The 144,179-nt window shown below is 37.9% G+C and overlaps 2 protein-coding genes and 2 long non-coding RNA genes across 6 annotated transcripts; 2 read left to right on the forward strand and 2 right to left on the reverse strand.

Annotated features, from left to right (window-relative positions):
- Positions 1 to 20,092: 20,092 nt before the first annotated feature.
- On the reverse strand, positions 20,093 to 44,119 carry KBTBD3 (kelch repeat and BTB domain containing 3). 2 transcript variants are annotated; one of them, XM_050759511.1, is made up of 4 exons: positions 43,686 to 44,119; positions 42,883 to 43,083; positions 27,909 to 28,153; positions 20,093 to 23,481 (listed from the first exon to the last, which is right to left on the reverse strand). In XM_050759511.1, exons 3-4 carry the CDS (start codon positions 28,139 to 28,141, stop codon positions 21,876 to 21,878), a joined length of 1,839 nt encoding a protein of 612 aa, XP_050615468.1. In that variant the 5' UTR covers positions 28,142 to 28,153; positions 42,883 to 43,083; positions 43,686 to 44,119; the 3' UTR covers positions 20,093 to 21,875. The 2 variants fall into 2 exon arrangements, with proteins under 2 accessions (XP_050615468.1, XP_050615469.1); XM_050759512.1 differs by lacking the exon at positions 42,883 to 43,083 and having other exon boundaries at positions 43,686 to 43,829.
- On the forward strand, positions 43,863 to 65,614 carry AASDHPPT (aminoadipate-semialdehyde dehydrogenase-phosphopantetheinyl transferase). Of its 2 annotated transcripts, none has more exons than XM_050759513.1 (6): positions 43,863 to 44,274; positions 45,849 to 46,074; positions 57,490 to 57,611; positions 58,233 to 58,394; positions 61,503 to 61,574; positions 63,680 to 65,614. In XM_050759513.1, exons 1-6 carry the CDS (start codon positions 44,092 to 44,094, stop codon positions 63,842 to 63,844), a joined length of 930 nt encoding a protein of 309 aa, XP_050615470.1. In that variant the 5' UTR covers positions 43,863 to 44,091; the 3' UTR covers positions 63,845 to 65,614. The 2 variants fall into 2 exon arrangements, 1 of the variants encoding a protein (XP_050615470.1); XR_007719464.1 differs by lacking the exon at positions 63,680 to 65,614 and adding an exon at positions 59,702 to 59,789 and having other exon boundaries at positions 43,945 to 44,274.
- On the reverse strand, positions 63,754 to 68,913 carry LOC126936631 (uncharacterized). Its single transcript, XR_007719465.1, has 3 exons — positions 68,822 to 68,913; positions 66,570 to 66,642; positions 63,754 to 63,851 (listed from the first exon to the last, which is right to left on the reverse strand). It is a non-coding gene; the product is annotated as an uncharacterized LOC126936631 (long non-coding RNA).
- Positions 68,914 to 72,353: 3,440 nt separating this feature from the next.
- LOC126936632 (uncharacterized) lies at positions 72,354 to 116,037 on the forward strand. Its single transcript, XR_007719466.1, has 4 exons — positions 72,354 to 72,700; positions 78,373 to 78,449; positions 94,727 to 94,871; positions 115,496 to 116,037. It is a non-coding gene; the product is annotated as an uncharacterized LOC126936632 (long non-coding RNA).
- The last annotated feature ends 28,142 nt before the right edge of the window (positions 116,038 to 144,179 follow it).

Raw genomic sequence — 144,179 nt, forward strand, 5'->3', positions numbered from 1 at the left:
ATCTGATTGTCTTCCTTTTCCTTTCAGAAGCCTCCTTCCCTTGCTGACAAAACATTCTCATTATAGTAACTCATCAAGACTGTTAGTGCTATACAACTTCCTAGTGACCTTGTTTCATACCTGTCTCTTCCTCTTCCCATAATTATTTTCACTAGACTAAACCCAGGGAGGACATGGGTGATGCTCATTTTCACCATTGAAAATGTAGTTTTTAGCACAATGCCCACCACATTATTATGTAGGACATAATAAATATTAGTTGAATGAATAAACTTCCATTAAAGGATATCCTTTGTTTCAGTCTCTCTAAGGCTCTACCAGATGACCAAAACACTAAACTCAAGGTGTTGTGTAAATAAGCGGCAATGGCCTAATGAGTCACTTTTTTCAAAGTACAAACTACTTTAGAAATGACTGGTGTTTTCTGATTCATCTGGGAGGTGGTTGTTGAGAAGTCAAGATGCACTTATTCTGTGGATGTAATTTGCTAAATGGTAGTTAAGTTTCTGGATTGACCAGCCAAACTATATGTAATGCAAACTGTGCCTGGGCTATAAATACAATAGTACCACTTTAATAATTTCTAATTCCTTTCATAAAATTATTTCAGTTCTTCAAAATCAACTGCCATCTCCAATTCAGGATTTCAGGAGCTTATCTCTACCAGCCAAGAATGGTATTTCTGGCAACAGGAAACATTCCCAGGTGCCACTAATTTGTGGCTAATTATACTTCTGTGGTAGGAAGGATAACACCCCCTGAAAGGTGTCTAAGTCTTAATTCCCAAAACACGTAAATATGTTACCTTACATGGCATAATGGACTTTTCACATGTGATTAAGGATCACATGATGGACAAATTATCCTAGATTATGTTGTTGGGCCAATTTAATTGCAAGGTTCTTGTAGGTAAAAGAGGGAGGAGGAAAGTGAGTGTCAGAGCAATGGCTGTGTGAGAAGACTCCACCAACCAGTGCTGGTACGGAAAAGGCAGTAAGGCGCCCATGAGCCAAGAATAGGGGGAAGCCTTTCGAAGCTGAAAAAGTAAGGAAGTTGATTTTAACCCAGTGGCTCCAAGTTTGGACTTCTGACCTCCAGAACTGTAAGATGATACATTTGTGTTGTTTTAAGCCACTATGTTTGTGTTGTTTGTTACAGCAGCAATAAGAAACTAATACAACTTACAGATCTATTTAAGGGAAATGAGTTTTCAAAGAGCAAAATTCTGAGATGCTTTGGATTTAGCCTACTTAACACTGAGTTACAAACCCCTAGCTCACCCACTACAGCTATCTTTATTTTCTAGTGGGCAAAAGAACTCCAATCATATCGAGGAGGAAAAAACTAAAAATAATAATGAGAAACAGCAATAATAAAAAGACAAAAAAAAAAGTAAAAATTTCACAAATGCATTAATTAATAAGAATCAAAAACCCCAACTAGGTTAAATCAACACAGATGATTCAGTAATAATTATTTTTTCTCTGGAAAATTTTGGGGATTCTAATGATCTGCATATCCATGAACACAGAGGGACTTTGACGTGTTGTCAAGCATTTTATGCAGTCTGATTCTAAGTGAACTTATGATGTGTTAGTTTTAGTTTATGAGCATCAAATTTTATTATTCCTTAAAGGACTCCCTTGGAAGGTAACTCAGAATTAGCCCTCATCCATACAAAAAATTAAAGTCTTTGAAATGAACTTGCAAGAACTAAAAAAATAGCCCTTGGTTTGGAACACCTCCAGTGCAAACAGTAGGAAACCAAACTTTGAGAAACAGTGCGTAATCATTCTTCCTGCAAGTCTTGTATAATGAGTTGGAGACAAAATCCCATTGTGGCATAAGATAAAGAGTGGTTGAAGGGAGGTAGAAAAAAAAGTGTTTAACATGTTTATTCTCAAGAGATGATCACACTCATTAGGTAGATCACTGTAAAATGATTCTTTTCCTTGGGACACTTGAGTTTGAGCTTTTATTTTTTATTTCATCTGTAATGTTTCCAAGTGTATATAAGATAAGGAATACTATACCATTATTGCACCTTACACAAATGACAATTGTTACAATTGAATCTAGGTATTAGTTACCTTACCAGATAAATATGTGGCTGTGATGTGCTTACATGCCATTTTTTCCAAAAGCTTTATAGATAACTGACAACAGATATTCCAAAGATTAAGATGGGAATCACTGGACACACAGGAGTAGCAGTGTCTTCATAGGTGATCTAGTTCAAATAGCTGAATATTCAAATCCCATTACCCCAGCAGCACTAAACTTTTCTAGCAAAATTTATTTGGATCCTTTAATTAATTCTCATAAGATTTCAAGCCTGTTTACACTTTGGTCCTTTAGAATACTTCTAGTGTTCTACATCTTTTCAAATGTAATACACAGTATTCTAGACATAAAAGCTGTATTCTAAATGGAAACTCCTGTGGCAGAGTAATCAAGTGATCATTTTTCTTATTCTGGATATTAGACTTCTATTAATGAAATCTAAGATTACATCAGTCTCTTGATTATCTATTTTGATTGTCACATTTATTTATTCAACAAAATTTATTGGAGGCCTACTATGTAAACAAACAAAAATCCCTGTTCTTACAGAGTTTACTCTCTATGACCTATATCATTGACTTATAAATGTATAAATTCTAAATTTGCTTTGAACTTATTTTGAAATGTACTTCTAAGGTTCTGCCAGCTTCACTCCTGCTATAAGTCACTGCTTTTCCAAATGGTGTCTACTTCTGCTCTGTTCTGAAAACAGTTTTGAAGATTTTATAGCTTACCATGTGTAAGAGTCACCATTTTTTCATGATCAACAGATCTCTAAATAGAAATATTTATACACTTTTTATACTTGCCATTTAACTAAAAATTATTTATGAAAACCATAACAATTGAAAATGAGCAGGACTACAGTGAAAAACCTAGAAAACAAGGCAACAATAACAAGAAACTAAATGATACAACTTCAGCACTTTTAGAAGAATATGCACAAATACAGGAAGCCAAGCATTGCCTTGTAGTTAATTGCTAAAATGAGAGCAGTGCACTACTGAGGACAATTATTAAGAAGCACATCACTTGGCATTTTCTGTGTTGGCCATTTGATTATACTTGTTTCCATTCGTGCATGTGGACTTTGGACATTTTTAAAAATTATGCTGCAAAGAAAGCCAAGCATGTTTTTCTGTTTTATGTGGTGAACAAAATTGTTTTGCAGCATCACTGACTAAAGTAATAACTGTTATTTCAAGACACTTGTCAAGACACTTGCCAAGTGACACTTGGCACTACTTTTGCTGGCAAGCAAAGGTACCTAAGGTCATTTGACAAACTGATCCATAGGGAATTTCTCACTGCCAACAAAAGAAAGGGTCTGTTCAACATTCTAATACGACTGGTTGTGTTCTCCCTCACCCCTAACTCTAAGCAGTTTTTAAAACTTTCCTTCAGTGCTTTTAAAAACTGCTCTATCCTATCTCCCCTGTGCTCGGGTGCTCAACATCTTTTGCCTGTATAAAGGAATGATCCCCCAAATGAATCTCCACTCCAATCTATCCCCATTTGCTCTTCTCCAGATTCTCATATTAAAGCATAGATCCCATCTTGTTTCCCTCTTCCTCAAGAATCTCTTATCCTGCTTCCTGATGTTCTTTTCCATACTAACACCTCAACTTCTGAGTCTTTACAAGGTAATTTCCATTTTTATTTCTTGCCACCAACAGGCAGGGATTCTCTATTCTCTACCTGTACCTTTTATTTGGGATTTTGTTCACATAGAGATTTTTGTCTGGTTTTATTGTGTGCTTAGAGGGAAGTTGGGGAGCAGAATGGTGGGGTTTATATGCTAGGCTGCAATATATGCCTATAAGTGGGTGAGTTTCTGTGTCTTTGGCAGGAAAGGGGGTTATTGTATCTTGGATAAGCATTGAAAGTTGGCAAAAAGAATAGACAGGACAGTGGAGACTGGCTGACAAACAAACAAACAAACAAAGCTTCAAAGACAGCACAGGAGGAGGGGTTTATGTGGGCACTGGTGAAGGAAGAGGCAGACAGTTGAAGATCTGGTTGGGTAGCAAGCTGGGCCTAGTTATACAAACAGGTGTCAGGTTCACAGCAACACAAGGACTTATAGTAGCAGCTATATAAAAGGTGAGTTTTGACCATTTCTCTATGCATAATTAAGTGAGCTTTGTTAGTAAGAGCAGTATAAGATATTGCCTATTCATGGCTGAATTAGAAGTTTAATCAGATAGAAATATTTTAGCCATTAATATACATGTTTTAAATCGCATGCATTGATTGATGAGTCGTTGTTGTTCTTCCTATCAAGCAGTTTTGTGTAGTGGAGGCATCACTGGATGTTGATTCAAAGAGGTTTGAGTTCATGGAAGATGATATATTGCAAAAATGGCTGCAATATCTCCTATGCTCCTCAGTGTTCTCCTGCAAAGTGGCTTTGCCACTCCCCGATCAAGAGAAGGAGTCTAGTTCTCTTTCTTGAAACTGCACGGGTCCTGTGACTATCTTGACCAAAACAAAAAGGAAAACAAACAAACCCAACAGCAAAAAACCAGCAGAAGTAATGCTACGCCAGTTCAGACATAGCCCTTAGCTGGCTTGGCAGTTTCCACTTTGCCCTCTTACGAAGTAGCCACCATATCAGAAGTTTGGCCACACTGATACTACCAAGCTGTGAGAATCTCAGGCATTGTGGATAAGTCCTAGGGGAAAAGATGTCACATGGTAAAGAAAAGATGCCAAGAAGCACTGAGACAGCAGACAGATAAGTGAAGAAACCACCTTGGAAGTTGAATCCTCACCATCCGCCCCTGATGCTTCATAGAACATAAACTACGAAGCCAAATCTTTTTGGAATTCCTGATCCACAAAATGGGGAGGGAGGGAGATACAACGGTGGTTCTAAACCACTAAATTTTGGGGTGTTTTGTTAAACAGCAATGGATAAGCAAATAGGATTCTTGTTTCATTTCTGTCATTTAGTAATCCAGTAACTGAAGTTTTTCATCCACATCTATAAAATGTAGACATTGATCCTGGTCTGTCTACCTCATGTACTTGCTGTGATTTTCAAAGAAGATAAATAGATGAAAGTATAGTGAAGGCAACATATTATTATTGCAGTTTGAAAAATCTCTATGTCTATAACACTGATTTGTATGTGTCCATCATATATGTTTTCATTATCTCATGATGGTTCTTTCCAATTATAAGCATGGATATTTGAGATTAGGTCACTGTATTTCATTTGCAGACTTTGAAATAGGTTTCAATTTAGGCGGAATGTCTTTTTATTATATATAGAATTTACCCTATTATGTTGTTCTGATAATATTTTAAGCAATTGCTAGCATTTTCCCTTCAAATATATTTTACATTACAGTTGAATATGATTAGAAAGCATCCCTACATTTTTTAAATGATCAAAATGATTTTCCAATCATTTGAACAAATCACAAAGCCTTGCAGGAATTCTATGGCTCATTGTTTCTTGACTAAAGTAATTTGAAACAGGAAATAAAAATCGATTCTGCTTCTCTAAATAATAGAAAAGCTAAGGAGAAATTTTTTAAAAAGCAGTAAAATAATATTGGCTGTTTGTTTTTATTTCTATAGAGCCAGCATATTTTAATTTACAGTCAGCAGAGAGACTCTTAATCTGCAAAATTGGTCGATAATGTAGTTCAGTCACTCTCAAACTTGGAGGCATTCTGGTTAATGAAGGAAGGGCTCACTTTTCAATTATAATTCCCGGCGATAATAACCTTATAATGTTGAACAAAGGCTAAATGTGTCTCTCTTCTAGTAATAAAATAGAAAATATTGACCAAATAAAGCTTCAAAACTGTGCTACTTCCAGGCATCATATCTTGGAATTGAGTGTTCTAGTCAATTTAATAATCTAGTTAATAAAAATTTTAATAGAGAGACAATGGAGTTTCGAGAAAATAGTTTAGGTTCTATTCTAAGCCCATCTTCTTACTAGTTGTGTGGGCAAGACATACAACCACCTAAGCCTCAGTTTACATTATCTGCTGCCACATAAAATGGAGATTATCTATATGATTAGGGTTATGATGGTTAAGTAAGAAATAAATGTAAAGTACTTATCATTATGCTTTATGTTACAGAGCTTTAATTGGAATTTGTTGCTGTGATATGTATCCTGTGGGCAGGACTGGCCCCATTGCTGGATGTGTTGCTAATAGCCTTGACACTTCTATAACCACTGTTATCAGCCCTACTCCTATTACTTCTTACTGCACCTGCTGGGTCAGACGCAGAACCTCTCTTCACCAGAGGCTCCTGAAAAGATATTTTAGGTTTTCTTATAATCCGTTTTTCTAGATAAGCTTTCCTTGTGCTTGGTTAGTGGAAACTTGAATCCTGCCTCCAGTCCATTTCTCCACCTGCCCACTGTCAAAGAGCCATGAGATGTCCTAGTCCTGGGCCAGCTACTGCTGCTTCCTCTGCGCCACCTGATATGGTTTGGATATTTGTCCCCACCCAAATCTCTTGTTGAATTATAATCCCCAGTGTTGGAGGGGGCCCTGGTGGGAGATGTTTGGATTATGGGATTGGATCCCTCATGAATGGCTTGGGTCATCCCCTTGATGATAAGTGAGTTCTTGCTCTGAGGTCATATGACATATGGTAGTCTAAAAGTGTGTGGCACCCCCCACCCCACACACACACTTGCCCCTGTTCTTCCTATATGATATGCCTGTTCCCCCTTTGCTTTCCACAATGATTGGAAGCCTCATAAGGCCTCCCCAGAAGCAGATGCTGCTGTGCTTCCTATGAAACCTGAAGAACCATGAGCCAATTAACCTTTTTTAAATAAATTGCCCAGTCTCTGGTATTTATTTGCATCAGTGCAAGAACAGCCTAACACACTACCCAATAGACACACATAACACTTCTTCGAGACTCATAATTCTAATGTCTCTTGTTTAACACCCCTGAAATCTGTAGATGCATGTGACCAGGACTTCTAGTGACCTACTCCTCCTCATGCTAGACTTTCCAGCAGGTGCAGTCTCTTTACTAAAGCCTTTTGGGATATTGCACCTAAAGGTTTGGATTGCCTGTAGAAGATTTTCTATGTGAAATCGTTCTTTTTGTACCTGCTGGTCTTGCTGAAGTCACCTACTGCATCAAGTCAGAGGTCAGATCTGTGGCTGGGCTTGCCTTGAGAATATCATATGGCTAATGCGAACTCAGCCTAGGTATATAATGCTGCTTCTTTGATTTACATCTCTAACATGGTAAAAGAAACCAGGACAAAATGAGAAAAGAAAGAAGAGTGCCTTGAATTTTATTCCATTTAAGAAAAAACATTTCAGCAAGTAGGCCACATATATTTGCATCTTTAAAAAATTAAATCAATACAGTAATCAAACAAAAATCCATTAAGCTATGAAACAGCAGAGCTACAAATCTACATTCTTTTTAATGAATGCATTTAATCGTTAAGGGATAAAATGTTCAGAGGAAAAACTCAATGTGTCCTTGGCTTTAAATAGATTTAACCTTGCAAATACTATTTGTATATTCAGCCTCTACCGCTAAAAGGAAATTATTGTCAAAAATGCAATTTACTTTACCAAAAAAGAACAACAAAACATTAAATACTGTTTGTGAAAATGCTGAAATACTAAACATTCACTGGACATCCAGAGGATGAACTGTACTCTATTAGGTACTTTTGGACCACTGTAATTTTAGTTAGAGCAGTTCTTGTCCTCAGAAGGCTTAGAATGAAATAAGGAAAGAGGTGGGTAAACATTAGATATAGTAAAAATATGTTGATTTAGTTAATATTAAGTATAAAATTTGTTAGATCATAAATTGACTACTATTTAAAAATTCTTACTCTATACTGTTCTCTATACCTTTAAGTATGCATCCTAAGTTAAAAAGCCATATAATTTTATTTGAAAATAAATATAAAGTATCAAAATTAGAAAGAGAAGCAGTCTTCAGAACTAATCCTTATATGATGCTATTCTGGGCCTGATACTATCTAAAGGGTTCTATACATATTAACACACTGAATTCTCATGATGATACTATAATGAAAACACCACTACTATTCCTATTTCTCAGAGGAAGAAACTGATCAGTAAGATGATAAACAACCCGCTGGGTCCTTGTACCAAATTCAAGTAAAAGAGGAATGACTTGTTCAAATCAAAATAATTTCACGTTGCAAAATCGATTTTTAAAACTTTCAAATATTCACAAATACAGGACAAACAAAAGTGTAGGACAAAACAAAACAAAACAAAAGCCAGTAGTTTAGAGAAGAGTTTTGAACTGAATTTTGAAAATGAAATTTTTGTTATAGGCATTTTCCTGATTAAGTACCTACTTTAAGCCATTAGAGATTAATATATTAGCAGGAATTAGTTTATATCAGAAAAATAAGATAAGGAGAGAAGGCCAGCTGGGCATGGTGGTGCACGCCTGTAGTCCCAGCTACTTGGGAGGTGAGGCAGGAGAATTGCTTGAACCTGGGGGGCACAGGTTGCCGTAAGCCAAGATTGTACCACTGCAATGCCAGGGTGACAGAGTGAGACTCCATCTCAAAATAATAATAATAATAATAACAACAACAATAATAATAATAAAATAAAAAGATTTCATGACAAAGACACCAAAAGCAATTTCAACAAAAGCAAAAATTGACAAGTGGGATCTAATTAAAGAGCTTCTGCACAAATGAATAAACTATCATCAGAGTGAACAGACAACCTACAGAATGGGAGAAAATTTTTGCAAACTATGCATCTGACAAAGGTCTAATATTCAGCATCTATTAGGAACTTAAATTTACAAGAAGAAAAAGTATTAAAAAGTGGTCAAAGGACATGAACAGACACTTCTCAAAATAAGATATACATGCAGGCTGGGCGCAGTGGCTCACGCCTGTAATCCCACAACTTCGGGAGGCTGAGATGGGTGGATCACGAAGTCAAGAGATCGAGACCATCCTGGCTAACAGGGTGAAACCCTGTCTCTACTAAAAATACAAAAAATTAGCAGGGCGTGGTGGCGGGCGCTTGTAGTCCCAGCTACTGGGGAGGCTGAGACGGGAGAATGGCGTGAACCCGGGAGGCGGAGCTTGCACTGAGCCGAGATCCTGCCACTGCACTCCAGCCTGGGCGACAAAGCAAGACTCCATCTCAAAAAAAAAAAAAAAGAAGAAGAAGAAGATACACATGCAGCCACCAATCATATGATAAAAAGCTCAACCTCACTGATCATTAGAGAAATGCAAATCAAAACCACAGTGAGACACTATCTCACACCAGTCAGGATGGCTATTATTAAAAAGTCGAAAAAGAACAGATGCTGGTCAAGTTGTGGAGAAAAAGGAACACTAATACACTGTTGGTGGGAGTGTAAATTAGTTCAGCCATTGTGGAAGACAGTGTGGTTATTCCGCAAAGACCTAACAACAGAAATACCGTTCGACCCAGCAATTCCATTACTTGGGTATATACCCAAAGGAATATAAGTTGTTCTATTATAAAGGCACATGCATGTGTATGTTTATCGCAGCGCTATTCACAATAGTAAAGACCTGGAATCAACCTAAATGTTCATCAATGATAGACTGGATAAAGAAAATGTCATACATATACACCATGGAATACTATAAAACCATAAAAAAGAACGAGATCATGTCCTTTGCAGGGACATGGATAGAGCTGGAGGCTGTTATCCTTAGCAAATTGAATCAGGACCAGAAAATGAAATACAGCATGTTCTCACTTATAAGTGGGAGCTAAATGATGAGAACACATGGACATATACAGGGGAACAACACACACTGGGGCCTATTGGAGGGTATAGGAGGAGGGAGAGGATCAGGAAAAATAACGAATGGGTACTTGGCTTAATACCTGGGTGATAAAATAATCTGTGCAACAAACCCTCATGACACACATTTACCTATTAACAAGTCAGCATATCTGGCACATATACCCCTGAACTTAAAAGTTTAAAAAAAGAAATATGCAAAGAGAAAAAACAATGTTATATGAGTCTAACAGTTCCATAAGAAATGTATAAAACCAATGAAGTTTAAAAATGGCAGCCAGTGAATTATGTCTCTCTTGTTTCTTCCCCTTTTACAATATGTCTTTACTGTTTGCTATGTAGTCTGTTGAAATCTGTGCTGTTTTGTGAATTGCTTGGACCAATAGAACGCAATAGTAGTAGTATCTGGTACTTCCAGGGCCAGGCCTTGAGTCCCTGTAGCTCTGTTTTCAGTTAGAGGGAAGCCAACCACCATGGAAAGAAGTCCAGGCCATCCTGCTGAGGAGAGGGGCCCTAGAACAGTGCTTTCCAATAGATTCCTGTTATAATGAAAGTACTCTACATTGTCCAATGTGGTAGCTGCTAGCCACATGTAGCTATTGAGCACTCCAAACATAACTTGTAACTGAGAAACTGAATTTTAAACTTTATTTAATTTTGATTAATGTAATTTTCTATATAAAAGACATATGTGGCTAGTGCTTACCAAATGGGTAAATGCACCCCAAAGGAAAGAGGTCACATGAGGAAAGAGGCCACAAGAAGAACTAATGTGTCCAAAATGACTGCCAGCAACAAGGCACCAGATGTGAGAGGCCTCCAACCCTAGTTAAATCTCCTAGCTGACACCAAATGGAACAAAGACAAGCTGTCCCTGCTGAGCCCTGCCCAAATCCCTGACCTACAGAATCATGAGCAATAAGATTGTTTTCAGCCGTTGAATTTGAGGTGTTTTGTAATTCAGCAATAGGTGACTGATATAGACATGGTGACTGCAACAAGGTCTTGCCATCCTAATGAGGACCTGTCTGGTGGAGCCAACTGCCCTTTTCCAGGTGAGATCTGATGCTGTTATTCCACAGAAATGTTGACTGCACATAGGCCCCAGCTCAAGAAATTAAGGTGCTTGAAATAAAAGGTGCAAGAAATCAAACCCATTTTCTCTTATTAAGCATCAGGACCTTCATATGCAGATTTCAAAGACAGGTCATTATCATGGGAATGGAAATTTATAACAACAAAGTCTGGGCTCCAGCCACTGGATTTCAGTGTTTCTTCTTTGTTCTCAACAGAACCTGAAAGTCTGGATCCCTCCTGCTCTCCATAAGATAGCCTTTGACCTTTTTCTTCTCAAAGACACAGATTGTCATAACTCTGGGCATATGTAAGTGTAGCATATGTAAGGCCAGAGATGTTAGCTGAGCAGATCAGGGCTGAGGAGTGACAGTTTACAGCAACTATTGATATGACTCCTCTTGTAGAATCACTAATTTCTTTCCTTCAGCCGTCACCTTTTTTACTGAATTCCTGACTCTGCGTTGTATAAACGTCCTCAATATTCCTGGTCACATGGCATTTTTACTACTTGACTCCTTGCCTCTGCTTTCTTTTACGCTCCTGGTGCTACATCAATTACATTTTCAGGATCAAGGAGAAATATTAAATTATTAATGAGAGGGATCTTTGTATACAACTAGACTTTTTAATGATTGACTATCCTTGTTTTATAAACATTAATGAGCTGATCTCTGCACGCTTTCAAGTCTGATATTATTTTGGTGAGGATATATGATGGTGAAACAAATGAGAAACGGTATTCTCATTTAGCTTATTAGGTGAAAAAATATTAAAGTAATACCCTGTATGATATATGACTGCTTGCCAACATAACACTTTATATATGGCTGGATGCATGTACCACGGTAGGAGATTATTGAGAAAAAAACTTTTGGATTTTGCTCATTCAAAAATGTATACATCTTCTGCATTGCACTTTGTGAAAATAAGTTATTTAATATATTAAAAATTCCTTGTAGGCTGCTAAGATCTCTCACCCATTTAATGACCACTCTAGGCTCTGTAAACTGATTTTCTGACTCCTCTACTCATGGGTGAGCTGGAGAGCTAGCTTCATGCTTTGGCTGTCGTCAGTCACAGGAGCCCCTGTTGATCTTGAAAGCTGTAAGTCAAGGAGCAAAGGGGAATGTTCATCTGGGCAGAACGGATGTGGAGGCTAAGGAACTTTTGAAGGCTTATGGTTCTGGGAAAGCATGGAAAACAAAAATGGGGCCAAATTGAAAGTGTTAGCAATAGAAGCCAGTCAAAATCAAGAGATTCACAGAAACAGCAGGATGCTCAGTGAGTCAAAAATAGGAAACACACTGGTTTTCTTGCCACAAAAATTCCAAGCCTAGTATAGTGACAAACACAGTAAAAGCACAGGAAATGGTTGTTGAATGAATTAATTAATATAATTATTAATATAAGTGAGAAACTCATGGTTGAGTCTAAGAGGGAATGTTTAGAACCAAGTCAAAACTAAACTGTGCATTAGGCAATGTTTTACTTTGTCACACCAATTTCTTTACCAAGGCAGACTTGAGTGCTTTTCAGATTTAAAATTTCATCCCTAATTGAAGAGTGAAAGACTGTGGTAGCATTTGGGACAGTTAGGGGAAGATGGCTTCTGTTGACATCAGGGAAAAAGAGACAAGGAAGACAAAACATTTGTTGAACAATTTCTATTTGCTAAGCGTGTCACATGCATTATTTTATTTAATTCTCACAACATCCTTTTGTGAGTGCTTCATTTCTCTTACCCAGTTTTATTGATAAAGAAACTAGGGCACAGGATGTTTAAGTAACTTACTCCAACTTACGCAGCTTGTAAAACAACCTCTATGGTGGAACTGAGATTCAAATCCAGGCTTGTCTGATTCAGAGCTAGTTTCTCAACCTTTAGCCCAGTGTGTTGTTCAACTTGCCCACCAAAAAGAATTATTTGCAGCGCTTATTAAAAATTTGTATTCCCAGGACCCAAGTCTAGAACTTACTAAATCAAAATCTCCAAGACTGAGGTCCTGCATTTGGTACTTTTAGCAGGCACACCCCAAATGATTGACTGATTGATTGATTGACTTAAAATGTTTGTAGAGAAGGGGGTCTCACTGTGATGCCCAGGCTGATCTCAAATTCTTGGGCTCAAACTATCCTCCCACCTCAGCCACCCAAAGTGCTGAGATTACAGGTGAAAGCCACCCACTGCACTGGGCCATTATTTTAATTTTAATTGTGAGACTTGGTCTCACTGTGTCACCCTGGCTGGAGTGCAGTGGCACAATCATAGCTCTCTATAACCTTGAACTCCTGGGCTCAAGTGATCCTCCTGCCTCAGCCTCCTGAGTAGGTAGTACTACAGGTGTGAACCACAATGCCCAGCTAATTTTTTTTTAACATTTTGTTTCTATAGAAATGGGATCTTGTTATGTTGCCGAGGCTAGTCTCAAATGCCTGGCCTCAAGCAATCATCCCACGTTGGCCTCCCAAAGGATTGGGATTACAGGAGTGAGCCACCGTGCCTGTCCTAGATGATTTATTTTTGAAGCAAGTCTGAGGAGCACTGCCTAACACAGTGCATGCATGGTAGACATTCACAGAAGTATTGGTTGGAGCTTCAATATTTCATTTATCAATGAAAGAAATGTAGATGCTTTATTTTAAACTATTGAATAATTTTCTTTATAAAAATTCTTAGAAACAAGGGTGCATATTAATTTGTTCTTGTAAAAAAAATTAAATGGAAGAATACTGTGGTAATATTTTACTCCTTCAGGAATACTGAATTCAAAGGTGAATACTGTCTGTAAAAGAAACACAAAATTTACTGATTTGTTAAAAGGTTGTTTTAAAAGGAGCTATAAATAGTTTGAATTCCAATTAATGTTTCATAACATAAAAGGGTGGTTAATCTCTAAAAGGAAAAACATTAAGGCTAATTGGATTTTTAAATCTGAAAAGCCCACAGGGAAAGGCTTTTCTTGATTAAAAAATTTAAACTCATTTTACAGCACACATTTTGGTCAGGGTTAGGAAAGGGTAATTAACTTCCCATGGAAGATTCACTAATTACCATCAGAGCAAAATCAAGTTAAGCAAGCCCTAAACTTAGAAGAAATGCAAAAATATTTATTATCAGGTGCAGCAAAATCTAACACTGTAAATACTAGGATAGTATTTAATATTTATGCCTAAATTATATTTTAAGATAGCTCCCACAAATTTCTTGTGTTTCATGAATATTATTAAGTTGGCTATCTTAGGTTTAGGCTCATTAAGCTTTATAAAAGTCTTTAAAATTGTAAAATTTAATAAGCACAGTCACTATAGCATGGGTTTTATAAAAAGCAGTAATAAAATCTTCAGTTTTAAATAATTAATGTTCATTATGCAGACTGGTCTAGTGCCACATTGCCTCAAAATTCAATATGCTGAATTAGTTTCAAAAACCTCAAAACACTTTATAAACATTTTGAAGCTTTTTACACCCATAATGGAAAGAATATTACATTTTTAGAGTTATTTTCACTGGAAAATATATGTAGAAATCAGTTAAAATCTGTATATTAGCTAAATAATTACAAATAGTTTTCAACAAAACTTATTTTGTTACTTACATTCTAAATAGATAAGAGCCTGTAGCCCAATATTACCTAACTCTTGTTGACTGGAAAGGGGACAAACTGCTATTTTAAATGCTTTTCACAATTTTTTGTAAGAATGGAGACTGAGATTTGTCATTGAGGGGCTTCTGTCCTTTTCTCTACTGAGTGGGAGGAAAAGGACTAATTCAGATGGGTTCAGAATTTTGGGAAAGCACTTCAAATGCCAATGCGTCGGACTGCAATGATTAACCATTCTGTTTAATGACTTAAAAGGAAAGCTTCAATCAGGGCCTGTGAGTATTAACATGTTAACTCAGAGAGGAGACCTTGATTTGAGGAGAACATCTCCAACAACGTGGCAGGCCAATTCCCTATTATATTCTTAGGTTTTAAAATAAACTCTGTTAATGGCTTCTGTCTGGGGGATTGAAAAGAAGGAATGGGTCTATGTTTGAAAGCAAAGTGACCTGCAGAAAGTTGGAGGCACATTGAAGATTGGAGGTATTAAGAAGTCTGGAGTGATACGATTGGAACAAGGACTAACAAGTAAGCATCAGAGCTCTTCGGAAATTTGGAGAAGGCAAGTGGCCTTATGCAGTCATGTGAGATGGGGACAGAGTTCACTTTTCAAGGGTTGGGTTCCCAAGGGGGAAATCTGTTGCAACCTGTGCCATAGTCTGTAGGAAGGACTTGGGAGTCAATATCACTTAGAAATCACAGCTCATTGCAGAGGAAAACCAGACACATGATAGAAAATGGCCCTGTCCAGAAATGAGAAAAAATTACAGGAACTGGAATTAAAAGAGCATCTGTCCAATGCAAACACATTAAAAGCCCTTTTGTGGTACTACTTAGTCTCTCAAACTTTGGCTCCTTCACTAGCTCCTCCCGTGAGTATCTGGGCATATGAAGTAGATAGGTTCATGGTATGCCTAGTGTCCAGTGAGGCAGGGTTGGGAAGTTCCTGGCCCTGCAGATTTGACTAACTTCTGCTACTGTCATCTGCAGCCCATGGACATTTGGCCCATTCTTCTTAGCTGTCAGGACCTGGAGATCTCTCTCCATCTATGACTCACCTGAAGACTGGTTGTCACTATATTCATTTCAGACCTAGTTTTCCACTTTGAAATCTATGTTGCTGGACATACCCCAGCTACAGAAGCCCCTTTTGATAATCCTCCACCTTCACCACCACACTTTTAGTACTCCTGAGACCATTAAAGCCACCCAGAAACCCAGAACACCTGGGAAAGGAGCAGCAAGAAAATGAGAATCCTGGCATTCACCTTTCTCCACTTCTTTTATTTGTAATAATAAATACAGACTATATATATTTTTCTGAGATACATTTTAATAAATTATTTTATAGAATTGAAATGTTTTACTACATGTTAATATGGTTAACATGGACCTCAAAAATGCTAATTTTAGTTCTCATAGCATATGCAAAAGCCCACATTCCACTAACAGAGAAATGAAGTAAGTTGTGTGTGCAATGTAAATAGCTTTGGGCACTACTCCCCTGCCTGAGTGGGAAAAAGGCCGTTGACACTATTATGCTCTGTAGGAGAAATGGGAAATTTGCAATCATTGTTTTATCCATTATTGCCTTTGAAAAGAAACAGAGAATTAAATATTATAATGAAAATTCACTGAAAACGAATACTCCCCAAGCATTAAGAAATTAAGTGGATAAATGACTTTGAATCTATAATTTCACTTTCAAGACCCAACAATACATACATAACTATACAGTCAATTATAATATATACATGCTCTCCAAAGATTGGCAATGCACTTGTATAATGCAATTTCACTCTAAAAAAATGCTTTTGATTAACTTTTCCATTTATTGTACTACAACAACTAAAGTTGCATAAACTACCTAAACCAATTTTCTCAGAGACTTTGAACATAAGCAAGATTAATATTACAAAAAAATTAACATGTACATTAAGAAAGTACAATGTGGTAGCATTCTAAAATGTGAAATTCTAACATAAATCAAAATAATTTCCTTTTCATATGAAAATAAGTAAAAAAAAAATACAGATATACCAAACTGATTCAGAAACAACTAAAATATATCTTGCTTCACATATTGGGTCAATATACTATCAGCTTATTGGATGCTTTATTATATGACAGGCACTCTGCCAACTGCTGGGCCCAGAAATGCTGAAGATATGTCCTTATCCCTAAGAGTTTCTAGTTAAATGAGGAAGACAGACATATAAAGAAATATTTATACTACAATATGATACTCATTAATGGAGGACTGTACTCTGAGTTATTTCAGCAATCTTGTTACCCTTGAGACCATCAGCACAATTTGTTGAGCTAGTTAGACTTTTATGGTTGGGAATGTCAAAGTTAGTGAGATGAACAAAACTATCTGACTCATAGACTTATTTAATTATAGTCTTGTTTTATGAAAATATCATGCTCTATCCAAATGGACTAGCTGCACAAATCTCCAAATTTAGATTGTTATTGTCATAAGGCTGGTCAGTATTGATTTGTGAGCCTATTGTCCTCTCATTCACCACCAAGGGTGTGACTGCTTTGGTTTCTATTTTTTGTATAGTTTCTGGAGTTTTCTTTAGTGTTTTTAAAAGTCTTCAAACCATATCTAATGACAAATTGTTTGACTTAATAACATTTGGCTTCATAATTCCTCTCCCAGAAAATATGGTTGTGATTATGTTGATGGGCATGAGTAGGAGAAGGGAGACACAGCAGGACTCCAGTCCAAATGGGATATATAAGATTTAAAGAGCTAAATGAGGGAATGACATGTCTGAATTATCAAGCACACTGAGAACAGACAGGGAGGCAAGGTCCATACAAGAAACAGATTCTGCAACACTGGTCAGGCGCAATCCACCATAAAATCAATAGAGCTAGGTAGGATAGATTGCCTGAGGTAATTGTACAAGAAGATACATAACATCAGCTATTGTGGGAGATGTTAAAGTGCCAAGCATTTGAACAAGAATAAAAATGAGGTCTTGATTTTGGAGGAATGGAAGACATGGTATTGGTTCAAACACTTAAATGACTGGCATGTGAAGACAGCGACCTAGGACCAAGGCCTGGAAGTTATTACAGGGAGGCAGACTTGTTTTCAGTGTTAGGAAGAATTTTCTATTAGAACTGTTCAAACGTGGAGATAGTGATTCTTAACCACTGAAAACACCAATTTAGAAATTGAAAAAACAAAAACTGCATGTCAGGGTGTTTTACAATTTAAAGGAAATTTCTATAGCAGGCTTGGAAGCTGCATTAGCTTCCAAGGTTATTTTCAAATTTGAATGAGTCTATGATTTAGAAGAGTTAGCTTTTGGTAAATGTATAATAGTATTTCCCTGTGATTGAATTCCCCATTTTGACATTAAATTTGATCAAGCATCAGTCATTGAATATATTTTATAAACACATCTAGATGTTTAAGACATATTCTTTCACATTATATAATATTTAAGTAAAATTACTACCCTTGCCAGTATAAATACTATGCAGAAAAATAATAATTTAGGAGAAAATTGTAGGTACTGATCTTTCAGTTTCTACTCATTATAAAATGAACATACCTCTATGGCAAATCAAAGGAAAAATCCCAACTAGCAGCTCACTGTAAATATCAGCACCATTTACAAATTTTCCTAATTAAAAAATTTATCTTGAATAAATATATAGTTCCAAAAATGGTGTAGTTTTAAGACTCAGTTTCTATTGAAAAATCGTGAGTATCAAGAACCACTGAATCAAGTTATTCACAATGCCTAAAATGCTAAATAAGTTGGAGGAGAAAACATATATCAGAAATGATGGAGATTGAGATGTGTAATAGAATGTAGAAATCTTTGGTCATGCTCTTTCATATAGGAAATTATTGAGCTAATGATCTTCCATATGCCACAGTTTTGGGTAACTGGTTTCATTCTAAAGTATGACTATAAAGTTGTTTCTTACACTGGACAGAAATACGCTCCCTATAATTTTCAGCCTTTGTGTTTAGGTTGCCATTCAGAGCTGCCCCCCTCAGAGAACATTTTTGAGATTTATACTTTCAATTCTAAATAAGAGTTTCCACAACACTAGATCCAATTAAACTGAGCATGATGATCTTAAAGTTACATTATATATTCAACTAATCATGACATTATAATATTTATTACATTCAAATCTCAAAATGTAAACAGATGTATCCCTCTGCGCTTAATTCTGATTTTCAAATGGTATACCTTGAGCTAATAAGCACACTGAACATATATTCAATTGCTCTTCTTGGTATCTGAGAAATATGGAATCATATTGCAGCATGTGGTCGCTCTTGAATACTAATCCAGCTTTCAAGGGTAGCATGTAATGAATATTGCTGTGATAACGACCTCCTTCACTCCCCAGACCAGGGCTGATTATGGGAAAATAGGTAGCTTTGATTATGTAAATATTCCTCATACTACTTAGTTTCAAAGGGTGTAGATGAACAAAAGGTTCTCCACATTTTAGGAATGTCCATTAACTTTGAATGGATCTCATGTGTTAAATATACTCTATTTTGTATTTAATAATGCCATATACCTACTTTTCAATTTTAGAAGACATTACAATATTAAAATATTTTTGGCATGCATAATGCAAATGTAGTGGAGCAAGACAAATGGTAATGGATTTAGAAATGTTAAATAGAATTTTTCCACAGGAATGATAGCAATCCGGATAATGAGCATAATTATTTTGTCTCTTACACTGTAGCACTGGCTGAAGGATATAATGAAAGGAAAACAGACTTTAAAAAAGACTAAGAGCCCATAAAAGGATGTTATTTTCTCTTACCTAACCTCACAGACAGAAAAAACAGCTCCTTCTGGAGGTACTGAGAATAGACTGGATGGATCACTGAGATTTGCAGGTCAGAAATCCAGAAAGGAAGGTGAAGTCAGAATAATATATATGGTTCTTAGACAGTGAAGCCACAGTCATTAACAAGACCAGAGGATATAACCAGAGTGTAGTCATTGCTCCTGTGTGGTCGAGTTCCTTGAGGACTTTGAAGACACAAAACCGTTCTCCAATAAGGCAGACAGATCAAATGAAAGTGCTTTATAAGGAGAGGCAAAATATGAAAGGAGAGGAGTTAGTGGAGTGGAGTCTAGCACAGATTGCTATGGTGAGCAGGAAAAAAAACAGTATGCAAAGAGTTGGAGGTTTTTTGATTAGACAGAGTATTTTCCTTGCAGTGATAATTGGTGGAGAGAACAAAGGTACAGATGTAAAGGGATGGCAATCAGTGAAAATGATTAAAAAGTAACCCACAGTAATTATTAAAAAAAAAAAAAACTAGGGCAGAAAACCTTCTGCATCAGAAAATGTATTAAATCAAATGCAGAGGGAGCCACCTAGGCTTTGATAACAAGAATGTTTCTGGAAACATTAGCATAAAGCAAAGGCCAATCAGAACAGCAGTGGAAATCAAGAAGATGATAGAACAATGAAGCAATATCAAAAAGGGATTTGATTTTGGGTTTCTCCTTTCTGAAATAGATGAACAATTCCTAAAGTCAGTGATGAAAACAATATTTATTTTAAACATACTCTATTAATATATATGCTTAAATTAACAGTTCAGTAAATCCACATATAGGTTATTCACTGTGTTATGGTCTTTCTCAAATAATTTGTTTTCAAAGCCACACACACACAAACAAAAGCCTCCACTGAATTTTCCATTTTTTTTAAACACGCAAAGTACAGAGCCAACTACTCATGTGCTTAGATAGGAAGGCCACCAATTTTACAGAACACTCCTTATAAATATGTCATCTAATCAGGAACATTCCTTGATTTTTAAACTTCATGAAAATGTACTCTAGTATTCCATTCCATTTTGAAAAATACATTTGGAACTTATGGTTGCATAAATTTATATGATAAAATAAGAGAATCTTCATTTAAGTATATTTCTACTTAGGAACACACTTTTAAAGAATGTGCACATTTGAGAAAGATTAACATTTACAACTGAGTGTAGAAAACTACATTTGGTTCCAGAGAAATACAATCTACACATTACCTGAGATGTAAAGCAGGGGTCTTAAAACCCAAAATGCCTTTTATCTTTTAAACTGATTAAAGAAACATATATTCTTGGAAGGCAGAATCACCTACCTGAGAACAATGACAACAGTACTCTTACACTGTTTGGGTTAAAGATCAAACATCTTAACAGATGCAGGTCGTGAATACTATTATCAGTACCAATAGCCAAGTCATTTTTTTTTAATTTAGAAAGTAATTCACTGAGAATAATTTACTGAAGTAGTAAACCAACAAGGTGCTTTATAGTTGGTGTACATCATCACAGAAAATTGATATGGTACTAATTTAAATCCTGAAATGTTTTATGTAGCTCAAATTTAGACAAAGCTTAAGAAATGCAATAATAATGATCCACTTAATTAGAGGTCAATTTTCTATGTCCTCAATTAGGCTGGAATCTAGCAGTGATACATAAAAAGTATTTTAGTACTAACATCCCAGAATCCAAAAATTTCCCATTGAGGGTTACATGCTAACATAAACTCAGGCCAGGTGTAACTTAGAACTACTAATTAAATCCAGAATGTTAATTTACTAAGATTGAACCAGAAAATATGAGAGAGAGAGAGAGAGAGAGAGAGAGAGCACGAGCTAGAAATTGAAACCAACTGACACTGAAAACTAATAGAATCAGCAATTTTTAAAGCATTTAAGTAACTGCTAATGGCATTATAACATGGTACATTATGCTCTTAATGAAAAAATGAGTCATTAAAAAAAATTAAACTATTTTTAGTGTACTGTTTACAAAGCTGGGAAAATTATTTCTGAACTAAAAAAGGGTAAAAAGGGTACCTAAAAGAAGTTAACCAATCATCACAAATGATAGGAATTCAACAACTCATACCCACAGTAACAAGATTCTCACCGCTAATGTATTTTTTACTTCATATAAGATGCAGTGTAATTCATTTTTACTCTCTCAAGAGATTTCTCCCATCTAAATAGTACAAATCTTTTATGGACGGAGTACTTTAAAAATTAAAGTGTCGGAGTCTGTGATTTGTAGTTTCATGTGAAAATACTAAGTACTCTGGATTCCCCAAGGTTAAATTATATTCAATATAATTTTTGGTAAAATATATTTTGTATTTTAAGTTTTGGGAAACTGTTTATTTATATATGGTGTACATACATAATAACTAAAAGCAGGAACGTTTTATTCCATTAAGATGTATAGACCTTTTTACCTATCATTTTGGTTAACAAGTTTACGTTACTAGAACTGGACTCGTTTTAGAATGTTCAAGCACATAGATTAGAAAACCATGGGTCTCTGTATTTATTAAACTGAATCACCTGGCAGTAAAATTCTGTTAAGGCTCTAGGCATTGGTGAAACTTCTTCCCACTCAGACCTGTTGCTGTGGTAGACCTGCACTTCATCCGTGATTTCATCTGGTGCATAATCACCACCTAATATATAAATTTTATCTTCAATTCCAATTGCACCTGCATTAAAGCCTGCACACTCAAAAGATCCTTCGCCTTTCCAAACACAAGTGTCTGGACAAAAACTATAAACCTTATAGGTGGAAAGGTCACATATATACAGTGTACAGTTTACTGGTACAGCTTTAATTAATGTTGCATGAAAAAATTGTCCAAACTCTGCTACTAGTTCAGACCACTGATCAGTTGTAGCATTATATTTAAAAAAGCAATCAAGTGATGGGTTAAAAGCATCTGTAATCTCTACCTCTGATCCAAGAACATAAATTACATTTTGGCATGCACTTGCTTCTGGATAGTATATGCCTCTGGGTAATGGGCTAACAGATAGCCATTCTTTGGAAAGCGGATTGTAAGATTCAACATCTAAAAGACTTTTAATGTCCCGGGATCCTCTAGTTTTTCCACCTATGACAAATAATCTATCGAGAGCCATAACTGATGTATGCATGGTTCTTGGTGTTTTCATAGTTGATACCAAGAAGAAATCGTTTTTGACTGGACAGTAGCACCAGGTTTGATCAGTGGCATCATGATATGACTCAGCAATATGCAGTCGAACCGTTCTACAACATTTCCCTTTGCAACCACCTGTCAAGAATATTTTCTCTCCGTAACTCGAAAGACTAGATCCTGGCAAATCAATCAGGTGTGATTGCGGCAGTATTTTCCATGAATCAGTTTTAATATTATAGCAAAATGTATATTGATTTTCTCCATTTTCCTCAGTTTTGTGAATGAATATATATTTCTCAGTTGTGGATGGTCGAGCATCAGGGAAGAGTCCACCAGAACCTTGCACACACTTAATTGCATCCATGATTATGTCAAAACAGTCTGTGCTTTTGAGTAAACTCTCTTCGTTGAACAGACAATCCTGAAGTGTCTCCTCAGATAACTGATGCAATCTTACTTTTTCAATCAAATGAGGCAGATACTTTTGCCTTGATTCTAAGTTATGTTTAGTCCAACTAAGGACAACTTTCAGTACCATTTCTTCTTCAGGAACATTTAATTCGTCTGATTCCAGACATTTTTGTAGTACTCCAAAATTCATCTCTAAGAAATCACTGGATTTAAATAATAAAGAAAAGTGATGTTGTACAAAGTGTAATGCATGATCAAACAAACTGGTGGAGCCATAGCTATCTGATATAGATAATAACTGTAAACAATTGACAAGATTAATACTTTTTATTAAAAAGTCACTGCAAGCTTTGGATAGGAAGGAAACTTGAAGAAATGATGACAACTGGAAGAACATTTCCACATTATCATCTGTTATTTTTGTTTTTCCAGTATAGGCGTAATCGAGAAATGCTTTTACTGCTTTGGAGGACAAATTAGTGATGGTAACACTTCCATCATCTCTTTCCTTCATGTTCACTTCAAACATAGCCCTGCAAAAATAAAGAACACACAAAAAAACAGGAATATTTTACTCCATGATTATTTGCAATATTACCTTAAGGAGGCTTCCTTACTCTTGACTTCAAATATATTTATAAAATCATGTTTTAATTGCATCCTAATATCTAGAATTATATACCATATTTATCTGCCAATAAACATATTACAAAATGCCTATATTACAAAATATGTACATTACAGCTGAGCTATAACAACTAATAAAAAAAGACTATAAAAAGATTCAAATTTTGTATACTGATTTGATTCTTCCTTATTATTAATACTATTGGGGCGAAATCTTGCTGATGGCCAAATTTCTTTATTTATGGATTAATTAGTAACAACTGTGCTGGTGATAAGTAAAATTACTTAAAATATAATTATTTAGCGCTTAGAATTTAAAAGTCTCTTTCAAATTCATCTTTGATTTCACATTAATGAAATAGAAAAGAGTACAGTGAGATACCTGATGTCTCCAATGACTCTATTGTGCGGGCGAAATTCACCAAATAAGATACATGTCTAAAAAGATATTTTATAAAGTTCTTTAGGAGAAGGGGAATGTGATCTCCTAAAACTAAACAGCAACAGTGAACCACATCAAGCAAAAAGGTGGAAAAAAAAAAAAAAAAGAATTTAATAGGCACTGAGAGATGGAGATAGGTCCCCAAATTTGAGTAATTAGACTAGCTTGAAAGTTTTTCATAATAAGTTTTGTTTTATTGCTACATGGTAAAGTTGACAGAATCTAAGGAACTGGGAATTTCTTTGGCTCAGTTTAGGTAAAAACATAAATTATTTGGAAATGTATTGTTATGGAGCAAAACGTATTTTACTATTGGTTCTGGTTTAATAATGATTTTTATTTGTGCCAGTATTGTCCAGGACGTCTTTCTGAGCAGTGTTCCTAGTTGCCCAAAGTATTCTAGGGGAAAGCCAATTTACTTATCAGAGTCTACTCCAGAAGGTAATGAAATCTATTTAAAAAGTACAACATCCAACTGAAAAATACAAGGGAACTTGCAAAATGTTACACATTATGCAGGGTTTTTTAATAATGAATATCAATAGAAATATTAGCCTGTGATAATAATTATATAGATTATTAAGACATCTACAGCAGTTTAGGATAACATTAAGAGTCCATATAGCCCAGCTGGCTATATGGTCCATCGGGCCCACCTGCCAGTGTATGTAGCCTCTGCCACTTATTAGCTGAGTGGCCTTGGGGAGGTGACTTTATTGTGCTTCGAATTCTTCATCTGAAAATGGAGGTACTGGTAGTATCTATGTCATTGGGTGCTCAGAGGAATAAATGGGTTAATTGATGCAAAGTATTAGCTTTTATTGCTATCATTATTTTAAGAAATGTTTTCTATCAGATTTGATGTATTTATAATTTACTATCAGCTTCCACATTTTCTTTGAAAAGACACATGTAAGATTATATTTCTATACTTCATCCTATTCATCTTAAAGTATCCAGTTAATATCTATCTCCAATTTACCATCTTATCATAAAGTATGTATAAAATGTGTGCGATTCCTTTTCAATTTCTTGTCTCCAATGAGACCTTCCGTCTCAATAATAATTTTCATTTTCCAAAAACACTGTAAGAGGGATATTTTCATGCATTGTGCACTTTTCTGACATTTTTATTTTACACTTTCAGTACTCCATTAAGTGAGTTTGATCATATTATGAATTAGCGGCATTATAGGGGAGTGTAAACTGTCAAATGTCTATTACATATGTACATATTTTAATGTGAACTATGTACTCATTTAATAAAGTACTATAAGTAATAAAGGATCTGATACTTTTGTTATTTATACCAGGTAGAAAACTTTAAAAATACATTGTTCTGATAGTAATTTTAAAAAGTAAAAGCAGACCTATAAAAAACTAGCAGTAAGCTGAACAAAGAACTATGTGCAAAAATTATGTATAAATTGAATAAAAAACAACATCAAGAAGAGTGCAGGTCTGGACATTGAAATGCCTACACAGAGTATTTTATTAGCATGAAAACATTACAGGGAAATCAAGCTGTGTGTTCACACCAGATTATTTATATTTTTGCTAGGTTTAGAAATAATAATCATAGCAGCTAATATTAACTGAATGTAGTAGGTACGGTGCTAATTATTACTTATACATTATTTCATTTAAGCAATGTGATAATTCTATGAGTTAAGTCCTATTTTTATAATCCTACTTTTTTTACAAATGAGGAAACTGAGGCCTGAAGGGGTTAAGTAACTTGACTAATAAAACATGTCTAGTAAATGGCAGAGCTTGGATTTAGATTTAGGGCATATGTATTAAGAGGCCAACTACTTAACCACTGTACTACATAGTGATGAAGAGGGGACCTGAAGGATAAGGGGAAAGAAAAGAGTTACATGGAAGAAAAGAGAGGAGGGAAGACACTGGTGGAAATAAGAGTGACAGAGTATAAGACAGTAAGGGCCCCAGTGAAGTTCAAAGAACAACTTTGATTACCTGAGAGAAGAAATACAAAGAATAGATGAAGGCATATAGTCAAATTAGGCAAACAGCTAGTTCAAGACTGTTGTAGGCTCCTGGCCCCAGTAAACTGTGCTGCAGTACTAAGCCATTGCTCCCAATTTCAAAGCAAGAGCCCCTACAGGAACAGGTGTTTAGCAGGAAGTATATTTCAGTAAATTTATGTTTAAAAAAGTATATATCCGTAAATGTTTGTTGAATGAAATCTAGCTTGTAAGATTTACTCTAAAGGCAATAAGGGTGAGATCTAGTAAGATGGTGGTAAAAAAATAAGGGTTAAAATGAAGATTCAAAATAGTATAAATTAACTTGCATATAAAATATGCATCTTAGTATTTCTATATCTTAAACTTTATTTTTTTAATCGAGTTTATTGGAGATTTAAACCCTGCTTAATTCAAATTAAAATTGCTTTCATGAATGAACATAATGCAAAATATTGCTATTAGGATTTAAGTTTATTGTAATATAACCAGGAAGGCTGAAGATCAGGGTTTCATCAAAAGGGGCTTGTCTATTGACCAAGAAGCCTCACAGGATAGTACTACCTTGATACAATTAACACAGTAATTGCAAGGTCATGTGTCTGGCCCTTAACCTTGCAGAATCGGAAACCTGCTGTCATCATAGTGATTAGTGCAGTGTTAGGAATAGGACATTCTCTTTAGGGTGATCTACATGGGAAACCAAATTATATTTAGAAGGTTGCTTAGAATTAGAACAAGCTGAGTGCTTTTAAGAAATGCCTTATAGCTAAGAAGTACTTTTCCCTAATAAAAAGATATCTTTGCTAAGGAGAGGATAAATTTTAAATCGGTTAGAGCCTCCTCTCCCCATAATACAAGAATACAACATAGGACTGAAATTTGCTTTTCTTTCAGAGTTATTTTCTTCAAATTTTGCTTCCATTTTTGTTCAACCTGTCATCTTCTTTTTCTAAAATAATACAATACAGGGATTCCCCAAACAAAGCTGACACCATAATAAATTTTTTTTTTTTTTGTCCCAGAGTATTTCAAGGGATTAATGTTCCAGAGAACTTTGGTAAATGCTGACCTGGGAAGACCTGTACTTTAAAAAAAGGTAGTCTTAAAGTCTCTCCTACTAAAAAATCATGGCTGGGCGCGGTGGCTCATGCCTGTAATCCTAACACTTCCGGAAGCTGAGGCGGGTGGATCACGAGGTCAGGAGATCAAGACCATCCTGGTAAACACAGTGAAACTCTGTCTCTACTAAAAACACAAAAAATTAGCTGGGCGAGGTGGCGGGCGCCTGTAGTCCCAGCTACTCGGGAGGCTGAGGCAGGAGAAGGGCGCGAACCTGGGAAGCGGAGCTTGCAGTGAGTTGAGATCGCGCCACTGCACTCTAGCCTGGGCGACAGAGCGAGACTCCGTCTAAAAAAAAAAAATCATTAGGTAATCTTGGTTCTAATTAGGTTTTTTGTTTTTTATTTTGTTTCTTTGAGATGGAGTCTCGCTCTGTCGCCCAGGCTGGAGTGCAGTGGTGCGATCTCAGCTCACCCCAACCGCAGCCTCCTGGGTTCAAGCAATTCTTGTGCCTCAGGCTCCTGTGTAGCTGGGATTACAGGCACAGCCATTGCACCCAGCTAATTTTTGCATTTTTAATAGAGACAGAGTTTCACCATGTTGGTCAGGCCGGTCTTGAAGTCCTGACTTCAGGTGATCTGCCTGCCTTGGCCTCTCAGAGTGCTGGGATTACAGGCGTGAGCCACCGTGCCCAGCCTAATTAGTTGTTTTGTGTTTTTTTTTTTTTTTAAGAATTAAAAATTACTGTTGCATGTTCCTGTGGGGGAAAACTTGAGTCCAGTATAAAATAGAACCTAATTATCCAAATCATAAAATGTGAGGCATAGACAAGGTAAAGTACCTGAAAAAGTCACTGCATGCTGCTAACACACAACGATGACATGGGATTATTTCATCTTTCATAATTATTTTGAAATCATAAAAGACATTTTGTTCTCTAAAATTCTGTAGTACACTTAAGATTTTTTGTCCATGATCTTCTGACACAAGAAAGTTGTTTTTCTTCTCAGACGGAATTCCATTACAGGTGCTTCGTTGATTGAAAGCATATGAATTATCCATAGCCAATTCCATATGTCCTTAGAACTAGAACAAAAAAAAAATCACTGATGTAGTAGAGACCTAATGTAAGTTTCAGACTCCAAAATTTGCCCTCTTGATGTGAAATACATAAAAATAGCCACTAAGAAACATAATAAGACAGTAAAATTTGTTTTAAACATTTGTTTTCCTGACATTTAATATTAAATTCCTTTTGAATTTTCATAAATGTTGAGCTCATTGGAATAAAAGTATATTTTTCATAAGGGCTAACATTCAAGCCTATGTAACTGTGTTAAATAGCCAAATGTACAAGTTGTATAAATAGCTTATATAGGATTTCACTACATAATTAATATTATTATTATACATAAGAAGTGTTATTTCTAACATAATTATTGAGTATATGCCCAACACAATCCCCCTCTTTTCCAATCCATTCTCTTCTGGTAGCAAAGTAGCTGTTAAAATGCTGATCTTGGAGCATAAACTATATGCCTCCTGAGGTTAGACTTTTACAAGATAATTGGTTGAAAAAGATCAGTGTTAGATTGCATTAATTATTTATGGCTTTAGTAAAGAAGAAAAAGGCAAGCACTTTTCTAAGTTGGGCTATTTAAAAGTAGAAAGGAAAACCGCATATATCTTAATTAAGAAAGATTTTTTAAACATGAGGTCAGAAATCCAAGACAGGTAAAGATCAGATAATTGTGAGTATCTTGGAACTGCAAATTCAGCTCTAAACATAAAAGTTGCATTATCCAAAGCAAGGAAGTGGGAAACAGAAAGGAAAAGAGGATTGGGAACTTGGGGAGTCGGACAAATAGAAAACCTTGATTCTACATTTCTGTTCCAGTTATCACCCTAAAACGTAGTGGCTTAAGACAACAATTTATAATCTCTCATGCTCCTGTGAGTTGAGGTGATGCTTCTTGCTTGGGAGTTTTCATATAACTACAGGCAAATGGCAGCTGTGACTGAAGCCATCTGAAGGTCTGACTAGGTTACATGTCCAGTATGGTTTCCTCATTCACATTTCTTATGATTCAGCTGGGATGGCTAGAAGAGATGGGGATCTTTCTTCTTTTTTTTGTTTTTTTCTGAGAACACTTCAATATTTATTGATTCATTTAAAAATAAGAAAAAAATTTATATAACTATATTCAATATATCTAATATACATATTCATATATATCCATTTTATATACATGCCTTTGTATACAACTATATATAACTACAAAAATATATAAATGGATAACTAAAATAACTATTTTCCAAAACAAAAAAAAAAGTTTCTTGAGAAGGGTTACATTCTTTTATATTTTTGCAAATCTCTTTAACATCTGGCTTAATGGAAGACAACTAGATTCTCATTCCTGCTTCTTTATTCAATCTTTTGTGAAATCATATACCATGTGGGCACACATCTACAACCATCTTATCTTCGACAAACCTGACAAAAACAAGCAATGGGGAAAGGATTCCCTATTTAATAAATGGTGTTGGGAAAACTGGCTAGCCATATGCAGAAAACTGAAACTGGACCCCTTCCTTACACCTTATACAAAAATTAACTCAAGATGGATTAGAGACTTAAATATAAAACCCAAAACCATAAAAACCCTAGAAGAAAACCTAGGCAATACCATTCAGGACATAGGCATGGGCAAAAATTTCATGACTAAAACACCAAAAGCAATTGCAACAAAAGCTAAAATTGACAAATGGGATCTAATTAAACTAAAGAGCTTCTGCATAGCAAAAGAAACTAGCATCAGAGTGAACAGGCAACCTACAGAATAGGAGAAAATTTTTGTAATCTACCCGTCTGAAAAAGGTCTAATATCCAGAATCTACAAGGAACTTAAACAGATTTGCCAGAAAAAAACAAAAAACCCCATCAAAAAGTGGGCAAAGGATACGAACAGACAACTCTCAAAAGAAGACAGTTATGTGGCCAACAAACATATGGAAAAAAGCTCATCCTCACTGATCATTAGGGTTTTCTCTTTCTTAACGCACCCTCTCCAAGTGGCTAGCTGGCACTTCTTCACAGCATGACAGTCTCAGAGTGACTGGGCTTTTTGCATGAAGCTTGGTTCTCCCAGAGCAGGTGTTCCAAGAGGCCTAGGTGGAAGCTAGATACTGGAGAAGTAGTCTAAATTGTCCTACAGCATCAATTAAAGCTCCATTCCAGGACCAAGACAATTGACCGTTGCGCTATGCAATACAGTAACCATGAGCCATGTGTAGCTATTTAAATTACTTGTAAGTAAATACAACTAAAAATTCAGATCCATCATTGCTCTAGCCACATTTAAGTAGTCAGTCATATGTGGTGTGATGAGTGACAACTTGTTTGGGAGAGTGCCCACATTTTTGGTTAAACATTACTTCTGGGTATGTCTGTGAGGGTGTTCCAGACGAGATTAAACACTTGAATTGGTAGACTGACTAAAGCAGATTGTCCTCCCCACTGTAGCTGTGCCTCATCCTGTCTGTTGAAGGTCTGAATAGAACAAAAGGCTGAATAAGAAATAACTCTTTCTTTCTGCCTGACTTCAAGCTGGAACTCAAACAGGAATTATACCACTAGCTCTCCTAAGTCTCCCGCTTGCTGACTGCAAATCTTGGGTCTTCTCAGCTTCCATAATCACATGAGCTAATTCCTTACAGTTTTTCTGTCTCTCTCCATATATATATATATATATATATATAAAACAAACACATATACATATATATAGTAAAAATACCTATACATATGTATAGTACAAATACATATACATATGTGTGTGTGTGTGTATCTATATATATCCCTTTGGTTCTGTTTTTCTGAATAAGTCAGATTAATACATCTGCCTAGTGACTACTATATTAAACAAAGCAAATATAAAACATTCTCATCATCACAGAAAAGTTCCACTGGATAGCCATTATACTGTGTGGAAAAATAGTGTGCCTGTGTGAATGTGTGTGTGACTGTGGAGGTGTGTATGTGCCTGTGTGTACAGGAGAAACTAATAGGTTGTAATTGGCAGTACTGCTGGAAATCTAAGTGACTTGTAGAAATAATTTTGTGTGTAGCGTTCTGAGTAACTGTGAATAGGGAGACATATTAAAAATGAGAGTGGGTATCATGGAGGAAGAGAGATAATGAAAGGCTTGGAGGTTAATTCTGAGGAAAAGGAACTAGAGAAAACAAAACCAATACCGATGGGTGAAGATGAGGGCAGAGAAAGAGAGCAAGAGAGACAGACAGTGCCAGATTGATTTATTATAAGCTCACATGATAATAGAGGCTAAGAAGTCCCAAGATCTATAACTAGTTAGCTGGATACCCAGGAGAGCTGACAGTACAGTTTCAGTACAAGTCCAAAGGCCTAAGAACCACAACAGCCAATGGTTTAAGTTTCAGTCCAAAAGTTGACAAGCTTAAGACCCAAGAGGAGTCAATTTTTCAACTTGAGTCCAATGGCAGGAAAAGACTGATGTATGTCCCAACTCAAATAGGCAGGATAAATTTCCTATTACTCAGTCTTTTATTCTATTCAATTCTTCATTTGATTGGATAAGGCCTACCACACAGGAAAATCTGATTTACTTGGTCTCCTGATTCACATGTTAATCTCATCCAGAAATATCCTTACAGACACGTTCAGAATATCTGACCAAATGTCTGGTCACCAGATGGCCCAGTCAAGCTTATAAATGAAATCAACTATCACGACAGTTCAAGTCTTGACTTAACAATGTTGATAACATATGACCTAGGATGGAAAAAGAGTATTTCAAATTAGAGTGAGGCATAAAGACAATTATACATGGCTAATGTCCCAGGACTAATTCTTTACCTCACAAGGCATCTTCATAAGTCACTTATAAGACTGTTTTTAAAACTACGCAGGTTTTATCTCCTTTTCTAATATTTATAAAATACACAGATGTGACATATTAGCTTGTATAAAAATCATATATCTTCCCAAGAGTATGATATAATGTTGTTAAATAAGATGGCTATTAGCCTGAGATTACCTCCATAACAAGGCCTCTTATGTAAGAGAACTGAAGCTTAACTTGGAAACATTTATTGTAACTGACTTAAAAACCAAAAACAAGCCTTAGCCAATCACAGTCAACCAACCTACTGGTTACAAATAGAGAATTTCCATCAGACAATAGCCAAATAAGGCAAATGCCTAGCTGTAGTCAATCAGGTAATTTCTCTACTTTGTTTCCATGTTCAACCTATAAAAGCTTGCTGGTCACACTGCTGGAGTAGAGCTCTCTGAACCTCTTTCAGTTTTGAATGCTACCTGATTCATGAATTGCTCTTTGCTCAAACTCTGTTAAATTGTATTTGTCTAAAGCTTTTCTTTTAACAAAGTGAAATGAAAGAAAAAGGAGGGCATTAGAATCAGGCTTGAGTTCTAACGCTGGTTCAGCATTTAGTTGTGATACATTTGAGGCAAATAACTTCTAATTTTTTATTATTATTTTCATCATCTGTAAAATGCAGATAAACTGTATCTATCTGGTTGTGTTGTTGAGAATATTTTTAAAAAAACACATAATTGGCTGGGCGCAGTGGCTCACACCTGTAATCCCAGCACTTTGGGAGGCCAAGGTGGGTGGACCACGTGGTCAAGAGATTGAGACCATCCTGGCCAACACGGGGAAACCCCATCTCTGATAAAAATGCAAAAGTTAGCTGGGCATGGCGGCACACACCTGTAGTCCCAGCTACCCGAGAGGCTAAGGCAGGAGAATCGCTTGAACCCGGAACATAAAGGTAAAGGTTGCAGTGGGCCGAGATCGCACCACTGCACTCCAGCCTGGTGACAGAGATTCTGTCTCAAAAACAAAAACAAAAACAAAACAAAACAACAACAACAAAAGTAATTTAGCATATAATGTGTGTAAAATAAGTGGAAGTTAAGGCTTATTTTCTAAGAAATTTAACAGAAAAGAAAAGAAAATCATTTAATTGACAATAAGTTTACACTTATAAAATGGTGGAGGAAGGGACAAGAGAAGCAGCTGGGTGTGGTGGTGGGCACCTGGGGTGCTGGGCTCCCAGCTACTTGGGAGGCTGAGGCAGGAGAATCACTTGAACCCAGGAGGCAGAGGTTGCAGTGAGCTGAGATCGCACCACTTTACTACAGCCTGGGCGCCAAGAGCAAAACTCCGTCTAAAACAAAAAAGCTGTTCAAAGAGATAACATTTATAAATTATTATAGCTAAATCAAAATTAAATTCTAAAAAAAGTTCAAGTAAGCCACAGGAGATAGAAAAAAAAAAAAAAAAAGAAATAAAAACAGAATAAACAGAAAACAGAAAATAAATTACAGACTTCAATACTGACATAATAATAATTGCACAAAATGTAAGTGGTCTACATACACTAATTAAAAGACAGATTACCAGAGCAGATTAAAAAGTGACCCAACTTTATGCTTCCTACAAGTAAACTGACTTCAAATATAATAAGTAGGTTAAAAGTAAAAGGATAGGAAAAGATATACTATGCAAGCATTAATTAAAATAAAGCAGGCATGGCAATACAATTACAAGATAAAGCAGACTTGAGCAGGGAAAGGAATGTTATGTAATGTCCATCCACCACCAAGAATACTAGCAATCAAAAATCTATATGCACCAAATGATACAGCTGTAAAATATGTGAAGTAAAAACTGATAAAACTGAAAAAAAAAAAAGACAAATCCACTATTATAGCTGGAGACTTCAACACTCTTCTCTCTAAAAGTAATAGAACTAGACAAGAAGTCAGTAAGCATATAGAGCTCAACAACACCATCAATCAACAGAATCTAATCAACATTTATAGAAAACTCCACCTAACAACAGCAGAATACATATTCTTTCCCAGTGCTCATGGAACATATATCTAGATTGACCATATCCTGTCCCATAAAACAAACTTCAAATTATTTAAAAGAATTGGAATCACATAGATTATATTCTTTCACCACAATGAAATCAAACCAGAAATCAGTAACAAAAAGATAACATAAACATCTCCACGCACTTGGAAACATAATAACACACTTCTAAATAATCCATGCATCAAAGAGAAAGTTTCAAGTGTAATTTAAAGATACATTGAACTGAATAAAAACTAAAATACAATATATCAAAATGTGTATGATACGGCTAAAATAGTGCTCAGAGGAAAATTTTTAGCGTTAAGTGCTTACTTTACTACAACTCACCCAATATGAAACATATAATTTGAACAGCCCTGTAACCATTAAGGAAATTAAATTTACCAAAAGTTTAAAGAAGAATACCAGTTCTACACAACTTCTTCAAGAAAACAGAAGCAGAGGGAAGATTCCCAACTAATTTTATGAAGTGAGTATTATTGTGGTACTCCAGACAAAGACAGTACCCAAAACAAACAAACAAAAACCAAAACCCCATACTATGGACCAATATACTTCACAAATATAGATGCAAAAATCATTTAAAAATATTAGCAAAAAAATTCAGCAATATATAAAAGGCATTATACACTATGGCTAAGTAAGTTTATTCAAGGATGTAAGGCTGAAAAGTATTTGAATACCAATTAGTGTAATTTATCCTATTAGGCAGCTAAAGAAGAAAAACCACAAGACCATATCAATTGATGCATAAAAACTGTTTGAAAAAATACAACACCCAGTTATGGGAAAAACTCTTAGCAAAAGAGAAAGAGAGGGGAAAAGTTCCCCCTTCTCAACTTAGTAGAGAAAATCTACAAAAAACCTATAGATAACACTATGCTAAATTATGGAATGCCTTCCCCCTAATATGAGGAAAACAGCAAGGATGTCCACCCTTACCACTGCTATTCATCAAAGTTCACACTTATTTCGAAATGTATTATTCAGTTTCCAAGGGAATGTAAGCTCTACCAAGCACACTAAAACAAGAAAATTCAATAAAAGGCATATACATTGGAAAGGAAGAAACAAAACTGCCTCTATTTGCAAATTCCGAGATAGCCTATATGGAAAATCCAAAGGAATCTACGAGAAAAAAACCTCATAGAACTAATCAGCAAGTTCAGCAATGCCACAGGACACAAGAGCATCACAAAAAAATCAATCATATTTCTATATACCAGCAAAAAACACATAGAAACAAAAATTAAAACAAAAACAAAAATTAAAAGTATAACAGTTCAAAAAAAATAAGTGAAAGAAATACTTACGTATAAATCTAACAAAACATGCACAGGACTTGTATGCTGAAAAATATAAAATGCTAAAAAAATCAAAGAAGACTAAAATGGAAAGACATGCCATGTCTGCAAATTGGAAAAGTCAACTTAATAAAGATGTCCCCTTAATTCCCCCTAAACTGATATAAAGGTTTAACACATTTTTTTATCAAAATCCTGGCACAATTTTTTGTATATACAGATGAGATTACTGTAAAATTTACATGGAATGATAAAGAAAATAGAATATCTAACACAACTAAAAAGAATAAGAATGAGGGAAGTATCAGTCTACCTGATTTCAAGACTTACTATAGTTATGATAATCAATACTGTGTAATATTAGTGAAAGGAGAGACACATAGATCAGTGGAATGCAATACACAATAGAGAAATAGCCCCACACAGTATAGCCAAGTGACTTTTGACAAAGGTGTGAATGCAATTCAATGGAAGAAAAAGAATCTTTTTTAACAAAAAATGCTGAAGAAAATGGATATCCACAGACAACTTTACTTTATGTAAAAATTAAAACAGTTGATAGATTTAAACGTAAAATATAAACTTTTTAGAGGCAAATACAGAAGAAAATCTTTGTAACCAGGGTCTCATTTAATGAGCTCTTAGACATCAAAAGCACAACACATAAATGAAAAAAATTACTAGATTGGACTTTATATCAAAATTATATTTTTCCTCTGTGAAAGTCCCTTTATTTAAGAGGATGAAAAGACAAGCTATGAGCCAGGAAAAAAAAATTGCAAACTGAATCTGATAAAGAAATAATATATAAAGAAATCTGAAAACTTACCAGTAAAAACACCAAATAATTCAATTTAAAAAATACGCAAAAGGCACAAAGAGATATTTCACCAAAGAGAATATACAGATGGCAAATATGCACATGAAAAGATGTTCAACATCATTAGTCATTATGAAAATGGAAATTAAGACTGCAATGAAATATCCCTACCCATCTATCAAAATAGCTAAAATAAAATATAATGACAACACCAAATATTTGAGGGCTTGCAGAGACACTGAATCACCCATACACTGCTGGCAGAAATAGTCTGGCAGTTTCTTAAAAAAACTAAACATACACATACCATATTACCCAACAATCATGCTGCTGACCATTAGAAAGAAAAGCTTATGTGTACACAATAGCCTCTACATGTTTCATAATGCTTCATTTGTATAGCCAAAAGCTGAGGGCAACCAAAATGTTGCACAATAGATGAAAGAGTAAACAAATCATGGTACATCCATACCATGGAATACTACTCACCATTAAAAAGGACAAAGTTTGATATACACAATTTAGATAGGTTACAGCAATCTGCACATGTGAGAAAATTACAAGAAACTACACACAAACATTGTACCAATGTCAAATTCCTGGTTTTGATCTTTTACTATTATTATATATGTACCCATTTGGGGAAACTGGGTGAAGGGTACATGGAAATTTTATCTTTACAACTTGTTGTGTAATTATTTTAAGATATTAAAAGATAACAAAAGATCAATCAATTCAGAAACTATTTTGATGTTCCAGCTTTCTTCTTGCTCAAAACATAGAAAATGCAAATAAAACATAATTTTTTAATTGGTATAAAATCATTCCTCTGTATTTTAAAATAAGTAGGAAATAAAATAGGAAAAAGGTAACTAAATGGGATACTTCCAAAAGAATAAAAACTATATTTCTGCATAGTGGCGTAGGTCCTGAGAATATCAATTTTTAAGACTCTAACCACAAACACTTTTTAATTAACTTTATTGTCATGAAAATCACGTATGTAGGCCGGGCGCGGTGGCTCACGCCTGTAATCCCAGCACTTTGGGAGGCCGAGGCGGGCGGATCACAAGGTCAGGAGATCGAGACCACGGTGAAACCCCGTCTCTACTAAAAATACAAAAAATTAGCCGGGCGCGGTGGCGGGCGCCTGTAGTCCCAGCTACTCAGGAGGCTGAGGCAGGAGAATGGTGTAAACCCAGGAGGCGGAGCTTGCAGTGAGCCGAGATCGCGCCACTGCACTCCAGCCTGGGCGACAGAGCGAGACTCCGTCTCAAAAAACAAAAAAAAAAAAAAAAAAAAAAAGAAAATCACGTATGTAATTTAGATCCTATGTTGGATTAAGTCTATTGAGCCTCATGGTTCATGAATAAGTGGACCACATGATGTAAACACAAAGTTATTTTTATTCCTATAAATAGTAACAAAAACAAGTTTTACTAGAAAATTTCAAGTATCCTAAAATAATATATAAGAATCACACAAACCTATTCACTTTCGTAACACCGTTTTAAAAAGTCTGCCGGCCAGGCGTGGTGGCTTACGCCTGTAATCCCAGCACTTTGGGAGGCCGAGGCAGGTGGATCACAAGGTCAAGAGATCGAGACCATCCTGGCTAACATGGTGAAACCCCATCTCTACTAAAAAAATACAAAAAATTAGCTGGGCATGGTGGTGGGCGCCTGTAGTCCCAGCTACCTGGGAGGCTGAGGCAGGAGAATGGCATGAACCTGGGAGGTGGAGCTTGCAGTGAGCCAAGATCGCGCCACTGCCCTCCAGCCTGGGCGACAGAGCGAGACTCCATCTCAAAAAGAAGAGGAAAAAAAAAAAAAGTCTGCCATGTACATTCTACACAGAATGATAAATCCAAGGAGCTGAATATTTCCATTTCTTAAATTTCATTTGAGTAAATCCTACTTGTATAAGTGTATTTTGCAAATAACAAAGAATATGGCATTTGGAACTAGAGAAATAGTCCTAAATGGTTCATTACTTACTAGTGGTTCCTACTTAGTAGTGATTCCTACTTAGGCTCTCTGAGGCTTTGACTTCCTCATCTGCAAAGTGGACACATCTATGACACTGGACTGTTGTGAGACTTAAATGATACAATGAATATTAAGTTAATACTGTCAAATTATATGTAAATAATAATTAAAATCAATAACATTATTAACTGTTAAACAACTCTCAATTCTTGGCAAAAGATTTATAAGGCAATTATTTTTCTTCAAATATTCTTCAAAATTAATTACGTTATTTCGTTGCTTTTAAGACACAAAGTTTTTCACACTTATCTGAAACTGACAGGCATCTTATAATCACTCTGGTTGGGTAGTAGTCATGACATATTTGTCATTACATGCGTACTAAATTTGAAGAATGGATATCAGTATGTTGGAAGAAAACCTTGGATATAATAATGGACATTGGTTTAAGAAATGATATATCACTAATGCTCTAAACAGAGAATGATATTGTAAAAATAAAACATGGACACAGAGACTCTGAGTTGAAAATCAATGAAAAGACACTTTGAATGTTAAGAAGTTTTAGGAGTGCCTCAGCCAATTAATTTTGCTTATATTGTTCTTTGTATGTAGGTGCAAGGGTATTATACGATTTTTTAAAAAGAGGGCTCTTTGCATAAGTAGAAAAAATTCTTAGTGATAAAGAGTTGTGTCATAGCTGGCATTTTTCTTAGTAGTATATAAAATAATAGTGTACTTTATAAGATTGCACCCCAGCTTCAATGAAACACCTTCCTGCCCAAAACGCTGACTCAATTTTTAAAATGATTCTGTTATCCTTTTTTTAAAAGGCTTCCATTAAAATTTGATTTAAATAATTGAATAAAGGTACAAGAGTCAAGCCTAAGAATGAAGCCTTTGATAAAAAGTAATGACAAAAATCATGTGCCACTTAATAAAAGTAGAACATTAAACTAAAGCTGTGCTCTGCCTGATCTGAGCTTTGACTGGGTCCTGCAGTGATCTTAGTTTGGTCACTGATATTTCAATATACGGCATGATTTCTGGCCTAGTCTAGTAAATATTTATTATAGATGCTAACTATATGACAAGCACCGAATTAGGCACTAGAGTTAAAGAGAGAATAAAAGACAGACATGGTCCCTGCTGTTTTGCTGTCCAGTATCTGGTGAAGACGACATAATAAATAAGGTACACAAATAAATAATTATAAATTTTTATAAGTATCGTGAAGCCACAAGTAGGAAGTGGAAATGAACAATGGGGGCATTCAATTTCAGACAGTAACAAAAGGGGTAACAGGGAACATTTATATAGTGCTTATTATGTGCCATGCTTTGTACTATGTTTTTTGTTTGTTTGTTTTTTGAGACAGGGCCTTGCTGTGTTACCTAGGATGGAGGGCAGTGGCAGCATCACAGCTCACTGAAGCTTCAGCCTCCTGGGCTCAAGCAGTCCTCCCACTTCATCCTCCTGAGTAGCTGGGATTACAGTTGTGCATTAGCACACCCAGTTTTTTTTTTTATTTGTTTGTTTGTTTTTTGGTTTTTGGTTTTTTTTAGAGATGGGATCTCACTATATTACCCAGGTTGGTTTCAAACTCCTGGCCTTAAGTGATCCTCATGCTTCAGCCTCCCAAAATGCTGTTGACTACAGGCATGAGCCACCATGCCTGGCCCCATGCTATATGTTTTACACATATTCTTTTAATCTTCGAAAAAACTGGATAAAGTAGATACTTATCTTCACTTTACAAACAGAGAAAATGGACTTTGATAATTTAAGTAATTTGGCTAAGATCATATAGCAAGTAAGCAGGGAGGTGGTATGTGAACTCAGTTTGGCTCGAGAGCACTTGCTTTCAGCCACTACAATACTAGGGAAAGCCTTTCTGAAGTGTCATTTGAGAACTGAATGACAAGAAGGTAAGGGATTAGTGGCGGAAATCACATATAAAGCCCTACAGAGGGAAAGGAGTCCTTCAGTTTTAGGAAATTAAAGGTGGCCATTGTGGCTGGAGTAGCTAATGAAAGCAAGAGGGTCAGGAGATAGGGCTGCAGAAGGCAGTTGCTACCTCAGTCAGGATCCAATGGGTCACAGGAGCTGGGCTTTATTCTAAGTGAAATAGGAATGACTGATCACTTTAAATTGGACAGTGACATGACATCATTTTTTTAAAAAATATTTTTCTAGCTAATATGTCAAGAATGAATTGAAAGGAAGAGAAGTAGGGTCTAAGTCATTCATTTATTCAACAAATATTGGATAGCTTATGGAGTAACAAATATTGTGGCAGGCACTATTCTAGATACTAGAAATACAGCTAAAAACAACACAGACAAGGGCCTCTACAATAGAGTGTACTTTAGAATGGTGAACACCTGCTCCCCCGCACACACACAACCCCCGCTTCCTTCTTATACATTAAGAGTTTCTCCCACCCTACTGGACATTTTCCATTAGCATGCAAATTCTAGTATCTTCCATCTTTAAACAAACATCAAACAAAAATCTATCCTTTGACCTTTTATTCCTCCAGCTACCATTCCATTTTTCTACTTCCTAAATCCAGAAAAACTTTAAAGGGCACTCTGTGGTAGCGTCACCTCCAGTTATCATCTCAACTCACTACGATAAAATTCCTTTTACTCCATTAAAACTGCCCTTGTCAATGTCACCACACTACCATCTTGAAGCTGAATTCTCACTTCTCTCTCCTCATCTTTTCACCTCTTAGGAATATTCACACCGTTAACTAGTCCTTGAAACACTCGTCTTTTAGTTTCTATGCCACAACATTCTTCAGGTTTCCTACCTTGCTGGCTTCTCCTTCTCAGTCTAATTAGAGGGCAATATAACATGAGAATTAAGGGCATGGATTTCTAGATTTAGCTCTGAAAGCAGGTTGTGCTTATGGCATGGAAGACATTGGAAGAGAGTGCTCCCCTTTCTCAGGCAGGCTAGAAAACTGATTAGTATTTCAGATGAAAAATGATGGTGGGTTATACCAGATTGTTAACAGTGGGAATAAAGAGAAACAAATGGATTTAGCTGTATTAGAAGTAAAACCAAAAACACTTGGAGATGGATTGGATATAGGGAATCAAAGAAAAGCAGCATCATGGTTTCTTCCTTGAGAAACTGGTAGAATTATAGAGCTATTCAAATAAGTCTTGGGTGAAAAAAAAAAGTGTTTCAGGTAGAATAAAGTTTGTGACCCAATAAAAAGTTAGTGAATACATCTAAAAAACACCTAGACTTAGAGATGATTTATATAATGCCTTTCTATTGATATTAATACCTGGAAGAGGTTATGTCACACATAGGATCCTGTGTGACCAAAGTCACACAGACAATTGGTGGTAGAGCTGGAAATAGAATACGAATCCCTCAGAATCCTGCTAAGAAGCCACAGATCGGCACCAAGCAAGATGATCATTCTAGACTGAGTGAGCCCCTATTACTTTAGTCCTCTTCTTCCCCTGACCAATGCAATAAAAAATATTTTAATAAAATTGTTGGGTTCGTTTAATACAGTTAAGCAAGTTATAAACTGCATATTTACATTTCCTTAATAAAAGTGAGGGAAGTAAAGGCAGATAGAATATAAAAAGCAGTAATAAATCTATTGTGGAGTCATTAATAATATTTACTCATGTACACTATTTGTAAAAGGTATACATGACATTCCCTCTCAAGTACTGTACATTCTATTTTGCAAGATAACACACATGCAAATAATTCAGGACAATAGGAGAGATGTCATAAGGCAATACTAGAATAACTGCCAAATGAATTATATAAACAATACTGTTTTGGAAAAAGGTACTCTGAAGTAGGCCCTAAGAGAAGGTTTAAGCTAAGTTCTGGAGAATTTTTAAAAGCACACAGGGAAGGGGATTCAACAAACCTACAAAATATGTTCACGAGGGTAATAGGTTTGGGGCTGAGGTTTGGAAGTGGGAAGAGTGAGCTATTTTACACTGGGTGAACGAAGACATTCTGTTTGGTATGACATTTGGGCCTAAATGATACAGAGGAAACAAGGAATGTGATAATGGGAGAAGGGGAGAATATTCTACATTCTAGACCAAGTACAAATAATCCCTAAATTACTGTCTGTGTATTAGGCTCCATAGATGTAATACACAGAGCTCTTGTTCGATGGTAAAATAATGGGATATGAATTCCTAAATTTAAACAGATTCTCTTTCTGAGCTCATTGTCTCCATCAGTAATAACTAGTACACAGAACATGCGCAATAACGTACACAGAAGTGTTTGGAAACAGAAACTTAATGTACCAAACTTACAAAAATCAGTTTAAAATGACAGGAAGGAAAAGTTATATGATTCTTAGTTAAAAATGGAGAAGTGAGTTATGATCATTGCTGATATGGGTATTAGTATTATTTACATATCTTTACACTGTCTCTTATTGTACTTTTTATGCATATGATTTATTTGCTTTACCAGACTGTAAGCTCCCTGCAGCTGGTAACCAGATTTTCAGTATGGCAGCTGACACAGGCTTTTGGTTAGCTAAGATGATATATTAAGCCAATAATTCATTTTACTGTCCTTTGGGGATCTGAATTTGTGTGTGTGTGTGCTCAGAATCCCATCTACTTTCGAGGGATTTGGGGGGCTTACGATATCACGAAAAGTTAATGAAGACAAGTATGGATAAAAACATAATAGAACCCATCTTAAATAGGACAGAAATCATAGGCAGGTAATTGTGTTAATTAGTACCGCTGGCCTTTGGCTGATATTTCCGGGCAGTCAGAGGAAGAAGGAAATCGGCTGAATCCCGCAGTACTGCACTTTAATCGACCTCCAGGTAGTCATTTACAGTCATCTGCAGAGACCAACTTTTCCCTGGACCAAAACCTGCAGGGCACTTGGATCGCGTGGGCTTTCATACGAGAGTCAACAACAGCCTATACGGAACAACTAAGGAAACAGACATACATCAATATGACCCTTCGCAAAGTCTGAGAAAATAACTGAGTAAAGTTATTTACTTGTTTCTGCGGCTAGAGCAAGGACCTCTTGTCATGATGGAAACACTGATGCCTCAACAATGGAATCCTGTTTTCTCGCTAGGGCTGTAGCCCAGGCTTGGCAATAGCAAAACAGCACCTGGGTCGCTTCATCGCCCCAAATAAAAAGCCAGCATTAGCCCAGCTGCTCGCTGGCAGCCTCTGATTCAGGCGGGGTCGGAGTCCCGCACTGGGGGTAGTGCCTCGGCTCGGCCTTCGGAGGGAGGGTTTCAGGTTGCCTGCTGCTAAGGGTCGGGAACATACTGTGTGAGGGTGGGTGTTAGGCCGATGGGGATGGGGGTAGGGAAAGAAGCAACTCAGGGCTGCCGCGTTGCACAACTCCAGGGGGCATCACTGCAGACCCCCTCCTAGAGGTGGAAATCTCTCGTGCCCCGTACACGAAGCAGCTGAAGCCAAGGACATTCTCTTCTCTGTGGGCCACAGGGGCCAACCCAGACCCCGAGAATAAGGGCTACGATCCCACTCCTCCCTCAGACCCCGGAGCTCACCCACCTGCAACTGCAGTCTCCGAAGTCTCCACCCCAGTCTCCCTGCCTCCAGAGGACTGGTTGCGATTGGCCTGCACCGCTGTCCCGTCAACTCTTCCGCAAGTGTGAGTGGCGTAACTGCCGGGCTCTTGGCCTTGGTCCCGCCCTTTGCGCGCCTCCGAAGCCACGCCCACGTGACGTCATACAATGCCGCAAAGCGCAGAGCTGATCTCCGTCTCCGCCCCCAGCTGCTTTCTCCGAGAGGAGGTGGCTGAGCTGGGGGCGGGCTGGGAGGGCTGTCGGTGGGCCACGTGCCCATCTGCGTAGCGACGTCCCGCCCCCTGCGCACGGACGCCGGGAAGAAGGGGGTGGGGCCACGTTTGCGACCGCGCCATCAGGCCCGAGGTAACGGCGAGGTCTGCTTGCAGTGTATGGTTTTCCCTGCCAAACGGTTCTGCTTGGTGCCATCCATGGAGGGCGTGCGCTGGGCCTTTTCCTGCGGCACTTGGCTGCCTAGTCGAGCCGAATGGCTGCTGGCAGTGCGATCGATTCAGCCCGAGGAGAAGGAGCGCATTGGCCAGTTCGTCTTTGCCCGGGACGCTAAGGCAGCCATGGTACTACAGGTCTTTTTTGGTATTTACAGCCTAGGAAGCAGATGTTGGGGGAGGCGGGCCGGGCTGTGGAGACCCCACACTCTCGCGCTGGCGGCGACCTTCTCGCTGTGGAGCCCGTGGCCGGTCCGGGCGACAGCAGCCGGCGCTGCGGAGTTGCGGGCGACGCACGGCCTGGTTTCCACGGCCTTTGTAACCGCCTCGGAGGCCGCGATGGCTGTAAAAATTCTTTCTTTTCCCCTGTTATTTCAAATGGAGACCCTCCTAAACTGTGAAATAAGTGTAAGGAAGGCCGACAAAATTGTGTTTTTCTGTAATGAATGTTTTTATGTCTTTATCTTTAAATGTTATTTTTTTTCTTTGCGTGGGTTCATAACCCATGCTTATTCTGCCTGTTAAATATCCCACCATTCTCCGAGGACTCCCTGCACGTGGTAGGCCCTAGAAATTATTGACAGTATGATATAGTTCGTAGCCCTGCGCTTCACGGGATTGAAGCCAATGAACCTGAAGCCGGAGAGGATACCTTCCTCACTAGATGCCATGGGAAACAGTATTTTACGTAGATTTATTTTAGCTATTATTTTGAAGCAACAAATGGAAAACGGGATTTCCAAACAAATAATCTCTACAATATGGTGCAATTTGAAACAACCGTGAATTACCATCATTTAAAAGACAGTCCTTTCTTAAAAATGTCCCATATTGAAACACCTTTCTGTTTGAAATGTTGACTAGTTGATAATTATAAGGCACATTGGTGAAAATTTTTTACACTTATAATTTGTAAGGAATTGTGAAATGAACTACTTTTAAAAGCCTGCAGTTTTTAAAAGTCAGTGTTAGAATTGAAGAAGAAAAAAACCTGAAAGATATTTTTAAAAATACATACTTTGTCATCTTATATTCTTGCTTTTTGTGTGTGTGTGTGTTTAGTAATTATTTAAAAAATAATATTTGGAGGTGGGAGAGAGCAGAACAAGATAGGTCATGCCTTGCTAATCGTTGAAGCTGGGTGATCAATATATGGGATCTGGAAATACATAGGCGCAGATGTAGATACAGGACGGCTGTCACTGCAGAGTTGTTTATGACAGCAAGTCTAGAGCGAGCCTAAAATGTCCAATAAAGGGGAAATAATATTATGAAATATGCTACAGTTAAAACTGCATGGACCAGACGGATGTGTACAGACATAAAATAATTCCCAATACTTATAAATTTAAAAGCTTATATGTGGCAGAATACTACATAAGTATAATCTCATGTTTGTGTTTATATGTAGAGTTAGCAAAAACATGTAAATGCACATATATTTAAATCCAGAAGAGACTGACAGGATGCCAGCTGTTAACTTTGGTCGCTAGCAAAGGAGAGGGAATTGTTAAGGCGGGCTTTAACTTGTTATCTACTTAAGCATTGGTTAAGTTTAAATTAACGTGTGTTTAATCCTTAAGTATTTTGAAAAGTTTTAAAAATGAAAATTTTAGAAACCAAAAAAAAAATACTTTTACACGTAGTGTGGTTGTATCTTTGGCAGACATCAGTACATACCAAATGTTTTATGTACTTAACAGGCTGGTCGTCTGATGATAAGGAAATTGGTTGCAGAGAAATTGAATATCCCTTGGAATCACATTCGTTTGCAAAGAACTGCAAAAGGAAAGCCAGTTCTTGCAAAGGACTCATCGAATCCTTACCCGAATTTCAACTTTAACATCTCTCATCAAGGGGACTATGCGGTGCTTGCTGCTGAGCCTGAGCTGCAAGTTGGGATTGATATAATGAAGACTAGTTTTCCAGGTAACATTTCATTTTTGTAGTATAGCAGTTAAATGTCTTGATGCCTCAGTTCTTACCTATTGAGTAATCTCAGGCCAGGAAATGTATTAGAGATATTTAAGTTTAGAGAAAATGTGCTTAGTACACAAAGGTAATGGAGAGCATAAATCTGAAAAGGGTATATTTCCATGACTATTTACAGACTTACAAATAAATAATAGATTATCCGTTACTGGTGATCCATATAATACTTTGCCTAGAGGTAAAGTGAAATTCTTTTTGAATTGTACTTCAACTTATTTCACTTAAACATTAACCACAATTTTTCAGTCAAATTGTTAGTTTGTTTTTTAAAAAAGAATGTCAATCGTAAAGTGCATTGTAGTCCTTATGTAGAGATAACATATGCAGTTGACCCGTGAACAACACAAGTTTGAACTGCATGGGTCTACTCCTGGGAATATTTTTCAGTAGTTGGCCCTCTGTACCCGCAGATTCTGCATCCACAAACAAATGCATGTCAAGATTCAGTATTTGCGGAATATGAAACCTGAGGATATAGAGGGCTGACTTCATATATGCGGATTCCACAGGGCCGCATGCGCAGATTTTGGTATCTGAGGAGGGTCCTGGAACCCATCCCCAGTGGATACCAACGGGCGACTCTTTGTTCTGTATCTAAATACAGCTCTTTTTAGCCCATTTATGCAAGTAAAAATGAGGAGCAAACATTATTAAAATAGTTAAGTTGCTTATATATTGCCTTAGAAATTTGTTACTGGTGGCTTTAAGGACCACTAACATTTGTGGTGAGGTTGAATGTACACCCAGGCAATTTAATACATACTAAATACAGGTTCTTTTAATTATTGTATACTTGTCGTCATCACATTTAATGAACACTTAACCATGTGCCGTGGCATTTTACATAGAGCTTTAGATATATTCTGTGATTTAATTCTCTCAACTGCCCTATGATGCATATACTGCTATTTTTACAGAAGATAAGTAACAGGCTAAGAAGAAACCTTTTAATAAAAGAAGCCACATCTTCCTAATTTCATAGTAAAACTGTCTAATCTCCATACTGCCTGCACCATATGTGGTTTGAATATGTGGCTCTCTCAGTCTGTAAGGCTTGTATTAATCTTCTCTCACTCCCATTTCTGCATAGATAACTCCTATTTGCTTGTTAGATTTCACCTTAACTTTACTTTAGGGAAGCTTTGTGAGCCTGAAATCTAAGCTAGGTTCTTTTGTTGTAGGCTCTCATAAAATGTATTTTCCTTATTCCAGTAATGTGTCTCAGTTGGTTATTCATCAGGATGGTTGATTATCTTTTCCTGGTACTTAAAAGCTGTGTGAGAGCAAGAACCATGTTAGCTACATCAGAGTTTAATCACTATCACATCTCTTAGTGCCTTGCCTAGTATATAATAGTAAAATATTTGTCAAATGAATGAAAAAACACTGTGCTGTTGTAGGCTTCAGTGTAGCTATGAATCTCTTCTCCCTTTTGCTTTTATTGTCCTTACCTTGCATTTTCCTACTAGCTACTCTTTCTCTTACGTACTCATAAACCTTTCCAGTATAACTCTATTCTCAGGTTTGCTCAGAACAAGGCCCTACTAGTGATTTTGGAAACCTTGTGACAGATTGTTGATCTGATTCCCTGGATAAGGTTCAAGGAATTTTGTTTAACCTCCTGAAATTGTTGGCTACATTTTGTATGATGTGTACATGTGCATTTTTCTTAGGAAAGGATCTGGTATTCAACAGGGGTATAGGTGGCTTACTCTAAAAAAATTGCTGCCGTAGAAGACTCTTAGCATGGGAATTAGCCCATATATTCTTATAGCTTTCTACTGTCATTATAGGAACTTTTTCTGAAATCAGAAATGGAAAGACCATTGTTTTTTACAATGCAGTCAGCACAACTACACGGTAAATAAATTGGCCCAGTGGGTTGGTATCTGCTTGGAAATGATACCTCTGAGAAACAGATTTTATTACCAGTTAACTTGATGGGCAGTGTTGGCTATGGTCAGTGCTGGATAAACAAGTAATTAATAACAGAAGCTTTTAATAAATGATGGAAAGACAGTTGAGCAAAAATTTCAGATTTAGTTTTCCTGTTAATTATGTTTTATTAGACCTCCCTCTCAGTTGATCTTATTTGACTAATCACAATATCTAGGCCTTTTCTTTTTCTTTATTTTGTTGTGAAAAAGCTATTGCTATCTCCAGTAATACAGAAAAGAAGAGAGATTTTCCAGTTGTCACTAGTATTTTACCATGCCACTGATTTCTGAAGCATGAATGGACACAGCATGATTTCTTAATGAGGATGGGAAGTAGACACTGATTTGCTTCATTGAAGATTCTTTGAATTGCTATACTTATTGTAGTAAGTGAGGAGATTGAGCAAGGGATTTTTCCTAAGAGTCTTGCTAAATGATGGTAGTCAAAACTTAGGATAGCAGCAAGGAAAGTACTGTGTTTCGTACTAAGCATCATTACTAGATTGTCAACTCTAAAGACAGAGTTGGCTTTGGAGGTTATCATTAGTGCATTGAAAGAGTCAATTCCATTACTCCGTCTTGTTCTGTAGGTAAGAATCCTGTAGGAACTTAGAGAATCTTTTTCTTTCATGGTGCATTAACCATTTCTACTGAGTGCAGCTCATTTCCCTCCCTCTACCTGTTCTCCCACTGTTGGCTGCGGCCACGCAGAAGAGAACATATCTAGTATATAGCCTACTGTAAATGCCAGGGCGGTACATTCTTGCTCTTAGGAAGAATAGTGTTTTCCTGGTCTTCATCTTAATTTAAATGAAGGTTTTCCCTTCGTTTTCTAATTTTTTCTACCATTAAAGGTGTTTGAAGTGCTGAGCATAAAGGGTAACTTTTGAATTGTTTAGTTTTGTGACCATGTTTACAAAGTAAGGCAAAATAAGAGAGACCAAATACATAAAAATTATGACTGAAATTTGGGAAAGGGCCAGAATTTTCCCCCTGTGGTTTTACATGTTCATCTTTACATTTTTAAAATAAACTTTGCTCAATTTTTTTTTTAAATGCACTTGGGATTTAAAACCTTTAAGTGGTTTTAGAAAGTCACACGTCACTTTGTACTCTGAATTCCTTACTGGAAAACCAAGTCTCCACCCTCAAGGAGTTTTCCCCCTTCCCAGTTACAGGTGGGTCTTTTTCCATTGTCAGTACGACTTGATTGTGTAACTAGTATTTATTGAGCAATTCCTACAAGTGTGTGACACTATGTTAGATGCCTAATAGGTATTATTTCATCTTCATAAGACTAGTGTGTAAGTACTACTGTTATTTTGTATAAAAGGTTAAGACATTTGTCCAAACTGCTCTCTACAGTATATGACCTCAGTATGAGATTTTATTGATTCCTATTAAAATAATTTGCAGATACCAAAATTTGAAAAATTTTGTGAAACTGGGTTACATACATTTAAAGTTGTTATGGAAGAACTGATGACTAGGAATATGAAAAATATGGTAAGGATCCTGCCTTACCAGTTTCAGAAACTTGTGTTAGGCATTGTAAACTAAAAAGAGTATAGTACTAGTGAAAGAATAGACAACTAGAAGAGTTAATCTTAGAGCCCAGGATATATACATATTTCAATTCAGTGAATAAAAGATTATTTATTAAATGGTGCTGGTAGAATTGGTTAGTCATGTGGATGTAAAACATACTATATACACCAATTTGGAGGAATTAGAAGTTTAAAAGTAAAAAAAAAATTATAATTTTAGGACAAATTAGGTCAAGTTGCAATAAATCTTTTTCTGAATTCTTTTCAAACAAGACAGAGTTCAGAATTTATCAAAGAAAGAATCGATATTTAAATTTTAAAAAATTATATTCCAAAAATATAACCAAATACAAAAGATAAATAATAGAATAAGGAAAATTCTTATAACAAATTGGTAAAGTGTCAATATCCATAATATATAAAGAGCTTCTATGAAGTGATTAGAAAATATTAATAGGCACCTTACAGAAGAACAAATTCAAGTAGTCAGTAAGCTATTACCTTAATGATGAGTAATGCAAATTAAAGTAACAACAGGATGCCCATCAGATTTGCAGAAAATTGGAAAAAAACACTTGGAGCTTGTGAAAATGTCGGAAAAGAACAATCATATAGATGGAAGCACTAGAAATTGCTACAGGCTTTTTGGAAAATAATGTTAAAATTGAAAATACACATAGTCTTTGATTTAGCGATCTTGTTTATGGTACTGTATCCAAAATATTTATGAATAACAACAAAACCTGAAGCTACTAATAGAAATTGGTTAAATAAATTAATGGTGGATGCATTCTACAGATAATTATTAGCTGTAATAAAAGAATTAGTTAGGTCTATATGAACCTGAAGGGACTTAGAATGTATATGGATATATATATTTAATATCATAATAGAGACAGGGTTTCTCCATGTTGCCTAGGCTGGTCTTGAACTCCTGGGCTCAAGTGATCTGCCTGCCTCAGCCTCCTAAGTGTTAAGATTACAGGCGTGAGCCATTGTGCCCGGCCAATATCACATCACAGAAAAATATATGTAGCAGAATCTTTCTTTTTTTTGAGACGGAGTCTGGCTCTGTCGCCCAGGCTGGAGTTCAGTGGCGCTCGGCTCACTGCAAGCTCTGCCTTTCGGGTTCATGCCACTCTCCTGCCTCAGCCTCCCAAGCAGCTGGGAGTACAGGTGCCCGCCACCACGCCCAGCTAATTTTTTGTATTTTCAGTAGAGACGGGGTTTCACCGTGTTAGCCAGGATGGTCTCGATCTCCTGACCTCGTGGTCCGCCTGCCTCGGCCTCCCAAAGTGCTGGGATTACAGGCGTGAGCCACCACGCCCTGCCAGAATCTTATTTTTTTAAAACAAATATCTCTCAATCCCTTTAAAAACAAACCAGCTATGTAAAATGATTTTTTAAAACTTATAAAGTTATGAGAAAATTTCAAAAGCTAAAAGACTTAGAAGAAATGTTTTTCTCTGAGATAAAAATTCTCCATGAACCTTTTTAATTTTAATTTTAAGAGAAAATTGTCCTTATTTCTAAATTCAAGTTAAAAACATACAACTCTGTCCCCTGCAAAACCCTTAATCCTCCTTTCTCGCAAACGTCAGTACTGAAAGAATCTGTATAGGAACCTGTAAATAGACTAGCTTTTACAGAAAATTGAATTGATGATTATAGGATAAATCTGAGAAACACTTCCAGAATGAAAGGGAATGAATAAGGAGATAAAGAGGACTGAACATAGAGATTTGGTTTATAAAAATATATATTATTGAAGAAGATGACAGATTAAATGGATAAGAAACAAACAAGATTTGGGATTAGACAGATTTAATTCCAGTTTAAAAAAGAATAAAAAATTCTGGAGACAGGTAGTAGTGATGATTGTACGACAGTATGAATGTACTGTATACTACTGGACTGTATACTTAAAAATGGGTGAAATTATATATATTGTACTACAGTAGAGAAGAAATCATACATAGAATATCAGAATTAAATTTTCTGGAAAATGCTACAGTCCTGCTAGTATCCAAATAATAAAAAAATTTATCTTGAAACTAGAGTCCGTTTAGTCTTAGACTTCTTTTCTATCATAGTAATAGGACCATAGCATGTTATTTTAAAATTTTGATCAGGATATCAAAATCAGCTAGGGTAGTCATTAAAAATACAGATTCCTTGAAATCACTGCAGACCTGTGGGAGCCAGAATTTCTGAGAGTACAATAGGGTTTCTATTTTTTTTTTTTGAGACGGAGTTTCACTCTTTGTTATCCGGGCTGGAGTGCAGTGGTGCAATCTCGGCTCACCACAACCTCCACCTCCTGGGTTCGAGTGATTCTCTTGCCTCAGCTTCCCGAGTAGCTGGGATTATAGGCACCTGCCACCATGCCTGGCTAATTTTTGTATTTTTAGTAGAGACAAGGTTTCAGCACGTTGTCCAGGCTAGTCTTGAACTCCTGACCTCAGGTGATCTGCCCACTTCAGCCTCCCAAAGTGCTGGGATTACAGGCGTGAGCCATCGTGGCCGGCCGGGTTTCTATATTTAAACAATATTCCCAGTTGATTGTTAGGCATATTAATGTTTGGGAAACTCTGTATTGGATGTAATTTACAGAACTAACAAAAAGAAAAATTATAGCCCATTTACCATTTTTTATGAGTGATATCAGAAAGTCTTTGCCACAACTCTAACAAAATTAAAGTTTTATTAACACTTACTAGAACACAGTGTAATTGTATATTTGAGCAAACTTCTGAAAAGATGGCTTTTGAAGCTTAAAATGATAAAAGGAAACCACAAAGTCAACAGATATGATTTCATATTAAATCATCTTTCACAAACCAGAGAATATATTTGTGACAAATTTGACAGACAAAGGTTAATGTTGTTAAGATGTGAAATGCCCCTCTAAACATCAACGGGAAAACCACTTAAGTCCTACTTGATGAATATAGGAAGGACTTCATAAAAACAGTTGACTAAAGAAGATACACATTTAACAATGACTTTCACAGCAGCCTCAGAGCTAATATTTATTAGGTATTTGATAGTTCCAGGCGTTTTACATGTTTATTCTTACTCTGCCCAATTCTTTGTCCCTATTTTACAATTTGAGAAACAGCCATAGAGATGTTAAGTAAATGTTAAATAAATAACCTACAGGTTGAGTATATCCATAGTGGGAAATCCACAGTGCTCCCCTGAGTTTTTCCTTTGAGTATAATTTTGATGCTCAAAAAGCTTTGAGTTTTATAGCATTTTGGATTTCAGATTTTCAGATTAGGGATACTCAATCTGTAGCTAAGAAGTGATGAACCAGCATGTGAAAATTTTACTCCAGGGACATAAAATTAAAGCTCCTAAGGGTACGTGAATGTGTGTGCTTATGTATAATTTAAATTGTATCTATGTGTATATTAGTTTCTTCAGGCTGCCTAACAAAGTACCTCAAACATGGTGTCTTCAAGTGACAGAAGGCTCTTTAAGTTCTGGAAGGCCGGAAGTTAAGGTGTCAGCAGGGTCGTGGTCTCTCTAAAGGTTCCAAGAAAGAATCTTTCCTTGCTTCTTCCTAGTTTCTGCTCATTCCTAGCAGTCCGTGGCTTGCAGTTACATCACTCCAATTTTTGCCTTCACCTTCAAATGACTTATTCTGTCTCCTCTCTGTGTCTGTCTCTTTTTGTGAGGACACCAGGCATTGGATTCAGGGCTCACTTTAATTAGGTATGACCTGATCTTAACTTGATTACATCTATAAAGACTCTATTTCCAAATAAGGTCACATTCTAAGGTTCTGGGTGGACATGAATTTCAGGAGACACCCTTCAACCCAGTAGAATCCATTCTCTGGCCCCCTGCAAAATTTATATCCATCTAACATACAAAGTAAATTCACCCCATCCCAGCATCAGCAATTCTCAGCCCATTCCAGCATTAGCTCTAAATTTCATGTAAGTGTTAATATCATCAACCCAAAAAGTGGCAAAGTCTCATTATCTCAGTCATCTAAATCAGCTATGTGTGAAACTGGAGTATGATCCTTCTTGGGGCAAAATTCCTCTCCATGGGTGGACTTGTGAAAGCGGAAAACAAGTCTTCTAAAATACAATGGTAGGAGAGGCATAGGATAGACATTCCCATTCCAAAAAGAAGTTTGAAGTAAAAAGGATCATGGTTCTCAAACATGTTCCAAACCCAGCAGAGTAAATTCATTAGGTTTCAAAGCCCAAAAATAAAAGGCTTCTTGCTCTGTCCTGTTGGTCGTCGTCTTCATCCTCTGGAGTTCTTCCTAAAAGGATAACATTCACAGCCCAGTAGTTCTAGCTCTATCAGCCTGTTTCTTGCCTCTGTGTGTTAATACCTATATGTGTTGGTAAACAGTGTAAGAGCAACTGAAGTTTAGGACTGCCTAAATGGTGAGTCTCAAACCTGGATTGTCGTATTTCAGTCTAGTGCTTTTTCTGCTGTACTTTACGAATTGAGGGCTTAAATATAAGTATATCCTTTGATAGTAACATGCAAGAGGCTTTGTGCATGTAGTTTGTGAAACCTATATTGGCAGCTCAGATATTTTTGTGTTATTCTAGGTTTGTGTCTGGATAAGTTCCTGGACAAATGAGCTGATAAGTCAAGCATTACAGCGTATACATACTAACTCATATCTTAGAAGACTGTCACTTCTCATAGAAACAAAATTATATATAATTCTATTATATACAGTTCAGTACTTAGAAAGTGAAACTATTGGAATTTATAATATGATTTGTTATCTGAGGCTAAATTTTGGTACTTTGAAGCAAGCACATAGTTGGGCATTGCTTAACTCCCTTCCACGTGCCTCAAAAATGGCCAGCCCATTTAACTAAAGGCTGAAGTACTGTTATATATACATATTTATGTATACATATTGGCAACCTTGTTTTGGAGAGGGATTAATGTGGGTAGGCCCTGAGGTTCTGGTACTACTAGAATTTTTTTTCATAGGCCAGCGATAGTTGCTCAAGGCATTAGATCTAAATGATTTTGTTGTATGTTACTACTGTGTTTAAAATAAAACATTAGTTTCTGTGTGGTCTTAATTAGTTAATCGTTGCACAATACAATATCTAACACTGCTCTCCTTAATGGTCAAACTATAAGATGGAGGATCAGGTTTTTCTCAGCTTGACTGATGATTCTCTGTGTATGTAATGGTAGTATTAGAACTTGCCAACATGTATGTCCAGTAATTGTGCTGTCTTCAAATAGCTTAAGGGACAAATTCACTGTTCTTCCTACCAATTTTTCTTTATTCCAGTTTCTGAGGTAAACTGTATTTAACACTTAACAGAGTATATGCCCACTGTATATCCACCATAATGCCACAGTGTGGCGCTGCTGTGCTTTGGCCGAATATTTACAAAATCACCTTTTCCTATTGCTGTCAAATTTTTATTTTGTGGTCTAAATAAGATGCTCTAAAGTATATGAAAATGCACTCATATCGGTATTTCTTGACTGAACATAATGAGTTATGTGATTGCTTTCTAGTGATTGTGCCAGATTGATTGCCTTTTATGTTAATCAGTTTTTTAATAGCATGCTTATTTAAATTTTTTTCCTTGATTGCCCCATCTTATTTAGTTAAAAATCAGAAGGCTTCTTGGAGGTTATAAAAATAAAATTTGAAGAAAGCAGCAAGCAAAATGACACTATAGATGACAAAATGCGTATCTTTTTAAATGCAGATTTTTTGGACATTAATCTGTTACAACTACAGTTTCACTCAAAATACATAATGCAGTCTTCCAAACCAAAGATAGTTTGTTCCTCCCATTATTGTTACATATGCAGTTTGTGCCAAAATCCATTCAACAGGAAATAGTTTATGATTTTTGTAGATATAGTGTCCCCAATGTTTAAAATTTCCAGATTTATGTTAGTTACTTCAGAAGCTTTCTGTCTTTACTTTCTTTAAGGTGTTCTTTAAGATGTTATTTATCAAGCCAGTATGTACTATTGATGCGTTGAACAAAACAGTTTTTATTGAGGGGCTTCTATTAATGTTAGTCTCAGGAAGGTGTTGAGGAGTAAACACCAAACAATCAAAGGGATCCATGGCCGCAAAAGGGGTAAGAATTTCTTGCCATTGAACTCTTAAGATCACAATTTAATATCTCAGTGCCTGAAAATGAATGAGGATCCTTATTTTGATCCATAGTACCACATATCAGCAACAAGATCAGCAGAAATACTTCCTGATGAACTAAGAGGCGACTATTTTGACTCTTGAAGCGGAGGTACTGGGAGAATCATAAATATTTCGTGAGAGAACCAATTTTTAATATATTCTACCCTTGAGATGAATGCGGGAAAGGTATTTGGTTACTGCAGGAGAAACTAAACTCTCTATGAAGATAAGGACCATGTCTGTTTTGCTCATCATGTGGTTCGTGGTACCTAGCACTTGTATGCTTTTAGTGGAATTCTAATTGTTGAATTATCATAGAGAGAATTAGTGATTAAATGCCAGTGAAGTATTAAGAAGGGGACATTCAACATCTTCAACATCTTTTTTCTCCACATATTTATTTACATAAGAAATGCCCATAGAGAGTGTTGTATCAGCTATCTCTTTAAGAATTGTGTTAATCATTTCAGAATGTCAAATTTTGGAGTTGGTTATTTTAGAAGTGAGAATTTGAGTAAGCCCATATTAACAGAATCCTCAAAGGGATTACCTTCAAAAGGTTTTCTGGAAAATAATGTAATAATGAACTAAGGATACAGGGCAGTTGAATATTTAGGAAGTAATTTACCATATAATAGTTAACATTCATGTATACACTTAGTAAATGTTTGTGGTTCACCTACCTCTGATAGGCCCATTAGGCTGTAAGTATAAAAGGCAAGAACAGTGATCAATTTGTTTTTAATATTAGTTGAATACATATTTGTGTAAATATTTATACATATTATGCGTATTTATATAAAATGAATGATGGTAGAAAGTTTGTGCTTGGTGGTAAAGACACACAAACACATAATTTTAATGTTTGGGAAAATTCAATACTAGAGACCTACCATGAATTTTAACATGTATTTTACCCCTTAGTTCTGGGAATGAGATCCTTTGGGTTGTATCTTTTGTCATTTATTTTTCGAATGCTATGTAATATTTTGTTATCTATGAAATAGTGGCACTAAAGATATGTTTCAAGTTTTTTTAAATGAGCTTATTTTGCAACTGCAACCATGAAAGAATAATGAAAATCTTTTATTTGAAGAAGTCATATTAGAAAACAAGTTGGAAAACATTTAAAGAAGGTAAGTATTAATTTTTTAGCCGTGGCAATAATGTAGAATAAAAGAACAGTTTTCAGCTTTCTGCTAATTTTCCAAAACTTGTGGTAAAATAATTATTCCCTTTTTTTCTCTGTTACGTAACAAAATAAAACTTTAGAATAATATGGTTCTACTTTAGGAGTATTTTAATTGGGCTTCTGATAAATACCCTTTTATATAAGAAATTTCCTGTTATTTAAGATTTATAACAGCTTTGGCTGCCAAATTGTATCAAAACTTTTTGGGGCATATATTGATGCAACCATATGGTTTTCCTGCTTAAGTAATAATTTATAGAATATCACCAATTCCTGTTAAACTACTCATATTTCTGGGCTAACTACTGCTTGTCATAGTGTGTTTACTGTTTTAATTTTCAAGTTGTTTTGACTTGCTGAGATTTTGTTTAGGATTATTTTAAATGTATTCAAAAGAATGGTTGCCCTTTAGATCTTTGGGGGGTGCTGTCTTTAACAGTTTTAGTAATAGAGCAACTTTTTATTTTTTAATAGAACTGCTATTTAATTTCTTATTTCCTTAACTGACAGGTCGTGGTTCAATTCCAGAATTCTTTCATATTATGAAACGAAAGTTTACCAACAAAGAATGGGAAACAATCAGAAGCTTTAAGGATGAATGGACTCAGCTGGATATGTTTTATAGGAATTGGGTATAATTCTTTCTAATTTTTAAAGCAAAAGTCTATAATGATTCCATTATCTTCATTTAAAATCAGAGTCCTTGGTTACCCAGTAGTGTCGAAACAGTAGATTGCTTGAGAATGTTATGGTTTTTATGCATATATTACATTATAATGACATTTCATTTTAAGAAAATTTAACCTATGTGTAATGCTCAGTTAGAAAGTACCTAAAGCTAAAACAAAACATTATGATTTATAAATAATGTTTTCTGTCATAAAGGAACTAATACACATGAAGTCTTATGTAACAAACACTGATATATATACTACTACATGCCAGAAGACATTACTTCAAGCTCTTTATAAGTTAGTTAGTTTAATATACATAACATCCCTATGAGGAAGGTATTGTTATCATGATCGCAGGTTACGTACAAGGGGATACAGGCACAGAGAGCTTAAATGATTTGCCCTAAGATCATGTGGATGGTTTGTTTTCATGCTGTAAGGGTTTTTTTTAAAAAAAGCTTAGAGCCATATAGCTGTAATGTAGCATAGCATTGAAACTCCCTATTTGTTGGGCCTGTAGATTCTATGAAAAATTTTTGTACACTGAATTCTAAGAGAAAATGTCTTTCTGTATCTTAGGCACTTAAAGAAAGCTTCATAAAAGCCATTGGTGTTGGACTAGGATTTGAATTGCAGCGGCTTGAATTTGATCTATCTCCATTAAACTTGGATATAGGCCAAGTTTATAAAGAAACACGTTTGTTCCTGGATGGAGAGGAAGAAAAAGAATGGGCATTTGAGGTAAGAAATTTATTAGAATTGTTATAACTAAGAATTTCTATTTTTTATGCGTGTATGTATGATTGATTTGGGTAGGCTAGTCACTGAATGTGGACGCAACTGAATCCAGTCCTGCTGCTCTGAAAGTGAAATCAGGGCTACTATGAGAGCATGTAACATTTATGCTAATACTTGAAAGATGTTGAAAGATGAGTCGTTGTGAGTTCAGAATGGAAAAAGAAAAGAGGCTCTGAAAAGGAGCTTTGCATGTATGAACAGCCAAAAGCAGCCACTTTGGCTGGGCCATAATAAGGGTATTTAAGAGAGATTCCAGATCAGGCTGGTAGATCCTGCAAGGTATTGATCAAGTTAAGTATTTTGGTCTCTTACTGTATTTTGTTTCTGTCACTAGCAGTTCCTGGTTGCTAGTGAGAGAAGCCAACACACACTAATTTAAGCCAAAAAACCCCCCAAAACAGTATTATAGGTTACTAGAGTTATTCAGCAGCTGTCCCCAGTATTAGCTAGAATTAGGGGACGAAATATTCAGAGCTCTTTTTGTCTCCTACTTTTGCCTTTCTCTACATTTTGGCTTCAGTTTTCTCCCACCCATGTTTCTCATTCTATACACCAGCTTTCTCAGCCTCTCTGGTCTACATGACAGAAAACATGACTCTTGCATGTAACATACTGTTGTTGCATGTAACAATTTACGGTTTACAACAATTTACAGTTTAAAACCCCAAACAAACTGGTAAACTCACTTTCTGTTCCAAGTCCAAAAATCCTAGAGAAGGGACTCCCTGACCTAGCTTGGGCTAGTTGTTTATTTCCAGACCGGTCATTATACTGTGATTGGTCCTGCTTGTGTCCAGCAAATGGGCTGTAGAGCAGTTCTCTGACTTAGAAGATAATCTGTTGTGATGCAGAATACTAGAAAATAAATGAGATGTTAAGTTTGAGATACCAAACATCTAAGTGAAGATGTCAGATAGGTGAATGGAATGAAGGGCTGGGCTAGAGGAAAAATATTATAATGGTTATAAGTATAACCATTATGTCAATGGTAGTTGAAACCATGGATTTGAAGTTGGAACTATGAGATTACCTAAGGAGCAACTATATATTGAATCTGTGAAGAGAGAAGTGCAAATTGAAGCCACAAGAAGTTAGAAGTATGGCCGAGAATAGAGCCCTGAGAATATAGATGGTCCCCAATTTATGATGGTTCAACTTTTTTTGACTTTATGACAGTATGAAAGTGATAATGCATTCAGTAGAATTCATATTTGCAGAACCCACACAACCGTTCCTTTTCTCATTTTCAGTACAGTATTCAATAAATTACATGAGATATTCAACATTTTATTATAAATGAGGCTTTGTGTTAGATGATTTCGCCCACTGTAGGCTGATGTAAGTATTCTGAGCACATTTAAGGTAGGCTATGCTATGCTATGATGTTTGGTGGGCTAGGTGTATTAAATGCATTTTCCATGTAACCATATTTTCTTACAGTGGGTTTATTGGGATATAACATCATTGTGAGTTGAGGAGCATCTATGCTAATATTCAAAGGCTGTTTTGTGGAGGAGACTGATAAAGAATGACCAAAATGGTGTAACAGAGTAGTGTTGGTATCCAAGGACAGAAAGCATTTTGAAAAAGAGAGCTGGGTCAAAAACTGCTAGGGACTAGATGTGGTGGCTCATGCTTGTCATCCCAACACTTTGGGAGGCTGAGACACTGTCTCTACAAAAAATTTAAAAAATGAAATGTTCAAAACAGTACATCCATTAGTTAACATTCTTTAGTGTCCAACTATCAATTGTTAGTGTACATACACCTCTAATTATACATTAAGCATGATTCTTATTTACTGAAATATTCTATACATGTAAGAACTATATCTTACATGCTAGATTTCTGAAAAATTATTTTGGATATTTTTAAATTTGTACATTCCGGTTACTTTTTTCTTGTTTGTTTAAAGAGAAAACAGAAAAGGGCTACATAGCAGACTTACTTTGTGATAATTTTGACATAGTAAATCTTCTGACACTTAGTCTTATATTTTTCCTCTTTAAACATATCTTAAATTTATCCTTACTGAATTTCACTTTTTGCTGATTTGGGTACCTGAAGGTATGAAGATAGGAAGAAGAAGATAAAAAATGAAAGCTCCCTAAGTACTATTTCTAATTCTAGTTTCTTCTGACGTTTTATGGAAGAATGCTTTAGTAAAGTGGTTTTTCAGTGAAAAGTTTGTTCAGCTTTTAAGTGTTCATAATTTTTTCTGGTGACTGTCTCAATATATATTACATTTTAAAGCCTCCTTCCCCTTTGTCTCATATGTAGGGGAAAATAGAAAATTGCATATTGGTTATGTTTGATCTATAAATTTCCACCATGATTTTTCATACATGATAGTATGTAGTTAACTAAATGCTTACATACCAATGTTGCAACCTGATTTTTTTTTTTTTTTAACCTTGTACTTTATTATACATAGTAACATCACCAGGGAAGGACAGATAGCTATCAAGTACCTCTAGATAGGGCACATCACCTATGTAGTATTCTGGTTGAGAATGCATAACCTAAATCCACTCATTAAGAAACATCAAACAAGCCCCAAATGAGCAAAATTTTATTAAGAAAAAGCAGATATGGGGGAATTTGTACTTTAAAATGTTAATGTCATAAAAAACGAAAGGCTGACAAGACGTGACAACTGAATGCGATACTTGTCCCTACTTGCCCATTACTGGGCTCCTGTTCTGAAGGAGGGATATGCCACAAAGGACATTTTTGGATTAATTCACAGAATTTGGAATATAGCTAATAAAGTATAGTTTCAATGTTAAACTTACTGAAGTTATTAACTGATGTGGTTATGTAAGAGAATGTGCCTACTAGGAAATACATGTTGAAGTATTTAAGAGTAAAGGCCCGCATGTATGTAACTTCTAAAGTGGTTTAGCGGAGATGGGGAAATATATATATGCATGTGTGTGAGCGTACATATATATATAGAGAGAGAGAGAATGAGATTTAGAAAATGTAAATAAAACTACATCTAGGTTTGCATATTTTATAATCTATATTTATTTACCTTTTATCTTTCAGGAAAGCAAAATAGATGAGCACCATTTTGTTGCAGTAGCTCTTAGGAAACCCGATGGATCTAGACATCAGGATGTAAGATTTTCGGATTTCTCTTTTTCTTAAATAGCATGAATCAATGTTAAGTTTGCTCTTTATTGATGGAAATCGTCATTTGCCTTATATCAGTTTAGAGAGTTTTGAGATTATAGATATAGTAATACTTTTTATTAGCAAATATTAAGATCACTAGGGATTTTGTAGAAACATTTTTAAAAAGCATTTGGGCGCAGTGGCTCACACCTGTAATCCCAGCACCTTGAGAGGCTGAGGCAGGTGGATCACCTGAGGTCAGGCGTTCCAGACCAGCCTGACCAACATGGAGAAACCCCATCTCTACTAAAAATACAAAATTAGCCAGGCATGGTGGCGGGTACCTGTAATCCCAGCTACTCAGGAGGCTGAGGCGGGAGAATCGCTTGAACCTGGGAGACAGAGGTTGCGGTGCACTGAGATTGCACCATTGCACTTCAGCCTGGGAAACAAGCGAAACTCTGTCTCATAAAAAAAATAAAAATGTTACCCACTTCTTCACATTCATATATGCTGAAGCATTACAACAACAAACGTAATAAAAAATGTGGTAATACTGTCATACTACTCATATTTCCAATAGACATTCAAGATTATCTTAGTCATCTTAATGGTGGTTTATTTCTTGGTGAATTGGGGTTGTGTTGAATGTAAGAGTACCATGTTGAAGGTTGATGCATAATGGAATTACCTTGGGAATTGAATCCACTCCTCCTTTTAAAGTAATATCCTAAGTTATTCCCAAAGTTACAGTGTCAAACATATAAGAGCCCTTGTGTCATATTGTGGCATAATATCAGTTTCAGTTCTTCAGCCACAATGTTTTTATACTTTATCATCCGATTACCTGGTAAGCAAGCGGGGGAAAAACTTAGGGTCAAAGACGCTTAGTTTGCATATAATTGTGATTCTGCGGAAGTATTTATTTAAGGAAAACAGGTATGTTTTAATGAAAACTACATGCATACCATTATTTTTAGTAAATCAACATGAAAGAATGTAGCATGATCAATGTGTATGCATCGTTACTTCCACAAAAGTAGCTCAGGCAACACACCGTACCTTTGATAGATTAATCAAAGGATTAAGAATTCTCCATAGATTATCTTCCTTATAAAGGGATGGCACGTTAAAATTGACACCTGTTATCGGAAGATGTTCTAACCCAGGTTACTGGTCCTTCTGTTTTTAAATCTCAGCTTCATACTCCCTGCAAAAATACCTTTTGTTTTCGTAGAGCTTTATAATTGTCGAAACGTGCACATTCAGTACTTACTTTTTATTTCCCTGAATAGAGCCTATTTAGGCAACAGTGGCATATTGGGAAGACTAGAGTACAGTTCACAAACTTGGGTTCCAGGCCCACATCTACCATTTAACCTGTGTTTTGAGCTTGGACAAATTGTTTGAATTGTTTGCTCTTCCTGAGCCTCAGATTCCCCATCCATAAAACTGAGATAACCATATCACAACATAGCTATGAGACCAGTCATATAAAGTAAGTACTGGACCTTGTTAAAAGCGCTGTACAAAACCCAAGTACTGTTCATACTAGAATGTGCGGAATATTAAAGAGGGTCTACACTGGGTTCAGTTGTGAACAAGGACTCTATCTCAGAGAGTAAGATACAGTTTAAATTTAGTATTGAATAAATAATTTCCTAAAGAAGTATATATCTCTGTATAGTTATGGCAGTTTTATCCGACCCACCTTTTAGAGTAGTATTTCACAAAAGTTCACTTTCTCACTCACCTCTATGAAAACATCCTGACTGCTTGTTAAAATTACAGATTTTGGGATCCCTTCTAACTTATATGTACGGAATCACACTTTTTGAATGTGGGACCCAGTAAATCTACATGTTAAATGCTACAGGTTTTTGTTATATAAAAAAGTTCAAGAATCAGATTTTCTGTTTCATATTTTTTTGATTTGTTGTATTGGCAACACTAATATAAGGAATAAATACAGTGTTCTAGGAATCCTACTATGTTGTCATTTAATACTACTAAATTGTAAGTTGGTCTTACTTATTTTCGTTATTATGAAATTGATCATAAGATTAACATGCAATATAACAATAAGGTAATCTGCTTTTCTCTTTTAGGTTCCATCTCAGGATGATTCCAAACCAACCCAGAGGCAATTTACTATTCTCAACTTTAATGATTTAATATCATCTGCTGTTCCCATGACACCCGAAGATCCTTCATTTTGGGACTGTTTTTGCTTCACAGAAGAAATTCCAATACGAAATGGTACAAAGTCATGATGATTCCCTGAGGAACAAAGGGAAATGAAAACTGTTTGTAATCTTCCGTATTTGCTGAAAAATGAATGCTTGTTTAGTATCAAATTTTACTTCACAAAAGTTTTTTTTAAAGAACAGAAACTTTTCCAATTAAAAAAAAAAAGTAGACTTCCAGTTCAAGATAGCTCACTGAAATACATGTTTACCTCTTTATCTCCTAAATTGCATTGAATTGATAGGAAGGATGGTGGAATCTTAAAGTGATACATGCTAACTGTAGAAAGATAGAAAACGCACATAAGCAAAAGGAAACATTGAAATGCTATCATTCAAAGATAACTACTCTTAAAACCTTGAGTATCTTTTCAGACCTTTTTCTTGGCAAATGAATCCATATTAACATATTTGATTTTTAAAAACATGGGAACATACTGTTTTGTAAATTTTTTTTAACTGCGCATCTACTGTTCATAAATATACATCTAACATAACTTTTTGTGGTTCTAACATACTCTGTTGTATAGCTAATACAAGTTAGGATGCTTTTGGCCAGAGGTAACAGTGTCCAAATGTAATTGGCCTAAGTAACCTAGGACATTGTTTAACATAACACAGGGTTCAGTGGTGTCATTAAAGACACACTTTTTTTTGCCTTGACCTCAGTTGGTTTGTTTTGCCTTAGGCTAATCCACCTCTCAATCACAAGAGCTGCTGCTATTACTTCACTTTTACATCTTCGTAAAATTGTATCTCAAAGGCAGAAAAGGCCATTCTCTCATTTGTTTTATCCATGAAGAAGACTTTTAACAAAAACCTCCGGAAGATTTCCCCTCAGTTTCCATTGACTTAGATCAGATTACAGAGAAAGGCAATGTCTGACATTTTTAGTCTGTTAGAAGTGGACTCTGTTGAAAAGAAAAGCTAAGCTAGGTGTGGAGAATGGAATTGGAAGCCCACTGCCTTCCCATAAGAAAAGTTTGCCATAATTTACTCATTTTTTTCTGTTAGACATTTTGATTATCTGCAGCTTATTACTACAAGCAGTGGCAGAGTGAATGTCCTTGTACATTTTGAGGTACATGCTTAATTATGTTCTTGAGACAGTTTCTAAAAGTGGAATGATTGATTTGACTGGTTCACAGGGCTTTAATTGTACAATTTCTCTCTCTAATTAGTACTATATGTGTGTGACCTCCCTCCCCTGCCAGAATACTCCTTGGTCAATTGTAGGTATTCTTTTTTATTTAATTGTTGCCAATATAAAAAGTGGTATGTCACTTTTAAAATTTGTATTTCTTTCATTACAAATAAGGTTGATATGTCAGTGTTGTTATTGGCTTTTCGTATTCCTCTTAACGTGAACCGTCTGTTCATTGTCTTTACCTGTTTTTGTTTTTAGCAAGTAGTACTTAATTTAAAGTGTGAACATAATATATAAGATGCCAAGACCATCATATTGATGACAAAAATATATTATGTGGTTGTAGTGCATGTCTTGGAGTTAAACTCTTAAGTATCAAGAAATAAAATAATTTCATTGTTTCTGTTACTAACATTAAAAGTGTGCAAATTGTATAAAATTAGGTACTTTGATTAGTAAAAAAAAAAGAAATTGAATGTTTTATATATTTTTTTTTATTTTATTAAGCATGCCCAGTTATGCCAAGCATAGTAAAAATAAAGGTCAAGTAGCATTTATAATAGAAGTACTGTTACCCCTAGCATGAGTGTAATGTGAAAAACTTTGTCTTGTCATTAAAATAATAAAAAAGATGAACGTTTATTATGGAATTTCTATGAGCCTGATGCTGTATTGGATTTGTATTTTTTAATTTTTAGGTTTTCTATTACTTTTAATCAAAGTTTCATGTGTATACAGCTTTAAAAAATCGAATAGATCTGTAAGATTTTTTTTTCCTAAGGAAAAAGGCCACTACTTTGACTTCTTCCATTTTCTGTCTCCAGGGCAAGCCCTTTCAACTCTTTTAGCTATTTGTTTTTTGTTGTTGTTGTTATTTATTACCATATCTCCAAATGACAGGCTTATATTGCTTTTACTTGATTTTTAAATTTTAGGCATTGTTTCTTTGATTCTCAAAGCGTCCCTCTTCTGCTTCCCAGCATTGCATATTCCCTTCTTATCCCCTTTTCTCCTCCCAGCATAATTATATCATAATTCAGTATTTACATTGTTGACTGTGATTACACTAAGAATATGTGTACATTATTGAGATTATGTAACTGCTGTGTACAGCTGATTGATGTATTATCCTTACCATATACTAATTTTTATTTCCTTTAGTTAATTGACTTTGCATAGATTTCTACCACATGTTTGAATGTCTTCTCTAACGTTCAGACATAACGATTATTCCATCAGTTTCATTCATCTTTTAAAAAATCACTCCTAGAGCAATCTGCTTTGTCCAGTTGGACTTTCTGCCTTCTATGGCTGGTGTACAGCTATAATCCTGAGATCTCCTTTGCTATGATCCTGGGGATTGTTTGTCTCCCCTGTGTTGGATTCCCTGTTTCCCCATTTGCTATCTCTCACTTCTTAGATTTACTCCATTCATGTGGAATAGCTTTTTGAGAACAAAGTGGGCATAGGAGTTATATTTTTTGAGACTTATAAGAGGAAGGGACAATCCTCCTATGCAGAGTGGTATGGGGATCTAGTTTCTTAAACCTATTATCCTATCCCCCTCCACATGAAGCCATTTGTTAGCTCTGTATTCATACTTACTTTTTCCAAGTATTTGATGCTGCATTTTGCTGAGTTTTGTGCTGGGCTGGCACATGCTGCTTCATATTCATGTCTGCTGGGTCGAATTATAACATACTGACCAATGTATGGCTTTATTGGTCTCTGTTAGTACGTTTCCTGCACAGGAACTCTCATAAACTGATTTTTAAAATGAATCTGTATATTTGTGTCTCTTCCATTTCAGACTCAGAAATTTAAAAGACTTGGATAAATTTTCAATTAAGTTTTTCACTATCAAAATTAGAATTGTTACCTATTCAGTATCTGAAACTCAAAATCCAGTTAGGATTGAGTAACTCAACAGCTCCTCACTAGTGGAACTATTACCATCTGAACTTGAGGACCAGATAGATTTATAAATACACATATGCAAATATATCTTTGGTCAAAAATATTCCTGAAAACTCCAAGTATCAGTACTTTTAAAGAGGATGTGAAGAGAGCTCATGATGATGGATTTTATTTTTATGGGGTAAATAAATACACCTTCATAGTGTTGTGAATTTGGGATTGGCAAAGGTCTTTGGATGTATTTCCAGTTTATCAGTTAATGTCGGGTAACTGCTGCATATGTCTTACGGTATTTATATTAGAAGCTATTTTGCATCTTAAGCACTCGTATATCAGGCTATTTAATTCTCATAACTCTTTGGAGTTTTATTTATAGGGAAAGTAAGTTACTAAGTTCTTGAACAACTTACTAAAGGGTATATATTCATTGAATAGTGAAGCTCGTTATTTGGTCAGAGTTAGGTTCAGATCTTTAGATCCAGAACCTAAGTCAACCACTATACTTAGTGGTGTGCTGCTGGTAAATATTTAACAATCAGCAATCCTGGGGCAGGGAAGGAGAGGCCTTTATATGTAACTTTTGCTTATTCCATGAAATATGTCGTGTAACCAACACCTAGGTTTAACACATGTTGGCATTTTGCCATATTTGCTTCAGATCTTTTCTCCTCTCAGGAATGAAGCAAATGCAGCTGAAGACTTCCTACCTCCCAGTTACCACCCCTTCATCTTTCCCTTTCCAGGGATAATCTCCAATATTTGTAATTTTATGCTCTTATGCACTTACTATTTGTGTATGTATAGTGTTTTGTGATTAAATCTTACATTTCCCTATGAGGATTGAAACATTAGGATGGAATCTCTTTGTGTGCTACTTAGAAGTAGCAACAGTGTCAGAATAATTGGGCTCACTTAAGCCACACTTCTCAAGGAGTATACATACTTAGGAGTAGGCACTGGTGTGTTGGTAGTAACTCATCAAAAGATAGCAGTTGGTCATTTAGAGGCATTCATTTTACCTGAAGTTTTAGAAAGAATCTTTTCATAATAAAAGTGTTACAGACATTGTAAGTAGCATGCAAATTTGCCCATATTTTAAGTAAAAAGGTGTGGGGCTTCAGAGGAATTTTCCTGCCCATGAGTACATAGTCGCTGTTCTTTACTTTTAGGGTCATTTTTGAATGAAAGAAAATTGGAAAGGAGCCAACATTAGAGAGGAAAAAAAGTAACATTTGTTGAGTACTTAAGCAGTAGAGCCGAAATCTTGGTGTGATATACACCTTTGCAGGTCACCTTTAGGGGACTGACCATGTTGCAGGTATAGGACCACTTTTTTACTATCCTAGAAGCCTTCAGCAATAGGCAAGTGAAATCCCATAAATTTGGTGGTCCTGATAGTTCCATGGGTATTTTCTGTTGTTACTTAGCAGCCTTGAAAACTCTTTTTATGCTTTTCCCAGTGTTGTGTGAGCAAGAAGCCTGCTAAACTAGTTGTTCTTTTCCCCTCTAAATCCACTGTCTTTCACCCTTCAGTACGCCAGGTAGCTGACTTCTATGTACCTTATTGGCCAGGCTGTCTTTTCCTTGATCGGGTTTTGCAAATAGAGGTGGAAGAGGGTATTAGCGGAAGACCAGGTAGAAAGGGAAATAGGATGATTATCCACTTGCCTTCCTGCCCTGCAGTGGCTTGGATATAACTCTGTTCCTCAGCATCACAGCTTCTGACATAGCCTTCTCCATAGATAGAGCTCATGGGTTCAGGAACCACTTTTCCCTGCCTTTTCATTTTAGGAGTAGAAAGATCTTGCTCTTGCTTAGCCTAAGCTGCTGCACTATCTCTCGCAGATTTGTGTTATTCTTGCCTACACCCTCGTTGATGATTACTTTTGGTTGCGCCATCTGTTTCCTGCTACAACCCTGAATAATACAGTAATTTGTACCATGAGTAGTCCTGGGAAAGTGGAATTCTGGAATTGGATCGCTCACATACTTGATTTATATACAAATAACTTCCTTGTCAGGGGAAATGGATGCTTATCATTGGTAACAAGTGGTGATGTCACAATTGCTCACATCATCACTAGTAGTGGCATGGAGTCATGGAATACAAGTGGAGTAGTGTTGGAAGATCAAGTGGCTGTGGCACATAGTCACTATGGTCATAGTAGGGATTACAGAGATTGTTAGGAGGGCTGGCTCTTTTGAATGTCTAGAGCATATACACAGGGAAAAGGATAAATTGAAAGCAAAGGGAAAAATTGGGGAAAAAAACACTAAGTATCACAAAATCTATGGCAACTCTAGGGGAATATCTTATATTTTGTAGATAAAGCTAAGAATCAAGCCTAGAGCTTTTATTGTAAGGGCTGCTGAGTTGTAATACCAATTACTGGCCAGTACTGAGTCTCTCATGCTAAGGGCATTGGTATGGAAGAAGTGGGACCTTCAGAAATGAGATGGGGACATTTGGGTTGCCACAGACAAGGCTGAGAACCTTGAACATTTTACATTTCCCTGAACCTTCCCTACTGGCAGAGGCAGCCCCATTTGTCTGAAGGGACAATCTTATCTCCTGATATAGTTTTGAGATGTCAGGTTGAATTCTGACCCCCTGCGTTGGAATTGGGGCCTGGTGGGAGGTGATTGGATCATGGGGGCAGGTTTCTAATGAATGGTTTATCACCATTGTCTTGGTGCTGTCCTTGTGATAGTGAGTTCTCGTGAAACCTGGTTGTTGTAAAGCAGGTGGCACCTCCCCCTCAGTCTCTCACTTGCTTCTGCTTTCTGCCTACTCCCTGTGTAAGCTTCCTGAGGCTTCCCTAGAAGCTGAGCAGATGTGGGCATCATGCTCCCTGTGAAGCCTGCAGAACCATGAGCCAATTAAACTTTTTTCTTTACAAATTACTCAGGCTCAAGTGTTTCTTTGTGGCAACACAAGAATAGCCCAGTATGCATCTCCACTTGCCCTGCAAAGGAAAGACAGTGTATCAATGAATTCACTTGAGATGGTTCTCTCATAAGCAGGTGTCAGTTATCCTCAGGATTTATATCCACTATCCATCTTTACTTTTTGGAAAATAACAAATACCCTAAACAGAGAAGTATAAGATCAGGTCCAGGAGGAAGGGCCTATTCAGAAGAGTTGCAGAATATTACTACTTTGCATTGTAGGGGTTTGGAGGACAGAATGGGAATAGATTCTAAGGGCATTTGACTGAAAAGGGTTACATCAGATAAGGCAGGCATACTAATGGGGATGTACTCACACAGAAAATGTGAGTTAATGTGTTGGCCTGAGAATCTGGGAATGGCGATAAGTCTGTCACATTGTTTGACTAAAACCTAAACTCAGTGGTAACCTACAATCAATGATGTTGAAATGTTAGAACTTTCCTGACGGAAAGAGTCCAGAGCCTTAGGAAGATAGGAATGGGGATCTGTTCTTTGCTAATCTGCACATTCATCCTCTGAGGGACTGGGCTTGGAAGACAGTCACTTTGCCAAGGATGTTTTTTTAAATCCATTAGTAAATGAGTACCTTGAAAAGCCTTATGGTTTCATCTCTGTAGATCAAAGATGCTGCAGTGAATTTAGGTTACTTGTTTTCAATGGGAATAATATGATTCCAGAACGGTTGAAATCATGAGATGGTACTTCAGAGTAGTCATCAAAGAGTCTTGTGCCACAGGGGTTTCTGGTGATGGTTCATTGATCACAGGATCTCTAGGGGTAGATTAAATGGGCAGCCTGCAAAGATCTGTTTGACACATTAACGGAAAAGTTCTAGGTCTGATGAACAGATACTTGACTGAAATCACTGTGGTGGTGATCCACACTTTACTAATTTTTTTTTTTTTTTTTTTTTTGAGACGGAGTCTCTCTCTGTCGCCCAGGCTGGAGTGCAGTGGCTGGATCTCAGCTCACTGCAAGCTCCGCCTCCCGGGTTTATGCCATTCTCCCGCCTCAGCCTCCCAAGTAGCTGGGACTACAGGCGCCGCCACCTCGCCCAGCTAGTTTTTTGTAGTTTTAGTAGAGACGGGGTTTCACTGTGTTCGCCAGGATGGTCTCGATCTCCTGACCTCGTGATCCACCCGTCTCAGCCTCCCAAAGTGCTGGGATTACAGGCTTGAGCCACCACGCCCAGCCTCACTTTACTAATTTTTTTAAAAACTTAGCCATTTTATACACTTAGGATCTCTTAATCAAGGGGATAGCTAGAGCCCTTTGACAAAGAATCCTGCAATGCAGTCACAAGTATACAAGAGAAATGCTCTCCCAATCCTTTCTAGGCACACCTGTGTCTATTTACCATGGTAATTTTTCAATGGGGAAAGAGAAATACTAAGAACTTCTGGGGCCTGTTAGATACTGGTTCTGAGTTGATAATAGTGAGCCCAAACTGAGTCTGTGTTGCCTTGTCAAAGTGGAAGCTATGGACATTTGGGAAAATGCAGTCTTGGCCTGAGTCCATCTCATAATGTGGTTATTTTCCCAGTTCCAGTTGAATAGTGGAATAAATACACGGTTGTCTCTCAGTATCTGTAGGGGTTGGTTCCAGGACCCCCCTCAGATACCAAAATCCATGGATGCTTAAGACCCTTATATAAAATGGCATAGTATTTGCACATCCTAAGCAGATCCTCTCACCTACTTGAAATCCTCTCTAGATCACTTATAATACATAATTATTGTTGTACTCTATTGTTTTCCTAATTTATAATATTTTTATTCTTGTATTGTGTTTTAAATTTTGAACAGTTGTTGGCTGAATCCACAGTTGCGACCCCTACAGATACAGAGGGCCAGCTGTACTTACTAATTTGCAGGTGTCACACATTGGTTCCTTTCCCTGTGAGGTGAAAGTTGTGGTGGCAAGGGCCAAGTGGAAGCCCCTAGAACTGCTCATCCCTGCCTCTGGCTAAGGCAGTAAACCAAGTAATACTGCATCCCTAAAGGAACTGCAGAGATCAGTGCCACAATCAGAGACTTGAAAGACGTAGAGGGGTGATGTGACTGTTTTCACTCCCACCTTCCTAATTTTCTCTGGCCTGGGTGTGGTATGGGTGCTGTTCTTGTTCCTTAGGTACACCGTCAGACAATTCTCCTTCCTTCCTCACATCATCAGTCTGTGCCACCCACCATCTCTTAATGCAGTCACCTCTTCATCCAGTGGTATTTGCCCACATCCCCATTGAGCTTACCTGTTTGGCTAAGGCAAAATATTAGTCTTGGAAAATGACTGTAGATTATTGAAATTTAATCAGATAGGGATGTCAATTTTGGGTGGTGTTGCCAGAACAAGTCAACACAACCCATGGGACCTCAAATGAAATTGTTCACTTAGCAAATGTTTTCTTTGTAATTCCTATCAGCAAAGAAACTCAGAAGCAGTATATCTTCATATGACAGAGACAGCAGTCACTGTTTTATAGCTCTTGGGTTCTCTGTCACAATGTAGTCAGAAGGGTCCTTGATCCATTACACTGATAGCATTCTGTTTTCTGGTGACCTTGGTGGTAAGACACATGCATGCCAGAAGATAGGAGATAAATGCTGTAAAAGTTCAGAGACTTGACATAGGGAATAAATTAATATTCCCTCTAAAATGAAAGAAGGGTTGCATTGTTTTGCACCAAACACAATAAATAGAGCAGCATAATGCTTGATGAGCTTCTATGAATTCTTGAAGGCAAAATAACTATGTCTGATCTGTTGCTATAATTCACTTACTAGGTAGCTCCTAAGCCTGCCTGTTTGGAGGGGAGCCATGTATCTGTGAAAATTCTGTCAGGAAAATGGAGGCACTACAAATGTAACAGGTAATTTTACCTCTGACTGCTGCTTACCTTTATGTTAGTTCTTCCTCATCCTCTCAAATTATTGAGCATCCCAAATCTTGGTCCTCATAGCTCATCACTTTTCTCTTAATACTTATTCCCTTGGTGATCTCATTCATTCTCAGGCTTCAGATACTATCCATATGCTGATGCCTCCCAAATATTTAATGTCTGTCCACACCTTTCAAGACCTCTTACCTGTCTCCAGACTCAGATTTCCAGATGCCTACACATGTCCACTTGATATCCACTGGTAGCTTGCACATAATATGTTTGAAACTAAGTTCTTAATAGGCATTCTCCACCTCTTCTCACCCAAACTTATACCATCCCTGGGATCATCTGTCCCTCTGTCCTTTCTATCTTCCTCCGTCTCAGTATATGAGATCTTCATCCTTCCAGCCACTTGGATTCAAATCCATGGGATCATCCTCTTTTCTCTCCTACTCCACACATACGTTTCTTTCTTATACACAGTACTTGAGTACTTCTTTCAACAAACAGTACTTGAGCAAAACTGTCAGTTCAACCTTCAAACCACACCCAGAGTTGGACCACTCTTCACCATCTCCGCTGCTCCTCACCTGATCCAGGCCACTACTGCCTCACCTGGGTGATTGCCACGATCTCTGCAATGGACTGCCTACTTCCAGTCTTTCCCCCTTCAGTCTATTCTCCACATTGCAGCCATCTCCCTCACGGTAAAAGCCAGAGTCTTTCTAACAAGCATAGTAGCCTACATGGTCTAGCCTCTGTTGCTCCCTACCGTTCTATTCTGTTTCTCATTCTCATTTCCTACTCGTATTCTCACTTATTACTATGTTGGTGCAAAAGCAATTGCAGTTTCAGACCGTGAATTTTAAATCATTATAACTAAGCTGAGACACATCGTTATTAATCAAAATAGGAACCATTACAATCAACCCAGTTTTGCCGATGAGAAATAAGTTTATTCCTGTAGCATAAAAATCCATGCTTTGGGATTTGACGAACTCTTGGAAAGAATTTTCTGCATCCTGCTGGTTGTGGGAGCGTTTTCCCTGCAAAAAGTGGTGGTTGGTTGGCAAGAGCTCAGGTGAATATGGCAGATGAGGCAAAATTTCGTAGTTCAATTTGTTCAACTTTTGAAGCATTGGTTGTGTGATGTGCAGTCGGGTGTCGTTGTGAAGAATTGAGCCTTTTCTGTGGACCAATGCTGGCTGTAGGCGTTGCAGTTTTCGATGCGTCTCATCGATTTGCTGGGCATACTTCTCAAATGTAATGGTTCTGCAGGATTCAGAAAGCTGGATCAGACCGGCAGTAGGCCACCAAACAGTGACCAGGACCTTTTTGTTTTGCAGCGTTGGTTTTGGGAAGTGCTGTGGAGCTTCTTGTTGGTCCAGCCACTGAGCTGGTCATCGCCAATTATCATATAAAATCCACTTTTCATCTCACATCACAATCCGATCAAGAAATGGTTTGTTGTTGTTGCATAAAATAAGAGAAGACACTTTTATTTTCAGTTAGCTCATGAGGCACCCACTTACTGAGCTTTTTCACCTTTCCAGTTTTCTTCAAATGCTGACTGACTGTAGCATGGTCGGCACTGAGTTCTTTGGCAACTTCTTGTGGAGTTTAAGAGGGTTTGATGGTTGCTCTGAATTGGTCATTGTCAACTTCCGGTGGTCGGCTGGTACACTCCTCATCTTCAAGGCTCTCGTCTCGTTTTTGCAAAACTTCTTGAACCACCACTGCACTGTACATTCATTAGCAGTTCCTGGGCCAAATGTGTTGTTGATGTTGCAAGTTGTCTCTACTGTTTTACAACCCATTTTGAACTTGAGTCAGAAAACACTCGAATTTGCTCTTTGTCTAACATCATTTCCATAGTCTAAAATAAACATAAATAAACAGCAAGTAATAAGTCATTAGCAAAAAAAAAAAAAAAAAAAGAAATGCCCCTTAAAATGATATATAACGTAACTACATTTATTTAAGAATGTATTCCAATATCAACAGTGCAAAAACCACAATTACTTTTGCACTCAACTAATACTATTCTCTCTATGTTCACTTTACTGCAACCACACTGGGCTTCTCTGTTCCTTGAATATACCAGGCACTGTCCTGCTTCAGGTCTTTACACTTACTGTCCCTTTGTCTGGAATGTTCTTCTTCCAGATACTCGCATGGTTCACCCCTTACTTCCATCAGATCTTTACTTGACAGTCATCTCCTTAGTGACTTCCCCTGGACACTCCAAAATTGTACATCATTCTGTTTCCCATTCCCAACACTCCAGATCTCGATTCTCTGCTTTATTTTCCCTGTGGGGCTTAACCACCATCAAACACACCATACATTTTAGTGTCTTCATTATTGTCTGTCTCAACTCCAGTCCTTGCCAGACTATAAGATTCAAGGAGGACAGGGATTTAAACTAGTTTTGTTTACTCCTATTTCCCCATGGTCTTATAACAGTGCCTACCTCATATAAAGGCTCAACAACTATCCGCTGAATGAATGCATGCTGTGGTTTTGTTTTAGTTGTCTAGGGCTGCCATAACAAAGTACCACAGACTTTGTAGCTTAAATAGAAATTTATCTCCTCACAGTCCTGAAAGGCTAGAAGTCTGAGATTAGGGTGTCAGTAGGGTCAGTTTCTTCTGAAGCTTCTCTCCTTGGTTTGTAGATGACCCTCTTCTCCCTGTGTTTCTGCATGGTCTTTATGTTTATCTGTGTCTTCATCTCTTCTTACGAGGATACCAGTCAGATTAGTGCCTACCCTAAAGACATCATTTAACCCTAATTACCCCTTAATTATCTTATGTCCAAATACTGGCACATTCTGAGATACTAGGGGTTAGGACTTCGACATATGAATTTGGGGTGACAAAATTCATCCCACAACATGTCTCTGCCCCTATGACATATTCACTTTCTCAGATGGATTATTTATCTCCCCATCCTCTCTATTTGCTCACATAATGCTAATCCCTTTCCTTCTTTGCCAGTATTCCAATTTTCAACTACAGTCATGCGTTGCTCAATGACAGGGATATATTACGAGAAATGTGTCCATTAGGTGATTTCGTGATTGTGTGAACATTATAGAATATACTTATACAAACCTAGATGGTACAACCTACTACACACCTAGGCAATATGGTAGAGCCTATTGCTCCCAGGCTACAAACCTGTATAACATGTTACAGTACTGAATACCGTAGGCAATTATAACATAATGATAAGTATTTATGTATCTAAACATATCTATACATAGAAAAAGTACAGTAAAAACATGGTATAAAAGACTAAACATGGTACACCATTTTTAATGGTACACATTGTATAGGGCAGTCACCATGAATAGAGATTACAGGGTTGGAAGTTGCCCTGGGTGCATCAGTGAGAGAGTAGAGAGTCAATGTGGAGCCCTAGGACCTTACTGTCCACTACTGCAGATGTTATCAACACTATACACCTCAGCTACACTAATATTATAAGAAATATTTTTCCTTCTTCAATACTAAATTAACTTTAGCTTACTATAGCTTTTAAACTTTATAAACTTTTTTATGTTTTAAACATTTTTACCGTTTTGTAACAACACTTAAAACACACGCATTGTATGCTGTACAAAAATATTTTCTGTCTTTATATCCTTATTCTATAAACTTTTCTCTATTTTTGAAATTTTGAATTTTGTTTACTTTCTAAACTTTTTTGTTAAAATCTAAGTCGCAGTACACACACATTAGCTTGGGCCTGTACAGATTCAGGATCATCAATGTCACTGTCTTCAACCTCCACATGTTGTCCCAATGGAAGGTCTTCAGGGGCAACATGCAAGGATTTGCCATCTCCTGATAACAACGCCTTCTGGAATATCTCCTAAAGGGCCTGCCTGAGGCTGTTTTACAGAAGCAGAAGGAGTAAATTTTAAAATAAATATTAAATGTGTAACATAGTAAATACACAAACCAGTAACAGTCATTTATTATCATTATCAAGTATTCTGTACTGATCATAATTCTGAACATAATTGTATGCACTAGACTTTTATACAACTGACAGTGTTGCAGGTTTGTTTACACCAGCATCACCACAAACACACGAATAATGCATGGCGCTGTGAAGTTACAGCAGCTATTATGCCACTAGGCAATAGGAATATTTCAGCCCCATTATAATCTTATGAGACCACTATTGTATATGTGGTCTATCATTGACCGAAATGTCATGATTTGCCATATGACTGTATACATTTCTATATTTATTTGTATAAAATCTCTCTCTTCCTTCCACCTTTGGACTCTTAAGTTTCAGGCATTCTGTTAACACTTGACTAATATTCTTAATTTAAACATCATAGCCACACTACAAAGTAAGCACGGTTCCTCATATTTCAAGAATGTAAAATCTGAGGCCCAAGGGAATTAGACCTTTTTTTGGAGGTCATGTTAACTCATAAATGATGTCATTCTGATTTTAATTTAATTTCCACAGACTCAAAAGCACATTCTTTTATTTCTATACCACATTGTCATCAAGATGAATGGTGGAAAAGCATACTTCTGCCTTATATGTTGTGAGTGAAGCTGCCCTTGAAGGAAGTCTCCTGTTTTAGGAAATAAGATTAAGTTTAGATTCTGAATAATTATCCCCATAAATTGAATTTGGATGTTATATTTATATATTTTACTACTGCAATTTGTATTGTCCTTGATGATGATTTAAATTTATTCTACACAATTTAACAATTTTAAAATATTAAAAGTTGTTTCCTTACGAAAGTGTCAGAATTACACAATGAATTAATAATGTTGAAACAATGGCTATAATTTTATCCTAAAATGCAAAGGAAAATGTCCTTGCTTTTGTTTTGTTTTGTTGTTGTTTTGTGTTTGTTTGTTTTCATTGCTTTTGTTAAAACAGTGTAACATATGTTCTTGATAAAAATGCCAGGGCTTTATTGGTGAAAACCATAGTAGGCTTTGAAAGCCAGTTACTTATAATTAAGTGAATATCATTATCTCTTTGGGTATAGATGATTGTTTAAAATAGAAATTTTTTTATTGATTTTATGTTTTAGAAAGAGCTTTGCTTTAAAATATATATCATGTTGGCATTGAAAAACTTAATTCCAGTGGATACCAGTTGTGAAATCATTAAGTTGATAAAAAATAGCTGTCCATAATTTTGATACATACATAGAAATGCTATAGGTCACAGTGCAACTACTTATAACTATTGAACTCTGATTTTTATTTTGCATTTCCAAACAAACTGTTGCTCTGAGTTTGTGGATGATGATCTAGTGGCCATTTAATGGTAGTTTTTAAATTGGTGTCAAGAGGTGAAAGGGCAGAGATGGTGCTTTCATTGACTCTTAGGCTGTGTAAAAGGAAAATGTTTACTTCTTTTTTATTTCTGTGTATATACAGCTCCTAAAAATAAAAGGTTAGAGCATTTAATCCAAATAAATATCTTTTCAGAGCATATGAACACTCTGAAGGAGCTAAAGATTTAGATAATAATCAATACCTGTGAAATCTGATATTAATTTAGGGACTTAAAATAGACCTGTAGACAGCGAAATGTTTGCAGTGAATGATAATTAAAACAAAGAAATACTCTGAATTTTCAAGTATAAATTCCTGTTGTTTTCCTAGGAACCCCTCGTATATAAATGAGTGCAGTTGGTCATCAGGTTGACTGAAAACATTAATCTTTTAGTAACATGGAAGAGGTAAGCATAATCTGGTGAAATCCAGTTTGTATCATTGTTGGAGACCTATTTTATTTAACAATCAAATAATTAATTTGAGCCAAGCTCAGTGGTGCACATCTGTAGTCCCAGCTACTCTGGAGACTGAGGTGGGAGAATCACTTGAGCCCAGGAGTTAGAGGCCAATCTGGGCAATATAGCAAGACACTCTCAGAAAAAAAAAAAATTAATTTGAGGTATTTTTCTTTTATTTGAATATTCAAGATAAAGCTGGGCATCTTGAAGCACATGAATTAAAGCCATTTTATAGCTGAGCTAGGCTAGAAAAGCCTTATCCTGAATCTTTTTTTTTTTTTTTTTTTTTTTTTTTTTTGAGACAAAGTCTGGCTCTGTCGCCCAGGCTGGAGTGCAGTGGCGCGATCTCGGCTCACTGCAACCTCCGCCTCCCAGGTTCACACCATTCTCCTGCCTCAGCCTCTTGAGTAGCTGGGACTACAGGTGCCCGCCACCACGCCCGGCTAATTTTTTGTATTTTTAGTAGAAACGGGGTTTCACCGTGTTCGCCAGGATGGTCTCAATCTCCTGACCTTGTGATCCACCTGCCTCGGCCTCCCAAAGTGCTGGGATTACAGGCGTGAGCCACCGTGCCCGGCGTATCCTGGAATCTTAATAAAGATTAAATAAATCTTAATAAAGATAAAATAATCTTAATCTTAAATTTAAGAAAGTGAAGATGAATAAATACAGTCCCTTGAGGGCAATCTTCACGTGGAAAAGAATTTCCAGATTTGTAAAAAAGAATGGCATGTAATTTTGAGTTAAGGATGCAGCATTTCTGCATTTGTATTTGCAGAAATCAGGGTTCAGATATCAAATGCATCATTTGTCAAAACTGCCTTTTGCAAAACTGACATCCTTTCAACTTTGGACATGGTTAATTTACTAAGGGAAAAAATGTTTACTTCTTCCTGGACTTTAACCACATTTGTATTTAGAATTACCATGAAAAATGATATTTCTCAAAAAAAGTTGACATATCGAGATAGATATACTCATGAAGCTATCAAATAGAAAATTGTTCCCAAAAAAATTAATTTTATAGAAAAATGACACTTTTATGTCCTAGTTTGCTTATGTTATGTTTTATCCCAGTCACTTGTATGTCATACTACTTTTAGGGTGTGTGTGAAAATGTGCAATATTTGATCACTTAAAAACCTAATTTAGGAGGTGTCAGCCAGGAACAAGTGCAATATATTATGTCCAAAGTAATTGTGCAGATTTCTCATCATGCGAAATGGTTACTTTATTTCAAATAGATTTTCTTTCCTCTTTTCTCTATTTCTTACGTGCGAAATTATCAGATAATATTTTCTTTCTGCTGACCTTGAGGCAGGGAAGAACAAACTTTTCTTTCAGAGCACAAGAGTTCATTTATGTGAGGTTCCTAGGAAAATTAAGAAAGCCAGTTAGATAAGCTTAATGGGAACTCATGATGGGTTCAGATTTTTCAGCATTTCTTTAGGAAACTTTTTATTTGCCAGTTTAGTTTTACAGAGTGAACTATACGTCGTGGTTCTAAGGAGACATTATAGGTACTACATCATCCATGCATCCACTAATACAACTTTCAGTCTGTCCTGTTCATGATTTCCAGAATTGTCTTTCTTGCAAACCAAGTTAAATTGTGCCATTGTCTTCCCTGAAAAACAGGGTTTTAGCTCTCTCTTATCCTGTAGGTTCAAGTGTAAAGTCCTTAATATGGCTTACAACACTCCAGTTACAAACCTCCTCCAAATCTTCACTTCTCGACTTTATTTCACTATGCCACTCTTTAGCTATAGTTGCTTTTCATTGATTTTCAGACCCCTAAATCCATTTACCTTCTGCCTTTTCTGTACTTGTCCTTCCCAGCTGATTGCTCTCATTTCAATTCATGACCCTAATATTAAATGGGTTGTAGTGCTGCCCCACAGTCATGCATTCCGGGTCCACTCACCCAGATAACTTTTCCATACTTTCCCTTCTCTTCTCCAACTTCTAATACATTCTCCAGCTTTGCTCTTTGCTGATTACCTTGCTTCCTATTCCACTGAAAAAGCAGATGTTTCAGAAGAGAATTTCCCCCAAGCTTCCTCCGTCACAGCCACCCACCTTGCTGGGTCTGTGCCCATGCAGTGTGCCTCCCCTGCTGCCACTAGAGAGCAATGTCCACACTCGTGTCTAAGCCCAGCCCCTTGATTTGGACACTAGATTCATTCCCTCTACTCTGGATGGTACTTTGGAAAATCTCACCTCTTTGGCACATCAATTTCTTGTCAATTACAGCATCATTCCCAGAAACATAAACATGTGTTACTTATCTCATCTTAAAAAGAAATCCTCTCCTTTTTCACCAAATTGATGCTTTTTTAAAAAAGAGAGAGAAAGAGAGAAAAGAAGGAAAGAAAGAGAAAAAGAAAAGAAAGAAAAGAGAGAGAAAGGGAGAAAGAAAAAGAGAAAGAAAAAGGGAAAGAGAGAGAAAGAAAAAGAAAGAAAGAGTAAGAAAGAAAGAAAAGAAAGAAAGAAAAAGAGAATGAAAAAGGGAAAGAGAGAGAAAGAAAAAGAAAGAAAGAGTAAGAAAGAAAGAAAAGAAAGAAAGGAAGAGAAAGAAAAAGAAAGAACCCTCTTTTCACTCCATCCTTCCCTCTTGGATACTGTACCATATTTCAGTTTCCCTTTTCTGCAAGAACTGGAGATGACTTCATTATCTACAGTTCTTCTCATCTATTATAATAATTCTAGAACCAACTCAAATCAGGCTTTTGCCTCACTGACCACTGATACTTCTTTTTTTCAAAGTCACCAAAGACTTCCGTGTTCCTAAGTCCTTTGGGCAGTTCTCAGTCCTCATCCTACTTGGCCTATCAGCAGCATTTATCTCCCTGTAAATGCTTTCTTTTTTGATACAGCATCTTCACTTTCAGGATACCACATCAAGTTTTTTTGTTTTGGTTTTGGTTTGTTTTTGTTTTTGTTTTTTCTCATTGGTCAGTTTTTCTCAGTCTCCTTTGCTAATTCCTTTTATCTCCCCAAACCCTAAATGTTGGCAAGTCCTAGATCCAGTCCTCAGATCTCTACTCTTTCTATACTCATTCTCTTTAAATACATTTATACATTGGTTATCACCAAATCTATGTGTCTGGCCCAAACCTCTCCCATAAACTCTAGGCTCATATATCTCTCTATTTGACATCTTCACTTGGATGTCTAAAAAGTATCTCAAATACATTATATCCAAAACTGAAATCTTCATTTCCTTAAAATCTGTTAATTCCACAGTTATGTCTCCCTGGTAAAAATAAATTCTATTTTTTCGGATGCTTGAGTTAAAAATCTTGGAGTTTCCTTTACTCTTCCCTTTCTTGCATACTCCACCCTCATATCCAATCTCTCAGTAAGTAGTGTTGGCCTTTTATTTGAAATATATCTAAATCAAACTCCTTTTCATCACCTCAACAATTACCACTGTGGTCCAAGCCACCATCATCTTTCATCTAGAATATTGCAACAGCCTTGTCACTTGTTTCCTTATTTCTGCCTCAATAACTCACTATTTTATTTTTTAACGCAGAAACCAGAATGGGTTTTTTTTTTCTTCTTCTTCTTCTTTTTTAACTTAGGTCTGATTATGTGACTCCTCCACTTAAAATTCTCCATGGTCTTCCAACTCTCTTATATTAAAAACCAAGATCATGCCCTTGCTCATCAGAAGAAAAAGTCCCCAAATCAAGGTCATTACCATGAGCCTAGTGTGCCTAATTGGATTTTGGAGGCAACACATTACTCATTTGGGTGTGTTACTCCAGCCCATTTATCTAGTGACCCCAAAAGCTGCCAGTTTTGAGTAATGGCTAGGACAGGAGAAGTCTCTGCCACAAGCCCAGGCTGCTGTGCAAGCTGCTCTGCCACTTGGGCCATATGACGCAGCAGATCCAATGGTGGTTGAGTTATCAGTGGCAGATAGGGATGCTGTTTGTAGCCTTTGGCAGGTCCCCATAGGTGAATCACAGCAGAGATCTCTAGGAGTTTGGAGCAAGGCCCTGCCATCATCTTCTGCAGATAACTACTCTCCTTTTGAGAGACAGCTCTTGGCCTGTTACTGGGCTTTGGTGGAAACTGAATGTTTGACTGTGGGTCATCAAGTCACCATGCAACCTGAATGCCTCTCATGAACTGGGTGCTTTCTGACCCATCTAGTCATAAAGCGGGATGTGCACAGCAGCATTCCATCATCAAATGAAAGTGGCATGTATGTGACTGGGCTTGAGCAGGTCCTGAGGGCACAAGTAAGTTACATGAGGAAGTGGCTCAAATGCTCATGGTCCCCACTCCTGCCACCCTGCCTTCTCTCCGCTAGCCTCATGGGGAGTTCCCTATGATGAGTTGACAGAGGAAGAGAAGACTAGGGCCTGGTTCACAGATGGTTCTGTGGGATATGCAAGCACCCAAAACTGGACAGCTGCAGCACTACAGACCCTTTCTAGGACATCCCTGAAGGACAGTGGTGAAGGGAAATCTTCCCAGTGGGCGGAACTTTGAGCAGCGCACCTCATTGTGCACTTTGCGTGGAAGGAGAAATGGCCAGATGTGTGATGATATACTGATTCAAGGACTGTAGCCAATGGTTTGGCTGGATGGTCAGGGACTTGGAAGAAGCATGATTGGAAAATTGGTGACGAAGAAATTTGGGGAAGAGTTATGTGGATGGTCCTCTCTAAGTGGTCAAAAACTGTGAACATATTTGTGTCTCATGTGGGTGCTCAACAAAGGGTGACCTCAGCAGCGGGGGATTTTAATAAAGTGGAGAGAATGACTCGTTCTATGAACACCACTCAGCCTCTTTCCCCATCCACCCCTGTAAACACCCAATGGGCCCATGAAAAAGTGGCCTTGGTGGCAGGGGTGGAGTTACACATTGGGTGCAGCAACATAGACTTCCACTCACCAAAGCTATAGCCACTGCTGAGTGGCCAATTTGCCAGTAGCAGAGACCAACATTGAGTCCTCAGTGTGGCCCCGTTCCTCAGGGTGATCAGCCAGCTACTTGGTGGCAGGTTGATTATACTGGACCTCTTCTATCATGGAAAGAACAGTGGTTTGTCCTAACTGGAATAGACAGTTACTCTAGATATAGGTTTGCCTATCCTGCATTCAATGCTTCTGCCAAGACTACCATTCATGGACTCACGGAATGCTCTATCCACCGTCGTGGTGTTTCACATGGCATTGCCTCTCACCAAGGCACTCACTTTATGGCTAAAGAGTTGCAGCAGTGAGCTCATGCTCGTGGAATTCACTGGTCTTACTCCATTCTCCATCATTCTGAAGCAGGATGATAGAATGGTGCAATGGCCTTTTGAAGTTACAGTTACAACACCAACTAGGTGACAATATTTTGCAGGGCTGGCACAAAGTTCTCCAGAAGGCTTTGTATGCTGTGAATCAGTGTCCAATATATAGTACTGTTTCTCCTATAGCCAGGATTCACAGGTCCAGGGATCAAGGGGTGGAAGTGGAAGTGGCACCACTCACCATCACTTCTAGTGACCCACTAGCAAAATTTTTGCTTCCTGTTCCCACGACATCACATTCTGCTGGCCTACAGGTCTTAGTTCCATTGGGAGGAATGCTGCCACCAGGAGACACAACACTGATTCCATTAAGCTAGAAGTTAAAATTTCCACCTGGCCACTTTGGGCTCCTTCTACCTCTATCAATAGGCTAAGAAGTGGGTTATGGTGTTGGCTGAGGTGATTGACTTAGACTATCAAAATGAAACCAGTCTACTACTCCACAGTGAAGGTGAAGAAGAGTATGCGTGGAATACAGGAGATCCCTTAGGGTGCCTCTTAGAATTACCATGCCCTGTGATTAAGGTCAATGGGAAACAACAACAACCCAATCCAGGCAGGACTACAAATGGCCCCAGACCCTTCAGGAATGAAGATCTGGGTCACTCCACCAGGTAAAAAGCCATGACCTGCTGAGGTGCTTGCGAAAGGCAGAGGGAATACAGAATGGGTAGTAGAAGGAGGTAGGCATCAATACCAGCTACAACCACATGACCAGTTGCAGAAACGAGAACAGTAATTGTCATGAATATTTCCTCCTTCTTTTGTTAAGAACATGTTTGTGCATGTATACACTTGAACTAAAAATATCTCCATTTTGTTTGCTTTCTTTTTCCTTTATCATGTGACATAAGATTTATTGACTTCATATCAGCATTTAAGTGTTGTTAACTTTATGTAATAGTATTTGGGTTGGGGATTGGTGCACTTTTGGTTATACAAAGAATAACTGTATTATGTCAGGTGTAATTATGACCTTATTATTGTCTTAGTTGAAGATTATTGTGATTTCAGGAGATGGTATGAGTTCAAATTGACAAGAGGTGGACTTGTGATAGTTAATATTGTCAACTTGATTGGATGGAAGGATGCAAAGTATTGTTCCTGGATACGTCTGTGAAGGTGTTGCCAAAGGAGATTAACAGTTGAGTAGGTGAACTGGCAGAGGCAGATCCTCAATCTGGGTGGGCACCATCTAGTCAGCTGCCAGCAGCGGCTAGGACAAAAGCAGGCAGAGGAACGTGGAGGGACTAGAATGGCTGAGTCTTCTGGCCTCCATCTTTCTCCAGTGCTGGATGCTTCCTGCCCTTGAACATCAGACTCCAAGTTCTTCAACTTTTGGACTCGGACCTGTACCAGTGGTTTGCCAGGGACTCTCGGGCCTTCAGCCACAGACTGAAGGTTGCACTGTCGGCTTCCCTACTTTTGAGGTTTTGGGACTGGCTTCCTTGCTCCTCAGCTTGGAGATGGCCTGTTGTGGGACTTAACCTTGTAATCATATGAGTCAGTACTCCTTAATAAACTCCCATTCATGTATGCATCCATCTTATTAGTCCTGTGCCTCTAGAGAACCCTGACTAATACAGAAAGCATACATTATCTGGCTCCCTGCTACCTCTTTGACATTATCTTCTATCAATCCTTCCCTCCCTTACTCTGCCCAACTGTACTGGCCTTCTTGCTGTTATTCACACACACCATGCGAGTTTCCACTTGTGAAACTTTACAAAAAACTTGGAGAATCTTCCCCTGGTTTGCCAGTGGATTGACTCCTTACCTCCTTCTGGCCCGTGTGAAAATACTAGCATGTCAATAAAGCCTTCCCTGACCACCCTAACTAAAATTGCACCTTTTTTTCTAATTTCTATCCCCCATTCCATTTATTTTTTTCTCAGAGTCATCATCATGATCTATTAGTCATTTTACCTAAATATCTTGTGTATTTATCTGTCCTTCTACCCCTGTTAAGTATTAACTCTGTGGGGGCAGAGATTATGGTCTCATGGCTGTATTCCTTTTGCTTTGAATAGGGCCTCAATAAATATTTGTTGAAAGATTGAAAACCTTCATACTTTTATATTTTCTTTTGAGATGTCTTGAATGTTTGTTTTAAAATTTCTTTTTTTTTTTTTTGAGACAGAGTCTCTGTCACCCAGGCTGGAGTGGAGTGGCACGCTTTTGGCTCACTGCAACCTCCACCTCCCAGGTTCAAGCAATTCTCCCATGTCAGCCTCCCGAGTAGCTGAGACTACAGGCACATGCCACCATGCCCGGCTAATTTTTTGTATTTTTAGTAGAGACAGGGTTTCACCATATTGGTTAGGCTGGTCTCGAGCTCCTGACCTCAGGTGATCCACCCACCTCGGCCTCCCAAAGTGCTGGGATTACAGGGGTGATCCACTGCACCCATCTTGCTTAACAATTTCTCTTTTTTTTTTTCGAGACGGAGTCTCGCTCTGCTGCCCAAGCTGGAGTGCAGTGGTGCAATCTGGGCTCACTGCAAGCTCCACCTCCCTGGTTCACGGCATTCTCCTGCCTCAGCCTCCCGAGTAGCTGGGACTACAGGTGCCCACCACCACGCCCAGCTAATTTTTTGTATTTTTTTAGTAGAGACGGGGTTTCACCGTGTTAGCCAGGATGGTCTGGATCTCCTGACCTCGTGATCTGCCTGCCTTGGCCTCCCAAAGTGGTGCGATTACAGGCGTGAGCCACCGCGCCCAGCCAACAATTTCTTATTCTTCCTTCTGTAGTAAAGCATTCTACCACAGAGATCTTTGTTTCTTATGAAAGCAGCTTCCAGCTGCTTTTAGTAAAATAATAGCACTCAGTAACATTTATATTGTGCTTGCTTACTTTGATCTAAATGCTATCTGTTTTAATTATAGGTAGTATAGCAACCCATGAAGTAGGGGTTATTACAATGTGTATTTTACAAATGAGTTGACACAGAAAGTGTAAAATTACACAGATAGTAAGTGGTAGAGCAAGGATATCTCAAATGCAAGGAATCTACCTCTAAAGTCTTCACTTTAGAGTGAAGTGCTATACTGCTTAGAGATAGAAGTTCATTGTTAAGTAGGTCTGAAGGACCCCTCCCTTCTGTGGATGAGGTATATAGACATTTTCTTTTGATTTATGGAAGCCAGCCTCTCTTAGTGTTGCAGTCAGAGTGTTCTTGAAAACAACTGGATAAATAAGGAGCATATGGACATTCCAGGAAGAAGAAACTGAGTTGGGATTTGGTTTTCTGGTGGACTAGGATGTTCCTTACCAAAGCTTAGTGACAGAGAAAGGTGACAATTCTTATTGCAATTGTGAAAGTCAGGACTGAAGTAGTTTTGAGTTGTGGGAAGGAGCAAAGAGTCGGATTCTGCTACCATGATGCAGCAAACCCTAGAACTAGTTCTGACCCAGCCACTTTGCTCTCCAGGAAGCAACTGGACAGGTGAACTGAAAAAAAGCTCAGGAAAGTCTCAAACACTTTGGGTGGGAAGTCTTCTCAATCGAACACTATACCCTCCTCAAATAGCCTGTAGAGACAGCTTCCTCCACAGAAGTGCCACTGTCCGCACTTCCCTCTTCAGGTCTTGCCATTGCTCCTGAAAGGCTTTGCCTCACAGCTGGCCACGCAGTCACCATCCTCTGAAATGACAGGCGCTCTGCAGCCTGAGCAGCCTCACCACTCTGGGCAGTTCTGTGCTCTGTGAATGTAAATAGGTGAAAGGATGACAGAGCACCGATCTTCAAGGACCATTTGCATTTGGTTACACTACTAATGATGCTTTCTACTGTTTTATACATTCAAGTTCATTGATTTAACATATACAAATTAGATGCCTACTTTGTATAAAGTAGGTCTCTTCTCAGAGCATAATGCTAGGGAGTGGGTTCTTCCACCCTCGAAGAGTCTTTACAACTGTGATAAGACGCTGCCTTATTCCCTTGGAGTAACCACCGAACCCCAGCTACCATGCTTCCAACACTGCCTGCCGAAGTCAGTTTTAAAGGTTCAGTTGCCATGAATTAGTTAGCAAACTAGGTTAGGGCAAAACTGAAACCTCCTCCTCCTTTGATGTGTAAAAGAGGAGAAAATGAGAGTGGTGAAGTGAGTCTGAATTTCTTATACCTGATAGATGGTAACTCCAAGCGTGACACTGCCAGGGACCCATTAATTGCAGTCAAACATTCAAAAGAGGTGGTCAGGTAATACTTGAAAACCCATCACAAATGTTACCATGTTGACTTCCTCATGCTGTATTTTAAGCCACTATTCCAGCATTTCTTGCCTGGATCAAAATTTGTATGTTTTTATTGATTGATTGATAGCTCTGTCTCTCCCCACTCAACCATAAATTCCTCAAGGGCAGAAACCCTTTCTTGCTCTCTACATAGCCTTAGACCTAGCTGTGCTAGGGACGTGATGGGACCCTCAATAAATGCTTGATAATTGAGTAGATGAATGAGCAAAGACATGAATGGACATATAAGAATTTTTTGTCAGATTAATGTTATTAATATGGTTATACATTTAGTTTAAACAAAAACTTTATAAAGAAATGGTGTCTCATATTAAAAGAGATTTGTGGCAGATGTTTTGGGGTAATCGCTTTTTTTAATATTTTTTGAAACAGAGCCTCACTCTGTCACCTAGGTTGGAGTACAGTGGCACGATCATGGCTCACTGCAACCTCCGTCTCATGGGTTCAAGTGATCCTCCCACCTCAGCCTCTTGAGTAGCTGGGACTATCAACATGTACCACCATGCCTGGCTAATTTTCCTATTTGTTGTAGACATAGGGCTTTGTCATGTTGCCCAGTCTGTGCTGGAACTCCTGGTCTCAAGCAATCTGCTTGTCTCAGCCTCCCAAAGTGCTGAGATTACAGTCATGAGCCACCATGCCCCAGTAATCACTTTTTAAAAAAATTAAAAAAAAAATATTTTGTAGACATGGGGTTTTCTTTGTGGCCCAGACTGGTCTCAAACTCGTGGCCTCAAGTTATTCTTCTGCCTGGGCCTCCCTACAGTGCTGGAATTACAGGCATAAAACATCACGTCCTACCTAAAGAAAACCTGATGTGTTTAAAAAGATGTTTCCTTTGTACAAAGTGGGTATGTAATTTGCATATGTTAAATCAATTAAGTTGAATTTATAAAACAGGAGAAAGCGTCATTAGTCATGTAACCAAATGCAAGTCCAGTTACTGGCCATTTGCAGTGTCCAATTAACAAGAGCGAGGTCTGGGAGACACAAAGTGACCTTATTCCAGAGCTAGCTGAGGGGAGGTAGTACAGGCACCTGCCTTGAGGGCACCACTTCAGCTTTCAGGGCAGAAAGCAGGGGCTTGAAAGGGGAACTTAGCGTGAATAGCATGCAGAGGAGTGAGCAAGGAGGTGCCAGGTCTACATGACTTGTTCAGTGTCTTATTCATTGGGTGGCCTGCGTGGTGCCATCATGGGCAAAGCCAGACTGTAAATTAGCACTTGTCTGGAGGCAATCTCGCAGTGGGCAGATAGTTCTGGAAGTTTGTCTCAAGGTTCTGTCCCTGGAACTTCAGAGTAAACACATAGATAAACTTGCAGTGCAGTAAGTGCCTAGTGGAGTGGAGGTAAAGATTTTAATTGCGTTCCTGAAGAGCTAAGTAAAAGGTGAACAAACAGGGACAAGGAAAAGAGGTTGAAGATAATTTTTAGGAAAAGGGGTATTTGGTTACCGTAGAAAGATTAGAGCTGATTGTAGTCCCATTTTTGCCACTGACCTTACCTTGAACAAGGAAGTTAACCTCAAAAGTCCCACTGGCTCATATATTCTACAGTTTTATGAATTTATAAGTGGAAGCAAACTATGTATCTACTCTTCAATGAAATCAGTGAAAAGGCAAATAAAAACATGCAACCACCTCAAGGCACAGCCCATTTTTCTAAGAAGAGAAGAATTTGAAGAATGATCACCATTAGACTTCCTTGGAAAATGGTTTATTTTGCAATTGTGGCCCTAACCTCAGAAAAAAGCTATTGTTTGAACATTTGACTCATTACTCAAAAACTCATATACTCTCTATTGTTCAAACAGATCAAATTCTACTTCATAGATAAGTTGAAAAGTTCATGAGCTCAACAATGAAATAATAACACAACTGTGGCCTGACCTGGAGAGCTTTCAGGATCCAGAGCTGAAAGAATAAAATAGTATCCTGGTAAATTAGACATGTAAGAGGACAATTAAATCTTACTACATCTGTGTAAATTTGCTGAAAATACCATAATAATGTAACTTTAGCTGATAGGAAATATTTTATAGCATATTTCTAACATGCACTGCATATAATTTACCCCCATAAAATCTTATATTAATTCACCTACTGGCATTAATTATGTAATTATATTAATTAACATGTTCTGAAACTAATGTTGTGATTGATCAGATTCAAGCCCATAAACCTGTGCCCTATAGCAAATTGGATGCGACTAGTGCAGAAAGCAGAGCACAGGTGTGGTGTGCCCAGCAGGGCTTACAGTTTTAATTAATCAGAGAACTCTGGATTATCTGTCACTTTGAAGTGCTTTTCAAAGCAAACCTCAAAAAATGTGCCTTGCAATAATACAATTTGGGGGTCAGAAAGTCATGTATAATTGGGCTGCTAGTTTTGCATTAGAGAAGAAAAATACAAAGCTCCAGTTCTAAGAACTGTCAGGAAATGGGGAGAAACAATCACAGCCCTCCGCAGTACCTGGGATTTTTGGCATAAACTGATACTCATCAATGTCTACCAGCTGTATGGAGAGAAGTGGTTATCAAACTTTAGGAAACGTTTGGGAAGCTTGCAAAAAATGCAGCCACACAGTCCGCATCCTCAGAGATTCAGATTCATTCAGTGGGGCTGGGATGGGGTCAAGGAATCTGTATTTTTAAACAGGCATACCCTTAAATGGCAAATTAAAAAAATATATAAGGTTCTTATTTCTCTGTAAAACAACAGTCATTTGTGTGAACAGTGGTTTTCCCAGAAGAGTAACAAACTCTTTGTTGTGTTCATCACCTCAGACTTTAAGGGCATTAGGTTTGTAGCCATAATGACCTGAACGTGTTATTTCAGACCACTTGTTCTCAATAGAAAAAACCCTTCGCTTTTAAGTCATGTCTTGTTGTCTGCTCAGATAGAACTTTTAAAGGATGATTAAGAAATTTGGGCTAACTTTCCCAGCTCAACTTTCCTTCCCATTTTCAATTTTAGTGTAGAAGCAAAGTTTATTTATTTACGTGTTTGTTTATTCCCTCACCATTTATTATCTAATGTATGTGAGCTATGTTTTAATCAGTAAGAGTATAAAGATAAATAAAATGGTCTCTGTATTCAAGGAGTTCATAATCTCTTAATAGGTGATAGACATATAAGTAAATAAGTAAATAAGTGTTACTGATGTTATTATAAGAACATATGCAGAGTATGGTTGAAAACAAAGAAGCAGGTCAACTCTCGCTGGGTAGGAATAGAGTCCTAAGGGGGATACATGAAGGAGTTTATACTTAATCTGAAAGTGTTATTTGATGGGCTAAGAGGAGGGAGAAGTGATTCTAGGCAAAGGGAAGCAGCAGCAAAGGCCCGGAGGTAGGAAATAGCATGGAACATTGGCTCTCTGTGTTGGCTGTGGGTGGATCAGGCAGAAGAATTAGCTTCTAAGGTTCATGAGTTATCTGCAAGGAGGGCTACAGTGAGATGTGAGTGGTAGGTAAGGTGGTGGTCATCAACAATTTATTAGGCTAAGGGATTTGAATTTTATTCTACAGGCGATGGGAAGCCATTGGGAGGATTTACAGTAATGGATTACTCTGATGATTAATAAAGCTGTTGTTATTACTCTAAAGTCTTTCTTGGGCTTTCCTGAATTTCATGAGTCAAAAAAGGGAGATGTAGTGGAACTATTAGTACAGATGCTTCATCCTTCTTATGTACTTGTTATCTGCAGATAAGTAAGGTATATTTAAAAACCTGACATTTCGAAAAAAAGATGAGCTTATTTATTGATAGTCAATCCTCTCATTGAAAGAATCACACAGAAGTGAGCAAGTCACCTGTTTATCATTTTCCTCAAACATGAGATTGGATGTTTTAAAGAACAACTTTGTGGTTCCATAAAAACTTTTAGAATTATTTGCAAAGCCCATAAATCTTAATGAGGCTTGCTTCGGAGATGAGAAAAATTCACATAAATTGTTTAAAAATAAAAAGCCATCTGCCTGCCTAAAGATTAATTCTAACCCAGACAATACATCCAGCTCAGTTTTATGCCTTCTGTACTTGAATGAAGAAAGATACTGGTAATACATTAGTACTCAAACTTCAGGCTATTTATTTATTTAGCCTTGAGCATTGAAAACTCAATACAAACTATTAAGATCCTGTAAATTACATACAGCCAGGTGTATTGTTATTTCATCAGACATGTATTAAACTCATTTAGTTGGTTGATTTTTATACAACATTATTGTAAAGCTAGACTAGCATTCGCCATCTCTAAACTCCTGTTCCACATTCTTTGCTTACAATGCCAGCATAGCTGAAACTATTTAACTTAAATTGCATAATTTAAAAAGAAATTCTGTGTGTACGATGTGCAGCCTCAGGATAAAAAGATAAAGATAAACCTGAAGAGTCTAAATGACGACTCTCCTACTAAGTCCTGCTGCAGAGAAGACGTGCTGAGAATGCTCCCAGGGCTGAAGACTTGAGTCCATTTTATGGCTGGGGAGGGAAAGACTGGGGAAGTAAAAGTACAGTTTTGGCTTCAGGGTGGTAAGATGTTTAAGAGACAAAGCTCTTATTGAATGAAATATTTATTTGTCAATGCAAAGTAGACATTGGCATGATTAACAACCCTTTTTCTGGTGGCAATTCTATCTAACACATTAATCTAAAACTTTGCCCAAATATTTGACTGATGGTTAAATGAGTAAATAAATAACCTGAAATGGAAGAACAAATGCAGATTATATGCCAAGTTCAAGTTTATTAGCTTATCAACAGGTTCACTTCAAGTGAGACACTAGCAATACCAGTATAGAGAGGAAGTTCGACATCTAAACTATACAGTCTGAACTAAAAAGCTGATTGTTGGAATTTACCTGTGCTTTTGAGTAAACATTTGAGATTTTGTTTAGAGAATTTACTCTAGAAATATGCTTTTGTCAAGCTTTCTGTACATTCTTCCTTTTAACAAAATGTTTTGTATGTATTTGAAAGAGATTATTAATAAGTTACAAGACTTTGTGTGGAGTTTGATTTGTTGGCCGCCAGAGATGCTCCTGTGCTCCCTACTATTCACCAGAGTTGAACTCAACTGGTTGGCACGTATATTAAGACTCAGTTGCAAGTGTTAGAAATGTAACTCTATCTAGTTTGTGCAAAAAGGAGAAAAATAAGCTCATATATATCTGGGAAGATGACAGGAACTAACATTTTATTTCCTGTTTTTGCCTACAATGTGTCAGGCAAGAGCCTATACTCTAGAATCTGACTGCCTGGGTTCCAATCCTGAATTTGTACTACTTAGCTATATGAGTTAAGGCAAATTATTAATACTTTCCCCTCATTGTGCCTCAGTTTCCTTATCTGTGAAAAGGGTATTCTAATAGTACATACTTCATGACATTGTTGAAAGAATTTAATGAAGTAATATTTGAAAATACTTAGAATCATGGTAGTATCATTTCATTAATCTTGGCAACATCCCTGATGAGGAAAGAATCATTAGTCCCATTTTACAAAAGAAGAAACAGGCTAAGAAAAGGTAGTAAGTGATTTGCAAAGGGTCATATAGCTTGTTGGGATGCAGCTGTCTTTCCACTCTCTATGTTGGCTTCTGATCCATGAAAATTGTGTTTTGAAAAGATTAATTTGGGGATGAACTGTCAAATGAATTAGAAAGGAGGAATATACTGTGGGAGGCCATAGCAATGATCCATCTAAGAACTCACGAAGGTCTGAATTTGAATAGTAAAAGCCGGACTCCATAAGACAGAATGAATTTGAAAGATATTACCAAGATAGAGTTATTAGAATTTAGCAATAGATGGACTAATAAAAAAAAAAAAAAAATGAGTTACGGGTGCCTGCAGCAGGAATGTGTACCCAGAGGCTACCTCAGTTTGTGGAGCATAACAGGTGTTCAGTTAGGGCTTTCTTTCAATGAATGAATAAATAACAATTAGACTTTGAGTAGGAATGTTGGGAGCATTGCGTTATAGGGAAATTCAGAAGAAAAAGCAGGTTTGGAAAAGTAGGCTGGTAAGCTTCATTTTGGATGCATTCATTTGGAGAAGCCTGAAAAAATATCAGAAGATTCCTGGCAGACATTTGAAAATATGAAGCTGGAGCTTAGGTGAGATTTTGGAACTAGAGATAGAGATGTAGGAGTTAGCTGGGTGGATGTGGATTTTGAAGCCATATGATGAATTAAGATTTCTGGTGGAGAAAAAAATCCAGAAGAGAGATAAGGGCAAGAGGGAGGAGGAGGAAGAAGAGCTTGAGGTGCAGGCTGCACATGAGCAGTTGGAGAGGGTGGAGGGAGCCCGACACAACCTGGAGACAAAGAAGCAGGAGTGCCCAGGGGCCACCACAGAGAGCCAGGCAGCACAAGGTAGAGGGTGTACAGATGGGAAGTGAAAAGGTCATTTCCCAGAGTTGTTTCTATAAAGCAATGGGAATGGAAGCAAGATTCCACTGGGTAGAGGCATTAATAGGCTTTCCTGCTGTTGGGAACCTCTCCTTCCAACTATGCCAGATGTGAAGAGTAGCCTGACTTTTGCCAGGTTACATTTGCTCAGAAAAACACAGAGTGCTGCTGCAGCCAAATGCACATTTTGTTTTTGTGGGGGTCTTGGCTTGAATTTTTACTTCCTTTCACAGGTTGGGGCTTAAACTGGCTCAAGTTGGTCCTCTGTGCCCACCCTGGCTCCTCTCAAACCCTGAAGGAAACCTCCCTCCCAGATAATCATCTTATGCCTCATCTTACTATCTGAAATGGACCAGAGAGAGATGAGAAGCCTAAAAGGTAGGCAGACACTTGTTGCCCATCCCTTCACCCTTTCCATCTAAGGCTCATTTTACCGTTTTTGTCCTTGTCCAAATGCTGTCCCCTCTCGAACAGTGAGGCAGGAAGGAAAGTTGTGGTTAAACATGTGTGAGACAAGAGGCAAAAGTAATTTGATGAAGAGACTCAGAGTTGATCAGAGAAACAGTGTTGAAGAATGTTTCCTAGGATGGGGAAAATTTTAACATATCCCTGAACTGTGTGGAAAAAAAACAAAAATAAAAGATGGTCAGTTCATGCTGGATCGTGAGCATTTTGAGTTTCTGAAAGATACCCCTGTGTGTTAAGTCCATCAGAGTATTAAAGTGAAGGGCTGTGGTTCAGGAGAGAGGACAGGCAGTAATACTTTCTTTTTTTTTTTTTTTTTTTTTTTTGAGAGATGGAGTCTCTCTCTGTTGCCCAGATTGAAGTGCAGTGGTGCGATCTTGGCTCACTGCAACCTCCACCTCCCAGGTTCAAGTGATTCTGCTATCTCGGCTTCCCAAGTAGCTGGGACTACAGGCATGTGCCACCACACCCAGCTAATTTTTGTATTTTTAGTAGAGACAGGGTTTCACTATATGTTGGCCAGGCTGGTCTCGAGCTCCTGACCTCAGGTGCTCTGCCTGCCTCGGCCTCCCAAAGTGCTGGGATTACAGGCGTGAACCACCGTGCCGGCCCAGGCAGTAATACCCTTTTGACTGCAAATGCCGCATTCCTTTTTCCATCATCAGTACCTGCTGACCACGTCCCCATCTCCCTTTGCAGATGCTGTGACCCCATTTCAGGCCCTTGTTACTCTCATTGAGACTAACGGTTATTTACTCCCCTTTCTCCCAGTTACTCTTTCTCATTTGCCCTTTTACACACAGTTCCAAGATTAACCTTTTGGAAATTCAGCTCCAATCCCATCACTCCCCAGATCAGTGGCTGTGGAGTACACTTGTAAGATTGGAAAAGGCCACACCACATACCTCACACACAAAAATATTCTTCTAATTTCCTGGAGCTGTTTTTTCCCCCCATCACCTGCTAAACATTTATATAATGACAAACACCTATTTTCTATCTTCCCCCAACCAATCCTGCAATCCACAATAGTTGAAGTGGTGGGGGAGGCAAAGAAGCATTTCTTTTCTCTTTAGTTCTGGTGAAACCAATATTTTTTCTTTATACATAAAACAATTCATTGTTATACATGAGGGCATTTTACTCAGTAGAATGTTGTTGAGGTTGTACGTAATGTATATTCATTTTTGTGGCAATGCATTCATTTCTATGCATTGCAGTTCAATGGAGCAGCACCAGAAAGAAAGGAAAAAAAAAAAAAAACAACTCACCATCCTTAATGCTGTTTTAACAAAATGCTTTAAATTATGTTTCTTCCAGTTAATGGTTTGAAAAGAAAAATGAGGAAAGTACATACATTTTACTAGAATGAGCCATCAGAGATCTAAATAAATGGACCAAATGAGTTTGAATGTTCCCATTCACATAGGATTGTACATTCAAATAAAACTGTGTACATTTATTTGAATATGTAATCAAGGAGCTAAGCGTAAGTGGCACTTATTTCTAAGTGTAGCATTCCTGGTTTACACATGTGAGTACCTCAATGTGTTGTTAAAAAGCAGAAAATAGTTCTTTCTATATGCATTTTATGCAAATTTCAAAGCTATTGTTATTGTTTATCAGCTTCATTGCTCCTCAGGCACAAAGACAATTGCACATATTACCAGCAATGCTGCTGCCAAATGGAAGGCTATATTCAAGTTTCTCAAGTTGTCTGAGACTTTGGGAAAGTTGGTTCATTCATTCCTTCATTTTTCATTTGACAAGTCACTATGCTAGGTGCTGAGTTACAAAGGTATTTGAATCATCTAGGCATTTTAAAGTGCCTATCCATACTGGTTTCTGTACTATTCATTAGGCTAAACCTGTCCTGGTTCATGACCCAAATCCTTTTAGGCCTCTGATCTTTCAGGCCACCCTTGGTTCTTAAGGAATGGTGAATGTAGAGCATGATCCAGGCAAATGCTCATGTTAACATGATGTGGCACATGAGTACAAATGGGGACTTACAACGTAAATATTAAAAGAGTTATTAACTAAACTAACAGAGTGCTATGTAAATTACATTCTGTCCTCCTACCTCGTTCCTAGCTTCACAATGGCTGGAAGGCCAAGTTCGAATTTAAGAATCCTTAGTTCCTCTGGGTTCTATGTTGGAATGTGGCAGCACTAGGTGTATGGCCCCTACCCGCTGGCTGAGGCCTGCAGCCTGCTCCATTCTTTGCATACTGTGGGCTCTGTCAGGTATCACAAAGGGCTTTACATTCACGTGGATGGATGCCATTGTCAGCACATCCAAGCTCTGTCCATGTTATATAAATAGTTGCTCCGGACCTAGTGAAGACCAATGAAGTGAGCAGACTGGAAGCAGTTCTGGGCTGGTTGGGAAGGGAATTTTGCAGTCCCACATGCCTGGAAGGTGGTTTACAACAGGGAACTTGTGAGATCTGTCCCCTTGGTCTTACCCGTGGAGGAAGGCAAGAGCCTTCTTCCTATGTTACCAAGTGATCTCTAGACTGAGGGCACTTGGCTGGACAACTTGTGGACAATTAAAAAGGACTCCCCTCCTTCTTAATTATTAAAGGTTTAACACTTAAGGAGTGTTCACACCTTTCCTACAGGTGCTTTTCTAGTCCTGCTTGGCCTTTTTAGCACAAACATAACTTAAACTGGGAGCAAGAGAAAAGAGAAAATTGTATAGAGGAAGAAGGCGCTAACCTTTCTTTCTTCCACCCAACTCCACCCCAATGGTGGTGACACAGACCTAGCATGAATGAATAATGTCTGGAGAAAAGATTTGTGTTGGCTTGAGTCAGTCAGTGTGTTTGTGGTCCTCAGCAATCACCATGCAGTAGGACACAGCTCTCAGGACCCAGGGATCCTGAGGACTGCTGCCTAATCTGTTCTGTTATTTCTGAACAAAATGTGGGAAAGGAAGGTGGAAGGGTGGAGGGGAAGCAACAGATGGAAAGATGCTGCTAGAGAATTACAGCTACTGAGAGATTTTCAGGATTAAAAAAGAAGTAGTTTAATTTGAATATTGTTTAAAAATAATCTGAGTTGTCAAGAAAGAAAACACAGTTGACTAAACATTGATATTGAATATCCGAATGATAATAAGAAACGCATATACAGAGCTATGTAAAGCAATGCAAATATATCAACATGACAAAAATTTGTGTGAGTAGGTGATGTGAATCAGCAAGATGATGATGATAATGATGATGACTGTCATTGACTGGGTGCTTACTTTGTGCCAGACACTGTTGTAAGAGACTGATATATAGTAACTCATTTAATCTTCATAAATCCCTTGAGGCAGACACAATTAGTGACCCAATTTTGCAGACGAAAAACTGGGTGTAGAGCTGTATAGTAATTTGGACAAGGAATACAGGTCGTAAGTGACTGAGCCAGGATCTAACTCTGGAGCCTGCACTTCTAACCACTACACATACAGACAGAACTGTCATCATCACTGAATTAGACTACAGGGTGCATTTTTGTTTTGTTTCGGTATGTTTTAATTTTTTTCCTATTACACAAATAACAGAATGGTGACATATTTATCAAATAATTGATTTTTTTTTTCTAGCATATCTCTAACAGTAAATTGTTTCTTTGGGAAGTTTGGGTATGCTGTGTTGCTAATTTTGTCCCCACTGAATGTCCTTGAAGTCTCTATTTTGACCTTGGCCCTTGTTAGATCTTGGGCTGAAATGAGTGACTGAGATCCCTGAGCTCTCTCTAGTGTTTAAAGTGCATAATCAGACTAATTACTGGAAAAAGCAGTTTGAACAAAGACAATGTCTTTTTGAGATAAGATTAAAATCCAGGACTGAAATATTGACACAATGGGAAGAAAATCGGTTAATGAAAAACCATGACACTACTTATTTAGTACAACATATAAAGTAACTGCCTGGCAGACAATAGTTGTGATATTTCTTCCTCTCTAAAGAGCAGATTATGAAGATTTTAAGGGCATATAGTTTTCCCTAATCCAGATTAATATTCCTGAAATAAAGCTTCTGGTATGTCATTCTCTATCTCCAAGTGCTTCAAGCAGCCCCTCATGCTTATGGAATTAATTCTATAATTTGCAACTCTTGGCAAAATATTCCTTAAGCTTATTTTGTTATGGGAAGTTTTTCTATCTGCCTTCATTACTTTTTACTTAAACCAAATGAAACTTTCTTCTTACTCATCTCTGTTGCCATTATTTCCTCATCTTAAAATACCTCTCATAAGCCCACTCTTGGCTTTACGTGTTCCAATCTTACCCACTTACAAGGTCCAGCCGAAGTGCTGACATTTCCATAAAAATGTTCCTAATTTCTCAGATGGAAATAATGTCTTCCTCCTCTAAATTCTCAGGACATATGTTTGTTTCTTTTATTACAAATGTCATTTTCAGCCTTGCATGATACGTCATTGTCATCTACATTTTGTTCTCTTGAGAACTGAACATATATCCAAATCATCCTTATATTTCTCATGGTAGTCTGCATAGCACCTTGTGTACAGTGGATATTCAGGTATGTGCCCCACTGAAGTGAGCCCCTTCCCAGGAGCTACCTCACCCAAGGCTATGATCCTTCACTGCGGACAGCCGGCATTCAATGACTGGTTAAGGTGGGGCCCAAAGGACCTGCTCTCCTGCCTACATTTGAGACATCTCTAAAGAGTCTTCCAACTTTGAAGCTCCCCATGGGATTTACTGAATTCTCAATTGCAACTGAATTCACAGTTCATTTTCTTCTTATGTCCAGTCCTTATGGAGGTGGTTCCTGGTAGAATTTGCCAGTTAAGTTTCTTCTATTAAATCTCCAACTTCTGTCTCAGAATTTTCCTGGAGAACTAAATCTAAAAGACATATTTATCTTCACCGGATTATTTTCTAGAATACTTTGGCCTCATTCAAAAGTGACTTGGAACAGGTTTGAATCCTGCCTTTATTGTTTACTAGGTCTGTGAACTTGGAATGTTAGTTATGTTCTTCTACCAGTTACAATTAGGTTTAGTGGCATATAATGAAAACCCTAAATCAATGCTGGCTAAATTATATTAAGAACGTCTTTCTCTCTCATACAGGAGAAGACAAGAAGTGTGGTACAGAATCCTTATGATTGGGCATAAACCAGCTCTGATCCTCTAAGCTGTGGTCTTTGCCTTAAAGATCCCAAATACTTGCTGGAGTTCCAGCCTCACATGCACTAGCAGAATGGAGAAAGCAAAGAATGGCATGATCCCACCTTTAAAGAACACTTCCCAGAATTTTCTAAAAATCCTTCTTTATATTATCATTGACTAGAACATAGTCACATGTCAACACTTAACTGTGTCTGAAAAATGTAGTCTTTCAATCACATCCATGGCAAAAGTTTTGTTCTTTATAAAATGGTTTGCTATAAAGAGTTAAAATAACGTATATGCATTGCCTGGCATAGGTGGTGGCAAATAAATGGTCCTGAATCCCTTCTTTTATATCACAATCCTTTATTCTAATATACGCTTAGTATTTTCATAAGGGAGAATTATAGCCAAGTAAGAAGCACTAGAAGTTCAATATCAGTGAGTAAGTACTGTTTGTCAAAACCTAGTAAAAGTTATGTGACTTTCAGATCTTTGAGCCTTCTTTTCTTCTCCTGTTGTAATAGAATTGTGATATGATTAATAAAAAGATGCCAATAAATACTGGTAAATAAAACAACTCCTTTTAATGTAGGTCAAGGATATAACTAAGAACATACAGATGCTATACAGACCAGTAGAGACAACCACAATTCTAGCCACAGGGGCAGCTGTCAATGGTCTTCAGGGCCCCACCAAGGTACTGCCAATGATACTGTCAGTTGGGACAGGAATTTTGCATGAGTAGTATCCTCTACCTTTCTCTCAGACCTTTTGCTTTTTAAATCCTGCCTCTCTTGACTATTCTGTAGATTCCCAGCTCCTCTTCTGCTTGCCAACAAGATGTATATAACTAGTAACAACCCCAGCATATTCCTGATTGCTTATCCAGAGGGCAAATCAAAGGTAACTTTCCAAGGACCAATTTTCCAGGTTACCTGTCCCCAGCATTTCCTTTCTCTAGCTCTCTAGATTGACTCTGCCAGTTTTGTCAAGCTGATCTGGGAAGGTTCTATACAAGGGTTCCTGGAACTCTTCCATAGATTTTCACTCTGACTTTCTCATCTTGGCTGTCATCTGTCCCCATTTAACATTAAGGTGAGGAAAATCACATCCCTTACATCTCTGCACTGGACAGAGATTGAAGTTCATAATAATAAATAGTAATCAGTACATAGCTGCTTTTCTGTAAACTATAATGGATTTTATGGCTGTTTATGAAAAGCTACATCTGTCTTTCACTTACTGAAATCAGTGTATCTCAGAATGCTCTTGATGACACTGGATTTGTGGATCTTTCTATCTGTGAATTCTGATTTGCTTTACTATATTTGAGACCACTGGGATCAGATTTAGTGTTTTCTCTGTTGCCTTTTAAATTATTCTTTCCATGAGGCCTAGTTGCATCTGAGGTTCTTTATAATTATTCTAAGTCAAAACATAGACACCTGTATTTAAGGTAATCAGGAGCACTGACACCTACTCAGGGCAAAATGACCCCACTACAAAGTCAGATCTCGATGGCACATCTTGATGGAAACCAATGAAGTTGGTTTGGTTCTCATACAGAGTCAGTGTGGAGTATGCAAACACCACTTGGCTTTGTCATTGAAAAGACCTGGTTCTGAACCAATCCTTTGCCGCTTTTTAGCTCTATGATTTTAGGGAAATAGATTAATCTCTCTAAGAGTACTCCTTAGTATCACAGCATTGCCATAGGATTAAGTGAGATATATGATGCCCAGTGCATAGTGTTGGACATAGTAACCACTTGACAAAGATTAACTTTTATAATTTTATTTATTACCTACAAAAAGAATTTCTTCCATTTATAGCTTTCTTTTAAAATATAATGTTATAAACACATGGTAAGCCCAACCAACTCTTATTTTGTGTGGCATCAAAATAAGAGTCTTCATCTATTGACATGAGGAATTACTCTAATATTTTTGAGGTGACTCATTCTTACATTCCTTGGACAAGCCCTCTTCAGCTCAATATTACTATTTTTTGAGGGCACTTTTGTATTGAAATAAGCTAACATTATATTTAGGTATATTTTATGTACATTTATAAATGAAACAAAACTATCATTTTCTTTTCTTCTAGTGTCCTTATCTGACATTGAAATTAAGATTACTCTAGCCTAATAAAAAGACCTAGGCAGATCCCAGAAATAAGACTGCACACCTACAATATCCAATCTTCGACAAAGCTGACAAAAATAAGCAATGGGGAATGGACCCCCTATTCAATAAATGGTGCTGGTATAACTGGTTAGTCATATGCAGAAGATTAAAACTGGACCTCTTTCTTATACCATATACAAAAATCAACTCAAGATAGACTAAGATTTAAATGTAAAACCCAAAACTATAAAAGCCCTGAAAGACAACCTAGGTAATACCATTCAGGACATAGAGCTGGCAAAGATTTCATGACAAAGATGCCAAAAGCAACTGCAATAAAAGCAAAACTTGACAAATGGGGTCTAATTAAACTAAAGAGCTTCTGCACAGCAAAAGAAACTATCAGCAGAGTAAAAAGACAACCTACAGAATAGGACAAAATATTTGCAAACTATGCATCTGACAAAAGGTCTAATATCCGCATCTGTAAGGAACTTAAAAAAATGTACCAGAAAAATAAACAAACAACCCCATAAAAAAGTGAGCAAAGGTTATGAACAGACACTTTTCAAAAGGAGGCATACATGCAGCCAACAAGCACATGAAAAAAAGCTCAACACTGATGATTAGAGAAATGCAAAACAAAATCACAATGAGATTCCATCTCATACCAGTCAGAGTAGTTGCTATTAAAAAGTTAAAAATAACAGGTGATGGTGAGGTTGCAGAGAAAAGGGAATCCTTATACTCTGTTGGTGGGAGTGTCAATTGTTCAACCATTGTGGAAAGCAGTGGTGATTTTTCAAAGAGCTAAAAGCAGAGCTACCATTCAACGTAACAATCTCATTACTGGATATACCCAAAGGAATATAAATCATTTTACCCTAATGACACATGCATGCATATGTTCATTGTGGCATTATTCACAATAGCAAAGACATGGAATCAATCTAAATGTCCATCAATGACAGATTGGATAAAGAAAATGTGGTACATATACACCATGGAATACTATGCAGCCCTTAAAAAGAATGAGATCATGTCCTTTGCAGGAACATGGATGGAGCTGGAGGCCATTATCCTTAGCAAACAAACACACCAACAGAAAATCATATACTGCATGTTCTCACTCAGAAGTGGGAGAATAGGTGGACATGAAGAGGAGAACAATAGACTCTGGGGCCTACTTGAGGGTGGAAGATGGGAAAAGGGAGAGAATCAGAAAAAAATAACTACTGTCTACTAGGCTTAGTACCTGGGTGACAAAAGAATCTATACGCCAATCCCCTGTGACACAAGTTTACTTATATAACAAACCTGCCCATGTACCCTTGAACTTAAAATAAAAGTTAAAAAAAAAAAAAGTAAAGTATAAAGGAAAGAACATGGCCTTTGTCTTAATTAGACAGGTTCATATGACAGTTCCATCACTTACTATCCATGTGTCTGTAGACAAATCACATAAACTATCTAAACCTCAATTTCTTTTTCTTTTTTTTTCTTTTTTTTGAAACACTCACTCTGTCCCCCAGGCTACAGTGCAGTGGCGCGATCTCCGCTCACCGCAAGCTCCACCTCCCGGGTTTACGCCATTCTCCTGCCTCAGCCTCCTGAGTAGCTGAGACTACAGGCGCCCGCCACAATGCCCGGCTAATTTTTTGTACTTTTTTTTAGTAGAGACGGGGTTTCACCGTGTTAGCCAGGATGGTCTCGATCTCCTGACCTTGTGATCCGCCCGCTTCGCCCTCCCAAAGTGCTGGAATTACAGGAGTGAGCCACCGCACCCCCGTCACCTCAATTTATTCATATGCAAAATAAAACTAATACAAGCTTACTTGTGAAGTTATTGTAAGCATTAAATACTAGGTTGGTGCCAAAGTAATTGCACCTTTTGCCATTGCGTTAAAAAAACCGCAATTACTTTTGCACCAACCTAATAAAATAATGTTTAAAAAGACGGTAAATAATTTTTTCTTGAAAATTTTATAGAATGTATCTGTAAAGCTAAGATACCCTGCGTTTTTTTGGAAGGATCAGTCTTTGATTACCATTTCCATTCCTTTATGACTGCCCTATTACAGTTATCTTTTTCTTGCACCAATTTTGCATTTTACACAATTTTAAAAATGTTTCTATTTCACTTATATTTTCAAATTTATTAGTGCATAGTTACATATAATTGCTCCTTATTTTTAAATCTCTGCTCTCTCATTTCCTTTTCTCATACTTAGTTTAGCTTATGCTTTTCTCCTTTTTCTCTTAATGTTACTATGTGAATACTTATCTTATTATGTTAATCTTTTTAAACAACCAGCATTTGGGTTTGCTATTATTCTGCCCTCACCTTTATTATTTTCTTCATTCTTATTTATTTGGATTTGCTCTATTTTTCTTTGTTCAACTTCTTGAGATGAATGCTTAGTCATTAAAAACCCTGTTATAATGGAAATTTTTAAGTATATATAAAGGAAAGAGAACAAAATAGAGAATCTCCATCTACCCTGCATCCAATGTTAACAATTAGTCCTGGACAATATGGTCTCCTCAGTACCCTGTCCCACTTCTCTCCTTCCCACACAGTGTAATGTTTGATTCACAAATATTTATATGTGAATCTCCAAAAAATAGGGATTCTTTTTTGAAATATAACCACAATCTCATTATTGTGCTTACAATATTAATAACTGAGTGATATTACTAGTAATTTTCCCTAGTCATCTCAAAAATTTATTATAGGTCATTTGTTGGTATCAGTATTGAAAAATGTTCTATACATTGCAATTTGTTATATCTTTGAAGTGTCTTTTGATCTATGTATTCCTTCTCATTTTTTTCTTACATTTGTTGAAAAATTAAATTTTTCCTACAGTTTGTCTTATATTTTCATTGTTTTATTTTGATTTTACATTTGGAAAATTAGTTTTTTATTTAATTTTAGTTATAATTATTAAAACTAATAGTTGCAAAGCCAGTTTTACAAAATGAGATATACTAAAATAAGTTTGGTTTCTGTCACCGTCTATTCCACCTTATTAGTTGTATTTCCTTATAGGTAAATGTTTAAAAAAATGTTCTTGTTTTATCCTTCCATTAAAAAAAAAACAACATATAAGTACTCTCTGGTCTTGGTGATTGCATCCCTGTGGTGATGCTTAATTTGTCTCTCTGTGCCCTGCAATTCCTGTAAATTAGGAGATAGATCTAGGATATGCATTCTCAACAGGGGTGGTATCACCCTTCAAAAGTGAAAATTGGTTCTTTGAGGGTAAAAAAATTCTTACTCTTTTTAGCTATATTCCCCTAATTTTAACATATATTGTTTTCATAATCACCAACATCAAAACATTAAATTTCCTATGTGATTTTCCTTTTTAGAAATACGCCATTTAGTTTTTTCTAATGTGTAATTTTCAAGCCCTATTTTGTTTTTATTTTCGAATTAAATATTTCGAATTAAATAAATTAAATAAAATTATGTTTTCTAATTTTTTTTCTTTTTTTTCTTTTTTTCTGAAATGGAGTCTCTCTCTGTCACCCAGACTGGAGTGCAGTGGTGCAATCTCGGCTCACTGCCACCTCTGCCTCCTGGGTTCAAGTGATTCTCCTGCCTCAATCTCCCAAGTTCCTGGGACTACAGGAGCACACCACCACTATGCCTGGCTAATATGTGCTTGTGTGTATTTTTGTAGAGACAGGGTTTCACCATGTTGGCCAGGCTGGTCTTGAACTCCTGACCTCAAGTGATCCCCCCACCTCAGCCTCCCAAAGTGCTGGGATTACAGGTGTGAGCCACTGTGCACCGCCTAAATTGTAATATTATTTTATAGCATTGTGGTCAGTATATATAGTCTGCATAATATTAACGTTTTTGCTTTTATTATAGCTTCCTTTTTGTCTCAACATATGGTCTACTCTTGTAAATATTTCCTGAGTGCCTTATTTTTTAGTATAGATTTCTTTTTCTCCTTTTCTCCTTTTCTGTGTGTGTGTGTGTATTAGCACTCATATATTTAAAATAATGTTCAAATTCTTAATATCTGTTTATTTTTATTTATTTATTTATTTATTTTGAGACAGAGTCTAGTTCTGTCGCCCAGGCTGGAGTGCAGTGGCGCGATCTCGGCTCACTGCAAGCTCCACCTCCCGGGTTCACGCCATTCTCCTTGCTCAGCCTCCCGTGTAGCTGGGACTACAGGCGCCCACCACCGCGCCCGGCTAATTTTTTGTATTTTTAGTAGAGATGGGATTTCACTGTGATCTCGATCTCCTGACCTCGTGATCCGCCCGCCTCGGCCTCCCAAAGTGCTGGGATTACAGGCGTGAGCCACTGCGCCCGGCTAATATCTGTTTATTTTTGTCTCTTTCATCTACCAGTTTCGGAGACAGATGTGTTAAAATCTCCAATTACTATTTTTTATTTCTTTTTTTTTTTCTGTATTTATGTCAATTGCTGCTTCAAATACTTTGAATCACCCTTCTTAGGTACAATGATGTTAATGGGGCCTACCGTCTTATTCTATTGTTTATTTTACCAGTATATAATATTCCTTTGTGCATTTTTTTGCCTTCCTTATATTTTGTGAGACATTGATATTGATTTCTTCTGTTTCCCAATCTAGTTTCTTCTTACTTTTCTGACCTCACCTTCTACACCTTTCAACTTGTCCACCAAACTCCTGCCTTACTGGTTATTCCTCAAATGCATTAGACATCTAGCATCAGGGTCTTTGCACTTGCTCTTATCTCTGGCTGGAGTATTCCTCCATTGGACTCCACATGTGGGTTTGATTAACTGTTACCTTTTCAGTAAATTTTCTTTGATCAATTTATTTAAAATTGCAACATTTTCTAGATGGCATACACTATCTTTTTTTTTTTTCCCTGTTGTTTTTTCTCCATTGTGTAGCTCACCACTGGACATACTGATGATTTGTTACATCTCTTCTGTTGAGTTCTGATTAGTTAAGTAAGTAACAATGAGGAAGGGGCCTCAGGTCAGGTAGGGCTCCAGGTCGGGAAGAACAATGAACAATTTTTCTGAGAGATGGCTAATCACAAACAACCTACAGGCACAATGACCTCATTCCACACGTAGTCCCAGCAGCAACGCCTTGTTTCATACTTTGCCTGTTCCAGCACGACCCTATAAAACTTCCGTCCAGCCCCTGCCTCTTTGCACACAGCCCCCTCTCTGCTGTGCTGCCTGTTGCAACCTTGCAACATATTTTCATACTTTCTCTAATGAATCTGCCTTTCTTTACCCATGACTGTCTTGGTAAATTTCTTTACCACCCATGACACTGGTCCCAGTTAGCTGCACCTGAGACATTTTGGTGGCCCATACAGTGACTATATGAAGACCTCTCTCCCTGTGTGGAACTCTGCCTTCTCCCTTTCTGTTTTCCAACTCGAGACCCTTGGAGGACAGAGTCTAAGCATGGAGACAACATAAGGTCTCTGGCCAGGGCTGCACTCTGGTGGAAATGAAAGGTGTCCATGTGGAAATCTCTGACTGCCACCACGTCTTTGGGTGAGGGACCTAAGTTTATTTTCCCTTTTCAACCTTTCAGCAACCAGCCTGTAATATCCCTTTGGCAACTGATGGTAACTGGCCAGATCTGCTCTCTTGTGTTGCCTGAAAGCCAAAGGGTGAAGAGGTTTGACTGCCTTGCCTGGAAGGGAGGAAGACTCTCTCTGCAAATGAAGCGGGGTCGTTGTCTGGAGTAAATACCTGGGATTTGTCATCTCACACCAAGGGAATCAAGGATGCAGATGCAAGAAGTAGGTTTAGGAGTGGAGGTTTAATAAGTAAAAGAAAGACACAGCTCTCTCCCTTGCAAGAGAGAGGGGTGCTCAAGTGGGACTTCCGGCCCACAGTGCAGTGAACTGGGTTTTATAGACAGGCTTTAGGAGGCAGTGTCTGGTTTACACAGTGCTCACAGATTGGTTTGACCAGGTGTGACATTTACATAGCATGCAGGGAAGCTGGCCACCCCACCCTAATCTTCTTCTTATGCAAATGGGCTTTCTGCTTGACTGGCACCATGTTGTCTGCTCCTTATTGTAAACGTGGCTGGCACAAAGAAGGGAAGATGAAGCCACCACTTTGATCATGCATAGTTCCAGAGAGCTTTATCCTATTGGCACAACTGCCAGCATTCACCCATGCAAGCTTCCAGCTTGCTTGTCTGCAGCTCGATTTTACAGGCTGCTCTTTGTTAGAAAAGAAAATAATTTGGGGACTTCTTTTCATTAAAAGGAGAACCTTACCAAGGACTTTCTTATCTTTACTATCTGCCTAAGTAATTTCTTTAAAACTCCTATATTACTCTCTTTTCTGATTTAAACCCCCTAACTCCTTTGTATGATGTGACTGGCAGCAGTAGCTCATTCAGAGTGAATTCACACAAGTTTTAGATGACTCAGACCCTGTTTCTTACTCTACATTTTCCAGTGAAGACAGCCAGACCTCCCGCTCTGGCTGCTCCTTCCCAAATCAGGTGATCTTAAGCAGCCAAAGAATGGTGAGTCTCCCATTTCTCGTCCCCTCTCCTGGGTTGGGATCAGGCTGAGTTTTTCCTTTACCCTTTTTCCTCATATCTGGGCTGATCACCTAGCATAACCATGTACCTGGACTGGCTATCTAGCATAAGGCCCCAGCACCAAGAGGTCCTTTCAAATAGGTGGGATACCCCTTTAGAAAGTGCATCTGAGGTTGGGCGCAGTGGCTCACACCTGTAATCCCAGCACTTTGGGAGGCCAAGGCAGGTGAATGATGAGGTCAGGAGATCAAGACCATCCTGGCCAATATGGTGAAACCCCATCTCTACTAAAAATACAAAAATTAGCTGGGCGTGGTGGTGCACACCTGTATTCCCAGCTACTTGGGAGGCTGAAGCAGGAGAATCACTTGAACCTGGGAGATGGAGGTTGCAGTGAGCCGAGATTGCAGTACTACACTCCAGCCTGGTGACAGAGCAAGACTCCATCTCACAAAAAAAAAAAAAAAAAAAAAAAAAAAAAAAAAAAAAAAAAAAAAAAAAAAGAAAGAAAGAAAGAAAGAAAGAAAGAAAGAAAAGAAAGAAAGTGCATCTGAGTCCCTTAGTGAACATGAGTAGAACTGTTTTCCTTGATGGGACATCCCAAGAAAAAGTGTGGTTTTTGTCTCAGTGGTCATTAGCCCCCAGCAGCCCATTATTTTTCAGTCGTACCATAAGAAAAACCTTGTCTCTTCCTTCAGACTCATCTCTGGGTTGCATACTAAAACATTGGGATAAATCTGACCTTCTGACTCTCAAAAAGAAACATATAATTTTCACGTATAATACAGCATGGCCCCTACGCATAAAATCCTCAAATTAGCCTCCTCAATCTTTTATAACTGAGAGGATAATAAGGAGAACAAGTCTAAGAAGAAAGGAGAATGCAGGGACAGCTCAACTGTTGGCTGCTTTACAATTCCCAGCCCCTTCCAATTTGCCCTAAGGACACTCCTCCAGGTAACTGCCACCAGTACAGAAGTCAGGCCACTGGAAAGCAAACTGCCCCAATGAAATAAATGGGGAAAAGTCCCACATGGCTTGCCCCCGTAACACAAGCTGAGCCACTGGAAACAGGGCTGCTCTGAAGGCCGAAGGGCCCCTGGGATAGAATCTCAACCACTGATGGCCTTGAGCTGAAGGGGCTTTCTGCTCTAGCTGGCTTCCAAATCAGACATCATTATCAGCAAGACAAAGCTAAGGGCAACTCTGGAGGTGGCAAATAAAATTATAAATTTCTCTTTTGGGTTAAAGAGCTGCCTATTTGATCCTAATCTTCTCTGAGCAACTTTCCACCAAATCCTGTCAGGTACTGGGGGCAAGTTGTATCCCCTCCCTCAAAAAGAAAAAATTTTCACCCCTTTGTATTACTTAAGGGACCAATTACCATTCTCCCACCAGTCCCTGGTAATGTCTAATTATGCCACACCCCTGTGGGGCAAACATATACTTTCCAAGATGTGTACCTGCTTAATATTTACCTAACCTTTGAATTCATGTTTCCCTCTAATAGCCCTATTTCTCCTGTGAAAGCTACCTAAATCTTTAACCAACCACCTATGTAGTCCTATCTCAGGGGTTTCAACATAGCCCACAGTTATTCAAACAAGTCCTAGCAAAAAATCTGAGCAATCTCTTGAGGGGGGGTGACTTCTACAGTACAAAGATAACCTCCTCATTTGCTCCCCCTTTACAGAGCTCACAAAGCATGCAGTACAAACCTTAACTTCCTAACAAAAGGGAAATAATTTTTGTCTAATTTAAAGGTTACTTAAAGGCTATATATAAAACAAGTTAAAGGGAATCAGGAAATAAGAGAGACATAAAAATGTATAAAGGTATATATACCTTATAAAGGTAAAGTGATATTGCTGATAAAAAAAGGTTATAAATAAGATATTTTTATATGAGAAAGGATCTTCTAGAGTAAATTCTTGTCCTAAAGTAGAATGACTGGTTGTTTAAAAAGGAGGATGTTGGCTGGACGTGGTGGCTGACACCTGTAATCCCAACACTTTGGGAGGCCAAGGTGGACAGATCACCTGAGGTGGGGAGTTCAAGACCAGTCTGACCAACATGGAGAAACCCTGTGTCTACTAAAAATGCAAAATTAGCAGGGTGTGGTGGTGCATGACTGTAATCCCAGCTACTCAGGAGGCTGAGGCAAGAATCGCTGGAACCCAGGAGGAGAGGCTGCAGTGAGCCAAGATTGCACCATTGCCCTCCATCCTGGGCAACAAGAGCAAAATTCTGTCTTAAAAAACAAACAAACAAACAAAAAACAATGGTTGTTTAGGACAAATCAGAAAGTCCAAACATGCCATAGATGGTCTGTGTATGTTGTGAGAAGCTTCATGAAAGGGGAATTTATGAGAGAAATTTTACATGTGATTAAGTTGGTTACAATTGAAAGGAGATTATTTGGGACAGTCTTTATAATGTTGGTCCCTTATGTTAAAGCAAGGTTTTCTTAAGGTATTAATCTGCTCTTAATAAAATTGTAAGAACTTTTACTTTTATAAGTGTTTCTTTAAGAAACTTCTAGTATCATATCTCAGAAGTTCAACTTTTGCTATGTTCTGCTACTTTCAGCTTGTTCTCCCCTGGATAAGACCTAAGATAATAAATCTCTCCAGTTTTTGTCAGCTCCTGTTAACTTTTTCCTCTAATTCTGTTATTATGGCCTAAGGCTAGAATGTTCCATCTTGAAGGTCAAAAAAAATAAGCAATTTTTTTCCTCTAACATAGTTTAATTCTGTACCATGGCTTTTCTTGATATTTCTAAGTTCTCAATGTAATAAAAAATAAACTTCTCATGTTGTTCCTAAGAGTCATGTCTTCCCCTGCTATACTCATAACCCTGAACACATTCTTTCTGTGTCTAATGAAATTGAAACATTTTTTAATTAAGTTTAACTTCCAGGTTATCTAAATGGGCTTCCAATAAGGAAAAACAGCCACACTGCAAAAGATTTTTTTGCCTTTTCAGTAACTGGCCTAAGAAACAAACTTTTATCTTCTATAATTCAGCAGTTTCACCTTCAGATGATGCTGCAAACAGAATATCAGTCTCCCACAGTGATGCCTGCTACTTTTACAAATCTCCCCTAGATTCAGCTGTACACCAGTTTTGCCGTGATGTGCTCCCCCTCTCTGATGAGTCCCTTCTTCTAGCAAGATCCAATATCCTAGATCCCACAATCTGGGACAATAACACACAAGGTCTCCTGACAGACCACTGACCATAGGTAGGGTCAACTCTATGCCCCAGGCCAGCAGGAAACAGTTGGAAGGTGAGACATCCACCCCAATACCAAAGATTTGTCATTGTTGTTCTGTCAGGGGAAGAATGTAGAGTCCTGATAAGATAAATAAGCAACAACAAGGAAGGTGCCCCATGTTGGGAAGGGCCCCAGGTGGGGAAGAACAATGAACAATTGTTCTGAGAGGTGGCTAATTACAAACAACCCGCGGGCACAATGACCTCCTTCCACACATAGCCCCAACACCACCACCCCTCTAGCAAGACCCTGGAAAATTTCCCTCCAGCCCCTGCCTCTTTGCAGATAGCCCCTTCTCTACTGTGCTGCCTGTTGAAAACCTTGAAACATATTTTTATACTTTTTGTAATAAATCTGCCTTTCTTACCCATGACTGTCTTGGCAAATTCCTTTATTGCCAATGACATTGGCCCTAGCTAGTCACACCTGTGACATCTTTTCCCACTAGAAAGTTTTTCTCCATGCAAGCAGGGACTTTGTTTTGTTGACGGCTGCCTCTCCAGAGACTAACACAATGCCTATAATATTGAAGGCACCCAGTAAATATATTTTGAGCAAATAAGTAAATAGTTTCAGAAGCTGCACATGCTAGCATATTAAGGTCTTGAGCTGGGAAGACTGAGAAATGGAGGACAAGTGATACAATATCTGGGGTCAAGAGCCAGACCTAAGAGTAAATCTGAGTTTGGGCACCAAGCATGCCTTGTGAGCCTAGGGTGATTTGTAGTATCCATCGTCTTATATTGCAAGATGTGTTGCCCTTTTTTTCTTGCTGTAACAGAATTTTGAAAACTCAGTTTTCTGAACATAATTGTGTGGCAAATTATAATTACCCTAAAGGTGTGTTCTTGATTACAAGAGAGGAGCAAGACCAATGTGAAGAAAACAAGATTAAATCAATTTGCAGTTCACTTTCAGGAGAGCTGATTAGGACATGAGTTAATTAGGTCTATCTTAAATGGAAGGGAAATCTTGTTCAGTCATGTTATAAAAGCACCAGCTTAGGTTTGTTTTTGAAAGTATATGTGATGGTTAATTTTATGTGTCAATTTGACTGAGCCATGAGGTGCCCAGACATTTGACCAAACATCATTGTGGGTATGTCTGTGAGGGTGTTTCTGGATAGGACTAACATTTGAATCGGTAGACTAAGCAAAGCAGATTATCCTCACCAATGTGGATGGACTTAATTGAAGACCTGAATAGAACAAAAGGCTGACTCTCCCATAAATAAGAAGGACCTCCTCCTGCCTGACTGCTTAAGCTGAAACATTAGTGTTTGGATTCAGACACTGAAATATTGACTCTACTTGGGTCTTGAACCTGATGACGTTTGAATTGGAACTCACACCAATGGCATTCCTGTTCTTAGGCCTTCAGACTTGGATGGAACTACTTATCAGCTTGCTTGAGTCTCCAGTTTGGGACTTCTCAGTCTCTATAATAAATGCTTTTGGAGAACCCTGACTAGCATAGTATGGAAGCATTGACTGGATTTCTATAGCTGTTTAACAATTTATTAGAGCTGCTATGTAGTAAAATGATTTATAGATATTTACATGTCAGATAGAAACATGTAGTGAAAAGAGTGTGAGCTTTGCCAATATAAGCTTCAGAACCCATTCATTTATTTGTTCAAAATATATTTATGGGTGCCTTCGATATTCCGTATCTCAGTTCCAATTAAGTCTACCATTTACTATGTATCATTTGACAATAAATTTGAATTTTCTGCATGCCCAATTTTGCATCTGTATAATAGGGTAACTACCATAATGGTTAGTATGGGTCATGTGAATATCAAAATTGAGTGCTTCCAAAAGCACTTGGGATGGCATGGCACTAAACATGTAGTATCTGGTGTTAGTGGTAAATATTTATTGAAGGCTTATGTCATATACTTCATTGTTTATCCTATATTAGGGTGTGAGTAGACTTAATATCACCCTGTTCTACAGATAAGGAAACTGAGACATAGTTAAGTAATTTACTAAAGATCACAAAGCTAGTAGGTGGTAGTGCTGGGATGTGAACTCAATGTGACCTGGATCCAGAGCCCATATTGACTACTGTATGATTTGGCTTCTTGCTAGAAATAAAAACTAATTTTCTTTTCTTTCCTTTCTTCCCATCCCCCACCCCCACCCCCAACCCCTACAACTTATGAAATCTGCAAAAGCATGTTAAAGACCATGTCTGTGTCTTTTTATGTTGTTGTGGTGCTTGTTATAGTGCTTGTCTGTTACCCAACATATGTTGGTAAACTATGGCGAGAAGATAGGGAGACAGTGTGGTCAGGAGAGAGGCAAGATCTACATGTCCCATTTTTCTTGTTGTTGATACAGGGCCTAGGATTTAAATTTCCTTTCTGATAGACTCTATCATTAAGCATGTATGACTTGCTTAACATGACATCGTGGCACATTTTCAAATAGTGAAGGAAATAGCTTCTTTTTATCAATACAGAGCTAAATGAAGAGGACTTAACTATCTACTCTCCAGTTACACTGACTATGTTTTCATTTCGTAGAAATATGGGATGGCTAGTTTGTAATTAGTCCTCACTGACTGGGAGCTGTTATGCAAAGTGGTTAATGTTGCTGTTTTCCTTTGGGCCTTTTGTAGGTTTCTTTTGGATCACCTCTTGGACTTGTTGGGTATATTAGAACCAATGTTTTTATTTTGCCATTTTCATTTGCAGAGCACATTTTCTTTTAGAATGATTGTTTTCATTTTAAAGTGTTTTGAGTCAGTTTAATAAAAACCTGAGTTATATTGCATTGGTATATGAGCTGTGGAGTTTTAACTCGATGGGGCCATGGGTAAATTTAAAGTAAAATGTGAAGCCTTTAATGGAGCCCACAACATTTGATGATCTTAGTCCTCTGGAGAGATTAGATTTCCCAGCTGATACATTTGTGCTTGGCATTGGGGATGTGAATGTGGTTGGAAGATAATCTTTCCTTATGTTTATTGTCCAGTTATTTATTTATTACTTTACAGGTTCAGATCTAATTTTACTGACATTAAATAAGTTCCCATTAAGGGCAGAATAAACAATGAAAATTTTATTTATTTGCTTATTGTTCAGGTGATCATAGTTTGGAACATTTAAGAGAGGGGCAAATTCTACATTATCAATTCTAATAGATCATGACTACCAACAATTACGTATTTTGGAATTTCTGGTAGTTTGGTTTTATAATACAAACCTTCTGAGTGAAAAGTCAAGAACAAATGAGGGTCCTCAGTCAGGCATTCAATTCATTCAACTAATAATATTGTGAATTAAACAGATAAGATATGGTGAAAAAAACCCAAAGACATTGGCTATCTGGGCTAAGAATTGCTACTACATTCTGCTCTTGAGTTCCAAGGAAAAGTGTACCACATCTATATGTTTGCATTGTGTTTAGAAAATCTTTGAAATGCTGAAACCTGTTTGCTTATAGGACAAGCTAATGAACTAGCTTGGCAGTGAATGGAGAAAAACAGAAGTGAATACAGAAGTTTCAGAGTTCACGAGACAATGGTGAGTGTTATTAGGGGACACAGGAAAGCCATATTGACCTTTTTGTTCAGACAATGAGCAGAAGTCATGGGTGTAATGAAGACAGTAATATTTTTAACAGAAATAGGCGGCTATCAACAAATGTTGTTTATATATAAATTAGTTGAACATCTAAAATTCATATGACATATTAAAGACAGTGTCTTTCTATGGAAACCAGTAAAATCACCTTAAATAAAAAATTAAAAATGAGAGTCAATTATCTATCAAAATGCAGAAATAGAAATGGAAGTTAAAGTACTACTTTTGGAAGCTGAATTAATAACAATACATAACTACAATGTTGTAAAAAAGAGACAATGTAATATAGTGGAAAGGGTGTTGGACCTAAAGTCTATTAAGTCTGTGTTCAACCCAAATTTTTTCACTCATTATCTCTGTAACCTTTGGAGAAGTTTCTGAACATATATGTGTTTCCTCATATTTCGTGTATGTGTATGTGTGTGTGTGTGTATGATGAGTTAACGCATAAGAAAATTTTCATATTACTGATATTTAATAAATGTAAGATTTTTTCATCTTTCTCCTTCCCATTAGTTAGAATGCATATCATCAGGCAGTGGGAGGATTCATTTTATAATGAAAATGGTATATTGATAAGGGTAGAACCTCAATCATGATCCTGCCTATCCTATAATTAGAAATCACATCTGAGGAAAAAAACAGTAAATTATGATGAATCATCTTGGTGCTATCATTGGTTTTAGTGTAATTGTTCATTAAACCTTTAAAATTATTAGATCTTGTTAATTAAAAAGGCTTTTCTGAAGTGCAATGAAGATGCTTATTCACGTCAAATGATTTACAGTGAGATCCCTTCTAATTACAGACATTACAGCTTCATTTGCATAGTTGAAATAGTTAGCTTCAATACGCAGTCAGTGCGCACTGTATCATGAAGTGGCTCCAGCATGCCACTGTAGATTAAAATGTGCTTTTGAAAATTAATATTAGGATTGGCAAAAAGAACAGAATTGGGCTAGTTTTGTATTAAATCTTAGCCACATACAAGATCAGGGTTAGAATTGAGGAACACAGGTGTCAGAATCAAACATTTTTTGTTTTGCTATGGGGGGCATTGTGATAGTCCCTTGACCAGAGAGGAGAAGAGACAGTGATGAAGGGAACACTGTCTAGTTAAGGTGAATGCTGTGCTAAAAACTATGTTAAATGATACTCTGTTTTTTAGCATAAAAACTGTAACAGCTGATATCTTAGCAATGTATTTGATTCTATTATTCACATGATGCTTTTAAGACATTTTATATCCTTATTCATAATTTTTAATGAAAACTGCCATTGTAAATGGGGCAGTACATACACCAACCATTGAGAACCTCTTATCTATCTAGAGCTCTGAATCACAGAGGGAGAAAGGAATCAAACTTTGGGCAAATAAAAATATAAAGTCATATATTTTGATTTTATAAAGAAAAAATATAAAAAGCTAACATCATTTTCTGTTAGTATAAATATTAATAAAATGCTGTTTATCATACAATACCAAGTGATATTTTTAGGATAATGTGCTCTATGGAAGTATACAGATGTCTCTTTCTTCTATTCAATATGTATTAGTATTCATCTAGAAAATATATATATATTTCATCAACAGATACATTTCACTTATTTCATCAAGATATATATATTTCACATATATTTATTATATTTAGTGCAATAATATATTTATAATAATAGTATATATTAAATACATATATATTTCATCTGTTGAACAACTAGAGATAAATAAATACCAAGAAAAGGCTAAACATTTTGGAAAAATGTGAGATTTTATTAGGAAAAAAGATCAGATCTGAGCCTGAGGAAGGAATACTACAACTATCTTTCTCAGACAATTACTTTATATTGTACTAGATAATTAACATCATGGCTTTTCATTAGCTGATCTGTTTTCTCGCCATTGTGTCAATATTTCGGTCCTGGATTTTAATTTTTCCCCAAATAGACTTAATCAGTTAATCAAACTGCTTTTTCCAGTAATTAGTTTGATCATACATTTTAACCACTAGGGAGAGCTATGCAGTTTCAGTCCGTCACGATTTCAAGGTGATAGAGGCAGGAAACAGCCAAATGCCTAGGCAAATAGGGAAGGGTCCCAACCCGCCCACATTACTGTGCTTGGGAGCTTGCCTAAACATGCTTACAGTGAAAAATTCCATCCCTTAACACATGAGCAGTAAGGGAAATAAATCAGTGTGGAGTGGCTCAGAGTAAGGGTCCGCATGGGCACTGGGGGAATAGGGTGGAGCCACCAGGAATTTCTGCCTTATGCTGGGGAGGAGCCTGGCCTCTTCAACTTGTATGTGGTGGCCTGATACTCAATTTGTGAGGTGGAAACCTGCATGCAGGACTCCTGTTTGTGTTGAGAGCTTTCCCTTCGCTAAATAAATTCTGCCCTCCTCACCTTTTAACGTGTCTGTGTGCCTAATTTTTCCTGGTTGTGAGACAAGAACCCAGATTAAGCTGAACCAAGGAACAAAAAATCCTGCATCAAAGGTGTGAAGAGAACCCAAATATATATTGCAAAAATGATCAATTCATCATATGCCTCTGATATATGTACTGAGAGTTGGTGAATATAGTTACAGGGAAATGGATTAGACAAACCAAATTGAGCAACAGGTCTGTACTCTTCAAAAATTAGTGTTATGAAAAACAACAAGAGTGAAGAATTAATTATTCCAGATTAAAACATGATATGAAGATTCTGTTTCTGTCCATGAGGAAGTAAAGGGACTGGATTTAATTTTCTGTCTTAAACTACTAGAAAACTTGAAAAAGTATATAAAACAACTGTTTTTAGACATTTAACAACAGGATGCATAAGACTATGATCCCTGAGAGAAAAAAACAAATGAGGTTAGCCTGATGACTACACTGGCATTTTGGCTAGAGGCACATTCTTGAATGTGTAGCAAGGAGGAACATTCTAAGCAGATCATGCTGGTCTCCTGTGATGAGATGAAGATCACAGTTCAGGCAGTTTGAAGTAGCTGGAAGTTTCAGAGGAGAGCTCTGACAAGGAGAAAATTACACCAGAAAAGAGCTCCATAAATCTGCAAAGGGGTTTTTAACGAGTCTTTGCTAAATATGCATGCATAGGATAAAATTCCATGAAATTGGAAAATAAACCAACTAGGAAATTGTGAGCTAAATGTTATCTAAAACTCATTCAAGAATGGAAATCAGGTACTCCTTTGTAGTAATGCAAAGAACAGACAAAACTGTTAAAAGGATTAAATGAGTTAGGTATGCAAAATGTTCAGCATAGTGCTTGGTGTATGCAGGGTTGCCAGATTTAACAAATAAAAATACAGGATGCCCAGTTAAATTTAAATTTCGGGTTATCTAAAATTGGACATAGTTATACTAAAAATTAGTCATTATTTATCTGAGATGGAATATATACTAACAATTATTCATTATTTGTCAAAAATTTAAATTTACACGAGGACTCAGCTTTTTTACCTGGTAACCCTGGACATACATTAAATGCCCAATTAATGTTAAACAATGCTACTACAGCTGCCACTACCACCTTGCAACTGGAATTAATTCCCAACACACTGCAAAACTAAAGTGTTAAGAAAATTATGCCTTTTTGCAGACCTTGTGAGGTGATTATTCTTGTCGTACCTTGAGCCTCTGATATTACCAACTACTCTTACTTGAAGTTCTCTCTTCCTGTGCCTTTGGGACGACACGTGGTTTTGAAGCTCTTTTGATTTTCTTCCAATCACTACAATGCTTAGGCTCCTTCTGTGTCATTGTTTTTCTCTTTCTCCTACCAACTGGCATTGTAGGCATTGCCTAAGGCTCAATCTTTGTTCTTTCCTTATTTCCTTTCATTCCTTTCTCTTTGAAAAGCACGGCTTTTCTCATAGTTTTAGTCGTCACTTTTATGTTGATCTCTATGTCATCCAAGCTTCAGTACTGCTCTTGTCCTCCTGCTTTGAGCCTGGATGTCCAGCTCACTACTTAAAATGTTCGTGTAGTCAACACAAGGGACTTCAGGTCCAACGTACACAAAATTAAACACTTCATCATGCTTCTTAATGGCCTCTCCTTCCAGTTTCCTGAGTTTTGCGCTAGTATTCTTTGTTTTTGACTTTTCTTTCTTTTTTAATCTTTACAGGTAATCAGTCTCAATTTGTATGGTTTCTTTGGGTAGTGGAATGAAAAAAATGCAATTTGAAGTCAAAATGAACTGCAACTACTTCTGCCTTCTGGGTTTATGTGTGAGTTGGGGAGGGAACTGTGGAGAGAATTGGCACTATATATTTCAGCGGGAATGTAAATATCTATACGGTTTCCTTTTATTTACAGAGGCTTTTGGGTATGAAAAGCAAGGCACAGCTGAAACTTTAGTCTCTGGTAGTTTATTTATTTACAGAATAATGGTAACACTCAGAATTGATGAATCTTTTTTTTTTAGACAGAGTTTTGCACTTGTTGCCCAGGCTGGAGTGCAGTCGTGGTCTCGGCTCACTGCAATCTCTGCCTCCGAGGTTCGAGCAATGCTCCTGCTTCAGCTTCCTAAGTAGCTGGGATTACAGGCACTTGCCACCATACCAGGCTAATTTTTGTAGTTTTAGTAGAGACTGGGTTTCACCATGTTGGCCAGCCTGGTCTCGAACTCCTGACCTCAAGTGATCCACCCACCTCAGCGTCCCAAAGTGCTGGGATTACAGGCTGACGCACCCAGCCTGAACCTTGATTTTTAACAGGTTTTAACATAATCTTATTAATGAATGTTTGGTTATGCAATTTAACATAATCTTATTAATGAATGTTTGGTTATGCAAATGCAAGTCCGGAGCTGAGGAGTGGGTGGAAAACGGACATTTTCTACAAAATAAAGGATAGGAATTAAGAAGTAATAGAGACTCAAGAAAGGGATTTAGGCAACAAAGTGAGAAGCTGGAGTCTCCAGAGAAAGTCTCCTAATGAAGAATTGTGGGTGGCAGGCTACTTAGAACTTGTCAGAGCATGGATGTCTAATAGTCAGATTAAATGGCTTACTTAGCAGCACTGTATAACATCATTATTTCAAACCTTCAGCAAAGTTTTATTAATACAAAAATATTCAGTGTTAAGCTGGGTCTGTATCTCAATATATCTGAATTTCTTTTCTTTCTTTTTTTTTTTTTTTTTTTTTTTGTTTTTTTGAGACAGAGTCTCGCTCTGTCACCCAGGATGGAGTGCAGTGGCACAATCTCGGCTCACTGAAAGAACCTCCCAGGTTCACACCATTCTCCTGCCTCAGTCTCCCGAGTAGCTGGGACTACAGGCACCCACCACCACGCCCGGCTTATGTTTTGTATTTTTAGTACAGACGGCATTTCACCGTCTTAGCCAGGATGGTCTCGATCTCCTGACCTGGTGATCCATCCGCCTCTGCCTCTTAAAGTGCTGGGATTACAGGCGTGAGTCACCATGCCCGGCCCTATATCCGAATTTCTACAAAGCAGAGACAAAAAGAAGCCACAGGGGTTTGAAGATGACAAAGAGATTTCATCCAAAACAGAAAGGGAGCCAAAAGCGACAATGTGGGCCCCTAGAAATGTACTGAAACTTTAGGAAAGATATTGAATTTCCTATATATTGAAGTAGCCTAAACCAATTTCATCTAAACCTCAAAGGACAAGGTGACTTTAGCTGCCATTTGGGTTACATTCTTTTCTTCTTTTTTGAGACAGTCTCACTCTGTCGCCCAGGCTGGAGTGCAGTGGCATAATCTCGGCTCACTGCAACCTCTGCCTCCCAGGTTCAAGTGATTCTCTTGCCTCAGCCCCTCCAGTAACTGGGATTACAGGCACCCACCACCATGCCTGGCTAGTTTTTGTATTTTAGTAGAGAGGGGGTTTCGCCATGTTGGCCAGGCTGGTCTCGAACTCCTGACCTCAGGTGATCTGCCTACCTCGGCGTCCCAAAGTCCTGGGATTACGGGCATGAGACAGCATGCCCGGCCATGGGTTACATTCTTTTAATAGACTCTGAGAATCTGTCTCTTTCCACTGCCACCACCTCTAGCAAATCGCACTGAGGTGACAGCCATTGCCTCTGATGGGTCTCTTGGTCTCTGTTACTTCCACTCATACATATCCATTCTTCCACCAATCTTCCATTTTGTTTTTATGGATTCTAAGTCAGAAGTTTTTCTACCAGTTACCTGTGTGACTCTTGCCATAACACAGGAATATGGACAGTTAATTCTTGCTTTTCAATACTACGAATTTCTTTAAATGATGTTGGATCACAGAACAGTTACATACTGAAAGCTCTATATTTTGCTTAATTATAAACACGACTTTACTCTTTATCTCCAGCAGATGGGGCCAGGGAAAAGATTTTGCCAAGGTTCCAAATGTTGACGTTTCTTTGAAGCGGCTGCTTTATCCCAGGTTCTTACACAATCCTCACAACAGCCCTATTAAGTAAAAATTAAAACCTGTTTCACAATGGGAAAGTTGAGGCTTAGAAGGTTAAGTCATTTGACCAAGGCTGCATGAGTTAGTAAGTGACAGAGCCAAGATTAGATCACAAATCTGACTCCAAACCCCGTGCTCTTCCTATACTGTGTTTCCTCTCAGAAGAAGAAAAATGCTTATTTCAGCTATGTTCCCTAGATAGCAAAGCACCGTGCATTTTTGGAGATTGCAGGTGAATTGATGATTAAGCAAATTAATCAGGAAAAAAATGAAGTGTAAGGATTTTTAGCAGTGTTGTATGAGCAGATCCGTGAAATGCAAAGTAACAATAATCAGGGACTCAATGTTCTTGCCTTTCTTACTTCATGAAATTATTGTAAGAACCAAAAGAGAAAATGGACCCCAAAAAAGCGCAACAGAAAGTATAAAGTACTCTCCAAGTATGGGGTTTAATGATTTTGGTTATTATTGTTTGCGAAATTATCCTTTGGATCCTATTTGTGCAGTGATTTATAATTGATTTTTTTACAGAATGTCGGCTTTTCCTGGGGAAGTATTTACTAGCTCACTTCAAAAACCTGACAGCTGCAGGCAGGTGCAATGCACAGCAGCAGCAGTAGCAGAAGTAGGTTTGCACTTCTGGGAACAGCTGGAAACTCTGGGAGGAGATTCAGATAAGTACTATGGAAATACAGACGGCAAGAATCTGACAAGTTCTCAGTGGAAGGTACATACACTTAGGTTAGAATTTTAGGCAGAATTTTTTGAGGTAATGACATTTTATAATAGTAGATGGGGAAGTAATCACCAGTGAACTCCATCCCTGTCCAAATCCTGCAGTGTATCAGTAATAGGTGTAATAAAGACTGGACAGCCTTGGGGAGAATTGGATATCATGCAAATAGAAGCAATTTGAAAGTAGTATTACTTTTCCTTTGCAAAAGCAGTATACGTCTATTTTTTAAAAGCAAGAAAATTTGTATCTATCAAGTGAATGTCTCATTTCCCATCTTTCCCCGCAATCCCTCTGCTAAAAGTTTGTCATGTATTTTTCTCTCATTTTAGCCTATTTTCTCTCTTAAATATATGTATTTGCTCTCTTTCTCTCCAAATACACACACACTATGTATATGGATTATAAATGCATATATTTATGTATTACAGTTCATTTATTATATATAATTTGTATACGTATTTAAACAAAAATTGGACTCCTACTATAACTCTTCTGATTCCTGCTCCAGCCACTTACTCTATTGTGAGCATGTTTCTGCATTAGTATGTTCAGCCCTACCTCATGGTAAAAGCAATTTTGAAAGCTAATTTAGAAATAGTGACAGAGAGAATATAAAGTAATACTTTCCAAGGGCTGGGGAAATAAAGAAGCGAAAGGAAATGAGTGGGAGAAATGGTAATTAATAAACAGAATGAGTTGGACAATTGTTTCTATCTCTTTATCTCTCTGCTTCTGTATGAAATACTCAGACAGTTTTTTATTTACAGGGTGAAGTGCCTCAGGAATAAATGTTTGATTCTCATAAATCTTTAGATGTAGCTGTTTTATGGTTAAAGAAATCTTTCATATAAATGGGCTTAGTGAACAAGTAGAAAGAACACACAGGAAACTAAAAGCCAGCGGTTTCTTTTGCTGTATAAGGCCTCTTGCTAGAACCTACCAATCCGTACAGATGTCACTTTTGAAATGGGATTTATTTATGTTATTGCTATTCTTTTGCTCACAGTTAAATGGAAAAGCATACTGTGAGTTTTGCTATATAAAAACAAACAACACTGCTGGAATGTATTTGAGATATAGTGTTGCTGCACAAGAAAACTTGCCATGATAATTTTCTTAGAGGGAGGACTAATGCTCCCAGAGATATTCTGGATGGAATTGAGTTTAGAATGTATAAAAGGTCTAAGAACTAACATAATGTTAAAATAGTTCTTAAAAGAGGTTTCTGTGTTGGCCAACTGAAACAGTAAATTCAAATGCGTTTTCAGTTTCTACACCTGGAAATAACTCTAGAGATAAGATTAATGAGGTGTTGGAATTAGCAGGGTGACATAAGCAGCACCATTGGCCCCTTTAAATAATAGCCTCCTTGATTTGAAGGGCAAGGCCAACTCTTGCCTACTTGTTTGCCTTCCAGAAATTTCTTTTTAAGGCACTTCCTTAATATTCAACACAGCTCTCAAAAAAAGATAGGGATCACGAAGAAATAAATTCATTCAGCTAAGAGTTTTCAGATAATCTATTGAACTAGTAGGAGGTGGAATAGGACGGGGATGTGGGCAGACAAAAAACTAAGCCAGCAAACCAACAGTCAACCAAATCATCCCTGCCCAGAGAGCACTTATAATCTACCTGTGGAGAGCAAGCTAGCAGAAGACGAATTTTTAAGTAAAGAAGGCTATTCAACTCCTTGAAGACCAATATTAAGATTTGGGATTAGAGAATATTAAATTTTCATCTTTCTGGTGCTGAGTGTGGTAGATAGATTCTAAAGAGGCCTTTATGATCCTGCCTCCACACCTAGGAGGCACCTCCACACCACTCCAGGCCATAAAGGCCTTCCATACCTTTATGTAGTCATCCTCTCCTCCTCTTCCTCCAAGTGTAGAAGAAACTGTGACTTGCTTCTAGCCATTAGAATATGACAAAGGAAATGAGACGTATGGGATTATGCATATATGGTTACATTAAATAAGATCACAACTTCCAGGCTGGGTGCCCCTGGTGGCTCATGCACTTTGAGAGGCGAGGCAGGCAGATCACCTGAGGTCAGGAGTTCAAGACCAGCCTGGCCAACATGGTGAAACCCAGCTCTACAAAAATACAAAAATTAAGGCTGAGCACGGTGGCTCACGCCTGTAATCCCAGCACTTTGGGAGGCCGAGGCTGGTGGATCACGAGGTCAGGAGATTGAGACCATCCTGGCTTAAACAGTGAAACCCCGTCTCTACCAAAAATACAAAAAAAATTAGCCAGGTGTGGTGGCATGCACCTGTAATTCCAGCTACTCAAGAGGCTGAGGCAGGAGAATAGCTTGAACCTGGGAGGCAGAGGTTGCAGTGAGCCGAGATTGTGCCACTGCACTCAAGCCTCGGCAACAGAGCGAGACTCCATCTCAGAAAAAACAAAACAAAACAAAAAACAAAAATTAGTCGGGCATGATGGCGGGTGCCTGTAATCCCAGCTACTCAGGAGGCTGAGGCAGGAGAATCACTTGAACCCTGGAGGCGGAGGTTGCAGTGAGCCGTGATTGCACCCTTGCACTCCAGCCTGGGCAACAGAGCAAGACTCTTGTCTCAAAAATAAAAAATAAGATCACAACTTCCAATTTGTAAAGAGACCCTTTCTTCCATGCTGACTTTGAAGAAGCAAGCTTCCATGTTGTTTACATCCCTATGGATAGGGCCATGTAGCAAGGAACTGAGAGCAGACTCCTGCCAACAAGAAACTGAACCCCTCAGTTTGGCAGCTTGCAAGGAACTGATAGTATTGCCAAGAAACACATAAGCTTAGAAGTGGCTTCTTCCCCATTAAAGCTTCAGATGAGAACACAGTCCTGGCCAACACTTTCATTGTAAAGGACACAATTAAGCAATGCCTGGACTACTGACTCATAGAAACTATGAGACAATAAATGTGTATTGTTTTCAAATGAGAGTTTGTAGTAATATTGTTCCATAGCAATAGAGAACGATACATTGAAGCATAAAACTTACAGGTTGATACCTGGTATCACCTAATTGAATCTTATAAACCTTTACCCACTGTAAAGGGAAAAATAACTCTAGAGTCTGTATGAAATTCTCCCACTGCCAATGTAACCTTTGATGTCCTTATTTAGAGATTCTCATTAGTTTTTCTTGTTTTTGGATAAGTAGCCCTACCTGTAGCACTGTAGCACTAAAGAGTTCTATGTTGCCACCCAACCATGACTTACTTGGCCAAGGGTGATGTTTTCCAGGCCAGTTAGACTTTTTCTTCTAAGTATATGGAGTTAAGGTGAAAAGGTAGAGTTCGTAAGACAGAGGCAGAATCTGGAGCTGAAAGGTTGTGTAGAATTGAAACCAGAGTAAGGGTCATGCAGATTAACAGTTACAAGTGAGCCAAAATCATGGCAGAACAGACCAAGGAGCTGTTTAGAGGCCGTTGGCCTTCAGAGAGGAGACTGTAGCAGGACACGGGAGGAAGTGGAGGTGAGAACCTCTTAGAGAGAGAGACAAAGCAGGGCTTGCTGATGTTTGGTTTCATTTTCTGCAAAAGATAAAGGAAAAGGAAATGGAAAGGTTCTCTCTTTCTTTGCAACAACTCTTTCTTTCTCTAACCTTGTAACTACATTATACATGATCAAAGGATATTGTGTTTAATTTTTAGATTTACATTTTATTGTTATTGTTTTAAAATCAAAATGTGTAAAAATATCCGTCATAATTGTGTTTCCCATCTATGCAGTCTCTGCTTTCTGTAAACAAAAATATAATCCTGAGCCCCCCCCAAAAAACGGAATGGACTTCCTCTTGGCCAAGGGAAACCTGAAAAGCTGAATTCCCAACCATGATGGGAAAGGAGGTCAGACATGCCTCATTAAACACCTTCCCTTTTGGAGTTTAGACACAACTGACCAGTGCTAACATTGAAACAGAGATTATAAGCCTGACAAAACATACTCACTTGAGCAATAAGATGCCAGATTCTAACCTGACTCTGGTATAGCATCACATGACAACAGACCCTGAAGGAAAGAAAAATATTTTGCCCCAAATATATTTCTTTGACATCTCTTGAAATAGTTCTGTAAAGCAGTGTTTTGTTGGGGAAATTTGTATCTACAAGAATGTCCCTCCCTTTTAGCCCTTTCCCTGATATAAGAGAGATTAAATGAGAGTATGAATCCTTTAAGGCCTGAAAAGAGATATTTACCATTTATTTTCTCTGAAATTTGGTACCTGGAGGGTTCTTCCACATAACAAGAACCTTGGTTTCCCAACCCTTCTTATCTTAACTCAAGCATTTCTTTCTACTGACTTATTTAATTGTGGGCACACTTTCTTAGAACCTCCTGAGAATGGTCCCCAGGTCATGGTCACTCATTTACACACCCTCATAAAGATTATTAATGTCACTAGTCTGGTGTTTATCCTTCCAGATATTTATTCTATAATTGCCTGATGGATTCATCTTTTCCACAACCCAGAAAATTCAGTGCACTGAGAACAGTAAGTTTTTATAGCAAAGAAGGAGTTTAATTAATGCATGGCTAGCAAAATGAAACATGGAGTTTATTCCTCAAATCAGCCTCTTTGAGAACTCAGAGGCTCAAGTTTTGAATGGGTAATTTGGTTGGCAGGAGACTAGGGAATGGGTGCTGCTGAGTGGTTGGGGATGAAATTATGGGGTTGTGAAAAACAGTCCTTGTGAGATGAGTCAGCCTCTGGGTGGGGGCCACAGGACCAATTGAGTCTTGAGTCATGGATCCAGGTGAAGTAAATCAGTCATCAGAATAAAGAAGTCTGAAAAACATCTCAAAAGACCAATCTTAGGTTCTTTTATCAATCTTAGTGATCAGTCTTAATGATGTTTTCTATAGGAGCAACTGAGAAAGTTACAAATCTTGTGACCTCTGGCACAGTAAACAATTATAGAAAGGCAAACTATGCCCACACCTTAGCTGAATTCAGACCCCTCCCTTAATCCTAATCTTGCGACCTTTCATTAGTCTTACAGAGGTGGTTTCAGTTCCCAAACAGGAAGAGGGTCAATTTTATGTAGCGACTATTAGCATTCTTGCTTCAAAGTTAAACTATAAACTAAGATCCTTCTATGGTAGCTTGGCCTATGCCCAGGAAAGAATGAGGACAGCCGGCCTGTGAGGCTAGAAGCAAAATGGAGTCAGTAATGCTAGACTTCTTTCAATGCCAAGTGGTTTCAATTCAAGCAAAAATCTTTTTTCCCTTCTTTTTCTTAATGTACTATAATTTATTTAGCTTGTCCCTTATTTTCTTTTTTCTCTGGTTGCTTATATGATTTTTTAAACATTTAATTTTCACTATGATGTACCTAGGAGTGGATTTCTTCATTTGATATGCTTACATTGCCAAACTTGAATGCATGATTAATGTCTTTCATCCATTTTGGGAAATTCTCCAAAATTATTTCTTCTTATTTGTCTGGAGTCTAAGCAATTGCAAATCTACAAGATCTTTCTCTCTCTTCCAGAACATCCTCTATGCCACTACTTACTCAGCAAAAGTCTTACGGAGAAAAACTGATGTACCGGAAAAGCTAACCCTGTGTTTGGAGCTTCTTTACCTTCCGGCCAACTGTTTCAAACAACATGCGGACAGTAAAAGTTCAGTTGGTTTCAACTTGTCTCAGCAAAAGTCTGCTGCTGAGACAAGGTTGCTCTTCCACTTATCCATGCTTCTGGACTCCTCAAATATGCCCTTGGAGATAAAAGTGACCATGGAGATTTGTTCACCTAAAAAAGTCTTGTTCCTTTTGCTAATTTATTTAACTTCTTTGTTTTCACAGATCCTCAATAACTTTAAAGAAAAAAATAGTTCCCCTATTTCCTTGGTGTTTTCTCATTGTTTTCACAGGATGATGGCTTTTTGCAACTGTTGGGGCTCAGAAAACAGTACCCCCAAATGAAGGCCTCAGCAGCAGTCTCAGAAGCAAAAGATTTTCTCTGACCTTTTCCTGTCTTCTTCTCAGTCCCATTCTTCCCAGAGGCTAGCCGTAAAAACTAGAATCTCTCTTCCCCAAGGTATGTCATAGAAACCAAAACTCCTTTTCCTGAAAGTAGGCCAGAGAATCTAAAATATTCTTTCAAAAACTGTCCATAAAGAAATTATCTGATCTAACTTATTTGACTGTATGTCATACAAGGTCTTGACTGTAGGTCAAGAACCTCATTTCAGAGAAGGTCCTGCCCATACTCAGAAGGAAGGAGTACGTGCTCAAAGAGACCAAGAAACAGCTAGACAGAGAGGCCTTGCTGGGTTTTCCCACCCACTCTGTTATCATTAGATCACACCCTTTGTGTCCAATCATATTGCTACATGGCCATCCATACTTGAATGAACCTCAGCGTAAAAACGGACAATTTCCCTTGTATCTTTGTATCTTCATTCTGAAGGGTCCCATGGATACTTATTAAATAACTTGGTATGCCTTTTCTCCTATTAATCTGCCTTTTGTGAGTTAATTTTTCAGTGAGCCTTCAGGGGACTAAGGAGAAAACTCTTCCTTGGCCCCCATACAACAATTTACTGTTAAGTGGACATAGATCTTCTAATTCTTTTTGACATTTTTCATTCAAATTTAATTTTGCTTGCTTTTAGCTTCCTATATTGTATGCCTTCTACTTGGCTTTAACTATTGGTATACTTAATTGTGTCTCCCTCAGTTTTGTCTTTATTTCTGTGATGATTTTATTCTTTTTTTCCTCCATTTGTTTCCTGAGCTTTGACAGTCTGTGTTTTATCTTTTATTGCTTCCTTTCTCTTTGCTTTTCCTGTGCTTTTTCTCCTATTTCTCTTAGCTCTTAAATCTTAGCTTTTTACTTCTTTATCTAGGATAATACCTTATAAATTTGAACATATATTTTACAATATATGTTTAAATTTTTAACTTCCTTATGATGACTAGTTTTTCATGCTTTGTGTCCTCTTGTGTTTGCTCCTATTTCTTTCCTCTTTTAGGGTGGGTTCATAGAGATTCCGTGCTGGTTGCTATTTGATTACTCATTTTTGGGAAAAAAAGTGAACTTTTATGTGTTTACCTGAAGCTCATATCAGGGCTATGTTCCAGGTTAGTTAAAGTAATCTTCCGAATGATTTTATGTGTAAGTCTGTTTATCCTTTACTTCTTCCCAGTCAACAGATATAGGGTTTATGAGATTTTTTTTTTCATAATAAAAAGTCTTATCTTCACCTCTGTCTGTAAAACATATGGGTTCGTACAAATATGACTTATTTATATATGGTTCTTCCTATAGTCTCACCTTCTGTGCTTCTTGGAACTAAATGGGTACAGGGAAGCTTCTGTTCTTCATTTTGCATTTTGCTTCTCTCATCACAAGCAAGAGGTTAGGGTTTACACCTCTGGCTGTGCTCCTTTCCTTTCCTTGTCTGTCCTTTGGGATGCTTATTTTGCTTATCCTTTCTCTGTCTCTATAAATTTTATTCTCTACTTCCTCCCAGTAACATATTGGCTTTATCTTATGGTTTTTGACAGCTTGCTACACCTATTTTGTGGTTTGGGGTTTTAGCTTTTTCCTGTTGTCACAAAAACTGGGTGAATGATTTTGTTTCTTGTTCTCCTTTTTGATTCTAAGTGACTTCCAGGAAAGAAAAGAGGAAAATACAGATTGTAAGATACAATCTTCAAAATTGTGATTTCATTATTTATTGAGTGTCTTCTATGTTTCAGGTTCTTTCAAGTTGGCTATTGCAATACACATTACAAGTTATTTATAATCTGTAAAAAATATGATCTTGGAAAGCTTATTGAATGAATCATTTTAAACAGTAAAATCAAATTATATCTAAACAGTGATATCGTTTTATTACACATAGATTTTTATTAGCTTTGAAAATCCCTAGATTTAATTCCATAATTTATATCAGTAACCTTTTTGAGACACCTCATATCTTTGGATAATAATCACTTTTAATTAATTTAGATATTCTATATAAAGCCTTTAGCATAAACCCAAGCAAACAATTGGTGTTCAATAAATGTTAGCTCTATTTTCTCTGTTCTCTGTGCTTGTTATCTATTGACTCCCCACAATAGCCTATTATCATCTCTATTATGAAAAGACAGTGAGGATCAAATATGTTAAACAGCTCACCCAAGATGAGTGGCAGAAACAGATGTCACACCCAGGTCTGCTGCTTCCCTAGCCTGGACCCTTAGTCTCTTTTTATTAATGTCTACATCATGCTACATGCTTTGAGAATCACTGAGAAACTGCCTTCAGTTTCTCTTTTAAATAAAAACCTTTCTTCCTCCTTTGTGTTTTTGTCAGTCTCTTTTGTCCCAGTCTTTTAAAACAACTTTGTGGTAGAAAGCATAACTTAGTAAGGGCCTAACTTGTGCTCATGTCAATGGAAAGATGACTTCGTTTTCTTTTCTTTTCTTTTTCATTTTTATTTTTTTAGATGGAGTCTCACTCTGTTGTCCAGGCTGGAGTGCAATGGCGTGATCTCGGCTCACTGCAGTCTCTGCCTCCTGGGTACAAGCAATTCTCCTGCCTCAGCCTCCCACACATTTTGTTTTCTAAGACTAAGTTTCCACTTACACATCCTCCATTTAGGACCTACATTCCTTATAGCAACATGGCATTGTAAATGCCTGTCTAATCTCCCTTTCCGTAACTCATCCTGTTTCTAATCTCCCTTTTTCCTTTCCATGGACCACACATGTATTAGTTCATTCTCACACTGCTGTAAAGAAATACTCATGACTGGGTAATTTATAAAGGAAAGAGGTTTAATTGACTCACAATTCCACATGGCTGGGGAGGCCTCAAGAAACTTACAATCATGACAGAAGGGGAAGCAGGCAAATCTTACATGGTGGCAGGTGAGAGAGAAGAGTCAGCAAAGGAGGAACTTCCAAATACTTATAAAACCATCAGATCTCATGAGAACTCACTATCATGAAAACAGCATGGGGGAAACCACCTCCATGATCCAATCACATCCCACCAGGTCTCTCTCTCAACACCTGAAGATTACAAGTCAAGATGAGATTTGAGTGGGGACACAAAGCCTAATCATATCATTCTGCCCCTGGCCCCTCTCAAGTCGCATGTCCTCACATTTCAAAGCCAATCATGCTTTCCCAAGAGTCCCCCAAACTCTTAACTCATTTCAGCATTAACCCAAAAGTCCACAGTCCAAAGTCTGAGACAAGGCAAGTCCCTTCCGCCTATGGGCCTGTAAAATCAAAAGCAAGTTAGTTACTTCCAGGATATGATGGGGGTACAGGCATTGGGTAAATGTTCTCATTCCATATGGAAGAAATTGGCTAAAACAAAGAAGCTACGGGCCCCATGCAATTCCAAAATCCAGTGGGGCAGTCATTAAACCTTAAAGTTCCAAAGTAATTTTCTTTGACTCCATGTCTCACATTTAGGTCATACTGATGCAAGAGGTGGGCTCTCATGGTCTTAGGCAGCTCCACCCCCCCGGCTTTGCAGGATATAGCCCCTACTCCCACCTACTTTCACGGCTGGTGTGCATATTTTTCAGGCGCATGGTGCAAACTGTCAGTGGATCTACCATTCTGGAGTATGGAGGACAGTGATCTTCTTCTCACAGCTCCACTAGGGAGTGCCCCAGTGGGAACTCTGTGTGGGGACTCCAACCTCACATTTCCCTTCTGCACTGCCATAGAAGAGGTTCTTCATTAGGGCCCCACCCCTGCAACACAATTCTGCCTGGACATTCAGGCGTTTTCATGCATCCTCTGAAATCTAGGTCAAGGGTCCCAAATCTCAATTTTTGTCTTCTGTGCACCTGCTGGACACCACATGGAAGCTGCCAAGGCTTAGGGCTAGCACCCTCTGAAACAGTGGCCTGAGTTGTACTTTGGCCCCTTTTAGCCATGGATGGAGCAGCTGGGACACAGGGCACCAAGTCCTGAGTCTGCACACAGCAGGATGGCCTTGAACCTGGTCCACTAATCCATTTATTTCCTCCTAAACCTCTGGGCCTGTGATGGGAGGGGCTGCCACAAAGGTTTCTGACATGCCCTGGAGTTATTTTCCCTAATATCTTGGTGATTAACATTTGGCTCCTCATTAGTTATGCAAATTTCTACAACTGGCTTGAATTTCTCCCCAGGAAATGGCTTTTTTCTTTTCTATCACATCATCAGGCTGCAAATTTTTCAATCTTTTATGCTCTGCTTCCCTTTTAAACTTAAGTTTCAGTTTCAGATTATCTCTCTCAAGTTCAAAGTTCCAGAGATCTCTAGGGCAGGACAAAATGCCTTCAGCCTCTTTGCTAAAGCATAGCAAGAGTGACCTCTTCTCCCACTCCCAAGAAGTTCCTCATCTCCATTTGAGACCAGCATGCCTGGACTTCATTGCCCACATAATTATCAGCACTTTAGTCAAAACCATTCAACAAGTCTCTAGGAAGTTCAAAACTTTCCCACATCATCCTGTCTTCTTCTGAGCCCTCCAAACTGTTCCAACTTCTGCCTGTTACCCAGTTCCAAAGTCACTTCCACATTTTTTGGTATCTTTCTAGTAGTACCCCACTCTCTATGGTACAAATTTCCTGTATTAGTTAGTTCTCACACTGCTATAAATAAACAACTGAGACTAGTCATTTATAAAGGAAAGTGGCTTAATTGACTCACAGTTCAGCATGGCTGGGGAGGCCTCAGGAAACTTACAGTGGTGGCAGAAGTTAGTACATCTTACATGGTAGCAGGTGAAAGAGAAGAGTGAGCAAAGGGGGAACTTCCAAATACTTATAAAACCATCAGATCTTGTGAGAACTCACATATTATCATGAGAACAGCATGGGGGAAATCACTCCCATGATCCAATCACATCCCACTAGTTCTCTCCCTCAACACATGGGGTTTGCAATTCAAGATAAGATTTGGGTGGGGACACAAAACCTAACCATATCAACATCCTTCCCTCCTTACTTTTATCCCTCTGATCTCTTCTAGCTTTCCAGCCCCTTGAAGAGGCCATCTCACATTTTTAAGCACTGTGTGATGCTATGGCCCTCTATGCTTTTCAAAATAAAATATCTGCAAGGCAAACAAGTCTTTCTCCTGCTTGCCCTAATCAGGGTATAATATTAGTGGTTTATTATGCTAACAAAATCAATTCTTATTCACATCCTTCAGATAAACAGATACCTAGGTAGGGATTAGATATGCAGCAAATTTACTGTAGAGACTCCTTTGAAAGATAAAGTGGGAAGGAGGAAAAGTAGACAGAGATAGCCTTCAGGCCATGATCCAGGTCTTAATCTGTAAAAAGAGGGAGAGAGAAAAAAACAGGGTAGGAAAAGTCTCAGTTTGTGGTACCTTTCTGAGAAAGTTTTGGTCATGTTGATAAAGAGTTCCTGAGTCAAAGTTGCTAATGAAAAGAGTCCTACATTGGGCAGAAACAGGACAGACTAGTTATCCTCTTACACTCAGCCTTGGCTGCAAGCAGCCTGGTAGCAATGTGGCTTCAGGGTTTACAGGCAGCCACTCTGATTCTTGTGACTCCCCACTTTCCAAGAACTGACTTAGTACATGAAGACAGTTTCAACAGTCCTATGATTTCATCCCCAACCAATTGACAGCACCAATTCTCTAGTCCCTTGCCTGCCAAATTATCCTTAAAATTCCTAGCCTCTAAGCTCTTAGAGAGGCAGATATTAGAAATGTCTTCTGTCCTGCTGCTAAGCTGCCTTGTGATAATTAAATGCTTTCTCCATTGCAACACCATTGCCTCAGTGTGTTGGCTTTTCTGTGCAGTGGGCAGGAAGGACCCACTGGGCCATAACGCTATTCGTAAAATGACATCCACTTGTTGCAAGAGCAAAAACCAAACATACATTTAAAAAAAAAAAACCCTGAAATCTAAATTTTCACTTCTATGCCATTTTACTTTACTAACGAGAATTAAATTATTAAATTATTGGGAATTAATAAAGAAGTATATTTGACCTATCACACGGGGTGGATAGAAAGGGTCTTGGCAGTTTGCGTGCTTAATAGTGTAGGGACTAAAGGAAAATTTGCCCTTCACTCTTTGAAGGATTGCTGAAAAATCAGCAGATAAAAGGTTAATAGGAGAAGTGGCACACAAATTTATTAACGTGTATATGAGGAAGAGTTGCAGAGTGATTACTCAACTCCTCAATGGAGTGTAGAAGCTTCCATGTCATCCTGAGGCTACAGAAAGAACAGGGGCTTGGAGCATGGCCAAAACCGGGTGGTAAATCAGGTTTCAGTGGCAAGATAGGTTATAAAACGGGGAAAAGATGAGGCCTTCCTATGAAAGTGGCCTTATATGTAGATGAAATCCTTAGGTAGGAGCCCTCAGAGAGAATGAATGGTAAATGTTTCTTTTAGACCTTTAGGGTGTCAAAGTGTCAGTTAATCTTTCCTACATTGGGACAAGGCAGGGCCTCAGAGAAAGCCTCGTTGCATCAATGAAGATTCTCTACAAATGCAAATCTCCCTCATAAAACACAGCTTTGCAGAGCCACTTCTGTTAGCTGGCTGTCTGAGAAGCCATCTCAAACTATGTCAAAGAAGTGTATTTTGGGGTGAAATATTCTGATTTCCTTGAATAGTAAAATGTTCTGTAAATACTAAAAATATGAAGAATCTTCAAATGGCTCTTGGTGAGACAAATCATGTTAGCACTTAAGCACACATTTTTCTCCTATGAAGATAAATACTCTAATTTTATCTCAATTGTCTAATAAGAGTGGGAGTTTCCTTCCTAGGATATTTTGTTTTAATGGTATTCTTAATTATTTAATAATTATTTCACTAGTTTCTCAATATTTCCATTTTCACTTGTATGATTCTACAGAATGTTATATGTTGTTTTTAATTTTGATTTTCATCTGCCTTGACTTTTTGCATTTTCCTGAATTTTATTGCTTACTACCCATTGGCTAAAATCTATATTTTTTTTTTCTTTTTTGAGACAGGGTCTCACTCTGTTGCCCAGGCTGGAGTGCAGTGGCATGATATCAGCACATTGCAACCTCTGCCTCCCAGGTTCAAGCGATTCTGGTGTCTCAGCCCCCTTAGTAGCTGGAATTACAGGCAAGACCCACCATGCCAGGCTAATTTTTGTATTTTTAGTAGAGATGGGGTTTCTCCATGTTGGCCAGGCTGGTCTTGAACACCTGACCTCTAGTGATCCACTCACCTTGACCTCCCAAAGGGCTGGGATTATAGGCATGAGCCACCATGCCTGGCTTAAAATCTGTATCTTTAATGGCTGTCTATGACAGTGACTTCTGCCTATGTCTTAGGTCCTGCTTCTAGCCATCCCCTGTTAAGCACCTTATCTTTCAATAACATAAAATTGCTCATGTTTTCTCACATCCACTTTAGTGTTTCCTCAGTTAACTAACTCCAAATCTTGTTTCAAACCTTAGTTCACTTGTTTCCTCTTTCCTAAAGCCTTTTATGATTCCCTTATTCTGGGTAGGGGCTCTGCCTCTGTGTTTTCATGGTAACCTTTTCATACTTCTGTCTGACTTCTTTTTTTTTTTTTGAGACGGAGTCTCGCTCTATAGCCCAGGCTGGAGTACAGTGGAGTGATGATCTTAACTCACTGCAACCTCTGTCTCCTGGGTTCAAGCAAGTCTTGTGCCTCAACCTCCCAAGTAGCTAGGATTACAGGCAGGCACCCACCACCACGCCCAGCTAATTGTGTATTTTTAGTAGAGATGGGGTTTTACCATGTTGGCCAGGCTGGTCTCGAACTCCTGACTGCAGGTGATCCACCCACCTCGGCCTACCAAAGTGCTGGGATTACAGGTATGAGCCACCGTACCTAGCCTGACTTCTTATATGTCATAAAATCATTTCTTATGTGCCTATCTTCTTACAACACAAGCAAACCTCCTGGGAACAGGAATCATGTTTCATCCATTCTACATTATCCTCCTAGCAATGTATCTGACACATAATGCATGTAAAATAAATGTCCGTAGAATGGGACTCCAGTTTCTTCTGCTCCCTTTGGCTTAGAATATGTATGACCCTGATATTTTAGGCATTTGCATTTTTCAACATAGTGTGTGTTACAAATTCTGGCTAGCTTGGGGATGTTATTATTTTAACTCTGGCTAGTGCTTCATGTAGTCATTTTAGTTACCATTTTTAGTGATATCTCTCTATGTGAAACAGAGAGGTCTTTGGACTTGAAAATTATTGAACTCCATGTGATAAGCTCCACATATGAAAGAAAGAGATATGACTGTACAATAACATGAAAAGTGACATGGTTTAGTCACTAAAGTTGAAACCATTCCCACAGGGTTGACAAGAATTGCATGCAAGGTCCTGGCCAGAAAAGATATTAATAGCTATAATTAAGCATTAATCAGGGTACACTTTGGCTCACTTCCTCGTTGCTGAATGTCACATACCACTAGATACTGCCCATCTGCAACCTCATTGTTCCTATAGTTAGGATTTCTGATAATGGGGGTGTAAGACTGTTTAAGGATTGATTTGCATCCCCATTGTTCCTACAGACAGGACCTCTGTCTGACCTTAGAATCAGAAGACTTTTGTTTAAGGATCATTTAAGATGTTTTTCAGACCCTAAATTTCAGTAACCAGTTTGAAGATCCCCACAGATGAATGTGATCAGCATGAAAATACAGCTTTTTCCTGTCCTTGTCCTGTACTTCACCCTGCACTCTTCAACTAATCAATCATCTTCACACTTCGGCCAACTCCAAACCCGTTATAAACTCTAATTACACATTTCTCAGGGAGATGGATTTGAGGTTTCCTCCCATCTCTTCATTTGATGACCCCACAATTAAACCTCTCTTTCTGTTGCAACCCAGTGTCTTGCTGTATTGACTTGCTGTGTGCATCAAGCAATAAACCTATTATGGTTACAAAGGGAGGAAGTCTTTGATTTTAATACTTTTTCTGCTAAGTACTGCAGTGCAACTTTAAGAGAATTGCTGGGCCCTTTCCATTCCTTCTACGTAAAGTGAAGATCCTAGTGTCAGAGGCATTGGAACCAGAGCAACTCCTTCTTAACTAGGAGCTGGGTAAAATGAGGCTGAGACCTACTGGACTGCATTTCCAGATTGTTAAGATATTCTAAGTCACAGGATAAGATAGGAGGACAAGACAAGATACAGGTCATAAAGACCTTACTGATAAAACAGGTTGCAGTAAAGAAGCCAGCTAAAACCTGCCAAAACCAAGATGGCAATGAGAGTGACCTCTGGTCAGGTCCTCGCTGCTACACTCCCACCAGCACCATGACAAATGCCATGGCAACGTCAGGAAGTTATCCTATATGGTCTGAAAAGGAGAGGCATGAATAATCCACCCCTTGTTTAGCATATCCTCAAGAAATAACCATAAAAAGGGTAACCAGCAGCCCTCAGGGCTGCTCTGTCCATGGAGTAGCCATTCTTTTATCCCTTCACTTTCCTAATAAACTTGCTTTCACTTCAGTCTGTGGACTTGCCCTGAATTATTTCTTGCTCAAGATCCAAGAACCCTCTCTTGGGGTCTGGATTGGGACCCCTTTCCTGCAATACTAGCAAAGCACTTCACAAAGTATTTGTGAAGATGAATTCAACCAAGTTACTCAAAACCTCCAACAAGGGTATGCTTCCTGAGAAATTTTCAACACAAATGTAACCAAATAATTCTTTTTTTCTATCGATACTCACTGATTCAGAAATGTTCCAGAAATGGTATCATTAGTGTCTGGGTATTGGGTAAACATTACACTAAAGGGAGCTTACTGAAAACATTTTGCTTGAGTGTTAGCCCTAGAAACACTTTTCACTCTGATTAATTTATTCTGCAGCTTTGCTGATAGTGAACGGACACCAGAGCATAAAGGTGAGGCCACTGTCGCCTATCCTTGTTGAATGTGGGAAGGGAAGCTGATAGACTCTTACAGAGAAGAATATTCTTCTGCCTCTTTCTAAAAAGCTTTGCAAATATTTGGATTAGGGTCAAATGACAAGATTACAACAATTTAATTTAAAGATCTTGTGATGGTTAATATTCAATGTCAACTTGATTGGATTGAAGGATATAAAGTATTGTTCCTGGGTGTGTCTGTGAGGGTGTTGCCAAAGGAAATTAACATTTGAGTCAGTGGACTATGAGAGGCAGGCCTACCCTCACTCTGGGTGGGTACCATCTAATTAGCTGCCAGTGTGGCTAGGATAAAAGCTGGCAGAGGAACATGGAAGGACTAGTCTGGCTGAGTCTTCCAGTCTACATCTTTCTCCTGTGCTGGATGCTTCCTGCCCTCCAGTATTGGACTCCAAGTTCTTCCAGCATTGGGATTCTTGGACCTTCAACTACAGACTGAAGGCTCCACCATTGGCTTCCCTACTTTTGAAGTTTTGGGACTCGGACTGACATCCTTGCTCTTCAGCTTGCAGATGACCTATATTGTGGGACCTCACCTTGTGATCGTGTGAGTCAATACTCCCTAATAAACTCCCCTTTATATATATATATATCTATCTATCCTATTAGTTCTGTCCCCCTAGAGAACCCTAACTACTACGCATCTTAATTGGTTTTATATGCAATTCTAGATTTAGGCAACATTTTTTTATTTTAAAAAGAAGAAAAGAAACTTTTTACCTGAAAAAGGTGATCACCTTTAAATTATTAGGCCCAGAGAGGCACTGGAATGAAACAGCAATTCTGTCACTCCTCCTTGAGCTAAATAATAATCTCTTGAGGGTATGTGGGCTTTAGACTAACTGATACCAAGAAGCCATAAAATTCCATACGCTGGACACCATAACTCATACCCTTCTATTTCAACATTGTATAGCCAATTGCTGGCTAATGTTATTTCTGTAAGCCAATGGTAATTCCTGTCAAACAACTTTGTATCAGCCCACTCCTTGTTCCCTTTGCTTTAAAAACCTGTTTGTAATAAAGGCTGCCATAACACTCCCCAGGGCTATTTGAACAGGTGTCTTCACTTTGGCTCAAACAAACTCTTGAAATTGCATTTTGGTCTTAGTCTCTTCCTTTTAGGTTGACAACTTCATCCTGTAAAATAAAAATAATTGTTCCAATGAGTTGAGCAGTAAAACGGGCTTGATCATGTGAGGATGGGGGGGACAGAAAAATAGAAGGATTACTTATTGGTTAGTGTCAGATTACCTGAGGCTACTTTTTGTTGTAAGGATTAAAACAGAGAGAACTCCATTATCTTGCTGATTGAGGATTGAAAATGACCTGTTTGGAAATTGGCTGTTATCTCTCTCTCATGTTGTCTTGGAGGGTCAGATAACAACTTAGTTTTAGTTTGTGACTGAAACTTTAGCTTGAATGACCCAATTTTTATTTTAGTCTCATCTGTTGGGGTCTAGTGCAGGAGTTTAGTCCAAAACCATGGACTCGTATAATTTTTGTTTAACATTAGGGAATCTGTTTGTAGTTATCAATAAGTATGGAATTTGGGCAAGTTATATTCTTGCCTGAGTTTGGGCGTGCTATCTCTGTATTCAAGAGGATGGAATTGATAATTTTTAACCTTAAACACTTTATGATCTTTGAGGTAACAGACACTTCTGAGCTCTACAAAAAGTTTGCAACTAGAGGGCTGTTGGGGAGTGTGAAAGGAAAATATCTTGGGCCCCCAAAATTACTAAGGAAAACTCAAGCTGGAAACTGCTTAAGGCAAACCTGCCTCGCATTCTAATCAAAGTTATCCCTCTGCTGAGACAGATACATATCTAATTGCCTCCTTTGGAAAGGCTAATCAGAAATCAAAAGAATGCAACCATTTGTGTCTCACCTATCTGTTACCTGGAAGCTCCCTCCCAGTTTTGAGCCTTCCTTCCTTTAATGTAAGTTGTCCCTCCTTCCCAGACCCAACCGATGTACTTCTTATGTATATTGATTGATATCTCATGTCTCCCTAAAATGTGTAAAACCAAGCTGTGCCTTCACTACCTTGGACACATTGTCAGGACCTCCTGAGGCTATCTCACAGGCACATCCTCAACCTTGGCAAAATAAACTTCCTAAGTTAACTGAGACCTGTCTCAAACTTTTTTGGTTCAGAGGAGCATGAGGCAGAGAATCCATACACTTGTCTCCCATCCCATTCCTCTGTGTGCAGATGTTCAAAATGCTTCTTCCCCAATGCCATAAAGAAATAGCACTTGAACATAAATTTAATTTCCTCAGCAAGACCATTTTTATACTTTCTGCAGAAATGGCACACTCGCCAGCAGTTTTGCCATGAGAGTACACCGAACAAAGAAGACAGGGTAATTTATAACCTGACGCGTCCACCCTACTACTGTTTCTGGTTTCCATTGGCTGGAATGGGACCTCGCATTCTGTATTTGTAGGGGACTAAATTGTGGTGTAGCAGGATGAGCCACAGACAAAACTCAGACACCGAGTTAAAGAAGGAAGGGGTTTATTCGACCGGGGATGTCGGCAAGTCTCCTGTCTCAAGAGCCGAACCCCACCGAGTGAGCAATTCCTGTCCCTTTTAAGGGCTCACAACTCTAAGGGGGTGCATGTGAGAGGGTCATGATTGATTGAGCAAGCATGGGGTACGTGACTGGGGGCTGCATGCACCGGTAATTTGATCGGAACAAAACAGGATAGGGCTTTTCACAGTGCATTTCTATATAATGTCTGTAATCTATAGATAACATAACTGATTAGGTCAGGGGTCAATCTTTAACTACCAGGCCCAGGGTGTGGCGCTGGGCTGTCTGCCTGTGGATTTCATTTCTGCCTTTTAGTTTTTACTTCTTTCTTTGGAGGCAGAAATTGGGCATAAGACGATATGAGGGGTGGTCTCCTCCCTTAGTGGGAGCTAGCAACGTAAGGTACATTGATTTCTTTATTATGGCTAGTCAATATTTAAGAATGTTAGCACAGGTCTTTGAAGAAATTTTGCTTCTAAGAGAAGTTACTATTTATTCCTAATTAGATGGTGAGGAAAGTCTTTGAAGAAGAACCTCTACTATACTTTTTACACAGAGCTGTGCACTTTCAGACAGAAACAGTCAACTTCCAAGTTGACAGAAGACAACCAAAAGATGTCTTTTGAAAAGTCCATGCAGATTCTTTCAAAATGACTTGCCAAAGTTTTCAGGAACTGTTTGACCCCTTAAGGCCCTGGTGTCAGAAATAAATGGGAATAAAATACAGCTGGAAGCACATACAATAGATTTCTATCAATGGTTTATGTTTATTATTTGAGCTCCCGTCTGATTTTCTGTTTCACCCTCTGTAAGACTTCTTGGGAATAATACTAATGATAATAACTACAAAACCTTACAGAATGAAAAGCAAGTGCCAGATATTCTTCTGAATGCTTTATGTAAATTATTTCAGTTAATTCTGACAATAGCCCTATGAAATACAATCATTTGTTGCTTAACAGTGGGGATACATCCTGAGAAATGTGTTGTTAAGCAGTTTTGTCATTGTGCTAACAGCACAGCGTATACTTACACAAACCTAGATGGTATATAGCCCATGACACACCTAGGCTATATGGTATAGCCTATTGCTCCTAGGCTATAAACTGGTGTAGCATATGACTGTGCTAAGTACCGCAGGCAACTGTAACACAGTGGTATATATTTGTGTATCTACATATGTTTAGATGAGGCAGGAAAATAGGGTCTGGAGGTAGGGAACATAAGGCCAGTTCACACGTCAGCTATGACAGGAAATATCCTCTCCATAGGGCATAGGCCAAATAAATGACTTTGTAACTTTATTTCATCCTCTCCTTTTACATAGGGTGTACCTCAAGTAACCAATGAGATCCTCTCAGGGGATATTTAAACTCCCCAAAATTTTGTAATGGAGCTGTTGAGCCCCTATGCTCAGGCCCACTCCCACACTGCGGAGTGTACATTCTTTTATTTTTCTTTTTTTGAGACGGAGTCTGGCTCTTTCCCAGGCTGGAGTACAGTGGTGCAATCTCGGCTCACTGCAAGCTCCGCATACTGGGTTCACGCCATTCTCCTGCCTCAGCCTCCCAAGTAGCTGGGATTACAGGTGCCCGCTTGACTTTCATTTTCAATAAATCATTTCATTCCTTTCTTGCTTTGTTTATGTGTTTTGTCCAATTCTTTGTTCAAGCCGTCAAGGACCTGGACACTCTTCTACTATTAACATATTTTAGTAATCCAGCCAGGAGGAAGAGGTAAGACCAAAATTTGGGATTTATTCTTCTCCTTCCTCCTTTTCCTTTCTGTTCCATACGGAATGTCTTTTCCTTTCCAACCAGGGACCTTTGGTGGGTAGTACCTAAACATGGACGTAACTGCAGGTTTCTCTCCAGGGCCAGTGAAACTGAAGGATTTTCTTGTGGAGAAGCCTGACCATCACCACCCAGATTTCTTAAGAAACCTGGATCTTTTTCCTTTTTGTTTTCTTTTCTTTCTTTTTCGGTCTTTCAACAGTTGTTTCCTAGTAGCTCCTTGGAAATTGAGGGCAGTTGGCTGGAGTCACTCCCTAATACTGCCTGAAGGCCTTAGAAATGAATAGGAGTAATTGCCCTGCCCTGAAGGGGGAACGACTTTTTTTTTTTTTTTTTTTAAATCTCTTCTGCATGTCGTGCCTGATCCCTACCTGCATGGCAGGTTGGAGCAAACTGGCACATGTTTCAGGCGACTTAAACCTTCTTTTCTTATGCTAAATTCTTTCCTTCCCCTATTCAGCTGGCTAAGAACAAAGGAAATCCACCCAGCCTCCAGTTCTTATCATTAAAGTTCACAAAACGGGAAGCATGGGAAAGCATGGTCTTATCAAATTATAAGGATGCTAAAAGTTGGGGATTACACTCAGGTACCAAAGGAATGCTCATAGCAGGCTTTGGAAGCGACGCATGCAAAGTGGTGCCCACTTAAGTAAGCCCAGAGACATCTGGAACTCTAAGACTGGACCCTACAGGAGGATGCTCTGTGGGTCCTGTGGACCTCAACCTGCCCAAAGGGGATGCCCTTGGCAGAGGTTCTGAGGTCTAGTATTAAGCCCTCCTTAGAATTTTATATCACAGTTGCAATGCTGCTTGGCTCCAAAATTGTTTAGAATCTGAAGTTTACTGTCTAATGGGAAAGTGGGATGGCATTGCGTATATTCAGGCTTTTGTGCTGCTGTTGTAAGCAGGGCACCTAGTTAATGTGTCACACCCTGCTTTGGTACTGTTTGGCCCCAGTGCTCCTTGGAGCCTGGAGAGGTTTAGCCTTTAAAAATAAAACTGCCGTGGAGACTGCTTTACCTCAAATTTTGGTTCACAGCCTTCCTTGGGTTATCTATTGGGACAAAGTAAAACCGTCAGGCTTGTATTGCTTTCTCATGGCTGAGGTTCCAAGCAATTG

This window comes from Macaca thibetana, chromosome 14 (assembly GCF_024542745.1).
Source record: "Macaca thibetana thibetana isolate TM-01 chromosome 14, ASM2454274v1, whole genome shotgun sequence".
In the NCBI taxonomy this organism is placed as follows: Eukaryota; Metazoa; Chordata; class Mammalia; order Primates; family Cercopithecidae; genus Macaca; species Macaca thibetana.

Bases quoted from the DNA above. Each gene is read 5' to 3' on its own strand.
- KBTBD3 (XM_050759511.1), bottom strand. From the start codon at position 28,141: ATGGAATTGGCTATGGATAATTCATATGCTTTCAATCAACGAAGCACC. The intron at 23,482-27,908 runs GTACTTTACCTT...TTATTTTTGCAG, and splicing joins GCATGCAGTGACTTTTTCAG to GGCTATGTTTGAAGTGAACA.
- AASDHPPT (XM_050759513.1), top strand. From the start codon at position 44,092: ATGGTTTTCCCTGCCAAACGGTTCTGCTTGGTGCCATCCATGGAGGGC. The intron at 46,075-57,489 runs GTAACATTTCAT...CTTAACTGACAG, and splicing joins AATGAAGACTAGTTTTCCAG to GTCGTGGTTCAATTCCAGAA. The intron at 57,612-58,232 runs GTATAATTCTTT...TCTGTATCTTAG, and splicing joins ATATGTTTTATAGGAATTGG to GCACTTAAAGAAAGCTTCAT.